At 41.3% G+C, this 131852-nt stretch overlaps 4 protein-coding genes across 5 annotated transcripts; 2 read left to right on the forward strand and 2 right to left on the reverse strand.

The window, feature by feature from the left end:
* Positions 1–44653: 44653 nt before the first annotated feature.
* Positions 44654–63865, forward strand: EIF4EBP1 (eukaryotic translation initiation factor 4E binding protein 1). The gene is made up of 3 exons (XM_081333732.1): positions 44654–44905; positions 59935–60099; positions 62869–63865. Exons 1-3 carry the CDS (start codon positions 44743–44745, stop codon positions 62898–62900), a joined length of 360 nt encoding a protein of 119 aa, XP_081189858.1. The 5' UTR covers positions 44654–44742; the 3' UTR covers positions 62901–63865.
* A 12560-nt stretch (positions 63866–76425) lies between these two features.
* On the reverse strand, positions 76426–81506 carry NODAL (nodal growth differentiation factor; the record flags this gene model as incomplete). The annotated part of the gene is made up of 3 exons (XM_081333419.1): positions 76426–76578; positions 77379–78169; positions 81224–81506. The coding sequence occupies 3 exons, from the start codon at positions 81504–81506 to the stop codon at positions 76426–76428; spliced, it is 1227 nt and encodes a 408-aa protein (XP_081189545.1).
* Positions 81507–87836: 6330 nt separating this feature from the next.
* On the forward strand, positions 87837–114203 carry ASH2L (ASH2 like, histone lysine methyltransferase complex subunit; the record flags this gene model as incomplete). Of its 2 annotated transcripts, XM_081333701.1 has the most annotated exons (18): positions 87837–87973; positions 90266–90335; positions 91779–91924; positions 93893–93981; positions 94876–94970; positions 96729–96824; positions 97061–97156; positions 97965–98040; positions 99871–99888; positions 103176–103269; positions 104805–105022; positions 106089–106256; positions 107070–107263; positions 109019–109111; positions 110286–110384; positions 111729–111788; positions 113148–113266; positions 113426–114203. In XM_081333701.1, the coding sequence occupies 17 exons, from the start codon at positions 87837–87839 to the stop codon at positions 113253–113255; spliced, it is 1857 nt and encodes a 618-aa protein (XP_081189827.1). In that variant the 3' UTR covers positions 113256–113266; positions 113426–114203. The 2 variants fall into 2 exon arrangements, with proteins under 2 accessions (XP_081189827.1, XP_081189826.1); XM_081333700.1 differs by lacking the exon at positions 113426–114203 and having other exon boundaries at positions 113148–113362.
* Positions 114204–118084: 3881 nt separating this feature from the next.
* Positions 118085–124343, reverse strand: STAR (steroidogenic acute regulatory protein; the record flags this gene model as incomplete). The annotated part of the gene is made up of 7 exons (XM_081333702.1): positions 118085–118201; positions 119403–119496; positions 120050–120234; positions 121234–121392; positions 121863–121990; positions 122119–122232; positions 124280–124343. 7 exons carry the CDS (start codon positions 124341–124343, stop codon positions 118085–118087), a joined length of 861 nt encoding a protein of 286 aa, XP_081189828.1.
* Between the last annotated feature and the right edge of the window lie 7509 nt (positions 124344–131852).

Raw genomic sequence — 131852 nt, forward strand, 5'->3', positions numbered from 1 at the left:
AAAGCTTTGCCCTGTTCCCCCCCCCCCCCCCGTTTTTTTTTCTCTTAGGGAGAGAAACCAATTTTTCAGCGCAGTCCCAAAGCAACACAATCAAACTTTACGGTCACGTCCTAATGCAGCAGTTGAATGCAGGTTAGTCCCTAGTCTCTAGAACACATCCAGAGGAAAAAGACCTTTAGTTTTTGGCAGCTGCATCTTTCTCCCCACCTCCCCAACCTCCACCATCTCGCTTGAACCTTATGTGAAGCGTAGGGGATCCAAGGTCAGTCAGTGGTCACATCTGCTGAAAAGAAATGGACCTAACTCTTTTCTCCCCTCCATAGATGCACACAACTGTCCCAATACAGATTCTTCCATCTCCTCATCACTTTTTTTTTTGGGGGGGGGGTGAGGAACAAGGAACCTGATCTCAACTGGGATTAAGATGCAAAGGACCATCTCCGTGCTGGGTCCACACTTTTGAGCTGGTGCTCAACCTGTCATGATCCTGATGTGTTAGGAATGTAAATGCCAAACCTTCTTTCCCAGCGAGAAATTCCTTCCGGGGAGCTGTCGTCCCCTCAAAACTGGAGGGGACCAGCTTTAGGAAACCTTTTTCTAGAAGGGTTGGTGGAGAAACAGTGACACCTTCAACTGAATGTCTAGTATGGTCTCTGCCTGCTGTCTATGGGCCAGTTTTGACAGAAAGAATGTTCAGGAAATTGCCAAGATTGCCAATCCTAAAGGAAATAAACCCTGACTGTCCTTTGAAGGGCAGATATTGAAACTGAAATAATTTGGCCACCAAATGAGAAGAGAGGACTCGCTGAAAAAGACTCTCATCCTGGGAAAGATTGAAGGCAAAGAGAGAAGGGGACAGCTGAGGATGAGATGGTTAGATAGTTGCCTTCATTGATGCAACAAACATGAGTTTGAGCAGGCTCTGGGAGAGAGTGGAGGACATGGGGCCCTGGTGTGATGCGGTCCACGGGGTCACGAAGAGTCTGGCATGACTTAGCAACTGAACAACAACTCAACTTGCATGAAGGACCTGGCTCTTGCAAAGTAAGATGTTCTGATGGTGGACCCAAGGCTGATGTTTCTTCCCTTTTGTTTCATGCTTGATGAGGGTCACGGCAGGAAACCTCCAGATTAGTTGGAAAGAACATCTACAAATAACATGACTCAACTCCTTTTAACAAGTTTGCTAATGCTCCTGGACAAGGCGGGTTGGAAAAGGAATCATCAAATAAGGATATGAAAATAAAGGGCAGAGAGGCTTATTCTGAGGGATTCGTGCTCTGTTGCAGGATAAGCATTCCAAGCTCTTTAGGGTATCTTTACAGAACAAATGTTGTGTTCTTGGAGAATGCCAGAGCATCAGGAGGCTCCGATGTTTTTATGACCGCAGTAGCTAATCGCAGCTGAAAACGTATTTACAATAAATATAGGAATGAATGAATAAGATTCATGTCTGCTTGTTGGTCAACAAAGACTTTGACCAACTACTTCTCTTGCAGTCTTTCTCCACCATAATTAAAACTACCAGTAGGAGCCTTTGTTTGGAGAAACTGGACACAAAGGTTGTAACCAATGCAATGCAAGACAAACAAACACCTACATGTTTTTCTACCAATTCTCATTAAAGTCACGGGATGTGTAAAATGTCATCACTTTGTCTGTACAGTCATCACTCCACAGTTGGCATCTTACTTTTTAATTAAACTTTTGAAGTACATTTCATGGAGAACATTCTGCCATGGGGAAAAAAATGTAGGTAACCGAGGGAGACTTTGGAGTGATGAAAAGATCGGGAACAGCAATTGTAGCAACCTCCCTTTCCTTCTGAAAATCAGCTCAAAAACACCATGAAGAGAAGTTTGATAGAAATATTCAAGCATCCCGAGAATAATAGACCCCCTTTTCCAGGGAGGCAAAAATCCTGAAAAATCTAGATCCTGGTATAGCATAAATTGTAATATGGGCTTTTCTGATATGCATAACCTCATTGTGATTCATTAATGTATTCTCAGTTATCCTTAAATGAATTTGCTTGAACTCTGAAATATCTTATTTTGTAACTCCGAAATTATATTTTTATTGCTCATTAGAACACGGCATTGCTCTAGGTACACAGACCCTTATCATTTAGTTTTGCTTTGATAGGATGTTTTTTTTTAAGCAAACACGTGGACACACAAAATTTGCTTATTCTGGCCATAATAAATATATTTTCTGTCCACTGCTTTCTTTCGATGGACAGGCTTAGCAGTCAAACATTTTCTAAATATAGCCATTCACTTAAAGCTTTCTGGACTTTTCACATTCTTAGTATTATGCATTTGTTCTGTAAAGTCTCCTCTGAGTGTATGGTGAGTGCATGGGTTTAAATCGGGAAAAATCATTATCAGCAGAATAAATGACAGGCTTTCTAAACTGCTGGCAAAAAAATGACCTAATAATGAAGTTTCCAAGTGTTATTATTGTTTGAGACCCATTACTTATTTAATGGGTCTACAGTATAAGAGTAACACTTAAGCAGAGGCTAAATTCAATGTATTCTTCCTGGATGGGATTTTCCCTATAAATGTTTGTCATTCCCTTGTGAGACCGATAACATTTCTCTTTAAAGCTGGAGGCTGACAAAAGCTCTTTTGCTTAAATTCAAATGGTTTTTACAAGTGAAACGTCTGCAGTCAGAAATATGCAGCCCAATAAACTTGTTTGACAGATTTTCTTTTTCTCCCTGCTTTGCTAATTATTTGGAATGCTTCTGTGTTATCATGGCCTTATTTCCCCAGAGCTATTGCGCTGAAGACATAACGAATAGAGAAACAGGAGATGGCAAATATCTATCTGTCCATCTATTTAGCTATTCCTTATTAGTTGTGGGGATGACTTTGTTGTTAATGAAGTTGTCTATTTATTTTATTTTATTTTTAAATTTGGCCTCCAAAATCTCCAAAAGATTTTGAATGTCATTATTTCAAAAGCAAAATGGTCGTTAAAACTTTTTCAAAATTTTGTTTTGATATATCCTTCCTTCCTTCCTTCCTTCCTTCCTTCCTTCCTTCCTTCCTTCCTTCCTTCCTTCTCCATCAAAAATTAGAAACAACCAGACAGAGGGGAGATAATGAAAATAATGGAAGAGGGAAGATAGGGGTGACATATTCTGAAATCTTACAGCAATAAAATAAGCTCTAAGAAATGAGCTGAAGACATTCAAAGCCATCATGAAAATGAGGTGAATAAACAGAAGTGTCTTTCATGGGAGGGAAAAAAACCTCACTCTGGGAATTGGAAGGCAGATTTCGCCACAATAATAGCATATTTCTATTCTGATGTATTACTACTACTACTACTACTACTACTACTACGATTCTTAAAGATTTAATCTTCAGTTTGATTCACAGTCAGGGACTGGTAAAAACTTAACAATTCAAGTCCTAACTAAGGATCTAAGAACTGCTAAGATATGATGATGATGATGATGATGATGATGATGATGATGATGATGATGTGTTACCATTCTGCAAGCAGCCAATACCACAGTCCAAGCTCTTGTATAAACATTATCCATTTATTGTATCTGATTTTCCCATGATGGAGCATTTTCCCCTTGAGAAACTGTTTTTGTATATATGTGTACTTCTTTTTGTATGGGGACAACATGTTCTGTCCTTGTCCAGGATCATTCTAAAGCCTCTGAATTCCATGTTCAGCAGTGCTATGGAAGTAAAGATATTTTTAAAACCCCCAAAAGTCTGCTTTGATTTTGTGATCCTCTTCATGGAAGTAAAACCTTACGGAGTTCAATGAGAGTTATTTGCAAGTAAAGTGGGAAATGTAGAATGGTGGCCTTGGTGATAGTCAAAAACTCTGAAATGTCTCTGTTTATAATTATGAATCAACTGGGAATGCTGTACATATTTTCCCATACTGTCTGTGAACAGAGTCAGCTGAGAAAAAAGGAAGAAGCCTTGCTTAAGCATCAAAGAGAAAAGAAGGGGAAATGAAACACTGTAAGGATGTTTTTTGGAAAGTCCATAATGGTTCTTGGGCAGCAAACCAGTTTAATCAAATACATGGTGATGGTGATGGTGGTAGCGGTGGTGGTGATGATGTTATCCATTCAGTTGTGTCTGACTCGTGATGGTTCTATGGTCTCTCCCCATCTTCCGATCTCTCACTGCTTCTTTGAGTTGTCCCATGAACTGGCCAGTGTCATCTTTGATGGTGATCAAACACATCACTGGATGCAAACATATGATTCAAGCAGGTGAGGGACCTGCTTGAAGGCCATATGGAACCAGGGATTTATTTGCAGCGTTTATTCACTCCATTTGCATTGTATTTACTCAGAATAAGTACAGATTACTGGTAGGGTGCTTGAGCTGCTCTCCACTGGACTTCAATCAGAAAGAGAGAAGAGAGGGAGGGAGGGAGCGAAGGAAGGAAGGAAGGAAGGAAGGAAGGAAGGGTTAGGGAAGTGGAATATAGAGGAGATAGGCAGGACAAGGAAAGAAGGACTGAGGAGAAAGAACAAGAAAAAAATAAAGGAAGGCAGTAAGGATGCATAAAGAAAACAGATCTATAGAACGTATAGCAATATACAACTCTCTATGGCTTTTCTCATTCCCAGAGCAAAAGGAGCCTTTGCCAGATATGATAGGCTGCACCCTGTGAATTGGACTTGTTTGCTTTAGAAGGACTTCTGCCAAGCACAATTTCTCACTTCTTTGATTGCTCTGTTTGTTAATACACGTGTGACACCAGGACAGCACAAAGCACAAACAAGACAATGGACTCACATTCCTGTCCTGCATATTTCTGTGGCCTACTTCTTCCAAAACAGACCTTTTTAATTTTGCTGGCTCCACGTTGAGCGTTTTTATAGGCATGGTGTCTAATCTCTAGAGCAGCCAACGCTCAGTCTTCTGGGCGCATTACCCTTAGCTTGCGCAATTTTCAGCTAGAACTGTCAGGAAAGGAAAGGAAAGGAAAGGAAAGGAAAGGAAAGGAAAGGAAAGGAAAGGAAAGGAAAGGAAAGGAAAGGAAAGGAAAGGAAAGGAAAGGAAAGGAAAGGAAAGGAAAGGAAAGGAAAGGTAAGGTAAGGTAAGGTAAGGTAAGGTTTTGTCTGCAGGTCAAGGTATCTGGAGGATATCAAGGGGAAACCATAGCTCCTACTTAGAGAATGAATGTAGTATAGCTAGTCCTTGACGAATGACCACAATTGACCCCAAAATTTCGGTTGCTAAGATTTGTTAAGTGAGTTTTGCCTCATTTTATGACTTTTCTTGCCACAGTTGTTAATTGCAGTTGTTAAGTTAGCAAGATAGTGGTTAACTGAATCAGGCTTCCTCGTTGTCTTGGCTTGTCAGAAGGTTGCAAAAGGTGATCACATGATCCTGGGGCACTGCAACTGTCATAAGTACAAGTCAGTTGCCAAGCGTCTGAAATTTGATCACGTAACCATAGGGATGCTGCAACGGTTGTGTGAAAAACAGTCAGAAGTCACTTTCTTCAGTGTCATTGTAGCTTCAAATGGTCACTAAACAAACTATTGTAAGACAAGGACTACCTGTACATAAACTTCTTGTTATGCCAAAATGCCATAAATCAGAAACAAGGACAAAATGATGAATATTTCGGATAATTTTTGCATATTGATTTATTTGTTTAAGTAGATGATAGGCAAGTCCAAATCCCTCTGCTGTCTGTTTTTACAATTCTATATCTCTAAATTGCATTTGAGTTAAACAGCTTTTTACAACCAATTACCTGGTATAAAATAGGACACATAGCTAATGAAATGCTGGTAAATTTTCTGATATTACATGACATTCAAAGAGTGTCAAAACAGAGTTTTCCACTCCTTTTCAAAACCAGGAGGATTCAAAAAGTGGAGAAAATTATTCTGATTTGGATAATTTTATTTTTTTTCCTGTTGCTGAAGCTAAATGGTTGTTTTTAATGGTTGCAAAATAGTCCCATACACTCAAACATTCTCCTGAATTAAAAATATTGTCTTCTCTAAATTGTACTCATTCCTTCCTATGTGCTAAATGAATTTTCTTTTCCTATTTAGAAAGAAAAATGGGAGAAAGCCCTTATGATTAATAATTTTCGTAAATGGAGAAACCCTTTCCATTTCATAGCAAAATTTAGAAGTCCTTCAAAATTTAATTGCACTTATAAATGCTGTGAAGAATATTGCAAGTCACTTCTTAGTATCTCCTCTTTTTTCCTTTCTTCGTTTTAAACTTTCTTTTCTATTTCTTCCTTGTTCTTTTTTTCTTCCTTACTTTATATTATTTTGTACTAGTTTTACTTTTCTCTTTCAACCTTTTAATAAAATAGAAGATTCGTATCTTCCAAGCTTCTATTTAGTACTTTAGCCAATGTTGCTATCATTGAAAATACTTCAAGAACGGCTAACAGGTTATAATTTTTAAAAGAATAAACTGGAGAGAAACAAAATTGGCACAAGAAGGCCATCCTGGAGTTTTATTGCCAGGACTGTATCAGCCAAATCTTTAGCGTGTTTTGAATTCTTTAAAATTTCTTTTGGTGGGGTTTTTTTTTGTGTGAGTTGATTTCACTATTTTGGGTGGGTGTTTTTCTGCTCCACATTTCTCCATCAGTCTGCACCTTCCCTGGCTGCCCTCACTTCCTGACCTAAAAAAACCCCATGGGAAGAGTCCCTTCAAAAGGTCTCGAGATATAACTAAAGCGTGGGAAACTTTGATAATGCAAACTGTGAAGAGAGGATCTTATTGAGAACGTTATGGGGGTAAGAGGAAAGGCGGGAGACATGTACAGCACAACCTTAGTTTACATGGAAATTAAAGAAAAGATGTTCAGATAAAATGAAAAGTTCTGTAGGGTCTCTGCAAAGATCGAACCACCCTCTGAGTGGCCTCGTCACACATCAGACTAAGCAATTATTTCTCCAAACACAACAGGCTAGGTTGGACAACGGTTGAATTTGTATAACAGGCCCAGTCAAAAATAAGCTCTCACATGCTGCCTTAAGCACAAGGGCTTGAACCCATCAGCACATGAAATGAAGGATGAAAGAACAAAGATGGTTTTATGATATTTTTTTTCAGAATGATCAAGCATCAATACTGAAATAGCTCTCTATAGACTAGTATCTTCATGATGTCCATTTCAACGTTCCAATTAATGTTGTATAAAGCTTGGAGTCATCTCAGACATTCCATTTAGGGAGGTAATATAGAGTTGTCCCGAAAAAGGCCTAGGGTTGTGCTTACACAACATGACAATTGAGTAGATTAAGTACTCCTGATATATCTAGGGTAGAAAAATTCCAACATTGGATTGCCCTGAGTTTAAAGATCATCTGGCCGGGAACTGGATATTTTTAGGTATGGGTGCATATAAGATATCACCTGCCTTTCAGAGTGGGGTACCTCTAATGATAAGGTCATTTTGGCCAACTACAAGTCCTGTCTGCAACTTTCCCATTGTTTTCATGTGATTAAAGTCAATTGTAAAAAGATGAATACCCATAGTTGCTGAGTGTTAGAGTCAGCACGCAGCTCATCAAGGATGAAAAGCAGCCTGAACAATTAGACTTTTGAAGATTCAAATCTAATTTCTGGCTGGCGTTCATTTAACAAAGGTATGCCTTCCAAGGGCATTTAATGCACCACTAAGGCTGGCACAAGTTGACTGGGTTTTCCCCCCCTACCCAGGACAAGTCAGGGCCACAGAAGTCCAATAGCTTTGCAGCTCCCAATCTCTAACATCATTCCACTGAAATTCAGTAGCTGATTTCTGAATTTTAACAAAATGTTTTTAAAATTATTTTTTTAAAAGTAAACAGTATCAAAACTAGGTTAATCCTCTTACAAGGCTTAACATGCTTATTTTATTTTAGATAAAACAAAATTAGAGCTCCATGCCATTCCAAGAGAAAGACAAACAGACTTATGTGCGCGTACACACACACACACACACACACACACACACACACACACACACACAGAAAGAGAGAGAGAGAGAGAGAAAGAGAGATTCTCAATATATCTCTACTAGCTTCAAAAATATTATCCGTTTTTGGCTTACAGTCAAATGAAACAAGTTAACTTTGCAAGTTAACTTTGGAAAAATAATCAAGCTAAACAGAGAGAGGGAACATAACCACTTCTTTCTCTATTATGGTCCCAAAATCTCCTGAAGTTAATATCTGCTAATAGACAATCTTCTCCTACAGCAAAGTTCAAATTGAAAATAGATTTTCTGTGTCCTTTGAGTTCACATCATCCATATTAAAGTAAAAAGCAAAAAGTGTTTCCTTTTACGCAGAGATGCATTAAGGGCACAAAAAAGTTTTTTTTTTATAACAGATAATTCAGACCAGAAATATCCTGGTTTCACTGATCCCAAATTCAGAATTTGTAAAAACAAATTACTTTGATTCATCAGAGTTAGCAACCTGTTGACTTTAGCAATGACAGAATTTTCTTTTTCTCCTCTCATAATGGACATTCATCGACAATGTGCCTCATTGCTACTACTAATGTATCACTATTTTTGTTGTATGTATTGTATGCATACATATTGTATACATACAAAGAGCAGTTGCAGGAATTGGGTATGTCTAGTTTAATGAAAAGAAGGACTAGGGGTGACATAATGGTCTTCCTATAATCAAAGTGGCTGCCACAAAGTAGAGGGAGTCAAGCTATTCTCCAACGCACCTGAAGGCAGGACAAGAAGCAACGGATGGAAATTAATCAAGGAGAGAAGCAATCTAGAACTAAGGAGGAATTTCCTGACAGTTAGAACAATTAGTCAGCGGAACGACTTGCCTCCAGAAATTGTGGATGCTCTAACACTGGAAATGTTAAAGAAGAGATTGGACAGCTATTTGTCTGAAATGATATAGGGTGCAGGGGACTGGACTAAAAGACCTCCAAGGTCCCTTCCAATTATGTTCTTCAGTATACCATTCTCCCTTCCAAAGAAATCTACAATGTTTTCCCTTCCATAAATATAAAACATTCTTGTCCTATGATTTAGTTTCTAAAGATGGATTGATTGTTTGGATTTGTTAAGACCAAGAACTCTGTGTGTTGTTGTGTTGAAAGGGAGGACTGATACAAAATCAACCAATTGATGCGGCTGCACGGGTAGTGATGGGAGCCCCCCGATACTCCCATATAACACCTCTGCTCCATGAGCTGCATTGGTTACCGGTTGCCCTCCGGATGAGATTTAAGGTGCTGGTACTTACCTTTAAAGCCCTACATGGCTTAGGCCCGGAATACTTGCAGGACCATCTGCTACCGGGAACGAATTCCCATCGCCCAGTATGCTCACACAGAGAAGGCCTCCTCAGGGTACCGTCGGCTAGACAATGTCGGCTGGTGAACCCCAGGGGAAGGGCCTTCTCTGTGGGAGCGCCAGTCCTATGGAATCAGCTCCCCCCTGAGCTTCGGATGGCCCCAGATCTCCAGTCCTTTCGCCGCGGCCTCAAAACACTCCTTTCCACCTGGCTGACCTGGACTGACAGGCATTTTAACCGTATATACTTGAGTATAAGCCGAATTTTTCAGCCCACTTTTTGGGCTGAAAAATTCCACTTCGGCTTATACTCCAGTCAACAAAAAAACTTACCGAGGACTTGTGCGCGGCCGAGGCTTTGGTGCTTCCGGGATCGCGCGCACCTCTCCCAAGCCGCCGCCATCCGGAGACCTGCCGAAGTTTGGGGAGGTTTGGGGAGGTGCGCGCCTCCCCAAACCTCCCCAAACGTCGGCAGGTCTCCGGACCTCCGCGCCCTGCCTGCCTGCTTCTTTCCGCAGCGGAAAGAAGCAGGCAGGCAGGGCGCGGAGGTCCGGAGACCTGCCGACGTTTGGGGAGGTTTGGGGAGGTGCGCGCGCACCTCCCCAAACCTCCCCAAACTTCAGCAGGTCTCCGGACGGCGGCGGCTTGGGAGAGGTGCGCGCGATCCTGGAAGCACCGAAGCCTCGGCCGCGCGCAAGTCCTCGGTAAGCTCCGGGCGGTCACTTGCTTCGCGTCTCCTGAGGGAAGGGGGGGCGACTGGAGTGGGCGTGTTTCCTCGCCTGCTGGGCGCCGCGATTTGCCCGGGGAACGCGCGGGCCCCGAATGGCAGCGTGGAGCGAGGAAGCGGACCGCCAGGGCTTCCCCGAGAGCCGCGGCCACACAGGGTATTCCTGTGTATTCAGGCTTGCAAAATGGCGGATCGAGCCTCTGCTGGCGGCAGAGGCTTGCAGAGCGCGGATCCAGCCTCCGCCGGCGGCGGAGGCTTGCAGAACGGCGGATCGGCTTATACTCGAGTCAATAACTTTTTTCAGTTTTTTGGGGTGAAATTGGGGGTCTCGGCTTATACTCGAGTCGGCTTATACTCAAGTATATACGGTATATTTACAATTTTTAATTTATTTTTAATTTTTAATTTTAATTTATTGCACAGATGACTTTAATTTTAATTTTATCTTAATTTCTGTACTTATTATATGTTATTGTTGTTAGCCGCCCTGATTCCTTCGGGAGATAGGGCGGGATATAAGTCCCATTAATAAATAAATAAATAAATAAATAAATTGGCTTTCATGCCTAAGGCAGGACTAGAATTTACAATCTCCTGGTTTCTCGCCTGGTGCCCTAACCCACCGTAGATCATACTGGGTCACCTCTGAAAATTTTAGTTTTTGTCCCAGAGTCCTGTTTTATATCCTCCATTATTTTTCCCCAAACTTGGTTAAGTATAGGTTATTGTAAGAACCTGTCTTTAAAAAAGTATTATCCTTTGATTTTATCTCTCTCTCCTTTTTTGTCATTTTTAAACACTTTCGATGCATGGTTTTTGTTTTCTTTGTAATGCAAATATTTATAAAACAAATAAATATTTGTATTATAACTATCTTTGCGTTTTGTCTTTTCGTCTTTTTATGTTCTCTGAAGCAACCGAACAAAACAGCCAACCTACTCTGTAGTAACATTGTAGGCTCCCTAGCTCTCAATGCAGAAATGGCATAGAGAGCTAGGTAATAAATAACAAATCAAATAATGAATAATTAAATAAATAATTAAGGGTGTGGCTTCCCAGATGTTACAGTGCAGTGAACTATAGATTTAAGTAAACAAAATAAATACATATATGCATGTATAAATATTGGAAACCTAAAGATTCCACCACAGCAGTCTCTCAAGCCTACCACATTAGCCTACGATCTCGTTACTGCTTTTTTATGGTGCCATTAAACTCTTAGCCAAATTTCAATCAAGATTCAGTATTGCTGTGATGTGAGAGGTGATTTAAAAGAAATTTGCTTTGGACTTACAGTAATAAACTGCTCACATCTGCCCCTAAGCCAGAACAAGCAATGGAAAATATTCCTGCTGGGAATCAAAGGTAAGTTCAACACCACCAGAGTGACAAGTGAGTGACAAGTGTCAAGTGATGGCTGTGCTATTATGAGTTGGAACATAGGCAAGCCCATTCTAGGCTATTGTTCCATATTCCTTAGTCTCATTCTTGCCCAGGACCATTTTTAGATTCGGTCCTTAAATATCCATCTGAATCATGCGATCGGTCAAAAGGTTGGTTCCGTCAAGCACAGAGTGAACTTTATCAGATCCCAAATATTTCAGGGTTTTCATTTTAATTGTACTGCTTAGCTTAGCTGGCTCATTCCCAGGAATTCTCTGGGCACTATGAGGTTGAATCTGGAGGCTAAATTAGATGGAATATAGCTGGGGCATAGAACAGAGCAGGTGCCCTATTACACCAGCCTCTGATCTTGATTCATCTTGAACAAACTTCTTGATTCATCTTGAACAAACTCAACCTATGGTGCACTGACCCCTGGGGGGTTGTGATGTTGTCACAGGGGATCTGCGAAGGCTTGAAGAAATGTTATGATTTAAATCTTGAGTTAAGTCTTGGGGGGGAGTGTCTATGGTCATAGTCTGTGGCCACAGAAGGCATTTAAAGGGGGTCCTGTTGAAGAAAAGGTTGAGAACCCCTTCCTGGGAGATAATAATTGGTACCATATAAACATATCTGGGAAAATCTTAAAACTGCATCTCACTTATTTTGGCTATGTCATGCAAGGGAATTCACGGAGAAAGCAATTACATTAAGAAAAGTTAGCAATTAAAGGAAACCAGGCCATCAAAGAACACGATGGCTGAACACCATCAAAGCTGACACCAGGCAGAGCATAGAAATCTCAAAGAATAGGGCAAGATCAGAAGATGTGGAGAGATCTGGCCCAGAGAATTGCCAAGGGTTGGACATGACTGAACGGACTTCTTCTCCTTCTCCTCCTCCTCCTCCTCCTCCTTCTTCTCACAAAGAGAGCATGGCTAAATAAGGTCCATCTCCCTACAGCTGAAGATATTGGCATGATAGTAAGGTTCTTTCTTCCTTCCTTTCTTTCTTTCTTTCTTTCTTTCTTTCTTTCTTTCTTTCTTTCTTTCTTTCTTTCTTTCTTCATTGGATAATAATAATAATAATAATAATAATAATAATAATAATAATAATAATAATAATAATAATAATAATAATAATAATAATAATAATAATAATAAAGTTGGAAGGGACCTTGGAGGTCATCTAGTCCAACCCCCTGCTCAGGCAGGAAACCTTATACCATTTCAGGCAAATGGCTGTCCAGTCTCTTCTTAAAAACTTCCAGTGTTGGAGCATTCAACACTTGTGGTGGCAAGTTGTTCCACTGGTTAATTGTTCTAACTGTCAGGAAGTTTCTCCTTAGTTCTAGGTTGCTTCTCTCCTTGACTAGTTTCCATCCGTTGCTTCTTGTCCTGCTTTCAAGTGCCTTGGAGAATAGCTTGACTCCCTCTTCTTTGGGACAGCCCCTGAGATATTGGAAGACTGCTATCATGTCACCCCTCACCCTTCTCTTCGTTAAACTACACATACCCAATTCCAGCAACCGTTCCCTATATGTTTTAGCCTCCAGCCCCCTAATCATCTTTGTTGCTCTTATCTAGTGGTTTTATGAAAAGGAGTAGGAAAATAGTTTGATGCACAGTATAACCATACTTCAAATGGTAAGTAGAGGTTAATTCAACACTGGCCGCAACAGGCCAGCACAGAAGCTTCGGAACCTTCTTTAACTCAAGGCTTTCTGCATGTGCTGGACTTCAGAAAATACAGCAGTTTGTGATTCCTTGTTTCAAAACACCCATTTCCAAATTTAGCTGCAAATCCTCTTGGGATGTTTAATAAATTATATGGGTGATGAGAGGTTAGGTATGCCATGTGGTCTGATGTCAACCGGCTTTAGGCCAACCAAAATCTAGAATTTTGGCACCGACATTGAGCTTCTACTTTAATGTTTCTGGAGGAAGGGCTGATGATAATTGTTCTGGCTTTATGTGTTGGGCCTTAGGAATAGTTTCCATGTTGGCCTCTCTGTATCTTCCTTTGAAGTTGTTTGGAATAATCTGTCAAATTTCCCCATCAGCACATTAACATTAAAATAATGATTAAAAAAAGAGTGCATAGTTTTAACCCACTGGATACTGAATGTCCCTGGGACGTTGTTACAAGCTGACCTCTTTCTAAAGTCATTAAAAGTACCAAATGCAGAACTATATCAACAGTGACACATCAACAATGAGGTGGGCTTAATTGCAGAAAAAAAGCCCTGGGTATAGTACTGCTTCTGATGAACTAATGAGACAAGAGACAGCAAGCAGCAGCGCTTGGCTGTGCTTGCTGGATCGTAAGAAATCCTGGCCCTTGTTACCCTGTGTATGTATCTAGTTTACTTTCAGTCATAGTGCCAATGAATGCACCACTAGGAGACCTGAAAAAACAAGTTAGGAATGGATCACCAAGGGGGAAAAATAATCTATCTATGTGGTCCCTGGGAGTTGAAAACAACTTGATAGCACATAATTAATCAATCCATTGATAAAATACAAGAAAGAAAGAGAAAGAAAGAAAGAAAGAAAGAAAGAAAGAAAGAGGGAGGGAGGGAGGGAGGGAGGGAGGGAGGAAAGAAGGAAGGAAGGAAGGAAGGAAGGAAGGAAGGAAGGAAGGAAGGAAGGAAGGAAGGAAGGAAGGAAGGAAGGAAGGAGAAAAGCAAAGCAAAGCTGAGTTTTAACTACTTTCTTCATCTCTGATAAGTTACCGATGGAAGAAATTATAAGAGCTATATTCCAAATGCCTGGGAGTGCCAGGTTGGGGAAGACTGCTTCAGCTGTCTCTCAAAAAATGCCTCCTTGTTCCAGCCAGGAGCCAAGAACAGAAGAAGACGGGCAATGCTATTGTTCCTTCTGGTTACATTCCGGTGTCCCAGTACATTCTAGATGCCAGAAAAAGAATACAATTGCTCCCCTCGTATACAACTGGCAGAGAAGGGTGGGGGAAGTTCCTTGATTTTAAAGCCCCAAAGTGAGGAAAAGGAGAATAACAGGACTTCAGCTGTTTACTTTTTGCTGAAATAATTGTTTATGCAATAGTGGTAGTGGCAATAGGAGACCTTCCTTGTCCACTAGCTTTCCCATGCCAGGACTATTTTTAACTTGTCCACTCCCTACTTGGGACTCTTAGACATAGCAAGTAGAGACATCAATTTCACGAACTGACGTCTGTGGATGTTTGCTGGCTGTCACTCTGCCCAACTGTGAAACTCCCAAGACAATTTTATGCCAATTGCATTCTCTTAGCTTAACCTGCCTCACACAAGTGTTGTGAGATGCATAAAAAAAAAAAGTAACTGTGTTGGAGAAGAAGACAAGACCACCTCTTTGAACTAGTTAACAGAAAAATGAGGTGTCATGAAACAGAACAATCCACCTTTCATCCAAACAGCTTTTGAACGTCTAAGGTACTTACTTGTGTCTCAAATAGATTAACGGGCAGACATTCAACACAGGAAGTTTTTCATATCTTTGAGATATAGCAGTGAGTATTTTGCTATTGTCTTCTATCTCCTCGGCCACTCCATTTATAAAGACAAGCTAGACTTCTCCATGCTATTTCTGGATGGAATGTATCTAGCGAGGCAAGGAATTGCTGCCTGGAGTAAGGGCTGGTGGCATCATCTGGAACATCCCATCTCCACTAAGGATGTCTGGCTTCCTTAGATTTTTTTGGCAGCTCAGGTGGAGGCTGACTTCATGGGTGGGAGCTTCCCAAGAGCAGGTTCCGCTTGTTTGTTTGGGCATTTGTTAATCTCTATGCCAAGTGCTGGCTGACTAGCAGAATGGGCCAGCTTGAATGTTATCATGGCTGGCAAGCAGAGAGGAATGTAAACATGGCAGAGGTTTTGAAGTGCCTCATCATGCTGACATCACAAAGAGAAGGCCATTCTATTCTTTGAAAGGCTAGAATAGAGGCTGCCAGGACCTCCAGGATATTTGGATATCATCCACATCAACTTGTCACCAACAAATGTTTGAATGAAGACGATACCTTTGGAAGATGGCCAAGAAGAGACTTTCCCTCCCCCCCTTCTCTTTTCCTGTGCAGAAAAAAAGGGACTGGAACAGCTCTGTTCTCTTCTTATCCATGACCCATTTCATTCCATTCTAGCACCCTGAGCACATCCGAGATGCATTTTTCCCTTCGTATAGCCCAATCTCTCCTAGATTAAAAGAAAACCTGCTTCTAGACCTAGGCCGGGAGCCTTGCCAGTTACTGCAGATTCTTGATGTGCATCAGTTAGCTTTCTGATTTCTGGTTAGAGCTAGGATGCATTGGCCAAGATTTAAAGGGTAATCCCATTGTGACATAGGAACACATCCGTGTTACCTCTCTGAATCATCTAAGGCAGAGGTCCCCAACCTTTTGGGCACCAGGGACCAGTTCTGTGGAGAGAGGTTTTCCCGTGGACCAGAGAGTGCGTGGTTTTGTGTGCTGCCTGCATCTCGCAGATGGGGCTTTGCTTGTTTGTGCAGATCGGTTGCTGGCATGCCGCAGCTGGTACCAGTCCAAGGACTGGGGGTTGGGGACCTCTAGTCTAAGGTGACTCTCTGCCAAGTCACAAAGGAGTATCTCAGTACCATCTGATGTTCCTCAGATTACGAGAAGACTTTGTCATAGGCCAATGTCCAGAATCCATTAGGGATGTGAGCACTTCAAAAATGATTGAGAAACAGTGGTTTGGACATTGTACAAGTGCAGTACAAGTAGTCCTTGGCTTACAACTGTTCGTTTAAGGATGGTTCAAAGTCACAATGGCTTCAGAAAAAGCAATTTACAACCTGCCTTCAACGTTACAACTGTCATGTCACCCCCATGGTCATATGGCTGCAATTTGGGCACTGGGCAATTAGCTAACAACTAGCTAGTATTTACAGCAGTTGCAGCTGCAGCAACTTGCAACCTTACCAGCCTGTTTTTGACAATTGACAAGGAAAGTCAGTTGGGGAAACTGGATTCACTTAACAATCATGGAGATTCATTTAATGACCATGATAAAAAATGGTCTTAAAATTGGGTCTGGTCACAGGATAATTTACTTAATGAGCATTTGGCTCAATGATCTAAATTTCAAGCACAACTGTGATCATAAGTCCAGGACTATCTGTACTTCTCTGATATTAGAACCTGACTTTTTCTAAGCTTCTGTGCAATAGTGTGAAGTATAAATACAGTTGAAATGATTCTTACCAACCAAATTATTATTTTTTCTATATCAAAGGATCAGGATCAAGCCAGACCATGTCACATGATGCATAAAGGCACACAAGAAAGCCAGAAATGGAAAAATAGTGAAATACCAGACGAGAGTGAAGTGATAAATAAAATTTGGGCGTGCGCAGAAAAGGACAAGTTAACTTTGGAAATTAAAAATAAAGATCAGTCAGATTACTACAAAATTTGGAATAAGTTTTACCTATGGTGGGAACAGAAAGGAAGGTCTCAATAGAAATATACAGGATGCTGATTTCACATATTACTAGAATAAGGTGGTTGATAAGATTGAATATTGTATAACTGTATATCAATGATATGTACATAAAGTGTATATATGTGTGTAAAACACAAAAATGATGTAAGACAAGAAGGAATGTCAGACCGTTAACACCTTGTCCAAAGTTTTAAATAATAAAATTTGCAAAGAAAGAAAGAAAGAAAGAAAGAAAGAAAGAAAGAAAGAAAGAAAGAAAGAAAGAAAGAAAGAAAGAAAGAAAGAAAGAAAGAAAGCCTTGCACAAGGCTTTCCTTGCACATTCAGGGAACACAGACATTTGCTTGGTGTCCAGAACAGGACCCAGATGAGTGCAGGGCAGTGGAGGCCGTTCACTGTCTTTGAAGAGATGGCAACAGTTTAGTTCCCAAAGGAGCACATTCCAGCCACATCACAGAGAGGATATATAATCCCTTCCCTCCCCGACACTATCTCTGCTTGCTGTTTATGGAAGCAAGGAAGTTTATCCTCTCCTTACTTTATTTTTTTCCTGTCTCGGGCAAGCTGGCTTTTCATTAACAGCCCAGTTAGTATTGGTGGAAGTTCTGAAGATAACTTCACATCGGCAAGCAGGAACTTCCCCTTGTTGCCTGTCACTGTCCACCCTGAGCCTCTTTGCGCAGAAGAGGTACAGTCCCACCCTGGGACTGAAGGGGCTGGAGGGAAAGCATCTTCTCACGCCAAGAAGTCCCTCCGCAGCAATGCCATCAGCTGCCCCTGGCAAACATCAAGGGGATATACAGAAAAACAGCAGGAAATACCTTGGCAAGGAAACAGATTGGGCATTAGCGAGCTGATCTCCGGTTTGAGATATGAAGGAACAATGCAGCTCTGAAGAATGAAGGTTGCCAGGTCTTCCTGCTGGGGAAGGAGGAGTAGGGCATGGCAGATTAGGGGATGGGACCTATAGGGGCAGGGCAGGGGGCTAGACTGTTTAGAGACAGCGACTGAGAACTCTTGGCCTAACACCTTGGTCTCAGCCTAATTATAATGTCCTCTATCACTGATTCTGATTTCAGGGCCAAATATCTTATCCCAGGACTGGTGCCTAAGAAGCAGTACTGGATCCAACGAAAAATTGTTCCACTGTTCTCTACACGATGCCAGATAAATTATCTATAATGCATAAAGACATTCCAGATGTATGTTGGAAATGCAAACAACAGGAAGGGATATATTTATCATGCTTGGTGAACACGTTAAAAAAAGCTAAAAATAATGGATTTGAATGCTCACGTTGATACAGCGGCTTTTAAGGATTATTATTTCATTGAAAACAGACGTTTTCTTTTACAACTGATGGGTTGCAGTTAGGAAATAGTCAAGGAAGATTATTCCAATATCGGATTAATGCAGCAAGATTACTAGGTAACTTGAGCTGGCCACGAACAAGGAGTGTATATCGGAGATGGTGACCCTTTGAGAGCTGTATGCAACGAAATTTCATTTTGATGTATGTCGATTGGTGTACATTCAAAGTGACAATAAAGTTGTTGTTGTTGTTATATAATTATTATTTAATATATGTATTAAAGATTCCACAGGACTTCTGGTTGCATATGTTTCCACTTCCTTGGCAATAATAAGAATTTAAAATGGCTTCTTCTGACTGGAATGGAAAATTAATCATAGTAATACCTTCAAAGGTTCACTTATGAGTTGGCATTAGCACACTGAAATAATATAAAGAGTTGTGCCTCCTCCTAGACCTATGATTGAATCTTTGCATTCTCCAGAAGTGCCCTGCACATGTGCCTGGATCCATTGGCAATGCACAGTTGTAAAGTCTTAGATCTTATGCAATGTTCTTTAGCCTAGGAGAGACAAGCCATCAAACTTCTCCTATGAGGCTCTTCAACTAGGGGTACAGAAGGCAATGGATGCAATCCCAGAATCCTAGGGGCTTTAGAAAGCCACAAGTCTTGCATATGTTTCCACTTTTGTATTTCCACCTCTTAGCGTTATCAAGAGTTGTCATTATTTAGCCAAGTAGGTGCTTCATTCCCAGAATCCAAGCTCTGGGCAAAGGCAACGCAGCGATGAGGTAAGCCCATCAGATCTAATGCTTCTCTTCTCTTGTTCTTCTCAGCCAAAGCAGTTATCTCAAGATGTTAAGATTTCCCTGAGAATGTTCTTCCGTCACAGAGTACTTTCTTGTGGCCGATGCCATGGCAGCAGGCTGTTTTCACAATTGCCAAGAAGTTGTTAGTCACTTACTGCAGCTGCCAAGAGGGAAAACTGCTTAAGGGACTGGAATCCTTTGGCTATTAATGTCATGTATTTCTGCTGCACTTGAACATTGTAGGCCTGCCTTGGTCTCCCACCCCACCCTTGGGGAAAATTCTTTACGTCCAAGCAGAGTTTCGCCTGCCTGTTTACCCCAAGATTGCTGTGCTAGTATTTCATATCTTTTCCCCTTTCTTGCCATTCCTGATTTTTGTTATGCAGTATTGCGGGAAAGGAAGAGGATAGGAAAGAATCTGATTTAAATATCCCACAAGGATTTACACAGGGCATTGTTGCCCCATCTCTCTGTTCAGATGTGTGCTCGAGGCTGCTAACAACACCAAAGGAAATAAATACAAAACAAAAAGCAGAAATTAAAAACATAACGCTCTGATTCAGAAGTTTACAAACCTGGCAAGACTTGCGGACGTCAACTCCCAGAAATCCTCAGCCAGCCACAGTGAAGTCTATCTGCATTGTGACTTTGAATGATCGCTAAACAAATGGTTGTAAGTCATCAACTACCTGTAGAGGCGCATCCTGTCACCTGATCCCTTTCACCTGGGGATGCTGAGGCTTGAATTAACAACTTTTTACACTTTGAGCATATGCTGGACTACCTCTGAATTAGTCCTCTCCCTAATGATGTGACTTACTGTAATGGAGATATGAAGACAGTGCAGTTTCCAAGTTCATTTGAACACCATGTGTAATGTGGGGATGTGTCTCTGTGCGAGCATGCGCTTGTAGCTGATGTATTGGGATTTTGTTTCAATTTGTCTCCTCTACATTTGTTTATCTGCCTCTTCAGTAACACAGAGAGTTGGCTTCAAGAAGTGCCAGCCTTTGTCAAAGAAAGAACTCAGACTATCCTTAGCAGAGTTTCCCCAAAACGTTTATATTTCAAGGGCATTCAGAGACAGACCCAGATTCCTGAGCCAATCTTCCCAGTTGGCATGTGTTCTTCTTTTAATCCTGATGAAGATAAACACAATTCCATGGGGAAAAAATACCAGCAGATAAGAACATGGGGCAGCTGGGAACTTGGAGGCTAAGTCTACAGATATGCTGATTGCAAGGACTTCTGTAAGCAACAATAATGAAGGGTGAATTGAATGCAAGGAAAGTTTTTGTTGAGATATTTAAATTTAGTAGCTGGAAAAGTGGGGTTATGCAGTGAGCCAGAATGCACAGTTGCGGTAGATTGACACCAGAGTGCTGGCTTCTGCGCGAAGCAATCTAAGCTGTGATTGGTTGCTATGGGTCTGGAGGGGGAATTTTCCTTTTTTCCTTTGTGTGCCCTGTGTGATCTGAAGTTTACCTCATGAAATTTACCTCATGATGTCCCTGCTATGTTGATTTACCTGATGACGCTCCTGTTTGCCTGACTAACTAGTTTGCTGTATATACAGTATAGTTGTAAAATATATTTTTTTTATTTAAAACGACAAGTTTGTGTCAGTGTCTCTGACTCCATTTGGACACCAGCTGCACAATTCCCTGACAGTTTTTGACTCCTGTGCTGAAGGCCAAGTTCAAAGAAACGTTGGGCACCTTGACCTCCATCAGTTAGCCTTCAAGATGTCTGAATTTTATGCAGCAGGTTTGAGCAAAGCGCTTGACCATGAGTGTATTGGAAATGTTGAGATCAGGTTGCAGACGTAGAACATAACCTTGCAGATAAAGGCTATTCGCTTCCCATAATTCTCAGCTGTTTCTTTACTATCAGACCTTCCCTTCCCTTGTGGATGCACACTGAATGGCATCCATTTTTGGTCCTTTCAGGCCCATTAAGAGACTGACATCTTAGGAGTGAGAAGCTAGTGGCTTTACAAACTTTCTTTAAAAAATGTAAAGGTAAAGGTTCCCCGGCACATGCGTGCTAGTCGTTTCCAACTCTAGGGGCCGGTGCTCATCTCCGTTTCAAAGCCGAAGAGCCAGCACTTGTCCCAGGACATCTCCGTGGTCATGTGGCCGGCATGACTAGATGCCAAAGGCGCACGGAACGCTGTTACCTTCCCACCGTAGTGGTCCCTATTTTTCTACTGGCATTTTTACGTGCTTTCGAACTGCTAGGTTGGCAGGAGCAGGGACGAGTAACAGGCGCTCACTCTGCTACGCGGCACTCAGGATTCGACCCGCCAAACTGCCGACCTTCTGATCGACAAGCTCAGCGTCCTAACCCACTGAGCCACCGCGTCCCTTAAACTTTCTTTACTCCTCTGTAAAATGTCACTTCCCATTTATTTACAACCAAAAGGAATCTTGTAAAAAATATTGTTGAGGGTGAGACAGGCAAAAAGGAGATGCCTATTAATGAAAATGGAGATCAATAGCTACATCGTTCTCTTGTTCTTCTCTCCTTGAAGTCTGCTCTTTTTGCATTTAAATCCCAAAACAGATCTAAGGATATCTCTAGGACAAGGCAGGCAACAGCCAACTCAACAAGGTCTTTTCTTAATGGCAGATTGTCTCGGGCAGGGGTCTTCAAACTTGGACTTCAACTTGTCTGGCTGAGGAATTCTGAAAGTTGAAGTCCACAACACATAAAAGGGCCAAGTTTGAAGACCCCTGGTCTATGGAGATTTTCAGTCGTCCAGGTCACAGTTGTCCCAAAGGTGCTTTTTTGGGAGGCAACTGGACTTTCTTTGTTTTTCCTTGAAGATGCTTCACTTCTCATCCAAGAAGCTTCTTCAGCTCTGACTGGATGGTGGGGAATGGAAGGATTTATATTCCTTGAAGACTGCTGGTCATTTTCCTTCTTTTAGAGAGTCATTCAAGCCATTTGGAGGTGGGGGGAGGGGTTTGTGTGTGTGTGTGTGTGTGTGTGTGTGTGTGTGTGTGTGTCCTCAGGGTCACCTGAGTAATGAAAATGTGTGTGGAGCCTTCTTGGCATATTGTTTAGGAGAACCAGTCTGGTGGAGTGGTTAAAAGACCAGGCTCAAAGCTGGGAGACTGAGTTATAGTCCTACCTGAGACAAGAGGCCACCTGGATGACCTTGGGTCAATCCCTTTTTCTCTATCTCTCTCTTTCCATCCTAGGAAGGAGTAAAGGGTAAATCACTTCTGAAGATCTTGCCAAAACAATTCCAGCCACTAATCCAGGTAGTCATCATGAGAAGGCTGAGTCAAAAAGCACAAACAAATGTCATTATTTAGTATGTTTGTCTGCCAGTGATAGCACCTGGGCTGTGTTTCCTAGCTTTGGAAGCTAAGCAGGGTAATAATAATAATAATAATAATAATAATAATAATAATAATAATAATAATAATAATAATAATAATAATAATAATAATAATAATAATATAAAGTTGGAAGGGACCTTGGAGGTCATCTAGTCCAACCCCCTGCTCAGGCAGGAAACCCTATACCATTTCAGGCAAATGGCTGTCCAGTCTCTTCTTAAAAACCTCCAGTGTTGGAGCATTCACCACCTCTGGAGGCAGACATGGCATCAAGGAAAGCATGCCTCCCGCATGCCATAAAATGACATCGCTTTACCGAAGAGCATGCTGATCCTGTCAGATCTCAAGCAGTGGTTTCTCCACCTTGGCAACTTGAAGATTTCAATGCCCAGGATTCCCCCAGCCAGCCATTCTGGCTGGGGAATTCTGGGAGTTGAAGTCCACACATTTTCAATGAGCAACACTGTCTTAGAGAGGAATGCAGTGTCTGCCACATCACTCAACCAGGCATAGCTCTGTTAGCAGGAACAGTTTTGGTGATCAATTCTGGCCTCAGATTTTGTGAAGCAATAGCAAGGAATGGAAAAAGATTATATATCCTAAATAGAAGGGACCTCAAGTGCCCCAACTGCCCTAACTTAACAATCCCATCCCCCTTCACTGTACATTTGCACAGAGACACAGGCCCAGGATACTGGGGCATGAACTGATGTGACAGTGGAAATAAATCACTGCACACAGGGCATTGTATAATGCAGAGACGGGAAAAAGTATTCCAAATATTCTCCATTCTGTATATACACAGACAAGGAACCGCTTGGCAAAAACAGTCTGAAACAAAGGATGCAGGGAAAAATAACTGCAACCACCAAAGACAATGTGTTCACCCAACACTCTAGCTCATTAGATTGCTCATCATGGTTTGTTGAATGGCCGAGTTCACAAAACATACTAAAGGCCATGCTCCACTCTCATGAAGGCTCTTTCATTCTTTATGTTCATTTTTAATAGATTTTTTTACATTAAAATAGAATAACAGAGTTGGAAGGGACCTTGGAGGTCTTCTAGTCCAACCCCATGCTCAGGCAGGAAATGCTATACCATTTCAGACAAATGGTTGTCCAATCGCTTCTTAAAAACTTCCAGTGTTGGAGCATTCACAACTTCTGGTGGCAGGTTGTTCCACTGATTAATTGTTTTAACTGTCAGGAAGTTTCTCCTTAATTCTAGGTTGCTTCTCTCCTTGATAAGTTTCCATCCATTGCTTCTTGTCCTGCCTTCAGGCACTTTGGAGAATAGCTTGACTCCCTCTCCTTTGTGGCAGCCCCTGAGATATTGGAAGACTGCTATCATATCACCCTAGTCCTTCTCTTCATTAAAGTAGAAATATCCAATTCCAGCAACTGTTCTTAAGATGTTTTAGCCTCCAGTCCCCTAATAACAAAAATAACAAAAAGGAACTACAAAAGGACAAACCAAATTTCAACTTTCAGAGCTGCTGGGAAGTGCTCCATGCTTTAAGTTTTGCAAGGGCAGCACCAAAAAAGGAGCTAGAGCCCTGATCGGTTTGCATTGTATTTGAACTGCATTTGGGGTCCTCATTGGATCTCCATTGCTTTTCAGCAGAATTTCAACTTTCAGAGCTGCTGGGAAGTGCTCCATGCTTTACGTTTTGCAAGGGCAGCACCAAAAAAGGAGCTAGAGCCCTGATCGGTTTGCATTGTATTTGAACTGCATTTGGGGTCCTCATTGGATCTCCATTGCTTTTCAGCAGAATTTCAACTTTCAGAGCTGCTGGGAAGTGCTCCATGCTGTAAGTTTTGCAAGGGCAGCACCAAAAAAGGAGCTAGAGCCCTGATTGGTTTGCATTGTATTTGAACTGCATTTGGGGTCCTCACTGGATCTCCATTGCTTTTCAGCAGAATTTCAACTTTCAGAGCTGCTGGGAAGTGCTCCATGCTGTAAGTTTTGCAAGGGCAGCACCAAAAAAGGTGCGCGAATTATATAACTAAATATCAAAAACAGCAGCGGTACATTCAGGGCAAGTGCATCTGAGAGTCGTTGTAACTCAGCATGTCTGGCTTAGTTCAGTGCAACACCTGTTTTGCAGCTGTCTTTCGCAGTACCCTTTTCAAACTTGGAAACTGTCCTATCTGTAAACAAATCACTAGTCTACAAGGACAGATTATTTATCTAGGGTCTGTAATCTGTGCTCTTCAGGCAGAAATTAGGTGTCCAGTTCAGCCATTCTACCCTACTGAGCCTCCGTGCTATCAGCCCCCTCTACCACAAAGATCCTGCAGGAGAAGGGCAGTGTGGACAACCGTGGGATCTGGCAGGGTGAGATCTGTGAACCATAAACCCAAAGCTTTCGCTGTGTCCCTGCACAACAGATACAGTGCCCTTTCTGACCTTAATAAGGACATTAAGGAGACAGGTAAAGGTATCTGTGATAATAACTCAAATAAGCAGGGGATCGTGGTCCAAGATGAAAAACTTGTTTTCGACAGGGAGAAGTGTGAATCGGGTATTACACACCAGTCATGCAAGAACAGAAAGGCATCTAAAAGAGAAGCCACCTTCTGGTTGGTGATTCAATTATAAGGGATGTAAATTTAGGAAAGGACACAGAGGTTTTGAAAGAGGTCAGGTGTCTTCCAGGTGCTACTGCCAGTAGGGACAAGAAGCGTATTTCCAAAATAATCAAGAATGCCAGCAAGGACTGTGATGTGGAGGCTATTGTACATCTTGGCACTAATGATCTGTCCCAAAAAGATGTACTCTCTGTGCAGAATGATTTCCAGAGCTTGGGGCAGGAACTTAGCAGAATAGGCTGTAGGCTTACTTTTTCAGAGGTTTTACCAGTGTATAAGGAGCAAAATGGAAAAGGCCAGCGTATAGCAGAATTTAATATGTGGCTAAAGGAGTGGTGTAAAGGAGAAGGCTTTGGTTATATTAGTCATGATGTCTGTAGCTGGTCCAATGAAAAAATGTATAAAAGAGATGGTCTGCATCCATCCAAGAAAGGGACTGAGTTACTTGGCAATAAAATCACAGCTTTTTTGGAGGAACATTTAAACTAAATAATGGGGATAGTGAGTTAATTGATACAGTACATCACTGTCCCTGGCAATCTAAGAAAATAGGGGAAGCCAGGCACCACACAAGTTATGCAGCAAGTAAACACAGCGTCAGTCATAAAGGACTCAAATGTCTATACACTAATGCACAGAGTATGAACAGTAAGCAGGGTGAACTAGAAATTCAGGTAAATGAGGGCAGATATGATATTGTTGCCATTACAGAAACATGGTGGGACGAAACCTACCAATGGAACACACAGCTAGAGGGATTTAAACTATTTAAAAGAAACAGACTAAACAAAAGAGGAGGAGGAGTTGCTCTCTATATAAGAAATAACCTTATCTCTACAGAAATAGAGCACAACAATGACGAAAACTGTAAACCTGAAAGCATTTGGGTCAATATAAAAGGGGAAAAAATGACATTGCCATAGGTGTATACTATAGGCCGCCCAACCAAGCAGAGGAAATAGATGAACTTTTTGCTAGTCAGCTAACTAAGGTATGTAAGAAGCACATCACAATAGTAATGGGGGACTTTAATTACCCTGATATCAACTGGGAGACAAACTCTGCACCAAGTGGAAGATCAAACAGATTCCTGTCAAACCTAGCAGACAACTTTCTCTCCCAAAAAGTAGAGAAGGGAACTAGGGGATTAGCCATATTGGATTTAATTCTCACTAACAGAGATGAAATGATAGAAGGTGTCGAAGCCACAGGAACCTTGGGGGGAAGTGATCATGCAATATTGGAATTCAACATTCTGGAGGCACAAGCAATAGAACACAGCCAAACTAGAGTCTTGGACTTTAAAAGAGCTAATTTCAATAAACTTAGAGAGACCATGGGAAGAATTCCATGGATGAGAATCCTAAAGGGGAAAACAACTCAAGAAGCTTGGGAAATTTTGAAAAGTGAGATAATAAAGGCCCAGTCTAGTACAATACCAACAAAGAAGAAAAATAACAGCTCTCAAAAGAAACCAGCATGGCTGCATAAAGAACTCTCTGATAAATTGAAAGATAAAAAGGACAAGTATAAGAATTGGAAAGAGGGGCACATAACTAAGTCAGAATATCAGCAAATAGCCCGTGCCTGCAAAGATGAAGTGAGGAAAGCTAAGGCTCAAAATGAACTAAGGCTTGCGACCAAAGTCAAAAATAACAAAAAAAGCTTCTTTCAACATATAAAAAACAAGAAAAAAGTTAAGGAAATGATTGGTCCATTAGTGGGGGAAAGTGGCAAGAAGGTGACAAGCAATAGGGAGAAAGCAGAACTATTTAATTCGTTTTTTGCATCTGTCTTTACACAAAGGGAAAAAACAGTCCAACCTACCCAAACCAGTGCCATAAAAAACAGAATAGAAACGCAAGTTAAGATAGGCAAGAAAATGGTAAGTGAGCACCTGTCCAGCCTAGACGAGTTCAAATCACCAGGGCCAGATGGATTACACCCCAAGGTTCTCAAGGAACTGGCAGACGTGATCTCAGAACCACTGAACTATATTTTTCAAAGATCCTGGAGCACTGGGGAACTACCAGAGGACTGGAAGAGAGCTGATGTAGTTCCCATCTTCAAAAAAGGGAAAAAAATAGATCCAGGAAACTACAGACCTATCAGCCTGACCTCAATACCTGGGAAGATTCTGGAAAAGATAATCAAACAACAAATCAGCGAACACCTTGATGCAAACAAAGTCATCACTAAAAGTCAACATGGGTTTGTCAAAAACAGATCATGCCAGACAAATCTTATTACATTCTTTGACCAAGTGACAAAATTAGTGGACCAGAGGAACGCTGTAGATATAATTTACTTGGACTTCAGTAAGGCATTTGATAAAGTAGATCACAACCTACTACTTGATAAGATAGAAAAATGTGGGTTAGATAGCATTACCACCAGATGGATTCGTAGCTGGCTGACAGGCCGTACTCAGCGTGTGGTCCTCAATGGAACCGCATCTACATGGAAGGAAGTGTGTAGTGGGGTGCCCCAGGGCTCTGTTCTGGGCCCAGTGCTCTTCAATATCTTCATTAATGATTTGGATGAGGGGATAGATGGGGAACTCATCAAATTTGCAGACGACACCAAGCTGGCAGGAATAGCCAATACTCCAGAAGATAGGCTTAAGATACAGAAGGATCTGGACAGACTCGAACACTGGGCACTATCTAACAAAATGAAATTCAATGGTGAAAAAAGTAAGGTTCTACATTTAGGCAGGAAAAATCAAATGCATAGGTATAGTATAGGTGGTACCTTGCTCAATAGTAGTAACTGTGAGAGGGATCTCGGAGTCTTAGTAGACAATCACTTCAATATGAGCCAGCAGTGTGCTGCAGCTGTCAAAAAAGCCAACACAGTGCTAGGCTGCATTAACAGAGGGATAGAATCAAGATCAAGTGAAGTACTAATACCACTTTACAATGCTTTGGTAAGGCCACACCTGGAATACTGCATCCAGTTTTGGTCACCACGATGTAAAAAAGATGTCGAGACTCTAGAAAGGGTACAGAGAAGAGCAACCAAGATGATTAGGGGGCTGGAGGCTAAAACATATAGGGAACGGTTGCTGGAATTGGGTATGTGTAGTTTAATGAAGAGAAGGGTGAGGGGTGACATGATAGCAGTGTTCCAATATCTCAGGGGCTACCACAAAGAAGAGGGAGTCAAGCTATTCTCCAAAGCACCTGAAAGCAGGACAAGAAGCAACGGATAGAAACTAGTCAAGGAGAGAAGCAACCTGGAACTAAGGAGAAACTTCCTGACAGTTAGAACAATTAACCAGTGGAACAACCTGCCTCCAGAAGCGGTGAATGCTCCAACACTGGAGGTTTTTAAGAAGAGACTGGACAGCCATTTGCCTGAAATGGTATAGGGTTTCCTGCCTGAGCAGGGGGTTGGACTAGATGACCTCCAAGGTCCCTTCCAACTTTATATATTATTATTATTATTATTATTATTATTATTATTATTATTATTATTATTATTATTATTATTATTATTATTATTATTATTATTATTACCAGTCAGAAGCATAATTATGAGGTCCAAGGCTACTTCTGAACCCTACATGTACAGGTAGTCCTTGATTATTCACTTAGTGGCCATTTGAAATTATAGTGGCACTGAAAAAAGTGGCTTATGACTGTTTTTCACACTTCATACCATTACAGCATCCCTACAACAACCCTAACCCTAACCCTAACTTTTAAGGTAAGCTAAACTTTTCCAGAGTAACTGGGTCGTTCCCCAGAAAACATAAAATAATTGTCCCCACACCCTTTAACTATGCTGTCTTTTGTAGAAGAAGCCCAACGTGGCTAAGTACATATGTTAAAGCAAACCAAATCAACCAAGTTGGCTTAGAACAAAAAAAAAGGTGCAATGATTAAGTTGGATTCAAAGTTTATATATTTCAAGTATGGAAATCTTGATTTCAAGAGCACTGAGAATTCGATGGATTTCAAGAGTACTGAACTGAGTACTTGTCTTCTGTACTTAACTCATTCGTTTCTTATCACAACATTTTCTGCGAGTTTTAGAGAAATGCCATGTCTTGTCCTTTGGTTGCTTTTGCAATTCTTTTATTCACTTTTTCCCTTGGTTGTTTTTATTTACTTGTCTTAGACCAGTTTGATAGCCTCTGGTTTTTTTTTTTACAAGCAGAGAACTTTTGAGCTTCTTGTATGATTTTTAAACCTTTTATTTTATTCGTCGTTCCTTATTAAACATTTTGTTTTTGGATGGTTCGTTTCTTTTCTTCATCCTTGTCTCCACACCCTTTAACTGTGCTCTCTTTTGTAGAACAAGCCCAAAGTGACTAAGTACGTATGTTAAAGCAAACCAAATCAATCAAGTTGGCTTAGAACAACAACAAAAAAAAAGTGCAATGATTCAGTTGGATTCAAAGTTTACATATTTCAAGTTTTGAAATCTTGATTTCAAGAGCATTGAGAATTCCATGGATTTCAAGAGTACCGAACAGAGTATTGAAACGTTCTGAAATCAGTGAGGCAAATTGATTTTACACGAATTTGACTGATCCTGGTCTGTCTTCCTGTGGTACCCTTTGATCCACTTCTTCCTCTTGTCAGGCTTTGAATTTTGTCCTTTCAAAGAAACTCCTTGACCCCCCACCTCCCTTTCAATTTTGTGGAAAGGAAGTGGTGACAATCCCTTCCTATAACATTCAGGCTTCTCAAAGTGAAGAGATCCATACTAAAGTTATTCTTTGTTGCAGGATGTATGCATTTCCTTTGCCATAAGGTCCTCCCTGATAATTGGATCTCCATCTGGGAGCTTGGACAAACGAGTCCCTGTGGCACAGCAATTCTCATTGACTGGTAGGGGTAGTATTCTCTTGGAAGCTCTCCAAAGCTCTTATCCTTGGAGATAAGAGTCTAGAAACAGATGGATGGTGGCAATTGCTAAGATACCTTGGGCAGGGGCTGCCTGGATTGTGGAAGAAGAGTGGGAGATTACAGAGAACTGCTATCAGTTTAGAATCTTTATCTGTGCATTCTCATTTCATATGCTCAATAACAAGCGGACTTTTTTTATTGAAAAGTTTTACAATACATTTTTGAATACAAACCCCCCCTCCCCCTCCCCTCTCCCCAACCCCCCCCATCCTCCCCTCCCCGACTTCCCAGAGCAAAATACAGGGTATAAAAATACAAACAAACATAATCTAAAATATGCAAACAACAATAAAATATTAAATTCCATCGCACTTTAACTCTTGGTAAAATAACTACAAGCTAGTTATACATCATATATATCCGCTACTTATTCAAATAACAAGCAGACTTTTTTATACGCTCAATAACAAGACTTTCTGTAAAAAAAAACCACTCAAAAGAAAAGAAGGGAGGAAGTGAAGGAGAAAGAGATAGCAGGTAGAATTTGAAGGTGTCTCTTCAGGCCTTTTCAGTCCCCAGACCAAAATCCTTAAAGAGGTAACAGAAAAGCCGAACCTTTTCCCCTTTCCTTCGATTGCTGTTATTTATTCAGGATTCTTTATTGTTCGCCTTCTTTGCTAGTGGTGCATTTTGGATTAACAAGACAATATTTTGTTCTCATGGTAAGTGATAGACGTTGGAGTTGCTGGGCCATCTTCTTGGCCCTTCAGTGTTGCAGATCCTCTTTATATCCAGAAGAGAAAGGTTGTGTAAGTTTTGTCACCAAGGTTTGTGTGGTGTCTTAAGGTCTGCACTGTAAAAGGGGATGAGGAGGTCAGGGCCCGTTTGGGAAGACAAATTTGAAAGGATGAAACGGTGCCCAAAGCGAGGCTTAAGACACTCATCTGATCCCTTAGCAACTCCTCAAATACCCACCAAACCACCAAACCATGAATTATTTATTTTATTTTATTTATTTATTTTATTTTAATTCCATTTATATCCCGCCCTTCTCCGAAGACTCAGGGCGGCTTACAAGCTTAGCGGTAGCCTTCATTCTATGTATATGCCTGCTTATTAGGGCTTTCACACACACCCCAAGCGGCATTATTACAAAGTCAGCTTAATTGCCCCCAACAATCTGGGTCCTCATTTTACCTACCTCGGAAGGATGGAAGGCTGAGTCAACCTTGAGCCTGGTGGGACTCGAACCTGCACTAATTGCAGGCAGCTGGTGTTACTTAAGGAGGCATTAGCCCACTGCTCCACCAAGGCTCTTTGACATCACTCTCTCTGGAAAAAGTTGGGGAGGGTCATATAAAGGATGTTGGCAGGCTACAATTATCCCTTGGAAGTGCTTTAAATGGTAAATCTGATCAGCCTCTTTCTCGAAATCATTTGTAATACATTCCAGCAGAAAATCTGTCTTGTCTTCTGCACTTAACTCATTCATTTCTTATCACAACATTTTCTGCCAGTTTTAGAGAGATGCCATGTCTTGTCCTTTGGTTACTTTCACAATTCTTTTATTCACTTTTTTCCTTGGTTATTTTTATTTACTTGTCTTAGAGCAGTTTGATAGTCTCTGGTTATTTTTTACAAGCAGAGAACTTTTGAGCTACTTGTATGATTTTTAAACCTTTTATTTTATTCATCGTTCCTTATGAAACATTTTGTTTTTGGATGGTTCATTTCTTTTCTTCATCCTTGTAAACAGTTCCAGAACAAAATAGTCCGATAACATTAAGAAATAAACCTGTGCCAGTGTGGAATTGTTAACAAGGAATTGTCAGTGCAGCATACTAAAGCTTTTTCTCTTGAAATAAACAGCAAAGCACCCCCACCTATTGGCCAAAATGAAAATGTGGAAATGCTGTTAGATTATAAAATACGCTTATAAAATCAGGCAGGATAGGGTAGTGAGCTTTTAAGTCTTTCTATTTGTTTTCCTTTAGGTGCTGCATAATTAAAACAATTTCATGATGTGTTCTTATGCTTCAGCTCTCATTAGCTGACTTCATCGCATTTTCCTTAAGCCATGCCTAATGGCATTGTGGTAGCCTTTTCTAAGTACACATACTGTATACAGACATCCAGTTTTGTCCTATTGTCATCTCTGCTCAAACAAGCTTGAACATTTTTAGAAGTACAGTCTGTAAACTCTCAGACACAATTTACCACCAAGAAATGTATATATTTGCATATCTTAGTATAGTAAAATTCCTTGACCGTATTATTATTATAGGGAAGCAGGGGAGTTTTGCCCAGTCAACTGTTGTCTCTAATACAGAGTAACAGAGGGACCTTGGAGGTCATCTAGTCTAACCATCTAACCAAGCAGGAGACCCTGTACTATTTCAGACAAATGGTTGTCCAATTTCTTCTTAAAAACCTCCAGTGATGGAGCACCCACAACCTCTGAAGGCAAACTGTTCCACTGATTATTGTTCTCATTGTCAGGAAATTTCTCCTTAGTTCTAGATTGGAACTTTCTTTGATAAGATTCCACCCGCCCTGAGGTTGACCCCCTCTTCTTTGTGACAGCCTCCCAAATATTGGAAGACATTGGACATGGACATGCATATTGGACATGCTATCATGTCACCCCTAGTCCTTCTCTTTATTAGCCTAGACATACCCAGTTCCTGCTACAGTTCATCATATGTTTTAGCCTATTACTACTAGTAGTAGTAGTACTAAGTATAATAATAATCTCTAGACCAGGGATCTTCAAACTTGGCTCTTTTATGATTTGTGGACTTCAACTCCCAGAATTCCTCAGCTAGCGTGCCTGGCTGAAGAATTCTGGGAGTTGAAGTCCACAAGTCGAAAAGGGCCAGGTTTGAAGACCTCTGCTCTAGACTAAAGACACTCTTGAAGTAGAGTTTGTACACTCCATACAATGTTCGCTGAACAGTCCATGAGACATTACAGAAGTGGGCTGATTAGAATCTAAAATCCGAAGTTTCTGGCTCATATTATCCAATTGTTAAAGACAATTGGAAGTTGAAGGCCACAGTTCTTCAGGCTACTAAGGTTGAGAAATACTGCTCTAGAGACAGTTAACTGTGGAATGATTGGAATGCAAGGCAAGAATTGGATGATGGTGATTCTGGCTATAGGGAGAAAAGATGTAACCACTACAAGCCTCTAATGATTTTTCTTTGAAAGCAAGCTCAGTTTAGGAGATAATTTCTCCTGGAATTCCTTGCTACTCAAGAAGTAAAAAATAGTTTATTCTTATAAATGTAAAGAAAATCTGGGATGACCATACAGGCAGCCCTTATAACTATTTGTTTAGTGACCATTTGAAGTTACAACAATGCTGTTGTATAACTTGCAACCGGTCCTTGAACCTTTGATGGTCATAGCATCCCTGCAAGCACATATTCAAAATTTGGGCACTTGGCAACCAGCATGCATTTTCAATGGTTGCAGCATCCTGAGATTACATAATCGCCATTTGTGACCTTGCCAAGGATTTTCAACAACCAAAGTCAATAGGGCAAGCCAGTTTTGCTTAATAACCTTGTGATTCATTTAATGAGCCATGGCAAAAAGGTCACAAAATTGGGCCCAATTCACTTAATAACCGCTACAAAGGGAGGAAGATCAGATGTGAGAGCAATGCTTTAACTTTATTCCCATCTCTTGTTCTTTACTTAATAAAATTAGAATCTTGAACAACATGCCAGGCATGCATTGCTTGATTTGCCATGCCTAAAGCCACTAAACCATTGCTTGAAGAACACAGGAAAATTCACCCAGGAGTCTAAGAAAGAACGGCACTAGATAACCAGCATTCTATCAGTGCTCTGCCTACTGGGCTTAAGATAAGTACCTAATGAAAACAAAGGGCCTAGTATTCTTTCCAGGTTGAACAGTTGAAGGAGGAAGTTTTGTAATAATACTCTTGTTTCATAAGTTAGGGTCATGTGATTTTTTTTTAAATTTAGGTTTCCTTCCTGAATTACTAATTGGGAAAAAAAATCATGCATCTTTATTAAGGAGGTAGACTATCTCAGCCACTGCAAGCTTTCACAATAGTTCAAGGAAAACCAGCCTTCCCGTGGGAGACAAAGGCAGCTAGTGTTTTCTCTCTCTTCAAAGACACTTGAACAAGGTGGTTGAGGAGAAGTGGAGTTAATGTGTGTTAATGCAAAGCCCTGGACTGTGTTGTGATTCAGGGTCAGCCTGTGGGTTCGGCAGTTGGGTCGGATGATTCAGAGGAGGAGGAGGGGGGTGTTGGAGAGGTTGCTGAGGGTGTTGGAGAGCTTGCTGATGAGAGCCCTCAGCCAGGCCCCTCCCACCTGGTTATGACGCAGACCCAGCTGTGTGAGCCTGACAGCGTGGATGAAGATGACCCACAGCTGGCCCTGTTCAAGGACGCCCGACACAGGAGGCAGTCAATCAGGAGTAAACAGAGGAAGGCAATGGGGCACCTCAGAAGGAGGCAGAGAGAAGCCACGCCCTGAACTGTTTAAAAGGGGAATGCGTGGGAGGGCTGGTTTGCTGAAGGCAACCATTTGAATAGCTCCTGTTTCATGGTTCGTGTCTTGTTTTTGCTCTGTTTGCTTTTGTGTCCATAAATTTGGCAAGCTTAGTTCCAGCCTCTTGCCTTCTTGTAAAGGGGTTGTCCCTGCCTTATTTGCAGGGCCGGTAGTAGGCTGGTACAGAACAGACTGGGAGAAGGACGCTGGGTTTCTGCAGGCTGCAAGTGAAAGGGAGCTGCGAGAATAACATTGCATTGATGAGGCAAGGGCATCACTGGAATGTCTTTATCCATATATTTCAAATTCTGCATCTTGCAAAGTAAATTCCCTACAGAATGAATGTACACCGTGAGGTCAGTGAAGGAATCAAAAAGGCACAAATACGTCTGGCTGTTTAAAGATGTTATCTGTTTTACTCAAGGATGTCTCAGAATTCAATCACACCACTTTTGACAACATTGTTGAGCATGGGGTGGGGGTGGGGGCTGGGGGCTGGATAATTCCTAAATCTCACATACTGCATATGGTCATCAGAAGTGCAAGGATTGTGAGTTCAAGTCTTGAAAACCTGATCTTGAACTCTATTGAGTAAGATGTGGTTATGTATCTGAAAGCAGTCCTAGTAAGGATGAAGTAGCCAAATACTGACCCGACAATAAATGTAAGTGAAAACAGGTTCAAAGTTACAACAGCACTGGAAAAAATGACTTATGACCAGTTTTCACACTTATGACCATTGCAGCATCCCCATGATTACTTGATTAACATTTGGCTGCTTGAAACTGGCATGTATTTAGGACTGTTGCAGTGTCCCGGGGCCACCATTTGCAACCTTCTCAACCAGTCTCTGACAAGCAAAGTCAATGGGGGAAGCCAAATTCACTTAACAACTGCATGATTCACTTAAAATTGCTTAATAATTAGGGCAAAAAAAGATCATAAAATGAGACACAACATTTTCCTCATTTAGAAATGGAAATTTGGGGGCTCAATTGTGACCATAAGTCAAAGACTACCTGTAATTGAGTAAACGCTAGAATGTGCTCTTTTTGAAAGAAATGGATTATTTTAAAACAAATCTGTTGTTTTACAGTGGAGTTGAATTATTGATTAGATAGGAGAGGTCAGGGAAAGAAGAAACGCTCCTGATTTTTAACTGAAGGCACAAGAGCCCATCTGCACGTCTGACTTCTTCATACAAAGCATGCCCTTGACCTCATCTAGACTGAGTTTCAGTGGACCTTAAGAAGCCATTTATTTCACGTTTATTGGGCTGTTTTGGTGATTGAGTAGTTTAAATACTACTATCCTGAAAATGGATTTCAGCAATTAAAAGTAAAGTATCATCTTCAATGCTAAAATTAGTCTTATGTAATGGTGATTGGCAGCTCATTATTTCTCTAAGTCAGCCACTGGCATTTAGCAAAAGAATAATGAACGCTTAGTTCTATTTTCAAAGATGTCATATAGATCAATGAGATGCTCCATGATAAAAGCCAGAATTGGTTTCCTCCATACTTGGTCTTGATGCAAACCCTATTTCTGCAACTTTTTGCCTCATCCCTCCCTCCCTCCCTCCCTCCCTCCCTCCCTCCCTCCCTTTCTCCTCCTCCTCCTCCTTCCTTTCTCCTCTGTCTGTCTCCTTATTTGTGAAACACTCAGCTAGACTAACTCAAAGACTTCCCAATTGTACTGTATTGCCAAACCTCATTTTCCTTTACCTTTTGAAACAAAGGTAAAACTGTGCCTGAATCCGGGTTGTTTGCTTTTTCAAGATGTATTATTGAACTTTGTCCATTATCAACCTTCAGTCCATCTATGTTGGAGCTTAATGTTTTAGCAAACATATTCAGAAATCCAGGAAAGGGGATTTCTTTACACAGGGAGACGAAAAGGAAGCATTAAAGTTATTGCAAGGTCTCATGGATTGTTGATGGATGAAGCAAAACAGACAGTGAAGTCCTGGAAAACATATTTTCTCTGTCTTGCTTCCTTCAAGACCAGGGGTGTCAAACTCACAATGCCACGTGATGTGTCACGATGTATCGCGGATGTTTTTGCCATTGCCGGCAATGGGGTGGGTGCAGTTTCACTATGATGCATCCGGCCCATGGGCTGACAGTTTAAAATCCCTGTTCTAGACATACACACACACAAACACACACACAAACACACATACACACACACACACACACAGACCGCATTCATGATTTCAGAGATTTCACATCTCTTCCCATAAATCTCATCATCTGATAGGCAGACCAGTGGGTAGGTTTCCCTACTTATATACCCTGTCTTGCATGGATTGCAAGAGAACATAAATCTATTATAGTACAGAGATGTTGCTACCCTACAGGAGCTTCAAAATTCATGTCTCCCCTATTTCTTCTTTTCTTTAGACTAGCCCAGGGGTAGGCAACCTCGGCTCTTTTATGACTCATGGACTTCAACTCCCAGAATTCCTGAGTCAGCATAGCATAGCATAGCTGACTCAGGAATTCTGGGAGTTGAAGTCCATGAGTCATAAAAGAGCCGAGGTTGCCTACCCCTGGACTAGCCAAACCCAAGTCCTGCAGCTGTTCTTTGCACATTTTGGTCTTCAGGCCTTTGATCATCTTAGTTGCTCTTCTCTGAATTTTTTCCAAACTCTCAAACATCTTTTTTTGTGATATGGTGACCAAAACTGCCTGCAGTATTCCAGGTGTGGTCTTACTAGGGTTTTATAAAGCGGCACTAATACTTCGCGTGATCTTGATTCTATGCCTATCTTAAATTGAAATGAAATGTGAAATGTATTTGTTCACTTCTCTGTGCTTTAATCTTCCACAATACCTGCTCCTAATAGAAGTCCTTAACATTTCCTACTTTATATTTCTAAGAAACCATCTGTTTGGAACATGTCCAAACTTTACATTTATACTGCGTCGAATTTGAAGCCTCTCAGTATTTATGTCATTGGCAGATATAATATTATTCTGAAATGGAGAATCAAGATTTGGGGGATTTACTAACTCCACTGTTTCAGAACTCTCCATACCAGAACAGGAAGTACCTTCAACTTGGGCTAATTGAAAAATGTTAGTACACCCAGGTTCAAATGAATAACTGCTGCCCCTTTAATTCTTGGCCTCTGTCCAGGGTCCTGAAATGTGCAGACTCAGAAATTCTGGTGCTGATTGACTTACTGATCACCCTCTCCTTGCTCCAGTCCTTGACTTCCAGTTATGGGCACTTTTACTATAAAAATATGCACGTTTAACCTTAACCAAGAAGTTTAAAGCTACTGACTAACTCCGCCCTAGATAACCTAATATAAGTTTCCCCAACTTGCCGCCTTCCACTTCTGTTTATCTTGAATATAGTTGGGCCGTCTTCTGATGAGATGGAATTTACAAACTAGGATTAAATCATGGCATTAACTGGCGAGAAAGACTCACAAAGGCTACTATGTTTTAGATTTGACTGTCCCTGTAAGACTGTTAGAATGACAGAATTATTCTTAAAAGGGAAAGAGGGAGGAAGAGGAGACTTTTCTGGCAGGTTTTGGTTTTGGGGTTATTTTTTTTTTATAGAAAAAAAATTATGGATAAGCCACCTTTAGCAATTTGATGGCTTGTCACATGGGGGAGCAGCAGCAGCTTCTGAAGGATAGCAAACCAAAGTCTTGGTATTAAAAGAAACTCTTATAAAGACCATTGAAATGAAATCAGACCCACAATCTTTATGAAAAAGGAGGATAGAAATGATAAACCCCTATAAATTAGTTAAATTCCAACTGAGTACAGGTATTAGATGTGATCCAGCTGCTAGTAGTTCAACACTGGGCTGTAGTAGTGCTACAACTTACTTTAGAAACCCTAGTATCTGAAGGTCTGAAAATACTTGTTGTCCGGGTTGTTTTTAACCATCTCTCAAGATCGAGATATCTGCACAGTACAGAGAGGTGAGTGGGGTAAGCAGAGGTTAAAATGATTGCTCTTTCTTCCTTTTCCTTGTCCCATCTGGGTTCCTTTTCTCTGTCACCTCCATTCTTTTGTATTGGTGTTTTTGTATTATTCCTTGGGTTTAATATTTTTAATAATTGTAAACCACCCTGAGTCATTGGAAAGAATAGGAGAGAGATGGATTCTTGCTATGCAAAACAAACAAACAAACAAACCCCAACCCTTTGAATTAGTTACAATTCCAAGTGAGTACAGACATTATGTCTGCTACTAGTAGCTCAACGTTGGGCTGCAGCAACGCTACAACTTGACATATTTTATTTGGGTCTTTGAAATAAGCTGTTTGGCAGAGCATATCCCTGGCATGGATTCCCAAGTTTAACCCAATGGGTCACCAAGAAGGAAAAGATTCTTGTTTCTAATTCTCACCATAAGTTGGAAGAGCTCTGAACCTTTCAAAGGGTGTGAGGAATTCATATTCACCATGCTGCTGAAATGTATTGCCTATCAAAATCAAGAAATAGGGTTAAATCTCAGTTCTGCCATTATAGACGAGACCCTATCCATTTGGAGGAATTTTGCCAGCCCCTGAGATTTTCAGACTCCCCCCTCCACTGAAAAAGAAGGCCCTAGCCCCCAAAAGTTTACCTACTACTGATTTTTCCCCTATGAATTTTGATATACCAGCGCTGTAAATTATTGGTTGTGATTGCATATCACAACCAGTCACTCAGCCATTATCCAAGGGGAATTACAAATCCCTCTATGCCAAGAGTGCCTGATTATGGATAACTTAGTCAGAGAAGGAAAAGCTATTTTTGACATGTTCTCCAATACAGATCCTGAATTGGTGGATACAGAAAAAAAATAAAAATAAAACAGATACATGCAAATAAATTAATTAATCGACTGGAGTACAGTCAGAAATAATGATGCTGCCCTTTTGTGATAAATTTAGTTAAACAAATTCCCAGGCATCTCTCGGGAAGGTTACAAGAACAATAATCGTCAAAATATCAATACATTTTCCAATTGCAACTAAGGGTGGTTTATTCCTTTGATTTTAGATGCTACTTGTTCACCTTCCTCTTCGCTTCTTGTAGAATGAGCTCACCCCAATGCTGTCTCTTTCAGGACTCCGCAGGAAAGAAAAGGGCAGAGTCTAAGGCCAGCTGAGTCACACTGATATATTTTTTTATTTTTTTTATTTTTTATTTTAATCCCATTTATATCCCACCCTTCTCCGAAGACTCAGGGCGGCTTACAATTTAAGAAGCACAAACCAATGTGCTTAGCAATATAACAGTTCTCTTGAGTTACAAATGGTAATTTGTGGCCATTCTTTTTTTTTCTCCAACCACAAAAATGCCAAGGACACAGTGGGGCACACACAAATGGTACAGACCACACCAGATTCAAAGCTGAAAGGAAGAACTTTTGACCATTTGCACATTCAGTTCATCGGCTGAGAATTTTTCTTCTCTTCTCCTCCTGTGAAGATCCATGGTGTCAAATAGTGGAAGAGTGATAAAGGATGGGGAAAGGGAAGAGGAAGAGGAAGAGGAAGAGGAAGAGGAAGAGGAAGGGGAAGGGAAAAAGGAGGACAATGGGCATGCTGAGGAGGTATGGGGAATCCCACAGAATGTTTATTCAGATGTCAACTCAGTGATTGTGTTCACATTTCACAATAAGTAACACTGCAGCTGTTTGGTTTTGGCTCTGCATGTTGTATAAACTAACCATTGTGATTTTTTTTAAAAACCATGGTTGATCAAATAAGATGCCAATCGCTTATCATTCAATAAAACATTAGTTTAACAATGGTTTAGCATGAGATTCAAGCAGGGGAGATCCCTTTGCTTCAATGAACCTCTTTCACCAGCATATACTAGAGCTTGAAGCATTAGATTTATAATGGGAAATCTCCCAAATCAACACACTGGGGGTGTGTGTGTGGTCTCCTAAGCTCCTCACCCATCACATCTTGCAGACGTTGATCCTATTTCTCAACCTTTGCTGACACCAGTAAACTCCTTAACCAATCGTTAAGTTGGAGAAAAAGATGGGGTTGGGATTCAAAGCTGTTTGGAAGTTCCATTGATCCATTCTACAAGTCCATCAAGCTATATGGTGGATTGATTATGTCTCAGTAGGTTATGCCCTCTCTTCCGGTGTGATTTGAAAACAGTTCAATTATGGTTTTAAGATAAGGTGTGAACTCAACCAATTTTGATTTATCTAATACATGACAGTTAAAGAAACCATGATTTAGCATCATGCATGGAGCCCATCGCTTCTCACCAGAACAATGTGTCCCAACCTGTTGAGTATCTCATTAGCAGGTTAACCTTACACTGTATTTTCTTCTCCTTGATGTTATCTAAATACAGTACAGGGGAAAGACCATATGGCAGGTGTGATTCTTCCATGCCTTTCCCTGTCACCTCAACAGGTGAACAGTTCACACCAATGCAAGGTCACCCCACACTAAAGGCTTCTGTTTCATACCTCCATGGAGGAGAAAAGGAGAAAAATATGCAGCTGTAAAATCTCACACCATTTAGTTTCACAACTGTTTCTGAAAGCCACCCAAGAAGGAAACTCTGGGTTAATATGACCAAGGCTAGTAGGCCATGATAAAAAGCAAAGAGTAAATTCGTATTTCATGTCAATGAGCAGCAGTAAATGAAGAAAAGAAATTATTGACTTGACAAACTACTAACAGTTCTCCTTGGGAGATTACACTGAATTTGCAGGAACTGGAAAGAAGAAAAGTCCACGGAGAACATGTTATGATTCATCCTTTGGCACATTCCTCAATGGTGCTAATACCAAACCTGCAGATCTCTTTCCAGTTTTGTATCAAATTTAATTTTCCACCCATAACTCTTCTGATTTCTGAATACACATTGTTGTATTCCTATTGCCCAAATTTTTCCAGGACATTAAAGACTGTTTGCCATATCCATTTCCTTACCTAAAATTCCCTAAAAGAGATCTTGGCTCAAGATCTTGCCAAAAATTGGATTCATTTTGAAAGCACTCATTTTAATGGACATTCAGACTGTTGTTGTTTTTTTTAACATCAAGGAGTTGAAATCCTCAGCTTATTAATTTCTATATTATTGCATTACTCTGTGCCGTTTCTGTCTGCACCACACCTGAGATTGGTTATTTAAGAATTATCGGAATAACTGGGGTAGCAAGTCCAACAGAAGCCAATTAGATGCTATGACCCTATTATCTTTCCTTGGACAGAGGAGTGTAAATAACATTCTCAACCAGGAACGGTTTGGCTGTACAGTTACTACAGTTAACTGCAGGATCTGGAACAGCTGATCTTTTTTAAAAAATAAAGAGAGCAAAGGAGAGAAGTGACTTCATCATTTCACTGGTATGCTATGACCGACAATGCAGCTTGCAAGCCCGTGACTCTGGCATTGCATTTTTGATTATTTATTGGCAGTACTGATTTAGATTTTTAGGCAGATTTTCTTCTCTCCTCTTACCCTCCCCTTTGCCAGCGGGCACTTTTATTTTATTTTACTTGGATCTTCTCACCAACTCACCCTTGGAATGGAAGGGTAGTCCTTGACTCACGACCACAATGGAGCCCAAACAGTCCTGTTGCTAAGTGAAACATTTGTTAAGGGACTTTGGGCCCATTTAATGAGCTTTCTTTCCACAGTTGTTAAGTGAATCACTGCAGCCTTTGAGAGGTTTCCCTTCTTACACCATTAAAAAAAAAACTTGTTGATTCCTACTGCTTGCTTCCTCTTTTTCACCAACTGCCAATATGCCCTTATTCCAGGAGAGCTGCTTTTTTCAAAATATTCGATGAGGTGTTTTCTGAAAATCCAAGTATGTAATAACAACACTGACAGGACAATCTCTGGCCACGTGTCTGACGGTCCAATCCGTATCATCTAAAAAATAACATGATCATAACAACCACGATCATTCGATTTATGCCTCAAAGAAGCCCTTATGTGCGTGTCCCAGAAAGGGATTAAAGGAACAAAGATTGCAAAAGCTGCAGGACAGGAAATAAATGGTACATTAACTTTTGCAGCCAAGAACAATGAACTCTATTACGATGAAGTAAAATTAAAAGGATTAAGAGAGCAGCATCAACAGACAAGTGACAAATCAAGTGTAGCCCCTCGTGACTTAAGTGAAAACAATGCAGAAAACCCACAAGTTTTCTAAAAAAAAAGTACTTTGCTTTTACAGTTTCTTTCAAGGGAGAAGAAAAATTATGGGAAATTAGGACTTGAGGAGTATTGACTGAATAATTAACCAGATGCCCTGCCTTCCCTCCAGAAGCTCAAGGCCATCAGATTGTCCTCAACTTATGGCTACAATTGACATCAAAATTCCCATCGCTAAGCAAAGTGGTTGTTAAGTGAATCGTGCCCAATTTTACAAACTTTTTTTTGCCATGGTTGTTAAGAAAAACGCTGCAATTAAGTGAATCCTGCGGCTGTTAAGCAAATTCTGCTTCTCCCGCTGAAGTCAGAAGGCAGATGGGAAGGTTGCAAATGGGGGTAATGTAACCTTGAGACACTTGGAGTGTTCTAAATACATGCTGGTTGCCAATCACCTGAGTTTTAATCGTGCAACCGTCGGATGATGCAATGGTTGTGTAAGGACCAACTGAAAGTCACTTTGACAATTGCGCTGGGAATCAAAAGGACAAGGCTTTCTCTTGTCACCCATCAGTTCCCAAAACCAAGAGTGATCCATCTGCTATTTAAACAAGGAGGCCTCCATCTCCCTCCGGGTAGGTATACTGTAAATCAGGGGTGTCCAAGCTTGGCAACTTTAAGACTTGTGGACTTCAACTCCCAGAATTCCCCAGCCAACCATGCTGGCTAGGGAATTCTGGGAATTGAGGTTCATAAGTTTTGTTGACAACTGGCTAGGCACTTTTCTTGACAACCAGTTTATAATTTCCTTCCTGCTTCCCCCCCCCCCAATTTCCTAATGTTATCCACAGCCTTAGAATCCCTTTGTGCCTCCCATCCAATCCATTCCAAAGTCCACCCTGCTGGGTTTTTCCCAGATCAGCTAAGCGTTGCCATCTAAATTTGTAAGGCTGAAAAATACATGTCAGCATGCTTTCAAGAATTAGTCTTTTCTTCATTTCTCTCTTTCTGCCTTTTTAGTCTGAGACTAGGCCTGAATTTCCCTCCTGACCAAACCCTTCTGGATTACAGAGTCTACCCTGGTTTCTTCAACCACACTTCCCTCCGTAGACCCACAAGGGCTGAATTCACACAAATGTGCTGAAGAAACCAAACGACCACATTGGGCCCTGCGGGAAGCTCGATATTGTAAAAGAAACTAAATACGCAACCAGCTCCATGAAAAAGTAGCCAACCTCAGCTGGAATTGGTTTTATTCAAACTTCAGGATGGTTTGGGAACAATTATCAACGGCTTCTGGGTTTTGTTCCTTCTCGAGGAGAGTCCTTCAGAGTACTGTATCCTAGTGGCACATTGGCTCTTTACTTAGTGCAGGGGTAGGCAACCTCGGCTCTTTTATGACTCATGGACTTCAACTCCCAGAATTCCTGAGCCAGTCCATGAGTCATAAAAGAGCCGAGGTTGCCTACCCCTGACTTAGTGGCTTTTTTTTTAAAGTCCCGTTTTTGGGACTTCCCACCTTGCGCCAAGACAAACGGTTGAGCAGAACCCTTTTATCCAGGAGTTGCAAGTTTGCTAAAAAATAAATAAATCTGTGCCTGGCTTCGCACCAGCCCCAGGGCGGTTTGCTAATTCAGGGCCGAACTTGGTCTGTGGCTTAAACATCTTAAAGAAAAACAAGGGAGGGGGGCACCTTATTTAGCAAGGTAAAGGTAAAGGTAAAGGTTCCCCCGCACATGCGTGCTAGTTGTTTCCGACTCTAGGGGCCGGTGCTCATCTCCGTTTCAAAGCCGAAGAGCCAGCGCTTGTCCGAGGATGTCTCCGTGGTCATGTGGCCGGCATGACTAGATGCCAAAGGCACACGAACGCTGTTACCTTCCCACCGGAGTGGTCCCTATTTTTCTACTTGCATTTTTTATGTGCTTTCAAACTGCTAGGTTGACAGAAGCTGGGACGAGTAACAGGCGCTCACTCTGTTACGCGGCACTCAGGATTCGACCTGCCAAACTGCCGACCATCTGATCGACAAGCTCAGCGTCCTAACCCACTGAGCCACCGCGTCCCCCTATTTAGCAAGAGGGGCTGTTAATCATCCAGGCTAGGTGGCGACCACATCCCACCATTCAGAAGCGTCTGCTTTCCGCAGCTCCCAGCGAGAGGCGTGCCCCGGGGCGAGTTCGAAGACTACACCTCCCAAGAGGCTTCGCGCGGGCTAAACAAAGAGGGCGGGGCGGCGGGTGCTCCGCCGAGCTTTTGCTGCGCTGCGCTGGAGGAGGAGGAGGAGGCGGCTGTGGCTCGCCAGGCGATCGCGGCGCGTCTCTTCCCGGCCATGTCCGCCGCCTGTTGTCGCCCCCATCCCGCTCCGGAGCCCACGCTGGGCAGGGATATCCCCGTCCCTAACAAGCTGCTGGACTTGGCCGAAGGAGTCGCCTTGCCTCCGGGCGACTACAGCACCACTCCTGGCGGCACCCTCTTCGGAACCACGCCTGGCGGTGAGCGGAGCCGCTTGGAGGGAGGAGAGGCGGTGTGCCTCTGAGCATGCAAGGAGTGCCCGGAGGGGAAGGTGTTAAAAAGGGCCTCTGAGCATGGAGGGAGAGCCACAGGAGGCAGAAAAGGGTGGAAAGAGCCTCTCTGAGCAGGGAGGGAATGCAGGTGTTCAAGAGTGTCTCTGACCATAGAGGGAAAGTCACAAGGGGGGGAGGAGAGGAGAGGTGGCATTGAGATTGCCTCTGAGCATGGAGGGAGAGCTACAGGAGGCAGAAAAGGGTGGAAAGAGCGTCTCTGAGCAGGGAGGGAATGCAGGTGTTCAAGAGTGTCTCTGAGCATAGAGGGAAAGTCACAAGGGGGGGGAGAAGAGGTGGCATTGAGATTGCCTCTGAGCATGGAGGGAGAGCTACAGGAGGCAGAAAAGGGTGCAAAGAGCCTCTCTGAGCATGGAGGGAATGCAGGTGTTAAAGAGTGTCTCTGAGCATAGAGGGAAAGTCACAAGGGGGGTAGGAGAGGAGAGGTGGCATTGAGATTGCCTCTGAGCATGGAGGGAGAGCCACAGGAGGCAGAAAAGGGTGCAAAGAGCCTCTCTGAGCAGGGAGGGAATGCAGGTGTTAAAGAGTGTCTCTGAGCATAGAGGGAAAGTCACAAGGGGGGGAGGAGAGGAGAGGTGGCATTGAGATTGCCTCTGAGCATGGAGGGAGAGCCACAGGAGGCAGAAAAGGGTGCAAAGAGCGTCTCTGAGCAGGGAGGGAATGCAGGTGTTAAAGAGTGTCTCTGAGCATAGAGGGAAAATCACAAGGGGGGGGGGACAAGAGGTGGCATTGAGATTGCCTCTGAGCATGGAGGGAGAGCCACAGGAGGCAGAAAAGGGTGCAAAGAGCCTCTCTGAGCAGGGAGGGAATGCAGGTGTTAAAGAGTGTCTCTGAGCATAGAGGGAAAGTCACAAGGGGGGGAGGAGAGGAGAGGTGGCATTGAGATTGCCTCTGAGCATGGAGGGAGAGCCACAGGAGGCAGAAAAGGGTGCAAAGAGCGTCTCTGAGCAGGGAGGGAATGCAGGTGTTAAAGAGTGTCTCTGAGCATAGAGGGAAAGTCACAAGGGGGGGGGACAAGAGGTGGCATTGAGATTGCCTCTGAGCATGGAGGGAGAGCCACAGGAGGCAGAAAAGGGTGTAAAGAGCCTCTCTGAGCAGGGAGGGAATGCAGGTGTTAAAGAGTGTCTCTGAGCATAGAGGGAAAGTCACAAGGGGGGGGGAGAGGAGAGGTGGCATTGAGATTGCCTCTGAGCATGGAGGGAGAGCCACAGGAGGCAGAAAAGGGTGCAAAGAGCGTCTCTGAGCAGGGAGGGAACGCAGGTGTTAAAGAGTGTCTCTGAGCATAGAGGGAAAGTCACAAGGGGGGGAGGAGAGGAGAGGTGGCATTGAGATTGCCTCTGAGCATGGAGGGAGAGCCACAGGAGGCAGAAAAGGGTGCAAAGAGCGTCTCTGAGCAGGGAGGGAACGCAGGTGTTAAAGAGTGTCTCTGAGCATAGAGGGAAAGTCACAAGGGGGGGGGAGAGGAGAGGTGGCATTGAGATTGCCTCTGAGCATGGAGGGAGAGCTACAGGAGGCAGAAAAGGGTGCAAAGAGCCTCTCTGAGCAGGGAGGGAATGCAGGTGTTAAAGAGTGTCTCTGAGCATAGAGGGAAAGTCACAAGGGGGGGGACAAGAGGTGGCATTGAGATTGCCTCTGAGCATGGAGGGAGAGCTACAGGAGGCAGAAAAGGGTGCAAAGAGCCTCTCTGAGCAGGGAGGGAATGCAGGTGTTAAAGAGTGTCTCTGAGCATAGAGGGAAAGTCACAAGGGGGGGGGAGAGGAGAGGTGGCATTGAGATTGCCTCTGAGCATGGAGGGAGAGCCACAGGAGGCAGAAAAGGGTGCAAAGAGCGTCTCTGAGCAGGGAGGGAACGCAGGTGTTAAAGAGTGTCTCTGAGCATAGAGGGAAAGTCACAAGAGGGGGGGGAGGAGAGGTGGCATTGAGATTGCCTCTGAGCATGGAGGGAGAGCCACAGGAGGCAGAAAAGGTGTAAAGAGCGTCTCTGAGCAGGGAGGGAATGCAGGTGTTAAAGAGTGTCTGAGCATAGAGGGAAAGTCACAAGGGGGGGAGGAGAGGTGGCATTGAGACTGCCTCTGAGCATGGAGAGAGTGCACAGAGGGAAGGAGAGATGGTGTAAACGGTGGCTTTGAGTAGGCAAAGAACATGGCAGTGGGTGTGGGGGGGGGAGAGAAGAGGGGGAACAAAGAAGTTATGGGCTGGCGTGCCACTGAGCGTGGAGAAACCGCTTGAAGGAGGGTACAAAGTAGTCTCATACAATAATGCTTCTGGGCATGGGTTCAATCCTGCAGGGAAAGAATCAAAGGTAGCGCATTTGTTCTTCTGAGAAGTGAGCAATTCAGGGCTTACCCTGACACGGTTCCCAAGATTTTAACTCCTTTCTAGTCTTTCCAAATCGCCCTTTCCTGCTATGTAGACCCAGCAGTTAGGCTTGCCAGCTTCTCTCCACTTATTCAGAGTTTTCATTTCATCAATAAACCCTTGATCCCTGTGTAGGTAAGAGAAAGGGGGATTCACCCCAAGAGGGTATACCCAGGAATGGGCTACGTCTGAGATTGGCTTCAGACCTGTTCTCCTGTTCTCAATGGAAAAGGCTGGCATTTTACACACACACATACACACGCACACATGCACACACTGGAATTAGGGTCCTTAACAGGTGGCATATTTCTTTAAAATGGGTCCTAGCTAGGCCTGCTTCCTCATGGAATCTCCCCATTTTTCTGGAAAGAAAATGCCTAAATGAACTGCAAGGCTAGAGTAAAACATAATGGAGTGGAATAGTCTTGCTTGTCTAAAGGGAAAAGCATGCAGTAGGGACTTTCCTTTTGATTTTCCAGCTAGGAAACAGCCTTTCTCAAAATGGCTAGAGGAGTAATATCCCCCCTGAAACTTGCTTACGGATGTGAGGAACCTGGCTCAGAGAATCGTCTTTATTTCCAACTCGGTGCCTTTCCAAGTTTAGATTAATTGTTACTTAGATTCTCAGCGGCTCCCCTGAGTGCCTTAACAGTACAAAACATTGGCCAGGGAAGAAATTATTGTGCTTCAGAGGTAATTGGGAAGAGTGGTTGAATCCTAGAAACATTTACAGGAGATGAGCAATGGATCACAGAACCATCTTTTTTATCCATCTGAAAAGCCACTTTTCCATAAAAGGGTGCCGTAAGTTGTGGGTGTGCTGTTAAAAACAAGCATTGCACAAAAAGCTTTTTGTCCCAGGCTTTGGTGTAGGAAACCCGACACAAACCTCTGAACTACAAACTCTGCAGAATAGGCTTCCTTTTTTTCAGGCATGGCTATCCGTACTTTTTAACTGCATTTGGACCCGATGTGTTGTGTAAAAGAGGTCTAAGAACATAAAAGTAGATAAATGTAACATTGCAAAAAAAATTGGGGGGGTGAGCAGATTCAGAAGAAGATATATTTTCTGCCTGAGGCGTATTTAGGACCGCACAAGTAGGAACTCTTCCAAGATACCAGTACAGGAAGTCCTCAACTTACGACCGCACTTGAGCCCAACATTTCTGTGGCTAAGTGAGACATTTAAGTGAGTTTTGCCCCATGTTATGACTTTTCTTGCCACTTACGCGAACGGCTGCAATTGATAAATAAGTAACACGGTTGTTAAGTGAAACTGGCTTCCCATTGACTTTGCTTGTCAGAAGCTTGCAAAAGGTGATAGCATGGCCCTGGGCACTGCGACCGTCATAAGTATGAATCAGTTGCCAAGTGCCTGAATTTTGATCATGTGTCCACGGGGAGGCTGCAGTGGTCGTAACTGTTTTTAAAAAAAGCGGTCGTAAGTCACTTTTTTCAGTGGCGCTGTCCCTTTGAACTGTTGTAAGTAGAGGATTACCTGTATCCAATGCGGCAAAATGCAGCTTGTACTGTAGCTTATTTGCTTTCTTAAAAACAAGCAAAGTATTCGTTAAAACTGAGGCCCCTTAAAGCAATAGACTTGCTTCTTTGTAAATGTTTATTTATAAGCCACCCATGTGTCAGTTGCAGATACGCTGGTAAACATTTGCTGCTTCTGTTTGTGACGATGCTTGCTCTAAAAATCAGGTTTATGCACGCATTTGCAAGGTTTAATTCCTAACGACTGATGCAAAATAGTGGCTGCCTTTAAGTTTGGATAGGTCTAAGGGAGCTTTAGCAGACAAGTCCATTCTGGACTGTATTTTGGGGGCTGGAGAAGAGCCACATGGCAGGCCACGGGAATTGGATGTCACTAACTGCAGCTTAAATCGCAAGGGTGGCATTCTGAACTTGCACATTTTTGCCCCCCAAAAATGTGTCGTATTGCCTAGCTGGAGTCTAGCATGCCTTTTCCAGCGTCCTATTATTTTTAATACGTTTAACAATACGTTCAGAAAAAAGAATTAACTTAATAATATTAAATTTCTATGCTGCCTGACACTCAATGGCTCTCTGGGTGGCCCCCAACAACAGAATTACAATAAAAGGTAAAAATAAAAGATGGCACATGTGACAAAGGAGATCTCACTCTCTGGCTAAAGTCCTGGGAGTCAGATCTTCTATCTAAACAGAAGATCTGAGGTGGGGGTGGACTACAGCCTTATAAAAAAACCTTTGGTTGTTTCTTCTGTGCTTCGACATATTGTGTATTGCATCATCTGCCATTCTGAGAAGTTATTTGTGCACGTGGCTTGACTTGCAGTAAATACAAATCAGGCACTGCTACGGAGAAGATACACTTCCAGAGTCCCAGCAGACAACATTGTTTAATTGTTGTCCACATTTCCACTTGCAGGATAACTTTCATATCCTCTCTGCTGGGATACCCAAAGTGTGACTGGAGCCATCTTTTTGCTCTGTCAACAAGCAAAATGCTCATAGACACACAACTTTAGAATTCTTGAAATTGAAAATACAATTTCCATAGTGCAAACGACCTTTGGGCTCTTTGAGTAGCTTCTATTATTTAATCATCCAGTAATTTTGTGGCATTGTCAACAACCAGTGAGGAAGGAAGGAAGGAAGGAAGGAAGGAAGGAAGGAAGGAAGGAAGGAAGGAAGGAAGGAAGGAAAAATTCAGAGTGTGGCCTCTCACTAGGAGAAAGGGAGGGAGGGAGGGAGGGAGGAAGGAAGGAAGGAAGGAAGGAAGGAAGGAAGGAAGGAAGGAAGGAAGGAAGGAATGCATTATGGCTGGCTAAGGGGGAAAAAGCATAAGCAGTTTGTTTTATTTGACCGATATGCATCAGTGGATGAATTTGCATGCTTTCTCAATCAAAAGCCTGTCCTGCTGTTGCAATCTGAAATGATGCCATTAAAAGCTATTGTTGCTGTGTGGAGGAGGCTGGGATTATAGCTCCTTTTCACATAATAATAATAATAATAATAATAATAATAATAATAATAATAATAATAATAATAATAATAATAATAATAATAATAATAATAATAATAATAATAATATATGTCTAACGTGGAAAAGAAACACAAACAACCTATGGCCCTTTCATTTTCTATGTCCAAACATTGAAACAAGTGGGGGGGGGAATTTGCTAGAGCAAACTTAACCTCTCTACAGATAGTCCTCAGCTTACAACAGTTTGTTTAGTGACTCTTCGAAGTTACAGTGGCACTAGGAAAAGTGACTTATGAGTTTTTCACACTTACAATCGATGCGGCATCCCCCTTGGTCACGTGATCAAAATTCAAACGCTTGGCAACTGACTCATATTTAGCCATAGCACTTAGACTTATACACCACTTCACAGTGTTTTATAAGCGGTTTACAGAGTCAGCCTATTGCCCCCAACCATCTGGGTCCTCATTTCACCGACCTCGGAAGGACGCAAGGCTGAGTCAGCCTGCAGACGGTCAGGCTCGAACTGCCGAACAGCAGGCAGCCGGCCGTCAGCAGAATTAGCCGCTGTGCCACCCCCAGCTCTTAATTTATGAGGGTTGCCGTGTCCCGGGCTCTTGTGATCACCTTTTGCAACCTTTTGCCAAGCAAAGTCAATGGGGAAGCCAGACTTGCTAACTTAACAACTGTGCTTAAGCAAAAAAAAAAAGGTTGCAAAATAAAGCAAAACACACTTAAACAACTGTTCTCACTTAGCAACAGAAATTTTGAGTTCAATTGTGGTCCTAAGTCCAGGGCTTCTGAGGAACGTTTTCCAAATTCCTTTGGTGCTTTGAAGTAAATCTTAGGTGGATTTAAAGTGACGCATAATGGGGTTTGGAGACCCCCGTGCTATGAGCATTTTTTTTTTGCTTCCTTACATTTGTGCACCCAGTCCGAGGGCCAGGGTGAGATTTGCACAGAGGTAGCAGAATTCTGAAGCTGGAAGAAAGCATGTTCAGCTCTGTTTGTTTTGCATTGCACAACAGTTTTGGGCTGCCATCCAGGCTGCTCACAAGGTAATGGTGTTATCATTTCTTGTCACCTTGATGAACTCTAGCAGGTAAGCGAATCATGTGTTACGAACAGGTTCCAAGATGTACAAAGCAATTGTTTACTAAGGCGAACCCTTTAATGTTGCAGAAGCCTTACGGAAAGCTTCTGATGGTTGCTTCTTCTGTGCTTCAGCGTATTGTGTGTTGCATCATCTGCCATTCGGAGAAAGTTGTTCGTGCACGTGGGGTGGGTTGCAGTAAGTAGAAACCAGACCCTTCTGGAAATGATGTCTTTAGTCTGTGATTTGAATGTGCAGCCTGAACATTTTCTTTCGTAGTGATCTTTTCCCCTTTTTTAAAAAAAAAAGTTTGGCCTTGAAGCAGAGACAGGTCTAAGTGAATCCAAATCCTCTAATGGTTGGTACAGCATCTAACACAGCTACCTTTCTGGAAATAATACAACTGTGCTATCCTCCTCCTGGCTACTAATCTTTAAAATGTAGGGAGAGTGAGTGGGTGTTGGATGTTTTTTGCCTCTGACTCGAGAGCAGAAGAATGTCCATAAAATCTGAAAAAAATGACTGCAGACTGTTTTGAATGGTTACAAATGGTCCCCTCCAGTCTTTTGAAGGGTGAAAAAAAACAACCCAAATAAAATGTGGTGGAAATCAACCTGGCTGTAATTATCATGAAAGAATCAATGTTTGCTTCTTTCAAATGCACTCAGAACTAGCAAAGAAGAGAAATAATCCTGGGTCTAAAGTATACGTTTATAGCCCACTTGGCCAAACAGATGAAGTATTATTGTAGCCTGTTGCAGAGTTTTTAACCTTGGCAGTTTCAAAATGTGTGAACTTCAACTCCCAGAATCCCATAGCCAGCCACACAACTTCAAGCTGTCAAGGTTGAGAAACACTAATCTATTGGCAGAGCAAGTGAATTCCCACTTGGAGAGAACTGGTGGTAAACAAGAAAGCAAAAAGCTGTGAGATGGCAAACAAAGTTTAGGATTAACCGAAAGGTTAAGATTTTGATGGGTCTTCTGCAAACAATGTGAATGGACACAGCTCATCCATCCCTCTTCTAGATTAGTTAGAGTCTTGGAGAGTAACGACAAGCCTTGGGAAGGGACATGTTTTGCAGAAAAGTTATTTCTGGAGCTGAGCTAGAACCCAAACCAGGCGGGGGGGGGGGAGGTGAAGACTGGCACACTGCTGTGTGGGAAAGTTACAGGAGACAACCGAGAAGGGCTAAGGTCATTTTGTGAGCTGACAACTTGGGAAGGGGAAAGACAACCAATTATCATAAAGCTAGTGATAGCACTGTTGTGTTGCACATTGGTTATATTTTAGTTCCTAGCCCAGGGGTAGGCAACCTTGGCTCTTTTATGAAGTCCATGAGTCATAAAACAGCCGAGGTTGCCTACCCCTGTCCTAGCCGAATGCAGAAAGCCAGTTTGCTGCACATGTCTCTTGTTCTCCTAAAAATTCGATAAGGATAGTGATTTGTTTACCCTTTCCTATATCTTTCCCTTTCTATCAGGAAGAGGTTGCATAACGCAAACTACTAACTGGATTAAAACGTATTGTTTTCCTTCTGCTCCAAAACTGAGTCTGGGAAAAGGGAGGACAACTGTCTGGTTGAAATCCCCTCTTCCTATTTCTGATGGGGGCTTTGAATAGGGCGGTTAAAGTCTCGTGAGCTACAGGGGTTGTTTGTTTTTTTTCCGTTCCAGCCTTAATTTATCACGATTGTCTCTCCTTGACCCCAAGGAGGATCCCTCAGTCCTCAGAAAAAGGAACCGCTTTTCTTTTTTTTTTGCCGCTGCGCAATAAGATCGATGGCTGATAGTCCTATTTGTGGTTTGTTTTGAACAGTCTCGGGTTGCCCCTGGGAACTTGGCCAGTGTGACCAGTGCCACAACATTTATGTTAATGGCACGGAGAGGGACCTGCTCACAACAAACATTCAGCCTGTGGTGGCCTGGGAAAATTTCATGGAGCCCATTGCAACCGTATCTGAAAAAGTTTACACCCAGGCATAGTGGTCTTTGGAACAGTTGGCTGTTTGGGGGCAATTGAGAGATGAATTAAAGAAAATAAGATTGATTGTTGGCTTTTCAAGATATTCCAGCCCAGCTAGGAGTACTAAAGTCTGGCTTTATCGTAAAGGTACATTAACAGAATCCTGCAGGATTCTTCCCTTTCCTTTTACTCTCCAGCGAAGTAGAGATGGTCTCTTCTCTAATCCCTCCCTCCCCCCCACACACACATCCCTTTTCTTTCTATAGGTCAAGATATCATTTGCATGAAGGTTGCTAAATCTGCAGTTCTTCCTCCTGTCTCGCTAGGTCATTTCTGCATACTGTTACACGGTTCCCTTTCTGTAGGAGAAGGAGTGAGAGAGCCTGGGGGCAGAGTCAAAAGAGGAATCCCCCTAGAATCACTACATAGCCAGAAACAGATTAAGACCAACTCCTCCTGAATTCCGTTACAAAACGGTGCTACTCATTAGTTGACTAGATTCCTTTGCCTAGGCATTGAGCAATAAATCAGTTTGATTGGAACTTAACATGTAGCCTTGATCTTTCATTCCTGACCTTTTCTGATCATGCTCATAAAGGGTGCCCAGGGACAGCTTCCTTTCATGAAGACTCTGGCCAGTTTTCTACAAGCTAGGTTGGGCTCCATCTTGCAGAATATCTAACCAGCATGGTGTTGTTCTGAAAAGGCTTGAGCATTGGAAACTCCAGGTTGTCATGACTTATCTAGTTTTTATCCAGTTTTGGTCACCACGATGTAAAAAAGATGTTGAGACTCTAGAAAGAGTGCAGAGAAGAGCAACAAAGATGATCAGGGGACTGGAGGCTAAAACATAGAAGGAACGGTTGCTGGAATGGTGTATGTCTAGTCTAATGAAGAGAAGGATGAGGGGTGACATGATAGCAGTCTTCCAATATCTCAGGGGCTGCCACAAAGAAGAGGGAGTCAAGCATACTTGTAAGCAAGGAACATACTTAGAACCCAGAAGTGTAAATATTGAGAGCGGCATTAACAAAACAGCGCATCTAGTTTCATAGTTCCAGTCCCCATGTAGACCACCTGTATGTATGTTTCACATGAGTGAGATCTGCCCTTCCCAGAAAATACCGTAAGCTAGGAATCCCTTATGGAGGAATGAAGTTGACAGATTTTGCTGTAATGAATGCATTGACTTCTTTGATTAGAGAAAATATGCTTATTGACTTATTGATTGATTGAATTTATATGGCGGCTATTTCAACCTGCCAAGTGACTTGGGTGGCTTACATTCAAAATCATAAATATAAACATATTAAAAACATGAGATACAGAAATAAAAATGACCTGAAGCCTCTAATGGACTTTTTGCACAAGCATGAAAAAAAAAGAACTTGTGATTTATGGTTTTGATGACTAGACACGATTATAGAAAGAAGGGAATCACGATATAACTTCAGAGAGAGATGAAAATATACTTGTACTTATAGGTGCTATGAAGAATATTGGAAATCACTTCTGTGTATCTTTTTTCTTTTGTATTTTTCTTCAACTTTTTTTTCTTTTCTGGCCCTTGTTTGCTTTTTTCCCTGTTTTTCCCCCCTTCCTCACTTATAACTAGCTTGTGTTTATTTGTATTGACTTGTTTCAAAGTTTCATAGTATCAAAGTATCAATAAAGGAGAATAGCTCAGGGTTCAAATGAGGCTCTCTGAACTTGCTTGTTTTCTTGCAGACATTTCATTACCTTAGACCAGAGGTAGGCAACCTTGGCTCTTTTATGACTCGTGGACTTCAACTCCCAGAATTCCTGAGCCAGCTGGCTCAGGAATTCTGGGAGTTGAAGTCCACGAGTCATAAAAGAGCCAAGGTTGCCTACCCCTGCCTTAGACTAGCACTGATGATGACACCTAGTTTGGGTAATGAAATGTCTGAAAGGTCAGAGAAGCACCAAGGACCCCTCATTTCTATGTATATAAAATCCCATCCATAGACCCAATTGTTTCCTGTTCTTAGGAAGCAGGGCCCCAGAGAGTACAAGTAGTCCTTGATTTACAACAGTTCATTTAGTGACTATTCGAAGATACAATGAAACTGAAAAAAAAGTGATTTATGACCATTTTTCACACTTATGACCTTTGCAGCAGCCGTATAGTCACATGATCAAAATTCAGACGCTTGGCAACTGAGATGTATTTATGACGGTTGCAGCGTCCCGGGGTCACGTGATCCCCTTTTGCGACCTTCTGACAAGCAAAGTCAATGTTGAAGCCAGATTCACGTAAGCACCGTGTTACTAACTTAACAACTGCAGTGATTCACTTAAGAACCGGAGCAAAACTGACTTAACAAATGTCTCGGTCACAGAAATTTGGGGGTCAATTGTGGCCGTAAGTTGAGGGCTACTGTGGAAGCCTGAATACCTCCGTTCCCCCTCCAGCAACTGAAAATATTTCAAAGCCCTCTGTTTTTACCCTGTCTGGCTATGACATTAAGCAAACAGGAGTCCTGAGCATGTGTCTGAATATAAACTCAGGGATGCAGACCTCCAGTGAACTCCTTATGAAATGTTCTTGCAATAACTGGTACAGTGACAACATTTCTAGGAAAACAGTCTTTGTTCTGCAGGCGTTCCAGCAGCTGGCAGGCGTCAGAAGCAGCGAAAGCCGCTTGTCTGCAGATCCTGATTCATTGCTGTTTAGTATCGGGTGGAGCCCTGCGCTGTGGACTCCTAACCGTTGAATTCCTCCCCGCTCCACCCACCTTGTCCCTGGAAACCCACCAAACTTCAGATGGTTGGGAAACAATTTAGTTCTAATTGCTCCAAATGGGGGAAAACCTGGTTTTTTGTCACCCATTTTCCACCAATTCTTTTCTAAAAAAAATACGTTTGAAAGATTTGATCGAAATATGGCCAAGGAAATAGTGTTACTTGGCAGCAGAACTTGAGTACTTGAAAACAGTTCCTCGGTGTAAATGTAAAAGCGTAGCTCCCCTTAGGAGGAGGAGTGAAGACTCTCAGCTACACTACTCAAAGTTGCTGCTAGATTACAGCTCCCATAATCCTGGCCTGGCCAGTGGGAATGGCAAGAATAGGGCCACAGGTTCTGCAACCTTCCTTGAACGTATCGTGCAATGTGCCTTCCTAATCTTTGCATTCGGCTTTTGAGAAGCAGGTCCTATGCTCCCAACGGAGGTGGGATCTGACCAAAAACTAAATATCATTGCTTTGCATTTAGATGTAAACTTAATTCAAACTGGGTTAATTTGATACAGTTGTTATGATTATCCCCATATTTTTAATAATCATCTAGTCAGCTTAAAATGCCAATTCAGTGGCAAAAAAATACTTGCACATAAAAATCTTGCGGGACCACAATTCCACCTCCCTTTTTTAATTACTGGAATTTACTTAAATCTAAGGCAACAGCTGAAATATAAACCCATGTTTTGCTATTGGTCTTATTACTAAGATGCCCAGTTACAGGTATTTATTTATTTATTTATTTATTTTATTAGATTTATATACTGCCCTTTCCCGAAGGATTCAGGGCAGTTTACAGGGTATTTAAAACCAAACCAGTACAAAAGTTAAAAACAATTTTAAAAAGATTAAATCATCCCTAAAAATTAAAAACCCCAGTTAAAAATTCTCAGCCTGGGCCGGAGAGCTCAAAGAGCCAGGTCTTCAGATCCTGGCGAAATGAACGAAGGTCGGGGGCAGTCCTAAGCTCCACGGGCAGCTGGTTCCAGAGGGCAGGCGCACCCACTGAGAAGGCCCTATCCCTGGGTGTCACCCGCCGGCAATCTCTCACCAGCGGAACCCTGAGGAGGCCCTCCCTGTGGAAGCGCACAGGACGAAGGGAGCTTGATGCCGGCAGCAGGTGTTTCCTCAAATATCCCGGACCCAAGCCATTTAGGGCTTTATAGGTCATCACCAGCACCTTGAATCTCACCCGGAGGGCAACTGGAAGCCAATGCAGCTCGCGGAGTAGAGGTGTTACATGGGAGTATCCGGAAGCCCCATCACAACTCCATTTCATCGGATTTCCTACTAGTCTGATCAGTGTGGCTTGATTTGTCTAAATGTGGCTACGTTTTGTTTTGCTTTTTTTTTTTGGAAATATGCCACATTTTGACTTCTTCAGTGTTAGAATTAGGTTTTCTTGCTGTCTTTATTTGCTGTTTCGGAATTTGTGGTGTGTGTGTGTTTTTGAATTGGTCAATGACCACAATAAAGTTTACAAATAAGGCAAGTTCTCGCATTGTGGTTTTGAGGTTGAAGCTTCGGGTTTGGGGGGGTTTAATGTTAAACCCTAAAAAACAATAAAGTCCCCATTTTCTTAGCTTGGGTTTTTAAAAGATTTGTACTTAAAGCTATATTTGGAAACTGCTCGGCCAGCTCAGTGTTGAATGCAAATTCTGAAAATATACACAATTTTCCTCCTAATTCTCTGTCATTACATTTCTGCTGGAGGGCAGTTGCAAAAGCAGGAAGAATCTTATTAAGAACTCAGTAGGAACAATAAATTACTGAAAAAGTCTATCATAATGACAAATAATCTTGCTCTTGAAATCCTGTTGTCAGCAGGCAAAGAGAAACATAGAATTTCAGGTGCAGTGAAGCTGAACCAAGCGCATAAAAATGTCAAAACCGACAAGAATACACAGCCAAAATTAGCTTTAGTGATTCCTCTGCTTGTTAATGCACAGTCTATTTTTTTAAAGGAAGACTTGCACATTTTTCTTCTTTCTTGGTTCTGTTGAAGTGGCAAAAGGCTGAGTTACAGTTGAAAAAATTAAAAAGTTTGTTGCTTGCTTAATGCATGGATGAAGACCTAGGACTGGTGGCTGTTCAGGACTTGATTGCGTAGTGTAGAATATACATTTCAAAACTGGAAGGAGTCAGTTTCTGAGCCCAACCAGAGGACTTGCAAATGTCTTACTACTGCCTCTGTACAAAAGCAAAATTAAGAGTACAAGGCTCCTTCTAGTGGTCACACTTAAACCTATCTATTGCAATAAAAGGACTTTCTTTGCCTCCTGTTCTAATGGTTCCCCATGAGACCTTTTTTGTGGTGAAAAATATCTGGGAAAGGTGACAGCACAGGAAAGGCAATCAAGGCGCCGATGTTGTGGGACCCTCTCTGCTTTTCTTTCTTCTTGACGGCTGGATGGTAAGTTGCTCTAGAGTGGACTGTTCAACCTTGACAACTTTTAAGACCTACTGGCTGGGGAAGTCTGGGAGTTGAAGGCCAGAAGTCTTAAAGTTGCCATGTTTGGACACTTTTCTAGACAAAGAAGAACCAGCAATTCTTAACGATTGACCTTGAAATAAGCAGAAGAATCAGATCTGTTCACAAGTTTTATGTAGCCTCAGCCGGTTTGCAAATTTACGTAAGATTGCATATCATCCCTTGTTTTTCTTTCATGCTTGTTCTGTTCTTCTTGCCCAAAAGGGGAAAGCAAGGCTGATATGCACTTCTTGTAAAACTGTCCAGATAATTACACATGCCTGCACATTATGTTATTCTACTTACTTCTCAGTTACTATTAAATCATCAGGGCTTCAGACCAAGTGTTATGGAGACAGATTTTCTGGCCAGCTTTTATTGTTGTGGAAAAACCACTGTTTTATGACCATGAGTTATGGTGAACCTCAGTCTATTTTTCAGGTTTATTGGCTTCTGTGCATTACCCTTCACTTTCTTCAGGAGTTCCCCCTTTTTATGTAAAGCAGCCTGATTCTATCCAGTCTTACAGAGAGCAGAGAAGAAAGACTGAGCCAGGTTGTGAAAACAAGCCAAAATCTAACCGTGATTGGGGAAGGAGACAAGCTGTCGAATATTAAAAGTGCGGTCTAGTTAGATATAGAAGGATTTGACACTACCCACAATGGAGGAATGGTTGGTGAACTTGAAAAAGTTTCCTGAAATTAATAAATTGACTACTTTGTGTAGAGAAAAGACATTATCTACAATTATCGGTGACTGGAAGTCTCTTATGGACTTTTTGTATAAAAATGGAAAACAATGAGCTTGTCATTTATGGTTTTGATGATTAGATAGGATAGATTGTAAAAGAGAGCAATATGATATAACCTTAGAAAGAGGCTAAAATATATTTGTACTTAAAACTGTTGCGAAGAATATCACAAGCCACTTTCCCCCTTTTCTGTTTTTTTTTTTACAACTTTTTTCCTTTCTTGCCATTTTTCCTTGATTTCTTTTCTTCCTTACTTTATGTTAATTTCCATTCATTTTTATCTTCTCGATTAAAAGTTTAAATAAAAATTACATACAAAAAGTACAATGTAGATAACATGGCAGGTTAACTGGAAATTCTTTCTAAGCAGTATTTGGTTCCTTAACCCAGCGTTTTCCAACCTTAGGAACTTGAAGATGCGTGGACTTCAACTCCCAGAATTCCCCAGCCAGCATAGCTGGCTGGGGAATTCTGGGAGTTGAAGTCCACGCATCTTCAAGTTCCTAAGGTTGGGAAACACTGCCTTAACCCTCTGAGAACAGCAGTAAATTGTAGCTATCTTTCTCTTATAGGTACCCGCATTATTTATGACCGCAAATTTCTAATGGCGTGCCGAAATTCTCCAGTTGCCAAAACACCACCTTGCAATCTTCCAGACATTCCAGGTGTGACAAATCGAAGTGTGGATGAGACTGAGGTCAACTTTATGTCTGCTGACGATGAGAAACCAGGCTTAGGTGTGTGGGCGCTTGTTCAAATCACATTACGTGGTTGCTGAGTTGGGTTACAGACATTGCTTTTCTCTGTGCCAAGCTGACATAGCCTGGTCAGTTTTGATCTGTCATAAAAACCCTACATGTTCTCACCATGAGTGCTGGGTCTACTGACCACATGAGATTTCATGAATATTTTATTTATATTTATTTATAACCCGCTTTTATTATTTTTTAAAAATAAAGTAGCAAACATATCCAATAGACTTTCCTCCTCCCATTTTCCTCACAACAACAATTCTGTTGAGAGGTTGGGTTGGGCTGAGGGAGAGTGACTACCCCGGCTGGCTTTCATGCCTAAGGCGGGACTAGAACTCACAGTCACCTGGTGATTGGCCCAAAGTCACCCAGGTGGCTTTCATGCCTAAGGCAAGACTAGAACTCACGTTCCCTTGCTTGCTAGCCTGGTGCCTTCACCACTAGATCAAACAGTTCTATTGGCCAATGCGCCTGTGGACAGGAGATGCTGCCATTGTGTGAAAGGAAAATAGGGACTCGCAGTCTCCTGCTTTCTAGCCAGTGTACTTTAACCACTAGACCAGACTGGTCGTACAGCCACAGGCCTGGGACTTTTTGATTTCCTAGAATAACTGCTACCAAGTGCACAGAGTGGAATTCTGTGGAGTTTCATTTAAATTCCCTACACAATTCTGCATCGGTAACCATCTGGGAGTCGAAGTCCACAGATCTTAAAGTTGCCAAGTTGGACATCCCTGATGTAGCGTTTCCTGTTGGGTGATTTGGATGTTAGGGAAGTAGATTAGATCATTTTAGAGAAAATGCAGCCCATTAGCAGCTGTTGACTGTTTCCTCCATGTTCAGAAGCTCTGTGTCTGAATATCAGGGATGTTTTTGCTTGCCTTCCCTCACTGTGGACATTCCCAGACATCTTTCTGGAAGCCGTGAGGCAGAGCATGCTTGACAAAGACAGGCCTTTATTTATATTTTGCCTTTCCTCTAAAACTTTCCTATGCCCCCATGACAGCTGCCATCAAACATTTTTAACGTAAAAGTACCTTTCAGTGAAATAAATTTTTAATAAGCTTATCAACTTGTATCTCTCTTTATATATGATCGTGCACAGGTAATCTTCAATTTACAAGTGTTCATTTAGTGACCATTCAAAGTTACAACGGCAGTGAGAAAAGTGACTTACGGCTATTTTTCACACTTACCACCTTTGCCTCACGCCCATGGTCACATGATCAAAATTCAGACACTCAGCAACTGACTCATACTTATGACGGTTGCAGTGTCCCGGGGTCCTGGGATCCTCTTTCGCGACCTCCTGACGAGCAAAGTCAATGGGAAAGCCAGATTCACTTAACAGCTCTGGCAAGAAAGGTTGTGAAATGGGGCAAAACTCACTTAACAACAGAAATGTTGGGCTCTATTGTGGTCGTAAGTCGAAAACTACCTGTATTGAAGATTTTTCTTTTAAAAATGTTTTGTTGATTTTCTAATTTTACATTTAGTTATTTGAAAAGCAACGTGGCGGCTGAGTGAATCGATAATTCAATAACATACAAGTATCTTTAAACATGAGACAGTAAATTCTAATTGTCAATAATTTTTAGCTTATACATACCCTGCTTAACATTGGGGTCTTTATAGACAATCAATGTCCTAATTAGTTTTTCCCAATTTTTAGTTTCCCATTAATATTTAAATTTGAACATTTAGTATTTATAATTTCCAAGTTTTAAATAACCAAAGTTACCTTTGTCGCAATTCATCACAAAGTCTAATGTGCAGGATACACGTCTTAACTGTTTGAATATATTCTATTTCTCACCATCTTACATCAACTAATTAATACTGTATTGAAGATTTTTAACTGCTTAACCCTCACGGATTGTTTTCAGAATACAGTAGAGTAGCTTTCATGTCAGAACGGTGACTTAATCCCAAGAGTGTTGAATACACCTATGTTTCGTTTTTGTTTGCATAGGTTCTGGGTTTTTTGCTTGGTTTGGTTTGGTCTAAACAAAATAGGTCCTATGATTATAGAGTGTGGTTGCAAATGAACAAAGCTGAGACTGAAGTTTCTTGGAATTACCCAGTTCTTAGCATCTTTGTTGACTGCTTTACTGCAGCAAAACCACCATCGAAACTTAGCAACCAAGAGAGATTTTTTTTTTAAAGGGGCCGTATTTTGTTCTCTGCTGGGAACATTGAGGTAAATTTTGCAAAGATTATAGGCTTCTTCTGCCTCCGAATCACCAGCTTTCAGAGCAATAATTCTATTCTCCTTTGCCAGTCTGGACTGCTGGAGGATTATAAGTTGTCAATTACTATGTATATGTTCAAGAGGTAGTGATGTTAATCTCATCACTACTTCTTGGAAAACGAATTATACAGGATTTTTTTGGAAATGACTGTCCACAGTTAAAACTGGAATGTTAAGGAAAACTTCGAGAAGTAATGCTTTCAAGCGTACGTGGCATCCGATGAAGACACATGAAACTGAGATTTTTGTCAGTTCCAGAGATGCTTTTTCAAAAGGCAACCAAACTTTGTTTTTCCTTGAAGACGTTTCGCTTCTCATCCACGAAGCTTCCTCAGTGCTGACAGTCAGAACTGAAGAAGCTTCTTGGGTGAGAAGTGAAACGTCTTCAAGAAAAAAAACAAAAAGCCCAGTTACCTTTTGAAAAAGCACCTTTGGGACAACCATGACCTGGATGACTGAGAATCTCCATAGACACTTTTATCAATCGTTTTTCTCTTTCGCAGGTGAAGAAGCCCAGTTCGACATAGATATCTGAAATCTCTGAGGACAGAAGAGTTGTTTTATTCCTGATGAAGATGAGATATCAATAATGCTTCCCCAAATGAGAGAGGCTTAATAGAATAGCCCACGCTATGCAAAGCTTTTCAGGAGAAATGGTTCATCGCATTAAAAAATAACAATAGTAAAGCTGGGAAAAAGAGGATGTTTCTGACTACCTAAAGACTGAAAACTCTGGTAGATTTTTTTTTCTGGTGTTTAGCTCCCAGGGAGGAAGAATGCTAAAGTGAGAAGGAATGTTTTCTGTTTCTCAAATCCTAGTGCCTTTGTTCCATAAATGTCAGGTTGGAGGCAGAGACTGACACAGGGAGACTTAAATAATCATGTTGGATTAGGCAGTTAATGTAGGATCAGTTGTCGTTCATTCATTTAATGCGGAAGTGGGTGTCCTCCCCTCCTCAATTGTATGGCCTGTAAATCTTTCCCCTTCTTGAGAGGGATCGTCTGTGCTCTCCTTTTTGGCCAAAACGTTTATTACAGCATCAGGCACCACGACCACAAAGGGAGAAATGTAGCAGGGTCAGGACGAACCTGGCCACCACAAAAACAAAAAACAAACAAAAAAAAACAAGAGTCACATGCTTGCTCAATTGCTTTGCATTGCATTTTTTTCTTCTGATTCTGTAAGAATTTAATGGTCTGATGAAATCAGCTCACCCATATCAGCAGATTGTTTTGATTTCACCCTTGAAAGAAACTTCATTTTCTTTTTTTTTTGATTCTGAATGTGCTAGAGGAAGCAAATTCTTCTCTCGCTCTCTTTTTTTCAAAACAAAACAAAAAAACTAAGAAAAACAATGTCTTTGAGGTGGGAAAATGTCACACTGGGCAAGCAGGCAGCCTTGCGAGTACTTTTTGTTTTTTTTCCCTTTCTTTACAGAACTACATGTAGATCTGTACACATTCTTCACTGTACTGAAAATGAAATAAACTGTTAAAATCAGCGTATGAGTTTTGGAGGAAGCCATTTGGTGTCGTTTCTTTGCGCAAGCCTTCCGGTTGTCTCCATGCCAGTTGTATGTTGCTAGGGATGGCCGTTTACCGGCATTCTGTTTACTCTGCAGAAGTGTGGACTTCAATTCCCAGAATTCCCCAGCTTAGCACAATCATTTCTGAGAATTTTGGGAGTTGAAAGAGTTCAGGTTGGAGAATCTTAAGGGATTGGATGATTTATTCATTCATTCATTTAAAATATTTTATTTTTTTATATGTAAAAAAAACAACCCCTCAAGGTGGTGAACATACATGTTCTCCCCTCCTCCTATTTTCCCCGCAACAACTCTGGGAGCTATGTTGGGCTGAGAGAGAGTGACTAGCCCAAAGTCACCCAGTGGCTTTCATGCCTAAGGCAGGACTAGAACTCACATTCCCTTGGTTTCTAGCCTGGTGCCTTAACCACTAGATCCAATAGTTAAATTGCCAGTGCTCCTGTGGAGAGGACGTGCTGCCATTATGTGAAAAGAACACAAAGACACTTTTACATGCAGTGGGTTACATTTGCCTGATCTACTGAATCACAACCAAGTCAATCCCTTTTGAAGGCAGCATATTGTGCGATTCCTACCCTGCGCTTAGCCTACAGTACGGTGGATCATGTGAGCCCAGAAAAAGATTAATTACCCGATCAATAAGTTTGAACACTGGCTATCTTGCTAACCTTGCCAACCCAATCTCAACTTGTGGATCTTTTAATTGCCTGTACAATTTTTGAAAGATGGCTGTTAACAACATGGGCTCCCTTCCATCCATCATTATGTTTCCTTGGGGTAAAAAAAATGGGGGACCTGTTTCTTAGCTACAGTACGTTGTTCTTCAGATGTCTGGGTTCAGAAAGAAAAACAAATGCCATAGTCCCACCCAGTTCTACCGAAACTATGTACAGATACACAGTACCTGAAAGACAACAGCCTGGTGCAATCGGTTTGATGAGAGCATCATGTGTTAGGCAGTCCAAGGGAAAATGTTTTGTTTGGTTAGTTGTAGTTACACAATGATTTAACACAATCTGACCCCAGTTTCTGACTGGCTTTCCTGCATGTTTCAGCTCTACCCAATCCATGTTTTTTATTTTTATTTTTTATTTTTATTTTAATTCCATTTATATCCCGCCCTTCTCCGAAGACTCAGGGCGGCTTACAAGCTTAGCAGTAGCCTTCATTCTATGTACATGCCTGCTTATTAGGGCTTTCACCCCCCCCCCAAGCGGCATTATTACAAAGTCAGCTTAATTGCCCCCAACAATCTGGGTCCTCATTTTACCTACCTCGGAAGGATGGAAGGCTGAGTCAACCTTGAGCCTGGTGGGACTCGAACCTGCACTAATTGCAGGCAGCTGGTGTTACTTAAGGAGGCATTAGCCCACTGCTCCACCAAGGCTTTGATCTCACTATGCAATAAGTTTAAATGGGGAGCTTAGTTCATTCTGTGTAGTCTGTGCCTATTTAAGTGAGTGTTAGTAGAAGTCCCATTTTGCAGACTTGGGCTAAGGATTTGAAGGCAGGGTTGCATTGTATGGCAATAGGCCTGTGTCCCTGGAATCTTGTCACTTGTTTTTCCACCAGACGTCATAGGCCAGAGATGCAGATGGAGGTGGACACTGCTGCTGTTGTACTATCATGCATTCAGTGTTGAACCTTCTGAATTCTTCAAACATTTCTTCTTCCCATCCCTCTGGAAAGGAAGGGCCTGGAATTTGCCATGTTTGGGGCCATAAAAGAACTAAAGGGGAGAGAATGGGGCTTGTAGATTGTCCATTTACCTCAGAGATGCATGGATTTTTTGGGAAAGAGAAAAAGAAGAAAAGAAAGAGAAAAGAAAAAGGAAAGGAAGGAAGAAACAAGAAAGAAAAAAAGAGAAGAAAAGAAGGAAGGAAGGAAAGAAAAAAAGAGGAAAAGGCCATAATATTATTTCCTTTTTTGGTACCTTGTGAGAAATGGAAAAAAAACTTTAAAAGTTCAATGCAATACAGTATACTCAAAGATCATTTGAACAACACATTTGATTTCCTTCTTTACAGGATATTTTTTCATTTTTTCTTCAATTTTTATAAATGTGAGTGTCTGCAAATATTGACTGGTACACATTTTGCATCTTGTGTCCTATTTTCTTCTTACCTCACTGCTTATAATTATTTCCTGCCCATACACATACCCTCCTGCCCATATTCCCATACTCGTAAAAACAAAACGTGAACATACACATACTGTACCTCTATCTGTCTATCTCTGCATCCCACCTTTTAATTAACTACTAATTATAACTTAATTTAGCTCTGTTTCTGAGAAGAGTGATGAAACTTAGAGGGTTGCTGAGAGGTGCAGTTTGGGTAATCTCATAAAGGATCTTTGGCAGAAAACCTCCAGTGTAAAATTCTTGGCTAAACTCCCTGTCTTTGTGTATTCCCTTGTTAAAACAATCCATGATGCCCTGAATTTCAAATGCCCGAGGGGTTCAGATGGACAATTTCTGGCATGTTAACACTTGAATATCTGCCAGACTAAAGGCAGTGCTCAAGAAATCATTTACAAAGGAGTGCCCTCTTGAGGTTAAGTCTGCTCCAGTGCAAAAATGCAAATTTTTGTTAAGGCAGGATGCTAAAAGATACATCCATCAGCACTTAACCTCTTTCTATTCATGGTTGGGAGGCAAAAAATCTATTGACTGAAAAGAGAGGGTTGGTTGTTGTTTTTTGCCTTCCTTTATGATTTCTATCTATTTAGGAAATACATAAGCTATCCATAACTTATAAGGATATAAATGTTTTAAATAAATAAGCATTAATGTTTTAATTGGCTGAGTTGAATAGTTTTAAAATGATTTTGTATATATTTTAATTTTTGATTCGAGGGCTGGCCGAGATACGGTTGAAAGATGAGCAGCCGTAGAAATGTTTTCAATAAATAAATAAACTCCGTTTCCAAAGCGGCTCCTGTTTATGGGCGCAACAAATTGCAGATGCAATTCGCTCACTGCTCAGAGGCACTGTTCAGTTTCTGCTTGCTGCCTTGAGTGAAAACTAAAGTACTGTAATAAACTCAAACTGGTTATTAAAAACCACATAAACTGATGAACTAAAAAATAAACTGGGGTACCTTAGAAAGATCTGACATTTTTGTGATGGATTTCGGTTGCCCTATTCTGATCTGAATCTGAATATTCTGACCTATTCTGAACCATTCATCAGTGGAATGACTTGCCTTCAGAAGTTGTGGGTGCTCCAGTGCTGGAGATTTTAAAGAAGAGATGGGACAACCATTTGTCTGAAATGCTATAGGGTCTCCTGCTTGAACAGGGGGTTGGACTAGAAGACCTCCAAGATCCTGTCCATCTCTGTTATTCTGTTTTCTGAGATTCTATACATCTGCCCTCTGAGACAGAGTCTTGGTCCATCTGGAATCTACCATCTCATCCATAGGAAATATCATCTCAGCAATAGGGAATAGCTATGACCGAACCAGGTAGCACTGGGATATGAAACAGATTGTGCTGTTAAATAAGGTTTCTTATGAGTAAGAGTTCGAAACGTCTATTTTAGTTGGGTTAGAAGATGAATCTTCCTCCCACCCACCCACCCTTACCAGTATAAGTTGGTTAAATGCTAATTTGTTCTTGCTGTTGTAGGAGTCAAAACAAAATTAGAAGCTGGAAGGGAACATGCACGTTTCTTGCCACAACAGACCTCTGGCAAAAGATATTTGCAGATGCTGCTGCAGATAACACTTGCTTAATATTTAAACTAAATTTTAAATCTCTAGCCTTAGCCAATATAACCTATTTTAACCATGTTGTGATTGCCTCTAAGCTTTGTCAACCTGGCTGTGTTGGAAATACATTTTTGCTGGTGGCAACCAAATCAAATCTCCAGTCTTTTCCATTCTAGCAGTAGTTGTGTTGATGCATTTCAAGCATCCAAGCCTGACACGGAGAACCCACAGCTTTGTATGCACAGCAGATGCTTCCATATTATTATCATGTCATATATCCCTCATTCTTCTACTTTCTAACGACATTTGTGTGTCAAATTTGGCCATGCTAAGAAAGTGGCAGCAAACACCAGTAACTAATGCAAGGGAGAGCACCGTGGAAGAATCTCCTGGTCTTAGCGGCTGTAATTCCACCAGCAAGATCTAGTCATCTGAAGCTGTGGTCATCAGAAGACCTCCTGGACTACTGAAAATATGAAATGTGAGACCAGGCTTATTCCATACTCTTCTTTTGGATAATCCTTATCCTATACTGAATTCATAAATTGCTATCTTTCCTTCTCTCAATACAATCTGGGTACTAGGCATGGAATATAAGTTAATACTTTTTTCTCCATACCAGATTTTTACAACTGACATGCAATTGTGTTTCTTTAGGAATAATCACCTGCCATATTGTCTACTCATTAGCAATATCTCTAACATTATTTAATAAAAAGAATTGAGAAACTTTTCTAACTTATGGTTGAAGAGCAGACTAATTTTAGCTGCTGCTCTTATTTCCTAAGTTTGTAGAATCTCATCTGAAACCTCAAGAGCCTGCAGACACGGTACCTCTAAGCAAGATATTAACTATACATTTTAGATTTTTTTTAAAAAAAACCCCAATCATTTTTAAAAACCGCAATAAAATATATACTCATATATTGATGAAATGAACATTTAATGTAAACAGAAGAGTTCAGTTCAGATCAGGTCTGCTAGCTCAGAGGGGGGAGGGAAATCTCAGATATCTACTTATGCGAGTGTGTATATTGTGGGTGTGTTAAAAACTTGACAGACAGACAGATGATAATATGGTCGCAAAAAGCAAGGAGCAAAAGACAATTGGATCACATAGCAAATCAGTTTCCCCCACACACACCAAATTCCTCACCTAGTCTTATTTCATTAATTCTATCACCCTATATCACCATATGGATATTTATTCAAGCATTGAAAGGAACTGGATTCTTTAGATGCTTCGAAATTTTTTAGAAGAGTGGGGTTACACTATTGGAAAGAAACAACAGAGCTGAAAGTGCCCCAAGGGAGAAAAGATGCTAACTAGCACTTAATGGTTTGCTCAAGCCTTAACAGACATTCCTTTCTCTGTTGGTTGATGCAGATTTCTTCCCCTGCTGCATGTTGAAAGCAGAAGGATCCTCTGGTCCTGTAGAGTTAGCAGCCTCTCCTTAGCGCAGGCTCATTTTGAGCCAGAAGGAGTGTCCTCATCTCTGTTCAGATGCAAAGATCAAATCTGCATTTCAAACATTTGCCCCAGTGCTGCGTATTCCATACAGCAGGGAACACTTTGCACCAAATCTAGCCTGGCTTTTGCCCATGGCATACATTCATAAATTTAGCTCCCTTTTTATTGTTTGGAAAGATTTTCTGACATTACAGTAGTTCAAGAGATCAAGGAGATAGAAAGATCCACTGTCTGGATTTCTGCTTTTTCTTAACCATAACAATGGGGCTGACTTGACTTGGGTTTGCGGTCAATGTTGGCACAAAGACAGTAGAGCTTTGCCAGTCTTGGTTCAAAAACAGACCATGTTTAAGCTAACCCAGTGGGATGTGTGAATCCAGTCAACCAAGCAGGCTAGTATTTTATCTCTGTGCAAAATGGGTAAGGTTTTTTTTGGGGTGGTGGTGGTATGAAAAAGGAATTCTGTTTGAAGATATTAGGGCACAAAGGAGCCATGTGTCCTAACAGTTAAATTCATAGAAAACCTTCATAGAGGGCTCTCTTGTGCTCAATAGCTTTTTTGGTGGTGGTGGTGGTGTGTGTGTGTGTGTGTGTGTGTGCGTGTGTATGAACAGCTCTGGATACATTATTCTGTGTTCAGTTGGTTCAGAAAGGCATCTTCTGGCAGTGCTTAATCCCTAAAAATCAAAAATGAAAGTCATCTTTGAGTAGAGCTTTATTTCTGTTGACTTCATAATATATCCATGTAGTTTTCTTGATAATCATACAGATGTGGCTTGTTATTTCTTTCTTCCAGATTTTTTTTTAGCCACATTCCTGATGTATTTGCCAGTCCTGGGATTTTCCTGTAATCTCCCATCCAAGTACTAACCAGCTCTGACTCGTATTAGCATTTTTTGATATTAACCAGAGATTGTCAAGTCTTCTTGAGAAGTAAACCTCTGTGTGGACTCTAGCTCTTCAGAACTCAATTGGTGGAATGGAAGTTCTACCATGCAAAATGCATTCCTAATGCAGCTTTCTCCATTCTGGGAGACTTCACAAGTGTGGTAGAAACATAGGATATGTCCTCATCTTCCAATAAATGAGAAGGATTGCCGCACGGATCAGAAGATTAAGTTCAGTGGGAATAATTCAATATTGTCTTCAAAATATTGGTAGTTTAAGTATGTAAGTCAAACCACTGATCATCCTAGTTTGTTACTGTCTACACTGCTTTCCACAATTTTACTTCCCTCTAGTTATGTTGACCTACAACATCCATCGCTACACACACACACCCCTCAGCATAAGCACCATTCTCAAAATTCTAGATAGGATTTTATCCTGGATTGGGTTGGACATGCTATGGATGGAACCTGGGACTTTCATCTCGGAAAGAATCAGCTTGAGACCCTGAATTATGGCCTCTCAAATCATATGGTTGACCCCCAGTTGCTCAGAAAACATGTTTGTACCCAATGGAAACCAACTGGAATTGGCCCATGTCAACTAACACCACCACCACCTTGGAGATAAAAGGAAACATATGGGCTCCTCCAATCACTGTGATCTACTGGTGTGGCTTAGCTTTTTTCCTGAGCTGGCAAGGTGGGTGGCATCACAGCCTGCCTTCTTTAAATCACCGAATCACATATCTCTTTGCCCTTGGTAGATGATGCTTAATGTGAGGAGGGAGAAGACAAGTTAAGTTCACTCCTCTCTGAGAATCATTTGGGGCAACAGCTTCTGCAAATGAGTCTCTAGTCACACCTTAATCGCTGTAGGGTCACAGCAGTGTGAAACTTTGTCTGCATATGAGGCCAGTGCTATTCCTCCAGGCTTGGATGCTAGCCTCAGGGGTGAAACCCAGACAAGCTTTGTTTATCTACATGGGCAAATGTGGATTGGATGGCAATGATCTCCACACCACTAGAAAAAAAAATACCACACACACAAACAAACACATACATATCCTTATGTTCAGAAGATGGCCCCTTCCTGCCAAATATTAATCTCCAGAAACCACATGAAGAAGTTCAGAAGGAGCATCAAGGATGCACCACACAATATTAATTATGCATTGTGGGTGGTTGATAAGTTAATACATATTGTCAATACATTTCCACTGATGTATTTATTTGTCTGTACATTACCCACTGACTATATTCATACATTTATTCTGGTTACTGAATTAACCCTAACCCAAGTTTATATAATACATGGAACTATAATAAAATGGGGAGAGTCTGTACAATGCAGTAAAAACTTAACGAAGCTTAAAACTAACCAAACGTAACATATAACATGATTCCTGATGAGAGGCTTTTACCTGACTTAGTTAAGTGTGACCTAGGTTTCCCTCAAACATAGCCAAAAAAAAACCCCAGTAAGAGATAAAATTTGACAGCACAGACTCTGCACTACAAGATTATTCATGAGTACAGTAAGTACACTGATCTTGTAAGTTCCATCTGATCTACAGCTAGGAAATTCCATCTTGGATCAAAGTGACTCACCATTAGGACTCAACTGGGTTTCCCTGTCTAGCCTCAAAAAAGAAGGGAGGATTTTGACTCACTCTTCAACTCCATCCTCATTGATTAACAATCCAGTTATCCAGAAGATTCCAGGACAATCCCTTTCCTCCATCCTCTGAACATGTCCACAGTAGGATATTAGGAGATAGAATGAATTAGCTACCTTACAACTCCCACACACCTTGAGGGAGTTGTTAGTGTATCCTGTTTGTCACAGGGTATGGTTCTACTTCCTGCTCCCATGTGGCCAAATTAGTAATAGCCATTAACCAAATCAGAACCATTCTGGTAAACAAACATTGCAGATTAGGCAAAACCTGGTCTTAAAAGCCCTTGGAATTGGAAGTGCTGAAGCAATATACCACATTTCCTGTCTAAATTGCCTCATCCTTATTTATAAAGGAGGCTGATCAAAGAATCAAGGATTACGTGATCAGCACTCATCCTTCTTTTTGATGAAGTGATTTTCAACAAGCACATCAATATGTTCCTCTGGGGAGGGGGGGTGGAATATGAGAATGCAAGGGAAATGTTATTCCCATGGATTTGTAATATTTACCACATGATATTCTTACAAACATTAAATCAGTGTTGTCCTTTCTCCAGCAAGGCAGAGGATGAAATCAATACCCTTTGATTCTAATGCATGGAAAGGAATGTACATTCTTCCCACATATCATTGTTTCTACTTTTAGCCCCTGTGTTTTTATTGACATGTTCCTGAATATGTCTCCAAACTCAGTTTATGGACCTTACCCATCCCTTTCCATCTATCTGTTTGTGCCATCCCCATAAACTTGGCTAAATATCAACCAAACCAAGGCAGAATAAAAGGTAGAGATGCTAAAGGTGTATATGTATTTACATATAACCAGGAATGGATGGATGGATGGATGGACAGACGGATGGACAGAGAGACAGATTTGCCTTTAGCATCTTTACCTTTTGTTCTGCCTTGCTTTGGTTGACATATAGCTAAATTTATGGGAATGGCACAAACCTATACTGTAGATGGGAAGGAATGAGTAAGGCTCATAAGTTGAGCTTGGGGACATATTCAGAAACATGTCAATAAAAATACAGGGGCTAAAGGTGCAAACAATGGTGGGTAAGAAGAATCTACATTCCTACATACAGTACATATTGCTAAAGGCATATATGTATACATTATATGTATATACATATAACTGGGGGAAGGGGGGGAAGGAGAGAGAGAGAGAGATAACCAGGGATAGATAGATAGATAGATAGATAGATAGATAGATAGATAGATAGATAGATAGATAGATAGATAGATAGATAGATAGATGATAGATAGATAGATAAAAAAAATCCTAGTTAGAGAAAGCAGCTAGAGATTTCATCCTCTTGCGTAATGGAAGAATTCAGGACAGGGGCTGAAATGGACCTTCTAGTACAGCCTTCTACAGCTTGGCTGAACCACAATTTCCTCCATGTCTCCCCTCCCCGCGCCAGCCAACATGGCCAATGAGAATGGTTCTGTGGTATATTAGGAGGCATCAAGTGGAGGAGGCAAACATAACAGATTCTTATGTGAAGATTTATTGAGACTATTTCTGTTGGTTTCTCCCTCTGTGATGCCCCAGCTCTACTTGGTCCTACTTTTTTCTCTCATCCTTCCTTCTGTGTTTCCCATGAATGACAAATGTGCAGTAATGTATACCTTGGGGAACATGTGTATGTTATTTAGAGTGGGTGGACAGTGGACAGTCAACTGATGTGCAAAGAACTTCTTTTTGAGGATCGATAAAGAAGCGGGACTCTGGGTTTTCTTCAAATTGATGCCAAGGTTTCAAACTCTCTTGCTCCATAAATTCTGGGCTTGACATTTCCATCCACCAATGGGCACTTTCCTAATGCAAAGTTTTTCTTTTCTTGTTTTTTTCCCCTTTTTTTCCAGACAGGAAGCAAATTCCAGACATTGTATGACAAAAATACAGAGGAGACCCATAGTTTTGATGCAGAGGAAAATATTTAGCGGAGCTGCTGCTCTGTTTCCTTGGCCAACCATAGGGATGTGAAGTGACCTTTAATTTACCTTGTTTCTTGTCAGGACAGTTAGCAGTTTAGAAGCATGAATGATCGTTTTCCTCCTCATAATGAAGATTGGATCCCAGTGTCTGAATCCCACTCCTCATGATGATAAGAAGACTCCCCTAGGATAGCGGGGATCTTTTTTGGTTAAACAAACATCCATTACACAAAAGAGCTCAGACTTGCGATCAAAGGCCATGTCCCCAAAGGAAGAGAAATATACTCTCCATCTTTCAAAGGAGGACTTAGGGGAGATAGCTGCTTGCCATGCCTGTTTATAAAAGAGTTATAAGATCCAGAGGTCCTATTGTCTAGAATGGATTTCTGTCATTTGTTATAAGTTCTCTGTTAAAAAAAATAAATCCCTGTGGTGTTTTTTTTCTAATTTGGAAGGCAGGATGCAGATGTTGCTAGGGTTGTCATTGTCAAAAGTTTTGCTGTAGTTTCTCAGAGATTAAATCTTTAAACAGGGTGGGGAACATGAGACACCATACAGCACAAAGTCTGCCATACTGGATCCTGTACATATGTCTATTCTGAAGAGTGACAGCATATTGATATTCTATGGTTTGCTTGTTAATTCTTATCCTACCTTTCCAGGAGAAGTTAATGGGGGTTTTACGTAATACTCTCTCTTTTAGTTTCAGCCCTTCCACAATAACTGGCATGGTCTGTTGGGCTGAAAATGATGTCTGATATATTTCTAGGGCTACAAACTGTCCATCCATCTCTTTACTGTTCTGTGAAAATGCAAGTGGGAATTGACTTCTAAAATCTACAGGTGGATAAGATCTTTGTTAAAATCAAGCAAAAATAGCACCAGAGGATTTGCAAGCTTCTGAGTTCTCTAGATTTGTGTGTGTATGTGTGTGTGTGTGCTAGTCTTAAAAAAAACAACCAAAGGAATGTGAAATAATTATTGGCAAGAGGCTGTGGAAATAACTTGGGAGAAAGGGATGGAATGGAGTATCCCACAGGAGGGCACTGAAGACTGGTGGGTGGACATGAAGATCTTCAAAATGCAACATTGGGTATCTCTGGTTCAGTCCAAACCCCCTTTGTCCCTCTTTCCTGCCTCTTGCACTGCCAAAGTATATGTACTTTGTTTTAAAATCCGTTTGCTTCAAAATATTTATCAACCCCAGTTTTTGTGATCGGATTCTATGCTCTACTACTCACTTTTCTAAAAAAAAAAGCAATATAGATGTAAAATTCCTCCATTTTTCCTTTAGAGTCCGTAGCCATGTATGTGTATTGACAAATTATCTTTGCTCACCTTTCTCTGGTTGTTTTTTATTTTTATTTTATAATTCTTGGGCTCATCTATTTATTTATTTAAAGTATTGAGCTTCATTTCTTAAAATACATTAAGATATTTACATACCCATTCATGATAATGAAAATTAAGTTATTATCAAAACACAAGAAGCAGCTTTTATTTTTCTGCTTGGCATTTATTTTAGAGCAATGATGTCAACAATACAATCTGATGTTTTGTTACTACAGATTCTGTTACTACTACCAACTACTATACCCTTGGTTATTCCAAATTACTTAAAATACAGCTCATACAACAATCCTGTCCAAATACATATCGTTAATCTAGGACATCCTTAATTGTTTCTATTAGGAAACTCCTTCTCCAACAAGTAGAGTTTTTGATGTGTCCGTTGAAGTGTAGAAGGTTAAAATAAATATATGAACGCATATGAATGTTGTACCAATATCTGCCTCTCATTTCTCAGAATATGTTTTCAGTCACTTGAAATAGTGATTGAGAATTTCTTCTGGATTTCTCTTGATCAAGATCTCTCTGTTAGTTTGATTGGGGAAGAAATCAGAGGATGGTATTGCTCGTATCCTTGTTCCCTATGACATGTGGCTTCATTAATTTGTAACCTCATTGGCCACACTTGCTTCCCAAATTATAAAAGTCCCACATGAATGGTGAGGGATTCCCTTGCAGTTTAATTAAAGCACATAAAGCTAAAGATTTCTGGAGAGATTATTAAAAATAAAAATAAAAACAAGTACATTCACCCAATTTACCCAAAGCAACCTTGTAACTAATCAAGTGCAAGAACTTCATATTACATCTTCTAGAATATTATAGAAATTTTATTTTCCTTTAAGGGAAATTTCAAAAGCACGTATTCTCTCTCCTTGGTTTGAAAGAGGTAAAATAGGCAAAATGCAGGGGCATTTCCCCCCCATGCATTGACTCATGCCAACTTTCTGAAAGGACCACTTGCATAAAATTAAAGCTATATGACTTCTGATAGATGAAATGGACTGTGCATGAGATCCAACATACAAGTCACTCCATCAGATCTTGTTTAAAAAGCCCAACAGATAGTTTTAAAAGCCCCCAAACAGAACAAAAACCGATAACCTCCTTTCACACTTATTCCCCTGGAAATGATCCTCAGAACATTATCAGTATGAAGGCATCACTATCTTTAAAGCTTAGGAATCCTTGACTAAAACAACTGCCATATTTATGACCCAACATGGTGGGATGTAGAACAAATACTGTGTTTGGGGGCTGGGGTTGGGGACTAGCAGCTCCGTTCTCTGGCAGAATAAGTTCCAGGTATTAAGAAATCCTAGAAAGGTTGCACTAAAATAGACTCTCAGTGTGTTAATAAAGTCTTAACACATTTGCATTTTATGGTCCTCTGCCATAAAATATCCAGTAATGGGAAGTTACTTGCAGAAGGCTCCCATTAGTCAGACAGCAATAGCCCATAAGCATCAGTTGCAGCCGCATTCTTCAATGACCATGTCTTCATGGTGACGGACCCGTATTTTTCCTTTCTCATGATACAGCATGGACAACGGACTTAACCTGATTGGAGCACAGGATGGGCAAGGCACTCGATTAGGTTGGTATACCTTCAGCAAGCTCTGTAAAATAAAAGAGGAAATCATGAGCAACATCTATAAGAGTGGATCCAAGAGAGATCAAGAGGATTTGCTATTATGAACTGGAAGATCCTGATTTCAATAAAAAAGAATATTTGTAGCTCAGGATTGAAATAAGGAGTCCTCGGTGCTCTCTGAGCTTGGTGATTTCTTTGGAGACATCTGATTACCCAAACTAGGTAACATCATCAGTACTAGGTAATGAAGGTAATGAAAGGTCTCTAAAAAAACAACCAAGCTTAGAGAGCACCAAGGATTCCCCCCATCCTGATTTGTCATGATTTCAGAATTGACCAAGACCCTGGGTGGACCCTGATTCACATGAGGAATCACCAACACATTTAGAAGGCTCAGCCATCAAAAGTGGAACCATAGGTTCCATTTTTAGACAGATATGCCAATCAAACCAACAACTGTATTTTTATTTAGTATGATCAATGGGAAAGGATCTTTTATTTCTTTTAGCAAACTTTACTTGTTCAATGAATGGTTGTTCTGGTTTTATGTGGATTGCAGATCTTCAGTGATGTGTTTTGCATTGAACAAGCTTGAACAAAGCATCCTTAAAATCTGCTTCAGAAAGCAACACGGGGGCCCCTTACTTCTAAAGGTAAAATGGAACTTCTAAATATGAATCTATGTTATAAACTAGCATGTGCATAATTTTAGACAAAAGCCACTCTACTACTGCTTCCTAAAAGCTTGCTTTTCCAGTTCCTTTTCAAAGAACTGGGGAGTATTACTCTACCAAGCCCCATGGTCTCTCACACACTCCTTCATACCTGAACATAAGCATGATTTGTTGGCTTGAAGGTCTCATCGACAGGTGATGGACATTCTCCTTCACATCGATATGCGTTATACTTCTTGGGATGTACAATCCAGGTTCCAAAGCCAGTCTTATCAAAATCAACCATCATATCGACTCTTTTGCATAGAAATCTGCCTTCTTCTGCCCATTTGGAGGATTGGAGAGAACTCAGTTTAATTCTTTGTTTTTCTTTCCTGTTCCTACGATAGCGACGTCCTCCAGCTTCTTTAGTAGTGTTGTCAAACAGAACATGCTTGGACATCTCTACAGTTTTAATGAGACTTGAACCCCAAGAAGGCTCCATGGGTTCCTTATCTTTGGAGAAGATCACCAGGAGTGCTCTGTCAGGCCCATTGTGGACGAAATGCTTCTGGTCCTCTCTAGAATTATTGTGGACATGCTTATTGTCCTCAAATATATTCCCTTCTTCCCAGTCTTGCTGTGGGACTTCTGGAATCTCAATGCCTGATGGCACCCCTTGGTGGAGCCAAAAATGTAATAAACTAGTGATGTTGAAGACTTTCCAGGGTGAATGGTTTAGGGAGAGGCTACTCACAAAAGCACCTAGGAACATCCTATCTGTGCAAGTCTGATTCCCATAACATGTGCGGCTGTGGCTGTGATAAATGTGCACAGTGATATTTCTAGTTTGAGAGGAGGTCAGTAGATGAACCCGGAGCTGTGCCAGCTTGATATCATAGTTTCTGGAGATGGAAGTCATGTCAAAGGAGAAGTCCCAGTGATCCCCAAATTGGAATGAAGCTGGAAGACATCAGAAAGATAGTAATTACAAAATAAAGTTCACGCTTTGAAACATTAGCATAGATTCCAAAACTACTCCCAAAATATCATGCAGAGACATTTCAATGAGAAATAAAATCTATGAAGGAAAATGTGGTGTTGGGAGAATCTTCGGCTATGTTCAAATTTGTAATTGGGATACTATTGTATTTATTCACATAATGTCTCCTCTCCTGGATCAAACTTGGGGAATTATTTTTTCTGACTGTTTGCATTCGAAGATGATTGTACACAGTGCAGTTTGTAAGATCCATACATTCACCAATCTATTCATGCTACTTTTCCTAAAAGTTTTCAGTTCTTAAACTACAGTAAGTGACAAATTAGTGTTCAATGAAAAGAGAGTAGCCTGGTCCCTTAACCACTGGATCAAACTTATTCTCAAAGCTTCATATCCTTCCAATATTCTCATCACTTAATGTTCATCACTGAGGCCCAAGATTTCCTGGAGGAGTATGTTAAACTGAGTACCTTTTGATTGTTAGCACATTTACACAAAACTATACAGTAGTTCAAAACCCTGTTTATTGTATGATCCTAGAAAGCCACTTTAGTAGTTAAAACATCAGGGCAGAAATCTAGGGACCACAAATTCTAGGTCTGCTTTAGGCACAAAGCCAACTGGGTGACCTTGGGCCAGTCACTTTCCGTCAGCCCTAGGAAGGAGGCAATGGCAAATTTCTTCTGAAAAACCTTGCCAAGAAAAGCACAGGGACTTGCCCAGGCAATCCCTGAAAAAACACGCCTGATTGAACAGAAGGGGGGGAGGGGAAGCTAATTACAGTTCATTTATAAATCATGCTTAAGCAAGGACTCAGAATCCTCCATATTAAAGTTGAGACACTAAGATCAAATAGGTTACTGTGGGACCCAGTGGAATACTTCTCTGCCATCTCCTGCTTCTTAGCTAAACTACAGTCAGGTTAGAAAGATCAGAGCATGTTAATCCATGCTTGTGTCTCACCAGAGGAGAATGAGACTTAAATACCAAGGTAAGCATATGAATTCTATGATCATTAATAACAATCAAGACACTTAGTGTGCATTCTCACTTATTTGGGAATTTAAGACCCATTGCACAAAACAATGCATTCTTAATTTGCTAATTAGCTCTTTTGGTTGGCATCTAAGAGAATGAGCTGCAAATTATGCCTCCAGCCTAGACACACACACACACACACACACACACACAGAGAGAGAGAGAGAGAGAGAGAGAGAGAGAGAGAGCAGTCTCTGGCTCTCCAAACTGGCAATATGGGGAGAACAGCAATAGCCTGTTTATGAGGTTGTAACAAGAAGAATAAATAAGATATATAAGACATAAAAGGCAAAAAAATGTGTTTAAAATGCTTTGTGAATTGTCCTCCTTGTATTTCACAAATAAAAACACTGACAGCCTGTAATTAAGGCTTACAAGGAAAAAAAACCTTTGATAAACAACTAATATTAACCTGGGCCCTGCCAATAGCAGCTCCACACACTTCTGCAAACTACTGCTCACACCCCAATGCCTTCCAGTTTAATGTCTTAATGTCCAATATTGGTTAAGTAATTGATTAATTGGGTTATGGATGTTCAAAGACCAGATCTCATTATATGTCAGTGAAATCTGAATTCCACATCCTGGGTTGCTTTGATCATTCCTTCCCACTCCTTGCAACATCCTTGAAAAGCTGTAATCACTTATTAAGAGTTATTTTAAAAAACTTTAAAGTGGAAAAGGGATGGAGGGAAAATTCATTATTTTATTTATAGCATCACAGTGGTCTTTGGACAACTGAAGTGAGCAAACAAGAAAGACCAAGAGAAAGTTAGTCGTTCACACATCCGAGAGAGTTAGAAGCATGAGTCTCTCTCTGTGTGTGTTAAGAAATCCCAGGATTAACTGAGTTACATCCACTCAAAAGGATCAGGTATCTAGGGATGGCATGGAGAATGGTTATTACATCTTGACAGTCCCCAACTGGGGAACGTTACTAAAATAATCAACATCCAGCATCAGTACTCGGTTGTTCATTGCAATTGATGAAAGGGCAGTTATTGCGGCGAATAGCCCTTCCATTAATTGCCATGAAACCCAATAAGGTTGATTTATATTTTATGTTTCTAGATCACCCTTCTCCGTCAAGCCACAGAATCACCTTCGATTTTGTAGCAATGAATCTCCCCCCCCCCCCCGCCCCAATTCATGCCACCACATTCTGAGTGGTGCAGGGCTGTGAATATATCTGCGTGTGGATTTCAATATGGGGTTGATGCACATGGAACCTGTTCATGCTATTCCTATGGGCTTCTATGATGTTAGGCTAACATGGATTCAGTCATCAGCAGCCTAGAAACACTCAACACCCAACTACTGTAGCATGAACCAATTTACCAGGCGAAGGAGTTACTTCAAGGCAGCCATTCTCACCGCTTTGAAGAATGAGTGTAGAGACACGTGAGAAGGCCTCCTTTCACTCGATGCCTGCCTTGGCTCTGGGGAACTTTTACCGGCAACTTTTCAGGACATCCTTCATGAGCTACCTGCATCTACTGGCTCTCTTCTCTTCTCCCCCCCCCCAATACACAAAGGAGCAGAGTTTTTCACTTTGGTACCCCATTCCCACCCATGAGTATCTGCAGGATGTCAAAAGAGTTGAAGGATGTGGATTGGTTCTCCTTTGCAGACGGCTGCGGGGCGGCGGGGTGGGGTGGGGGAAGAAGAGAAGTTGGGGTGGGGGCTGCAATCCACAACGAGGAATAGGGGACGGGGGTCTGGAACCTCACAGTCACCGCTATCACCCTTTTTTATAAATACAAGCGCAGCCCAGTCCTGTTATCATCATCATCATCATCATCATCATCATCATCATCATCATCATAAGAGTAAGAGTAAGAGTAAGAGTAAGAGTAAGAGTAAGAGTAAGAGTAAGAGTAAGAGTAAGAGTAAGAGTAAGAGTAAGAATAAGAATAAGAATAACTTGTTGTTGCTGTTGTTGTTATTAATTAGAGCGAGAGAAGCGCGGAACTTACTTCGAGCCACCAGGCTGAGGATGGAGTCGGATTCTTTCAAAGCCGAGGCTTCGGCGGTGGACTGGCCCTGGTGGCTGCCGGCAAGCAGAGAACGGTAGAGGTGCATCATGTATCCCGGGTACCTGGGCGCGGCTCTGGGGTGCCGGAGGCGGGCTGCGGCGGAGGGCTCCCCGGCTCGCTGCGGGGAGAAGCCAGTGAGGGCAGGCTGGAAGGTGGCCAACAGGTTGAGGAACGCCAAGATCAGATAGACCCGCTTCCAGACTGAAGCGAATCTGGAAGACATCTCCGGAGCTGCCTTGGCAGGAGAGCAAGAATTTCCTTTCCTTTCCTTTCCTTTCCTTTCCTTTCCTTTCCTTTCCTTTCCTTTCCTTTCCTTTCCTTTCCTTTCCTTTCCGTCCTTCTCGAGAGCAACTCCGAGCACCTTCTTCTCCAGCCTTCGTTCCCTCAATAGCCCGCCGAGACCGGGCAGTTTTTTTTTATATACCTGGACTGCCTAATCTTGCCAGCCTTTGATGTTCAACAAGCTGTCAGAATTTCGACGGGCTCCACACGTCCCCTATTCTCATGCAATTGTCCACCCTGCGCTCCGCCACCCCACCCCACCCACCCCGCCCCCTCACCAGGAAGGGGTGACGAGAACCAGCAATTAATTATCCTTCGCCTCCCCCATACATCACTCCCCACCCCCCCCCCACCCCAAGCGGGCTGCGAGCGAGGTGATTCTTTCACAGTTGCTTGAAAAAAAAGTGCCGGGTTTCCGATGGGTGCCCTTCACTTCATACGGATGATCCGGGTGGGTCCTTTGGGGTTTGATCTTTGGTTGCGAGAATCGGAAAGCCCGGATCTGAAATGGGAGCTGAGCCGCTTGTGCCGTTCTGATCCTTTCAAATCTCGGAGAAGATGAGAGTTGATTTCATTCCTGCCTCGAGGAAGAGACCTTTGATCGTTTTATGTGATCAGGTTTTTTTTTTATCCCCAGCCTATCTAACTATGCATGGATTTATTTATTTATTTATTTATTTATTTATTTATTTATTTATTTATTTATTTATTTATTTATTTATTTGGTATGTACGTTTGTGCGCGTCCGCATTCATTCGTTTCAGGAGGGTGCCAAACTTAAAAGACTCACCAATAACGTATTTCGTTCTAAGCGCGCGGGGGGGGGGTGTCTTTGCGTTAGACTTTTGCAATAAAAAGAAGAAAGAGTTTTCTGGTACTTTAGGGATTAAGCGATTTATTATCTCAGATGCCTCCCTTTCATCTGACAAAAGTGATTATTAGCCTTTAAGATTAATCAAGACTTTTTCTTTCTCTCACCTTCAGAGAAGGTGACTGCACACTTCTGCTTCCAAAGGCCCCTTCTAATTTCTTGCAACATCAAAGAGTTATTTTAAAGCTTAAGAATTATATTTGCTTATCTTGTCATTTATGCCTACAGTATGTGGGGTTTTTTTTACCTATGCAATTGAACGCTGCTGATTAAATTGCTGGTCTTTGAAGTACTGAAGTAATCATTATGCTGTATTAAACCTGAAACATGCTATCTATTTTTTTTGGGGGGGGAACTCCCCACAATTTTTCTAAATGTCACTGTTGTGGTATTCCCAGTCAGGGCTCAGATTGGTTCAGACCAAATTGAGTGAATCCAAAAAATCTACTTGAGTTCTTTCACCGAATGCATATCTGAGACTGTTTATTTGTTGATTTATTTACCTGTATTTATTTTATTGCTTTATATGTTGCTTTCAATCTGGAGCTTCCCATATTTATCCCTGCAAAAGTATCTGGATCTGGGTGAATGGTTAAAATGATCCTGTGAGTTTCTATAGCTCTAAGTGGACTACAGCTTGGGTTTTCCTTCCTTCCTTCCTTCCTTCCTTCCTTCCTTCCTTCCTTCCTTCCTTCCTTCCTTCCCTCCTTCTTCTCATCCACCTTTATTCCTAGTTCAGGATCACATCAGCTCTTTTTTAACTGAATGGACTTTGCTGAATAAAACAATGTAAACAGATTTTTAAAGACCAGTTCGTGTTAAAAAGAGCAGCATAACTTAAGCACATATGGAAAAGACTGCAAGTAGTCTAATCTTATGCCCATGACATGTGGACACCATGGCTTCCTTTCTTCTCCCTCCCTCCCTCCCTCCCTCTAACCTACCTTTTCCTTTTCCTTCTGTCTCTCACCACAACTATTATTTGTATATGTTCCCTTTTATTTCACCAAATAAGATAAAAATGGGGATGGGGGAGATCTCAGCAATATTTGCCCTGACCTTCCTCTCCAGATTTCTTATTTCAACTTTTTTATGATAGGTTTTTACTGCCACCAAGTGGTTTTTACAATTTTTCTCCCTTTTTCAGCCAAAAATCATTTTCCTGCATATTACTAAATTACTAAGCACTTGTAATTAATCTGAGTTGATTCAAAACAGGAAAGCACGCATTTCTCTATAAGTGTTCTGGATTCTATTCTTCCTTAAATTACCATAATCATACAACTTCAAGGTACTGAAGCTTGGTTACATGGTATTAGACCACAACTATTACCAACCACACACTGAAGCACCATTATACATAGGGTTGTGGCCAAATAAACTATGAACACCTTCATCTAATTCTAGCTGACAGAAGGACAAGCATTTAAGCTTTACTTATACATTTATTCAATTTATATAGCCGGCCATCTCATACCTATGATCCTGAGCAGCTAATGAAAAATAAAATTGGATTTTAATATATTCAGCTCAAGAAATAAACCAAAGGGAAACTGGTGCCTAGTGATAGAACCATTGGTAAATTACCCATAGTTTTACACACACTCTCACACACAATTCTAAACAAGAAAATAAAAACCAACACAAACTAATATAAAGAAGAAAAAAAAGAAACTAAAAAAGTGAATAAATGAAATATATTTTTCAGTGATCTGTGCCTATTAACAGCTGCACTATTGTTACTATTTTTATGAAGCTCCGTGTTCGATGAGTTTTCCGATAACAAGGAGAATCCTGTTAGCTCAGTACTGATCCCCTCCTGTTACTGGAAGGCTGGAGTTTTTGTTTTCTTCAAAATGCAAAAACAAAAACAAAAAAACAACACGTGATTAGAGTTTGGTTCAAAAGCTGTTGGCAAAAAACTGAGTTGCTTTGCATGAAACAAGAGACTGCTGTCCTAAGTGCTGAAAAAGTCAGAAAATCCAAGTTTGATTATTTTAACCAACTTTGGAGAAAATTGGGAAATCTGACGATCATTTTAATCCACATGGAAGCAGGTTGCCATTTTAGCTTTTTACATTGCAGGTTTTCCAGATGTCATCTAACAGCATTCTTTACCAAGAGATCCATGAACCTGTGATACCAGATCCTAAACCTCAGCTATTTCATTTGAGCTGTATATATTTCTAAATTATTAAAAAATATATGGGCAAAGTTCCTAATTTCTTTATTTTAGAACCAGCTGCTATAGTTTCCTGTTTGCTATTACTCAACTTTCCTTTTGAAGCCGTCTTAAAAGGGTTCTTAGCCTCAAATACAATGTATACCACTTCAAAGTGAAAAGATCAAATTAAATTAAATTCTACAGATAAAATATGAGTCAGTCCCTTCAAGTTACATAATCTGTTTGAGGGTTTTGTTTCAGAAGCATTTCAAGTTTTATGCTGAGCACTTTGAGTCTTAGGAACATGTTTTACAATCAATTAACATATCTTGATCATTTAGTTTGTAAAACAAGCTTGAACTTCAAAAAGTCTTACTATCAAGATTCAAAGCTGCTGAAAATAATGGGAATTATTTATCAGTAGCTTCAAAGAGAAACTTAACATGAATAATTGGTTTAGTTTTCTTAAAAAGGAAACAGCTAGAGATAGGGAGGCATTTTTAGAAGCCACAGTTTTCAGCTTGAATAACTGAGGGGAAAATTAATTTCATGAAATGATGCTCAAAGAAAATGCATTTGTAAAATGTATTTTTATAGACAGGGAATTTACCAACACTATGTTATGTCCTGACAGAGTGCACTAGTGGGTAATATATAGCTCTAAAAATCTAGAATAGACAGGGTTTTTTTTAAGAAAAGCACATGTTCTTAATAATGTAATAAAGTAATATTTTTAAGAATATGAGCAAATATATATAATACAGCCTTCCTAAAAATCTTGCCCCTCAAGATAGTCCAAACATTGTACTAGAACTAATGGAAATAGAGTATGTGTTTGGACTGTCTTGACGGAGAAGATTTTTTAAGAAGACTGCATTACGAAGTAATTCCACAAAATATGTTCCTGTAGCTTGAAATAACTCATCTCTCTTTTTCTTTCCCTCACATAGTTATAGTCTGATTTTTTTGAGTATGTAAACAAAGGCATTTATTTAGATCCCAGCTCCTCCCTGTGCACACTTTGTCCCTTTCCTTTCCATCATAGTTAATCAAATTTTATCTGAGTTTTAAAATGTAAGTTTTTTATTTATTGTTTTTAACATTTTAACATATTAAAGATTTATATGGTATTTCAGTTGCATGACTGTAAACCGCCTACAGTCTCCTTGGTGAGATGGGCAGCACAGAAGTCTAATAACAAACAAATAAAATGTATACCTTTGCATTTTGGTAACTATATGTGAGAGTGAGGTTCTCTGAGATTTGTGGATTTTCTGGCCAAATAGAAATAGAATTGCTGTGTAATTTTAATAAATATGTGAAATGATGCAGTTGATATGCAAAGAGTTACAAATGAGTGTTTATGTTCTTAAGGCAGTAAAGTAAATGCATATTTGATGAGAAGACAACTATGGTTTGCGTGTAAAGTTTTCTTTTAAAAAAAAATAAAATAAAGCAGGAAGTATTTTAAATTGCTAAATATTTTATATTATAATGTATAAGATATGTGTAATAAATAGTGTGCTTTTGCAAAGATTTTAAGGTTATGTATCCTTTCTGATTGAATTACCAAAGATTGCTTTGAAATTGGTGATAGAAGTGTAGTTCTGACCTGCTGTGTATTGTAAGCAGCTCCAAAAAAAAACAGAGAGTGTTATAACTCATAAACCAGGGGTTGTCAAAATTGGCCCTTTTATGGCTGAGGAATTATGGGAGTTGAAGTCCACAAGTCATAAAAGGGCCAATTTTGACGACCCCTGGTTTATGAGTTATATGCTGCACTGATCTGTGGAATGATATGGCAGAGAAAAACATACTATAAATAAAAAATCTATTAATTTTGAGGCAAAGTTCATTTCCACAGTGTCTTAATGCTGAAATTTATTAGGCCTGTGCAGTGTTATTAATTCACTCTCTGTTTTTTTGGAGCTGCTTACAATACATGGCTTACAATACATGGTTTGCGTGTAGTTTTCTTTTTTAAAAAAACAATAAAATAAAGCAGGAAGTATTTTAAATTGCTAAATATTTTATATTATAATGTATAAGATATGTGCAATAAATAGTGTGCTTTTGCACAAGTCTTCAAGTTGCCAAGTTTGAAGGGCCCTGCTTCGGAGCTTCCTATGATCATAAAAACAAATGGCACAATTTTAAAAGAAGTGAAGATGGGAAACAGAGTCGAGCCAGAGCACTAAAATAGGTATGTTATAAGCTAGAGAAAATCTAGCCCTATTTAGAAGTAGAAGTAGCTGTCCAGAAGTTGTTAAAATGACAATTTCCAGCAGGGCCACCTAGGAGCGGCTAAAGTAAGAGATGCTGAGAATTGTGCTTCACCAGTCATAAAAGGGCCAGACCTGTCATAAGCAATCCCACCACATACAGAGAATGTCAAATGAAAACACTGAGAGACCGAAATAATAATAATAATAATAAACCTTTATTGTCAAAGTACAACATGTGTAAATTGAGATTAGCTGAGCCTCCCCCCCCCCCCGCTCTCTCCCCCCAACACACAGTGACAACAAACCCTCCATCCCACCACACCATGTGAACCAACTACACCACACACTGGCCTCCCAAGTCAATTCTGCATAAGATTATGTCCCATTTAAATGCAGTGAATGGGTTCAGCAATAATACATTATAGCATCGTAATGGTAAAGCAACAGATCAAAACTATTTTGGAGTTATAATAAAGCATTATTATATATGATACCAATATTTGTAGCTCAGGGGTCCTTGGTGCTTTCTGAACTTGCTTGTTTTCTTGCAGACATTTCATTCCCCAACTAGGTAACATTACCAGTGCTAGTCCTATATATGCCCTATATGATGGTATATTATATGAAACATAGGATAATATGTTACAATAATGCTACAATGCAGTCATATACTATAGCAATATAATGAATATGCTGCTGTATTATGATAGGGTAATTAAAGGAAATTAAAAGCTATCGTGTTATTACTGCATAAGATGATCCCAATTCCCTCCCCCCAATTAGGTTTAAACTAAGAATAGAAGATATTAAGGGAGCTAAAAGTTTCTGAAACACTATATAATATTTCCAATGCAAGTGCTACTTTCAAGTCATCAAAAAAACTGGTATTGCCCCTTTAAGGGGAAAAAAGTGACGTTGCCCTTTTAAAAAAAGGGAGAAGGGGAATCAGTACGAATAGCTCTCGCGAGATTACGCACCAATAATCCCACGAGAGGCGTTTTCTAGTGCAAGATGGCGTCCGCTGGAGTTGGGGCCTCGGCACCGGAGGATGGAGGCGACGGCGAGGCCACACCACCCAGTGTTTCGGAGCCGATGGCTGGGGAAGCTGCGGGGCCACCTGAGCAGGGAACAGGGGACTCGGAGACCGGGTGAGGGCTGGCGATATGGCGGGGAAAAAAAGATCGAATTTGGAATCTTCATTTCTATTGGCCAGGGAGCACTCCTATTGGCCGGAGGTATCGGATCCGCTTCTCATTGGTCAGAGTTTTGACTTTCCGCCCAATGAACTCCGTCCGGCTTCTTTCTCCCCGCCTGTCGAATCCCGGGCTTTGCAGGAACGCTTTCAATGGCGGGATGCATCGAGCCTGTGCTCCTTCCAGATGTGGAGACTACAGTTCCCAGAATTCCTAGCCGGCTGCAGTTAGGCCGCCGTCTCGTTGAATTTAGTCCGTTTAGTCTCGGTTTTGGGGGGGGGGGGTGGCGACTCCCCAGATTTTCAGCCAGCCAAGACCGTGCCTTTGAGGACATACAGACCCAAGACCTCTGTAGAACAGGGGTCGGCTATAGTCAGGCAGCTGCATTCGCCTTTTGCTCCCCCCTGAACTCTCATCTCTATTCATTCCAGTAACCAGACATTTTGGTTTGCTTTGCCTCTTGTGTTCGTTGAGTTGTAAGCCATGTTTTCCGACTAAACATGTTGCATGAGCAGGCATGCAGCATATTAAGTATTTAAACCATGGCTAAACAGATTGTGGTGTAGCTTGTTAAATGACAGCAGCTTTGCTGTTTCCTACTGTGGAATCAGGTTAGATATTAACATGTTGCATGAGCAGGCATGCAGCATATTAAGTATTTAAACCATGGCTAAACTGATTGTGGTTTAGCTTGTTAAATGACAGCAGCTTTGCTGTTTCCTACTGTGGAATCAGGTTAGATATTCCTCCGGCCTTATTTCTTCTCTGCTTCTTATATTCCTTTTAATATGTGGCTGGTGCTGATTAGACCATAACTTAACTCCCATCCTATACTGTGCACCCGCTTCTTCTTTAGTGGCTACTTTGGTTAGTGACCATTCACAAATACGAAATTCAGTTTCCAACCAATGTGCAAATTTATGACCCAAATCCATGCATCTGACTACAGGAGTGAGAGAACTTAGTCTGAATGAGACTGCAGCTTGTCTTTGTCAGTTGGATGTTCACCTGGCACTAAATGAGGAATGCTTGTAACACAGGTTCTCTCTTGTTAAAAAGTATGAGGTTATTAGTGATGGTGGGAGGGACATTTTTCTGCTATAAACCATTGAGAATTGCTTCTGAGCAATTCACTGAGCTAAAAGGAAAAAATCTAGCATAACAGACATTTGCTATGCTTCTCTATTGGCAAATATCAGGTTAGATCTGTTGTAGTTACCTGACTTGAGAAGAGATTTAGCCTTTTTAGTGTGGTTTTGATAGCTGTTTTGGATTATAGCTTTCTACTTGGTTAGACATATAATCTGGTCCTTGGAGAATAGCTGAGAATAGATCCAATAGATTCACATTCTGAGAACCAAACTTAAAACAATCTTTCCAAAGCTATAATGTATGACAAAATTATGATGGGGATACAATTATACGAATGGTTACTATGTATGCTGTAGTGAGAAAAAAAGTGAGATATGATTGAGTAAAAACATGCATATTTGCCAACTAATAGTGTGGCAAATTGAAGTGTCTGTCCCACTGAGCCCTCCTTAACTGCTCGGCATAAATCTAATGAATAGAATTGCTTGAGGTGACTCAGGCCTTCCTTTTTAAGAATCATTGAAGTGAAGCCATTTTCCTGAGTCAAGGAAATCTTTGTCAGAGCAGATTCAACCCTGGTATTTGTGGTTAATAGGCTAAGATGATGGATAAATATCGCCCACGCCTTCCTGAAACAATATTTGCATCAAGGTAACAAAAAGTCACGAACATCAGGATTGAAGGAATTGCATAAATGTCTGTATGCTTTTTCCCAACAGAATTTTTAAATGCAATCAACTGGAACTGCAAATTAACACTGTGTTTACTTTTCAAACTGAAAATAAAAATGTGATCACTTCCAATTTCCATACATCTGTTAGAAAGATTTTTTTACACACATCAAATTAGCATCCTATAGTTTTGTTTCGTTTTCAAGAAAAAAGAAAAGACAGCTTTTCTCTATCTCTAAGCTTTTTAACAATAACATTTTATTAAACTATTTGATTACTGCATGTTAGTAATGGGGGGAGGGAGGTTGTTTGCTGTAAATATAAAAGTAAACAGCTGGGGTAGAACAAAAGCACATAAAACCCCCAAGTTCAGTTTCAACTTAAAAATGCTCAGTGCCAGAATCAATAGATTCATTTTGTTAAAACAATTAAAATTAATAAAACAAGTTATAAACCTGTAATAATGACTTTTACTGTCTTTCAGGGGTGATGCATCGCTAGCTGATGTCACTGCTACCCTGGAAACAGAATCATCCAGTGGAAAGGATGCCTTGGTGTGTAAACAAAACCTGTTCTGTAGATATAAAGCATGGTGGGGATGAGACAGCATACAGGGCGGAGGTACAAAAACTATCCATATGGTGTAGTAACAACAACTTGCACCTGAACATCGGCAAGACGAAAGAGATGGTGCTAGACTTCCGGAGGAAAAAGGAGGAACCTGCCCCACTTTACATCGGGGAGGATTGTGTGGAGAGAGTTTCCTCCTTTAAATTTCTGGGAGTCTACCTCTGTGAAGATCTGACCTGGAAAGTTAACACAACCCAGGTGGCCAGAAAGGCCCAACAGAGGCTTCACTTTCTTAGGGTCTTGCGGAAGAACAGGGTAGAACAACGGCTAATGACCCTCTTTTACCGGTCTACTATAGAGAGCGTCCTCTCGTACTGTATTGTGGTTTGGTATGCTGGTCTGACAGCCGCAGATAGGAAGGCATTACAGAGGGTGGTGAGCACACCACAAGACATTGTGCGCTGTCCCCTGACACCACTGGATGACATCGCCAGGGCTTACTGCTTTGGAAGAGTGAGGAAGATTCTCAGGGATGACTCACACCCTGGACGGTATCTCTTTACTCTCCTACCATTGGGTAGGAGATATAGGAGTATAGCCAGCTGCACCAACAGGCTGAAAAACAGCTTTTATCCATGGGCTGTTAGGCGTTTGAATGGGAAATAATTTTTATAAACTTTATGCATAATTGACTTGCAAGGCCGGTGTGTTGTGTAATTAGTTCACATGGCGTAATAAGATGGAGGGTTTGTGTCACTGTAAGCTGGGGGGTGGGGGCACGAAGGGAGGCTCAGCCAATCTCAATGTATACATGGTTGTACTTTGACAATAAAGGTTCATTCATTCATTCATTCATTCATGGTTCATGATTGATGTGGGTATGTTAAAAAAATCTAATAGATGTATGCAAATTGGAAGTGATCACAATTTTTTCCCCAGTTTGAAAAGTAAATGCAGTGTTAATTTGCAATTCAAGTTGATTGGATTTAAAAATTCTGTTGGGAAAAAGTATATCGGTATTTATGCAATTCTTTCAATCCTTTAAATCAATTTGAAGGTACCTGATTGGATTCCCAAATCAGCTTAGGAATTCAGTTTGAAGATATATTTCAAACAGATTGAATATTCAAATCAAAGCTCACATAAGCATTCTAAATAAGGCCAACTAGACAAAAATGTAAAAATCCAAGATACTGAAATCAGAATCAAGGGTTGGTTTTGCAGTTGTGTTTAGTGCCACAATATATGTCCTGGATTGTAATAAAAAAATGTGAAACAAGATAGCCTAAAGAAATCTCAGCCATGAAGTTGAGCAGGTGGGGATACAGTGGTTACCTAGGGTGACAAAACTTTCATTTTTACTGGGAGGAAAATATTTTAACTGATCTCGGTGGCTTTTTGTTACTTTTATGCAAATGTTATTACAGGAAGGTGTGGGTGATGGTTCAGAAGTCATGGATAACCAGACTAGCTCTGTGGATGAGGATAATGGAAGACAACTTGGAGAGATTGAACTGCAATGTGGGATTTGCACCAAGTGGTTCACCGCAGAAACATTTGGCATTGATACCACGTATGTAGTAGCAGCATATTAATAGACACTCTCTTGATCAGGGACAGAAGTTCAGTAGAGTAATCAAAACATTCTCTTCAATTTTTCCAAAAGAGGGCAGCATATGCTTATATCTGAGGTTGGTTTCAAATAATTGGTGGGTATTAGTTGAATTTGAAACTTCCCTTGTTACATAAATATGGCTTAGTTTCATTAACACTTTATTTACATAATTATTTACCAAAAAAACCCCCCATATTGTTCACTTTATTTTGTTGTTTAGCAATAGACTATTGGCTATTACTGTATATAAAAACATCCCGTATAGTAATAGGAGTAAAAAATGGTTCCCTATTATGTTGCAAGAGATATTTAGTAGAAGAGAAATGATAACACTAGAGTTTTTCAGGTAGCATTCTTTAATTGCAAGAACCAACATCAAATGGCTTATGTCCCAGGCTTTCAAAACTTTTTCCAGTTCTTAACCTCTGCCACAAGATGTTGGAAGGCCATTTTAAAACGTCAGTTCTGTGATTCAGTTGAATATGCCTAGACTTCATTGTGGTTGCTTTGTGATTCTCATGTGCCTGAATTTAAATATCACCCTAAACCTTAATCCAATTTGTGAGGCTTTGGCTCAGTGTATTGTGTGAAGTCAGATAGTGGTGATTATTTAATAAATTGTGGTTATGCAGAACATAATGTAACACAATATTATAGTTTTTAAATACGCACACAGAGACACACTTCTCGCTAATAAGCTGTTTCTGGCTGAGGACCTACCTTTCCTATCTCTGCTGTATTAAGAACACTAAGACCTGTGTATATTAATCAAAGCAGTTGTGCTGTGTAAATTGTCATGCTTAATTCAGGGCTCTCCAATCCCTGGGCCACGGCCCACTACCAGGCTTTGAGTTGTTTGGAAATGGTGGGCTTGTTGCCCCTTGTGGAACCATCCCCCCCCACCTCCACAAAGCCGGAAACCCTGGCTTAATTCATTTGGTTTTGAGTATGCCCAGCCCTTTTAGAACATCCAAGTATTTGCAGGATGAGGATTTACATATTATCCTTTACATTTCCATGAAAGTTTGAGGCTGTTTATTTGCAGCTGGTTTCTCTGAAATCTTTGACAGCCTTGGCTAAAGCTGAGTGGAGAAATGCTGTTTTGCTGGCTCATTGTGAACAAATAATCCTAAAGCTGTAAACATCAATTGAGTTAATCAGAAAAATGATAGGACATTTAATCTTTAAAAAAAAAAGAAGCCCAAGGGGTTTTTGTGAGCTGTCATCTACAGGCCAGTTCTTAGTCCAGTACACATAAAATAAACAGGACTGATACCATGGGTTATACCCTACCTACTTCGTGATTTGAAACCATTCTGATCCATCTGTATAGCGCAGCTCATAGAAAACCAGAGCTAAGCAAGCATTGACTTCAGAAGTCCCAAGAAAGTGCAGGCTCTGCTGAAGCCCTGAACAAAATCCCTTGTGTCACTTGGTAGTCGGGTTTATGATGTTAATAAGGGTGCTTCTCACTGACTCCAAATTTGATGGTTGGCCTGGAGGCTTTTATGTTCAGAGATCTTGACGTTGATGTTCAGATTACAAAAAGGACCCATACAAACTTCTCTCTTTTTGTGTTTATTGTCTCTGCGTATGTCTACCGATGAAGGAGAGGAGCAGTGGGGTGTTAAATTACTAAAGGAATCAGGTTGTGTGTTTACAGTTTTCCTCCATTATTTGAGAACAGTGGAGTTTGGGATGGAGTTAAGCATTTGGTGGCTGAGCTGGCTTTTATTTCCATGTACGTCTTCAGGTTTTTTTTAATTAATATTGCCTCAAGGTTTATGCTTGAGGTATGGGTGAGTGGGCAAAAGTCTTGCATTTTTTTTTTTATAAATGGCTTAACCTGCCCAAGTGTTACTTTACTGAGTGTACATTTTTCTTCCATCTGATTTATTGAGAACAACCACTGAATTGTTGTTTCAGATCCTGCCTTCCTTTTATGACTAACTACAGTTTCCATTGCAACATTTGCCATCACAGTGGGAATACATACTTCTTAAGAAAACAAGCAAGTAAGCTGGTAGAAAAAAATTTCTATACCCTTTTTTCCCCCTGCATTCACTTTTATTTTTAAGTTATAAACTTCAAGAGATGGAATTATCTGCAGCACTCTTAATCCTTTCATCTCAGGAGTTATTAAGCCATGCACGCTGCATGAAATACCTGAAATTGGCAATATTACAGCTGTTTTCAGAGGCTTTATAGATGCAGAAGAAGCAAAGTCCAGCTTCGTTGGGTCTATGTTCAAGCTCTGACTGGCTTATTCCCATCCCTGGCTTTATTGCTTGCTCATTTTGGAAAATATTAAGACTTGCAGGCAGTCCTTGCTTAACAACAGTAATTGGGACTGGAGTCAGTTCTGCAGTCCCCGTCATCAAATGAATCACCATTGGTCATTAAGGGAGGACCACATGTGACTATATCTTATGACATCCTACTAGCATCCATTTTCACTTGTTGGAAGCTGGCAGGGAAGGTCACAAACTGGTCTTGTTTCTGCAGCACCCTGCAGTGGTCAGAAATGCACATGCTGGTTGCTGAGTGTGTGGATTGTGATCATTTGACTGTACGGGCACTGTAATGGCCAGAACTTTTGAGGACAAGTCATAAGTAGCATTTGCTCAGTTATTACCTGGGGACCACCTGTATCACCAAAACCAAAAGGAACATAAAGATTATTGAATTTATCTGATTTAACATTGTAGCTCTCATATTAGCACTATACACAGTCCCGAGATACACGGTTTCATCTCTTTCTCTCTCCTTTGCCCATTATTATACCAATGTTGAAATTTCCTCCATAACATTTTTTTCACTCACACCTCTCTTTAACTCATGATGTTTATTTCAGACCATAGAGTGTTATTGAAGAAGCTGGTCTCCTTTCTGTGTCTCTTTTCTTAAAGATTTAAAAGAAATGTGTCTTAGTGCCTTGGCAAATCTGACTTGGCAATCAAGGACGCAAGACGAACATCCCAAAACCATGTTCTCAAAAGACAAGGTACGGCTCCATTGTTTCTGCTCTGATTTTGGACCCCTAGAATGGCTGAAATCACATAGGACAATTTTGCTAGCAGTGGTGAATGAAACCTACCAGAAGTCTCCTATTTTTTATTTATTTTTTAATCCCATTTATATCCCGCCCTTCTCCAAAGACTCAGGGCGGCTTACAATTTAAAGCACAAATCAATGTGCTTAGCAATAGCCTTCATTCTATGTATATGCCTGCTTATTAGGGCTTTCGCCCCCCCCCCCAGCGGCATTATTACAAAGTCAGCTTAAATACTGCTTTAGTGTTAAAAATATTTATTCTCTGCCTACCATGGTTAGGCGTCATTCAGAGCCATTTAGTAGAATAACTAGTGCAATTTAAAAATATATCCATGGAGCCAACGCAGTAAGTAGTAAGGCCGTTTCTGAGATGAACAAAAGTTTTGTTTTTTTTTCTAAAAGTTTGCAAGAGCTAAAATTCTCAGAACCGGCTTCAAGAACACTTTCCTGGTATCGAGTACGGAGGGAAGCCTGATTTGGTAGCAAGGATTCTTGGGATGGTTTAAACTTTTTGCCCCCTGAGAATTGAGTCCGTTGTGGTTTCACACTAATGAGAATAAGCTTTATACATTTTGTTGAATGTTGAGAATCATTTCAATACTCCTGACGAGAGACCATTTGATCAACCGTGCTCTCTCTCGTGCCACACATCTCCTCATACAGAAAACTTAAATTTTCTTCTTGGCAGGAATGTATGTTGGAAGAGCATTCAGACACATATCCTGCTGTTGATGCAAGATGTATGTGTGTGTGTGCGCGCACGCGTGTATGAAAGAATGTGTGATGTAATGGTGAGGAATAAGGAATAATACTTCTCAAAGTAACCTTATTCAAAGGGGTCTAGTGAAGAAAAAGATAGAGGGAAGAATGAGAGTTCATCTATTAAATCTTGGTGAAATATGTACCTTCTATGTATTTGCAACCCACTCAAAATTCCAGATTATCTCCATGAATTAAGGAAACTGCCTTTAGCTCTGTCTTAATTGTATCTTGCCTTTTGGGTGGCAAAGCAAAATGATCTTTTAGATCTGTGCATCCACAGTAAACTTTAATACCAATTTAACAGAATAACATTGGAAGGAACCTTAGAAGTGTTGTAGTCCAATTTCTTACTCATCCAGGAAACCCTATACCAGGGGTAGGCAACCTCGCCTCTTTTATGACTCATGGAGTTCAACTCCCAGAATTCCTGAGCCAGGAATTCTGGGAGTTGAAGTCCATAAGTCATAAAAGAGCCGAGGTTGCCTACCCCTGCCCTATACCATTTCAGACAAATGGTTATTCAATCTCTTCCTAAAAACCTCGTGTTGGATCACCCACAATTTCTGGAAATTTCTTAGATCTAGGTTGCTTCTCAACTTGATAGGTTTCCATCCATTGCTTCTTGTCCTGCCTTCAGGTACTTTGGAGAATAGGTTGATCCCCTCTTTTTTGTGGCAGCCCCTGAGATATTGGAACACTGCTATACTATTAGCTCTGTTCCTTTCTGTCAAACTAGACCTACCCAGTTCCTGCAACCATTCTTCGTATGTTTTAGCTTTCAGTTTGCTTCAGTGCATAAAGCTTAACCCTGTTTATATTTATAAATCTCTTTTTTATAATAAAAAGTCTACAGTAGACATATCGTAGGTGATTGGTTAAACTTGGTAAATTGCCTCGGCTGTGAACTCCCCTGTCATCATTATATTTGATTTTTTTCCCCCAACAGGATATTATACCCTTTATTGATAAGTACTGGGAATGTATGACAACAAGGCAGAGACCAGGAAAAATGACTTGGCCAAATAATATTGTAAAAACAATGGTAAGTCAAGATGAACAACCCTGCCATTTTTCTTATTGATCACATTTGATTACAAATTGAGAGAAAATGCGTCGGTGAGTGGACGAGTTAATCCATTTTGTTTTGTAGTTCAGTTTTCTCACTGAACTTCAAAAGCTTATGTTATTCCATTTTTGACCATATGACTAGCATTTGATCTTCTCTGAATAAGGAGTTTGAATTGTTCGCATCCATCTTGTTTGAATGCTTCATTCTAGTGTAAAGAAAGAGACGTGTTTTTGGTGAAGGAGCATCCGGATCCAGGTAGCAAAGATCCGGAAGAAGATTACCCCAAATTTGGACTCTTAGACCAGGTAGGTTGGTGATAACAGAACATCTTACAGCACACATGTCAAACTCACTACATCACGTGACGTCGCACAACGTATCGGAGCTTTTTCTCCGTTGCCGGCAATGGGGTGGGCGCGGTTTTGTAATGATGCATCCGGCCGACGGGCCGGCAGTTTGACACCCCTGTCTTACAGCATGCTGGCAAAATTTCACGACAGGGTAAATATTGATAATACCAAGTAAGACTTTGAATTTGGTCTCTTTCTGAGTGACGGAAGGTTCTAAGAAGGTAGGAAAGTTCCAGTTGGGCAAATATAACCCAGAAGATTACAGTTTTGGGGCAGGGGGGAAAGAGAAAAGTAGTCATTTGAGGAGAAGCAACACCTTTGACTGGTAGGGATTGGACACAAGTCTGGCTTCTCCTGCCGAAATGTCTTTCCTTGAAACCTGGGGGAAGGCAAGCTCACGTAGGCTATTTCTTTCCCTCAAGCCAAAGGTTAACCTCTCAAACTGTCGCTGGAAAATTATTTTAAAATTATTGTCCAGTTGGTTGTTCTTCAGTGATTGGCTCACTAGCAGGGTGCTAGGTTTTTTTTTTGCAATGATTGAAATTGTTCGCACCTAAGAACAGACCTTTTTTTTTCTGCTGTAGAATTTACTGGGGGGAAATTCCACCATAGTGGCCTTCATTTCTGAGAGAACAGGAACTATAAGATACGGGGTTTGGTTGGTAGCTTTCAAATCTTAACTAATTGAAACAGTTGTGAATTGGAAAAGCGACTGAAATTTTTGCTTGCTTGTTTAAAGAAATATCCTTTGCTTTCTTTTTAGGACCTTGCTAATATCGGTCCTGGGTATGACAACCAAAAACAGAGCAACACTGTATCTACTCCTGGAAGTCTAAATGGTAAGTTTGTTTATTTTATTTTTTTTCTGAAGTGAGGAAACATGAATTTAAAATTTTCAGTCCTCAGACTCTGTAGTTGAACATATTTTCTTTATAAATCCAAATATAATTAAGTTTACATCCACTGTTTTATTTTTGTTTAGGTTTTTTTTTCTTCTTCTTTGTGTGTTATAGCAGTAAACAATTAAACAAATGGTTAAATTTAGATTGCAGTGCTATGCCTGACAGCTTGAAACTTCCAGTGTATTAAATGGGATAAGCTCCCAGTTAAGTATTCATAAGAATACATCTTTATTGAATTAATTTTTCGATTAGAAGCTATGTTAAAGAATTCTTTCTGTATTTTGTTTACGTGAAAAGGCATACCATATGTGTACCTGTGCCTAAATCTGTGTTATTTATTAGAAGAAACTGTGGATTCTTTTTTCAGAATTGGAAAGTGTAATTTCGCTAATAACCCCACCCCACCCCCAAAAATTAAATAAATAAATAAATAAATAAATAATTATTAACAACCACAATATAATAAAAACTAGAAAAGAAGTCTGGCGAATTTAAAAATGCAATCTTCAGTTGAAAAAATATTCCAATATTTCATTCAAGCTTGTTACTACAGATATTTTTTTAAAGCCTGAATGTGTGGTTGTGCATCTAACTTACTCTCTCTAACTAACTATGGAGGTTCTCCTTCGTCCAGGTCATGGTTGTGGCCAAAGGTGCTTTTATTCTAAAGGCAGCTGGACTTTCCGATTTTTCTTTCCGATTTTTGGCCTCTCCTCCAAGGACCCCCTTCTTCAGTTCTTGGATGAGAAGCGACATGTCTGAAAGAAAAATGAGAAAGTCCAGTTGCCATCAGAACAGAGCACCTTTGCGAACAGCCACGTATCCAGAACTGATCTGGAACAGTGTCTTTGTGCTTCTAAAGATCCCCTATTGATTTCAGTGGGACTTGCACAAGCACCTGAAACCTCAGCTGACCCCAGTCTAAGGGTAATGCAAATTAAGGAGGCTCAGTTAAAAATCTATTTCTCTTGAATTATTGGATTCAGTTGCCGTGACAGATAAGTCCCATGCAGGGAATAAAAAAGGGTTGGCTGAGAAATAAAATCCTGCCAATCCGTTCTGGTTTCATGGTAACCCTGGAGATTCCATGCTTCCTCAGCAGCTAGAACAGACATGTCAAACACAAGGATCCGGCCCGCAAAGTGGTTTCATGCGGCCCGCAAAGCCATCCTGGAAACAGCGAGGGAACGGCCCCCACTGCCTTGGCCGTGGCCCAGAGACCCTCCTTCTGCCAGAGACCCTCAGATCTGTCCCACTCCTGCCCAGGACCCCATAGGCACCCTTGATGCGAACGATGTAGAGCTGGCCACGCCCACCCAGTAGGCCATACACACTCTAGCCACGCCCACCCAGCAGGCCACGCCCACCCTGGCCACACCCACCCAGCCCCCTGAGGGAAACCGCAATGCTGATGTGGCCCTCAATGAAATTGAGTTTGACACCCCTGAGCTAGAATAAAGACCCCCACCACCCTGGAACTGAAGGAACCTGGTTGTTCCATCCCCCCTCTGCTTAGCCTGATTTCGTGCTGGGAGTAAGAGAAGGGTTAGTCCCATTCTCCCATTTCTGAGATGGAATCCCAGGAGAAAAGAAGCAGAGAATTTCCTCCGCCTTTTAAGGAGTTTATTCAATGAATATCCAAGGACTTTGGTTTCTGAATAGACACACGAGGTATTATTGTTTCATTTCCATTTCATGCTGTGGTGTTTTGCTTTCACGTTGTAACTTTCACGTTACAACAACATGCTGCAACTTCTGTTCTTACAGGTGGAGCCTCTTTGGGAGGTGAATATGTGAATATTTACTTTTCAGCTTCCTCAAACTTAAGTATTGTGTGAAAAGCCTTCCTCCCTCCCTCCCTCCCTCCTCTCCCCCCTCCCCCCCGTTTTTGCTTTGTTTGGCCAAATTGTCGTAGAAACTAAGTATAATTAATTAATCCTAAGCCTGCCACATTAATTTGTAAGTGGAACATTTTTTAAAAAAAAAATTTAATATGAAGCATTTACAGCGGTCAAAAGCCATATCCTCCTCCATTTTGTTGATTATACAAAAATTTGAATTTTGGATCCAATTTAATTGATTGATTTGGTTTCTATGGAAGAGGTTTGGATGCAAGTATGTAGATGTGTAACCTCGGTTCTTCCTGTTTAAAAAGTTTTCCTTGGGCTTTTTGTGTGGCGTTAAGATTGGATGAGGTAAATGTTGTTCTTTATCCTGAGCTTTACTGTATAAAGGTAATCCTCGATTTATGGCTAGTCAGGTAGCAACTGTTTGAAATGACTAGAGACCTCCCCCAAGGTACTTATGGCTACACTTTGAAGTGCCCTCGTGGTCTGAATTTTGAGCACTCGGCCAACAGCCCTCAATTACAGGCATTTTCAGTATCCCGCACTCCTGTGTCTGGCGCTTAACAACATTTTTGCTGGAAACCAGCATTTATTCCGGTTTCTAGGAAAAAAAAACATCCCATAGCAAACAATGGGTTTGCTTAACGATCTCCATGTTTGCTCAACAGCCACCGCAAAAAACAAAACAAAAAGGTCATAAAATTGCACGAGATGTTGTGATGATCCGCTTACCAACTGCTTGCGGGCTCAAGTTATAGTAAGTTGAGGACTACTATTAAAGTATTGGTGGAAAGTGTCTTTTTGAAAACATAAGTTTTGTCTCTCTCTCTCTCTCTCTTAATAGGCTGCTAAACATTGAAATACAACTGTTCATTACAACACTGCCTTCTGAATTCAGACAGTCAGTTCTTGCCCCCACTTTATTAGTTTGCTTCTCTACAGGAGCTCTTACTACACAGTCCTAAGAGCAGGCTGGTTCATGGATTCTGATCTTGAACAAAACCCTATTCAGACACAAAGTTTACTGGTTACTAAAACACTGGTTCGGTTCAGATATACGCTGAGACAAAAATCTGATTTGTTTCACTTGAACGTAGTGTATCGCCTGAATCTTACCATTGTATTTTATACAAATCGGGCAGAGCTTGCAGTGTGACATCACAATACACATTTGATAATTTTGACGAAACCATCTTGAGATGTCCCTAGTAAAATGAACCATGTCTGAACAAAGTTTGCTTATCTGCCTCAGCTTAGTCTAAGCCTGACTTAGTCATAATACTATTGGGATGATAAAATTCAGTGTCCTCATGTAGCCCAGATGTCAGTAGTAATCAGTCCCAAGTGTTTATAGTCTGCTGAAGCCCCAGATCAGTTGTTCCATGCTTTTGAAAAAGGTTGCTTAAGCCAGCCTGGAAATAGTCCAGCTTCATGTGATAAAAGAATTTGTTGCCTGAATTTAGGTAGGAAGCCAGCACTCCCGAGATGCAAAGAGAGAGGAGCCATTTTAAAAAAATAAATAAATAAAAATAAGCATACCTACCTTGCAATAATGAAAATAAAAAATTGTACAAGTAGTCTTCAACTTACAACAGCTTGTTGAGTGACTGTTCAAAGGCCCTGAAAAAAAAAGTGACTTGTGACTGTTTTTTTCACACCTAACAACTGTGGCAATATCTGCATGATCACGAGATCAAAATTTTAGACACTGGTTCACCTTTATGACGGTTGCAGTGTCCCGGGATCACGGGATTCCCCCTTTTGCGACTTTCTGACAAACAAAGACAACGGGTGGGCCAGATTCAGTTATCAAAACATGTTGCTAACTTAACAACTGCAGCGATTCATTTTACAGCTGTGTGAGGAGAAAGTTTGTAAAACGGGGCAAAATTCACTGAACAACTCTCTTGCTTAGCAGCAGAAATTTTGGGCTCAGTTATGGTCGTAAGTCGAGGACTATCTGTATTTCAAATTAACTGGTGGTGGTGCAGAAGACGATAACTCCCTCCGAAGGCTGTGTTTCCTAAACCACTGGAGATCTGACTTCATACTTACTACTTTTGATTTCATACTGATTACTTACTCTATACTCTGCTTTCTGCTACTATTGGAAGGTAGCTCTCTGTAGTCCACCAGCATGCTTGCCTCTAGTTGATGAGAAGCAAGGAATCCAGAGCCTGAACAGATCTACTTCTGCTACTCACTAGCTGCACACATCTTTTTACATTCAAATCAGTCCTGAATTACTGTTCCTGCTCACATTTGAGTTACACGTTACAGTGGACCCTGCTGTTCAAAATAGTTTTCAGATCCAATAGGGTCTGAAGTTTAGATTCTCCGTATTTTCCCAGATTCATTTATTGATGCTGGATGCACCTGCTTACGAAGCAAGCATGCGGTTAAACTGGAGAGAGAGTCACGTGGGCAACACAGTAATGTTAATGAATGAGGATAAGCAGTTGGCTGTTTTGCAGAAAAACCTTGTGCTTTGGTTTTCCTGCCTTCTAGACTTTGAGTGGATGGATGCTTGAGCTGGGCTAGCAACTGTGTGACTAAATGTCTTCTAAGTCTAATTAAGTCTCAGTTAATTATGGTATAGTATGGTTATTTTTTTAAAAAGGGATGCGGTGGCTCAGTGGGTTAGGACGCTGAGCTTGTCGATCAGAAGGTCGGCAGTTTGGCGGGTCGAATCCCGAGTGCCGCGTAACAGAGTGAGCGCCTGTTACTCGTCCCAGCTTCTGCCAACCTAGCAGTTCGAAAGCACGTAAAAATGCAAGTAGAAAAATAGGGACCACTACGGTGGGAAGGTAACAGTGTTCCGTGCGCCTTTGGCGTCTAGTCATGCCGGCCACATGACCACAAAGACGTCCTCGGACAAACGCTGGCTCTTTGGCTTTGAAACGGAGATGAGCACCGGCCCCTAGCGTTGGAAACGACTAGCACGCATGTGCGGGGGAACCTTTACCTATGGTTATTTTATTTACTGTCAGACCAGTGACAAACATGATGGTGCTGCTTGTGTCTCGCTGAAAATACTTTTGATTCCCAAGTTAGAACAGGCCAGGAAAGAGACCAAACATACGGTGTTTTCTCAGAACAGTGAGGTTCTGCTTTCCACCTGGACGCAGAACCTTTCTTGAGGTTCAGAGATACTCATGGGGATTAGGGCCAGTTCCCCAATCATATCAGTAGCTGACACACGTCTGTGGTGTTTCTCTTCCCAAGGGGCTCTTGTGCCAGGCACCAGTGGGAAAGGAAGGGGGGCCAAACGCAAGCAGCAAGAGGGAGGAACTACAGGAACAGCCAAGAAAACGCGGAGGTAAGTCCCGAGAATTTGGTGGGTAAGGAAAGGGTGGAAAAGGAGAATAATTCATCATCCTTCTGTGTGCAGGTGGTCCTTGACTTGCAACCATTTGTTTAGTGGCTGTTCAAAGTTTCAAGAGTGCTGAAAAAAAACTGCCTTGCGACCATATTCCACATTGACGACCATTGCAGCCTCCCCTTGGTCATGCGATCCAAATTCAGTGGCAACTGGATCGATGATTACGGGTTTATTTATTTATTTATTTATTAATGGGATTTATATCCCGCCCTATCTCCCGAGGGACTCAGGGCGGCTAACAACATCAAAACTTAAAGGTCTCTGTACAGTAAATTAAAAAATAAAATTTAAAATAAATTAAAGAATAAAGTTAGAATTGTAAATATAATTAAAATCCCTGTCAGTCTATGTCAGCCAGGTGGAAAAGGAGTGTTTTGAGGCCGCGGCGAAAGGACTGGAGATCTTGGGCCATCCGAAGCTCAGGGGGGAGCTGGTTCCACAGGGCTGGCGCTCCCACAGAGAAGGCCCTCCCCCTGGGGGTCGCAAACCGACATTGTCTAGCCGACGGTACCCTGAGGAGGCCTTCTCTGTGTGAGCGTACTGGGCGATGGGAATTTGTTCCCGGCAGCAGATGGTCCTGCAAGTATCCTGGGTTGCAGGGTCCCTGGGTCATGTGATCACCTTTGGCGGCGTTCTGACAAAGTCGGTGGGGAAACCAGATTCACTTAACTGTGTTAACTAACTTAACAACCTGCAGAGATTATCTTAACAGCTACGGCAGGAAAGGTGGTAAAATGGAACAAAGCTGAGCAACAGAAATTTTGGGTTCCGTTGTGGTTGGAAGTTGTGGATCACCTATCTTGTTATCCATTTATTGCCTTTCTGCGTAGTGTTGCTACAACGGGGGAATCCCTTAGCACAGGTTTTTTTCAAACTTGCCAACTTTCAAGTGTGTAGACATAAACTTCCCCGGGCAGTGTCTTGAAGTTACCCAGTTTGAAAACCACTAGTTAGCTCACAGTCCAGCATATCAATATACAACTTCCTTGACTCATTTGTAAACTCTGTTGATGTGGAGAAAACACATAAATGAAAGAGCAGGCATCTGAGGGACTTTCCAGCCTGTGTGTATCTTGAGAGCAGAAGGTTTAGCAAGAGAACGTTTCCTTACAGGAGCTGTCGAGAGGCCTGTTTAGGCCGCCTGTCTGCTGCTCCTCATAGGGATTGGCAGCAAACTAAGGCAAGCGTTGCCTTGTGAGTTCTGATCAGCCCTTCCATTTCAAGGAAAAGTATTGAGACTCCTCCTCCTCCTCTTGATCTGTACCACTTTGTTGCTGTTGTATCGCGTCTTTATTATATTCTGCTTTACCTTACATCTTTGGCCACATTGTGGCTCACCTAGAAGGGAAGGAACAAATTAAAATTACCATGGTGAACAACACTGATGAATCGAAAGGATCTATTCCTCTCTCTTTCATTGCTCGGAAAGCTGAGAGAGATCTGCCGTTGACCGATGCATTTTGCTTCCACAGTGATCCTTTGTTCTCTGCTCAGCGTCTTCCACCCCATGGCTATCCGCTGGAGCACCCGTTTAATAAGGATGGGTACCGTTACATTTTGGCGGAGCCAGACCCCCATGCTCCTGACCCAGAGAAGTTGGAGCTAGATTGCTGGGCGGGAAAGCCGATCCCTGGAGATCTCTACAGAGCCTGCCTCTACGAACGGGTCCTTCTAGCTCTGCATGACCGAGGTACCAAGCCGCTCGATCGCATTGGACGTTTCCCGCACTTGGTGACTGGGGATGGCTAAGAAGCCCTTACTGTGCAAAAACTAGATTTTTAAAAGCGAGGCTGTTTTGGGGGGGGGAAAGGAAAGGAAAGGAAAGGAAAGGAAAGGAAAGGAAAGGAAAACCAGCCTTTGAAAGTTGTGTCACAGATTTTGGCAATGTGATCTTGGGATTTCAGTAAAAAGAGTAGGCAGATCATAGAGCTACCCCAAGGGAGCGTAAGATAAGGTGATCTTAAATGCGGAATTGTATGGAAAAGTCAAGGGGGGGTGGGTAAAAAAAAGGAAAAACAGCAAATGGGTCATCATAGGAATTCAAGAAGCCAACTAGAGGAAAGTATGTGTTCTTGGAGATGGTATCTGCCAGTGGCTTTTTTAAATCGCAAAGCAATGCATAATCAAAAATACCTTGGAGTGATGGCTGTAATTAATGGGTATGTTTGTACTTAAAAAAAAAATCCATAGTTTTAATTCCTTGCATTTCCAGGGAAGTACCTTTTATTAATAGCTTTGATATCTTGAAGAGTAGCAGAGCTCTAGAGAGCCATTGCAATGGCAGGAAGATCGGTCTGGAAATTTCCTCCAAAAAAAAAATCCAGTACATTTTGTTTGCATCGTGTAGGATAGTTTGCAAAAATAGGCATTTCTTCCTTACATCAGAACATTTTCTGACCGATGCCATTTACTTTCTAAGAATAGTCCCTCGGAACAAAATGAATTTTGAGACTGCCAAACTAGCCTAATGCATCGTATTTGGAGTCAGGATTTGTCAGTGATTGCTAATCAGCTTGGCAAACTGAAAAGATCAGTGTGATAAAAATAAGAACTAGAAGTTCCCATCGTATGTTGTTGGCTGCCAGTCAAAATACACTGTGGTGCATTAAACAAACTGGTCCAGGAATGTGTGATACAGCAGAGGGGAGAGCAGTGATACTTCGAGTCTTTCCATTTCTGGGGTTTGCTTCCTTTCTTCCTGATGGCACTCACACAACGGTTTGTCGTTCTTTGCTTTCCCCCACCCATTGCTGCAGCTCCTCAGTTGAAGATCTCAGATGACAGGCTGACCGTCATTGGAGAAAAAGGCTATTCGATGGTACGAGCCTCACATGGGGTGCGGAAGGGGGCTTGGTACTTTGAAATATCCGTGGATGAGATGCCACCCGAAACGGCTGCAAGACTTGGGTGGTCTCAGCCTTTAGGTAAGCCTGCCTCTACTTCTTTCATTTCATTTTTTTTTCATTAGTTTGAGACCTGCCCCTTTCTTCCTTCGAGGACTTCATGGTAGGTTGCAGGCATTGGGCAAAGGGCCCTTTCTCCTTTTTTGTCTTCCTTATCCATAGAACATAGAATCATTTCATGGTGGCCTAGAGGTGGAGCTCTCGCCTCACAGTCAGGAGGCTGTGAGTTCGATCCTAGGTAGCGGCAGATATTTCTCTGGGCACCATGTAATCATCTGCTGCGAACACCAGATAGGTGTCGGGAAGGGCATCCCGCCAGTAAATGCTCAGCTCCATCCAGTTGCCCCGACTCTACCCTGATGTAAGGGATTCCACAGTCATTAAAAGAAAAGGAATTACATAGAATCATAGAGCTGGAAGGGATCTCAGAAGGTTTCTAGTCCATCTCCCTGCTCAAGGCAGGAGACCTTATACCATCCCAATCAAATCGTTGTCCAGTCTGTTTTTGAAAATTTCCAGTGATGGAGCACTCACAGCTCCAGGAGACAATTTGTTCCATTGATTAATTGTTCTCACTGTCAGAAAATTTCCCCTTACTTCTAGGTTGGATCTCTCTTGAACAGGCTTCCCACCATTACATCTTTGTCCCGTCCTCAGGTGCTTTGGAAAACAAGTTGACCCCCTCTTCTCTGTGGCAGCCCCTCAAGTACTGGAAGACGGTTATCATGTCCCCCCTCCCTAATCCGTCACCCACCCTCCGGATAACAGTTTGAAGTATTGAGTAAACAAATGCAATCAGGTATTGGACAAGCGTAACGTTTGGTTTTTCTACAGGAAACCTTCAAGCTCCTCTGGGTTACGACAAATTCAGCTACTCCTGGCGTAGCAAGAAAGGGACAAAGTTCCACCAGTCCATTGGTAAACACTACTCATCAAGTTACGGCCAGGGGGACGTGCTTGGTTTTTATATCAGCCTTCCTGAAGACACAGAAACAGCCAAATCCCTGCCAGATACTTACAAAGACAAGGTGGGTCTTCTAATTAAGCCTCGTTGTAATAGAGGTGGCTGGGCATTTCCACAGGATACCATAAGAACTCTGGAATTCCTCACTGAAATTCTAGAATAAACTGGGAAACTAATGGGGCAGCATGTCTTAGGATTGTAAGTTATATAAGAGAACTGGCATAGGTACTTTAAGTATGTGTAACTTAAGACGTCTCTGTCCCTAGGCAGCTAAGTATTTCTTTATTTACTTACTTTATATCCCACCTTTATTATTTTTATAAACAGCTCAAGGTGGCAAACGTATCTAAAACTCCTTCCTCCTAGTGTCCAGTTGTCAACTGTTCTGAGGTGACTTGGCCCAAGGAGAGTGCCTGGCTTAAAGTCACCCTGCCAGTGTTCATGCCTAAGGCAGGACTAGAACTCACAGTCTCCTGGTTTCTACTTTGGTGCCTTAATCACTAGACCAAACTGGCTCTAAAGCAGCTGGGCTTCTTCCTGCCTGGTGCAGGAATCAAAACTAAGCCATCCCTGATCATATTGGAATCGTGGCCAGGGGGGCATTTGCCCAGTTGCGCCCCTATCTGGACTGAGATGCCCTACGTATGGTCACTCACGCACTCGTTACCTCCCGTATAGATTACTGCAATGCTCTCTACATGGGGCTGCCCTTGAAGACCACCCGGAGGCTCCAGCTGGTGCAGAATGCGGCCGTGCGGGTTGTGATGGGAGCATCCCGATACTCCCATATTACACCCCTCCTGCGTGAGCTGCATTGGCTACCGGTTGTCTTCCGGGTGAGATTTAAGGTGCTGGTACTTACCTTTAAAGCCCTACATGGCTTAGGCCCGGGATACTTGCAGGACCGTCTGCTGCCGGGGACGACTTCCCATCGCCCAGTGCGCTCACACAGAGAGGGCCTCCTCAGGGTGCCGTCGGCTAGACAATGTCAGCTGGCGACCCCCAGGGGCAGGGCCTTCTCGGTGGGAGCGCCAGCCCTATGGAACCAACTTCCCCTTGAGCTCTGGATGGTCCCGGATCTCCGGTCCTTTCGCCGCGGCTTTAAAACACTTCTTTTCCATCAGGCTGACCTGAACTGACGACAGGGATTTTAAAATGTTTTTTAATTTTTAACTTCAATTGTAATTTATTTTATTGGGGCTGTTAATTTAATTCTTTTTAACTTTTGTATCATCGTATTTTATTGTTGTTAGCCGGCCTGAGTCCTTCGGGAGATAGGGCGGCATATAAGTCCCAAAAATAAATAAATAATAAATAAACTATCTTCTTGGATACTGTGCTCTCTATTCAGTTTGCCACAACCACTGCAAAAAAAGAGGGGTTTTATCTTTTTCATTAACCTAGGAAGGAGCTGCTCTATCTTGGTCAGAAGACTGCATTGCAAATAAATAGCAAGCAGGGATGAAACCAAGGGCTGCTGGTTTTGTTGTTTTGTTTAAAATATATTTCTATCTTGACTTTTCAGGATGCAGATCTTTGCAATGTACCTCAAAGTGCGGTTCATATTTGCGGTCCTTGATATTTGATAGTTGCCCATGGGCTTTTCTTTTGCCCGCCACAACCCATGAACGTTTTTACTCTTGCTGAAGGTGGTGACTTCTGTTTACAGACAGCTAGGAATAAACTCCTTGCTGAATTGTCGAATTAATCAGTTGAAGTCACATTTTGTGTCAATCATCAGCAGTTGCGTTTCTGTCTCACCATTGTTTTACAAATGGAATTTCTGGCTTTGATGTCTTCTCCCATGTGCCCTCCTTAGGCTTTGATCAAGTTCAAAAGCTACTTGTACTTTGAAGAGAAGGACTTTGTGGACAAAGCTGAGAAAAGTTTAAAGCAAGCTCTGGGAAGCCAAGTAAGTTGGCCTTTAGCAGCAGAAATTGGGCTGCTAAAAAAGAATCGTATGTCATAGAATTGGAAAAGGCCTTTTGCATCTTTGAGTCTAATACACTGCCTTGGTGCAGAAATTCAAAATAACCACACACACACACACACACACACACACACACACACACACACACCAAAAAAGGAAAAAAAAAGGTGCTCTGGGTCATTCAATGAGATCTAGTTTGGAGACAATACTAAAATAGGAGAGAGAAATTGGAGCTGTTCAGAAATGACTAAGCTGCAAATCCTGAGAGTTCCAGCTAGTGTGGGAGGAATATGGGAAGGCCGGTGATATATCAGGAGAATGGCATATTCCTCCTTTCTGCCTTTAAATCACAATGCAAATTTACGAAAGGCACCTGTAACAAAGCCTGTATCAGAGTCAAATTGTGGCTTGCTGCAGTCTCCCTATAAGATTTTTGTTTTACCCTTGTGTTCAATACCATGGTGAAGAGATTGTATATTTTCACTCAGGTATCCTCAACAAGGGCTGTTTGTTACTGGAGTAAAAAATTGTAATTTCTGTGGACAGCCTGCCAAGAGCTTTTCCCCTTAGAAATGCCATTTGAAAATATACTGTTCAAAACTTTGCTTGGGTGTTTTATATGATATGTAATTTAGTTTTGAAACATTTGTGGGTTTTCTTTTCTCCTCTGGCCCCCCTCCCCTCCCCCCCCCGGTGTCTATTATAAGAGCTTAAATGTTTCTCTGATTATTTTAAATGAACTTTGGGAAAGCTGAGGATCCTGAATAGTACTTCAACCGCAGAAAGGGCTTTGCCAGCTGCATTTTGAAGATGCCATAAAGTTGCCTGTTGCACATCTCTAGTCTCGGCAAACTCTTAAGAAAGTTTTCTTAAGAATTCTAGTCTAAGCAAACTCCTAAGAAAAGCTTTCTTAAGAACGCCAAAAATGGTTTTCCATCTTTATAAAATCCAAGAGTCAAATCTTGTGGTTCATTTATTGCTTGGATGCTGTACAGAAGCTCTTTTTTGCATTTTCAGGAGAACACAGGGTGTAACCCAAAGGGCCTATATGCTGGTTGTGCTGTTAAAGCACAACCAGTGGGAGAAAAGGAATTTTGCAGGTCAAACTGAAATCTCCCCCAGATTATAGTCACGCTCTGCTATTTGTCTCCTTTAGATAATCTTCTATAAGAATGGTACCAGTCAAGGAGTTGCATACAAAGACATTTTTGAAGGTGTTTATTTCCCTGCAGTATCTCTGTACAAAGGCTGCACGGTATGTAGAAGCTGTGGGGCACAGCTCTTTCAAATGTGGGTGCTTTGGGGCTCTGATACATGCTGGGTGAAGGCCTGACCCTGAAAGCAGGCTTATCCTAGCCCAAGGATTGTGGATCAGTGACACATCTGTTGATGCGAGATTGTGCCTGCCCCCAACTTCCCCAGTCCCCTCTTGGCAGTAACCGCTCTGCGGTGTCCCTCCTTATCTGCTTGCCAAGGGTTAGTCGGTGGGAGGCTCATCTCCTCTGCCTGCTCATCATGGGACTGAAAAGACCACAATAGCCGATTCGAATTAAGCATGGGAGCAAATGGTGAGCGCATTTGGAGAAATATTTGCCTAAGTCAGCCTTGCGCTTATCAACAACAGCCTAGGAGCTGTCAGATCGAGAGAGCTTGGACTGGCATGTAGACTAGTGGGAGAAAAATAGATAACAGTTTCTCCTCTGCAAATTTACCTGGCTAATAGGAGAAAGAAAGGGGAAAAAAATATTTTTTCAGCATGCAAATTTCTGGAGGAAGGCTGTTATACGATTTGTCGCCAGAAATCTTATTACAGCTAGTCCTTGACTTACAACAGTTCATTTAGTGAGCATTCTAAATTACAATAGCCCTGAAGAAAGTGTCTTATGACCATTTCCCCACAATTGTTGATCTTTGCGGCATCCCCCATGGTTATGTGATTTACCTTAGGATGCTTGATAACTGATTCATGTTTACGACGGTTGCGGCGTCGCAGGGTCATGTGATTCCCCCTTTTGCGACCTTCCTGATGAGCAAAGTCAGTGGGAAAGCCAGATTCACTTAACCAACGATGTTACTAATTTAATAAATGCAGTGATTCACTTAGCAAATGTGGCAAAAAAAGTTCTAAAATGGAGCAAAACTTACTTAACAAATGTCTCGCTTAGCAACATAAATTTTGGGCTCGTTTGTGGTCATAAGTCAAGGACTACCTGCAATACTTAAGAAAAAAAGCTTATGTTTTATAGGCTGATAACTGAAAAGGGAGTTTGCTTGCAACAAAGAGAAATGGGAGTGTCTGACTTTTATACTATTTTTCATAGTAGTAGAAAAATTTGCAGCACAGTAACTTTTTTTCTGTAATTCTTTACAAAAAAAAATCCCTGTAAAGCTACATGTAGACCTACCCCCCCTTTTTTTTCTTTTTAACTTTATCCTTTTTAAAAGAAATTGTTTTATTTGGGGTAAAATTGTCCCTCTGTCTTTTCCATTATAATTTTCCAGCTGCATCTTTTTCTTCCAATAATACCCTTTGAAATAGGCAGTACTGAGCAATGCAAAAATTGAAAATAAACAAAAATAAACCCTTCCTCTTTCATAGGTTTCTATCAACTTCGGACCCTATTTCAAATATCCGCCAAGAGATATTAGTTATCGCCCGGTAAGCAAGTCCATGATCAGAACGATGTGTGACTTTTTAAAGTGATGTAATCCAAGGTTTTATGTGCAAGCAATCTGTAACATTTTCCATGTAAATGAAGACCTCAGTTTCATTGGCCAAATTAATTCTGTTTCTAGTAGAAATAACACATGCACATTGCCCCCTGTATAAAATTATACAGATAAAGAAATAAGTTTGCCAATCTAGTTATGCACTGACCATGTATAGCTCCTGAAGGTTATGTTCAGTTGGCTATGCATTTATCCTGAGAGCAAGAATTCCTCTTTAAAAAAATGCTAAAAATTCACACCAATTGCTAAATTGTTTGGCTGCCTATTGTTCTCACTCACAGCATTCACACATGCTGTTTCAGCCTTGGACAAAAATAGCTGTGGATATGATTTGATTTCCAACTTAAAGGAAGAGCAAGCCCTATTCCACTCTACAACTGTTTTTTCTTCAAGCTGTAATTGAAAGTAAAAAGACATTCTCCCTCTTCACATATTTAATTTCTAAGCATAAGCTTGAAATGTAATCAAACACCCTTCAGTATTCCTTTTATTTCAAGAACGGGCCAAATGAAACTTCTGTGCTAAAATTCTCTGTATTTTGCAACCAGAAATTCTTAAGTTAAACCATTTCTGCTGATAGTAAGTTAGGCACGTAAAACATTGCTAAGCAATATAGCAATTCATCAACTTAGAGGGCACAGCGTGCTTTCATTCTAATAGGCACAATCGATGTACTTCTAGCTCTTTTTCTGCAGAGATGAAAAATCACTTTGTTTTTTAAAAGGAAATTTAGAAGTGTAGGGCTATGCAGGAGCTATCCGATTAGAATCAGCTTTGCAAAAGGGCCTGCAATATGTTACCGATGTGTTATGATTACTGAGTGCACAACTCTTTCAAAATGCCTTCGTCCTTCCACCAGGAAATGGGTAATAAAGGAGCCATGGTGGCACAGTGGTTAGAATGTAGTATTGCAGGCTAACTCTGCTCATTGCCAGGAGTTCGATGCTGACTTGGTCAGAGTTGACTCAGCTTTCCAACCTTCCGAGGTTGGTCAAATGAGGACCCAGATTGTTGGGGGCCATATTGCTGACATTTAAACCTCCCAGAGAGTGCTGTAAAGCACCACGAAGCGGTATATAAGTCAAAGCGCTATTGCTCTTAACAGGGTCCCGCTCTCTCATCCTTTGAAAGCATGTCAAGAATTGCATTGATTGGCTGACTCTTAATATTCTGTTGCAGACTGTTATTCCTCTGTTTTTCGAAGTACGCAGATGCAAACTAAATCTTAATTGCTTCGTACATGGACACTAAACCAAAGCAATTCACCCTTTCCTCTCCCCTTCTGCAGGTCAGTGACATGGGCTGGGTTGCTGTAGTAGAGCACACGCTGGCGGACGTCCTGTATCACGTGGAAACAGAAGTTGACGGGAGACGCAGTCCACCTTGGGAGCCTTAAAAAGACGCCGTGTATTTATTTTTTATTTTTTACAAAAAGAAAAAAAAATAACATGCTTGGTGGTGGTAGAGGGGGGAAAAGTAATAAATGTCTCTTTTTTAAATTTCTAGATTTGTGCAGCTCTTCCGTCTTCCTTTTCATTATTTTTTTTTAAATTCTTCCTCCTACAGGCAGAGCAAGCAGTAAGTCAATGGGAAATAAAGAGTTTCTTCAAGATAAGCAGAAATATTCTTTCCAAAATGACTCCTAAGAGAAACTGGAGCTTTCCCCCTCCCCCCTCCCCCCCAGAAGGTAAAATTGACCCTTTTCCAGGTCAAGATCTAGGGATATCCTGCACTGAGGTTGATAACAGAAAGATGCAAACACTGCTGTTATCTTTCACTTCACCTCTGTCTTTGAAACGCATTTAAGGGGGGGAAAGTAGGCACGAAAACTAAATAACAGAGAAGTTAAGGAATGATCAATTTAGTCTGTTTTCCATTAAGAGAAAAGAAGGTCTACGGACGACTTTATAGCAGTATTCCAATATTTGAGGGGCTGGCACAAAGAAGAAGAAGGGGGGGGGTCAACTTATTTTCCTTAGCATCAGAAGGCAAGACAAGAAACAATAGATGGAAACCAATCAAGGAGAGAAGCAACCTGGAATTAAGGAGAAACTTCCTAACAGGGAGGACAATTAACCAGTGGAACAGCTTGCCACCAGAAGTTGTAGTTGCTCCATCACCGGCGGCTTTTAAAAAGGGACTAGACAGCCAGTTGTCTGGAAAGGTACTATAGAGTCTCCTAGAAGATCTTACAGCTCTTTATTTTGTACGTATGTATGTAAGACAACGATGTCTCGATGGGACAAACCCTGATGTGTTTATTACTGCACATTTTTTTAATAACACAGTGCATTAGTAATTTTTACTTTCAGTTTTAGTAAAGAAACAAAACAAAAAAAACCTCAATGTACTAAGTTAAAAGCAAATAGATTGGGGGGGGAAAAAGAATAAAAGTATGGGACTGTGCATTCACCCATAGAGAAAGGTAATTTGGGGGAGGGGGAAAATATTGCTAATTTAGCTAATAAATATATACGGTATATATTGTCAGGGAAGAAATACAGAAAGAACTTTGTGTTTCCTATTTTATTTTATTTTTCTTTATTTTAATCCCATTTATATCCCGCCCTTCTCCGAAGACTCAGGGCGGCTTACAAGCTTAGCAGTTAAGTTTCCAGTTTCCTATGGATGGGTAAGAAGGTGGGTGGGTGGATGGATGGATAGGTAGGTAGGCAGGCAGGCAGGCAGGCAGGCAGGTATAATTTTATTAAACTTAATATAAAATACAATTGAAAATAATGAATGGGGAAATGGTTAAAGGGAAAAGGAAGAAAAAAGGTGTAAAGGGAAAGAAAGAAAAATGATTTCCGATTTTTTTCAGTGCAGTAAATTATACAGTAGAGTTGTAATCTCTACTTTTTACTTCTGTATAGTTAGTGAGTACAAACTATTTCTATAACAACAACCTATTTGGATCATCAAAATCCAAAGTCAAAGTTTGATTTTCTTCTCTTTTGAACAGGAAGCCTAGAAGCAGTTTCCAAGTGAAGGCAAAGCTAGATACATTTTTCTCCTTAATTAAAATAGTTAACTTCGCCATCTCTGCCACTTCTATAACTTTTTTCCTATTTCCTTCGGTTTTGAAAGTGAAATTTAATTAGATAGTTCCCCTCTGAACAAAGCACACCACAACATACTTTATTTTTTTTGTTGTTCTTTATTCATACAGCGTAAATTCACAAAATTACAACTGCAGAGCTGCTGCTTTGTTAGATCTAAAGCACTAATTTAATTTGTAGCTATACCTTTCCATTGCTCAGATCACAGAAAGTACTTTTTCATGTATGTTAAAAGGCATTCAGGTGGTCCACAACTTACAACAGTTCATTTAGTGACCATTTAAAGTTACAGCGCTGAAAAAAGTGACTTATGGCTGTTGCGGCATCCCCGTGGTCACATAATCCAAATTCGGACACTTGGCAACTGACTCGTACTTACGACGGTTGCAGTGTCCCGGGGTCACGTGATCCCCTTTGGTGACTTTCTGACAAGCAAAGTCAATGGGGGAAGCCAGATTCACTTTAACCTCCGTGTTACTAACTTAACAACTGCAATGATCCACTTAACAACTGTGGCAAGAAGGGTCATAAAATGGGGCAAAACGCCCTTAACAAATGTCTCACTTAGCAACAGAAATTTTGGGCTCAATGGTGGTCGTAAGCCGAGGACAACCTGAACTATGTGTTATTAGCGCCAGATTCTCCATACATCTCAAAGTAGGTTGATTGGTTGATTGAAGTGATGGAAACTATGAATCGGAAACATTTCACAAATCTCAACTAGAATAAATAATTAAATAAAATGCTGTTGCAAACAAGAGGGAGGGAAAATAAATATCGACAGACTGGATTTTATAGATGGCTGTGGGAAAGATTTAACCTTGCTAGGGACTCCTGAGGTAAATGAAGTGACATGAGATACTCCTTCACACTTCAAACACAGCTTTTTAACATTTTAACTAGCATTTATCCTTTTCTTTTCTCCAACAAGGTCAGTAAAGACCAATCTCTGAGGTAAATATTCCTTGCCGAGACAGATTTCCCATTGGTGATAATTTGGCGGGGAGAGGGGCAACATATGGAGGAAATTAGAATAAAGTAATTATTTTATCTGCTACAGATGCTGAATTAGATTTGGAATGGTCGGTAATAAACGATAGCACAATTATGGTTTTCTAATACCCCCTCCCCCCTCCGTCCAAAAAACCCCCCAAGTCCTCTTTGCTATTAAAATCGTGCAGAACAGACTAAGCTTCTGCAATATATAACAAGGACAGAATAAGCGGAGTTCCATAGCAAGTTAACAGCACTGTTGCAAATCCTTGAAACTGACTCTTGTTTTCTATTGTGAAATTTTGGAGGGCATAATTGTTACGTGGCTTTTAAAACTTAAGCTACCATCAGCTCTGATGTTTAGTGACATTATCAGACAAGGGCTATCTGCCAGTTTTGGTTGGTCTGGGGAAAAAAAACAAGTAACTTTTCACCCTTCCCTTTAGACTAAAGTTCAGACGAAATTGGGTAGCATGTTTGAAAAACCTAGGACAGAATTGGCGTCAAGAGTTAGCAGCAGTGTGCATCTATTCCAGTCTTTTTCAAGCTCCGTGCTGGCTGACAAATTCTGGGAGTTGAAATCCACATAGCCTAAAGTTGCCAAGTTTAAAAAATACTGGTCTATCTTACTTGCCAAGGATGGGTGAATTATCTTCAGGCTAATCTTTGGAACTTCCCATTTTATCCATCTTCAAAGAAGAAAATAGGAAGAGGTGGATAACAATAATTGATTGGTTTCTTGGCCCTTCAAAGAGCAGCAAACAAATCATGCAGAAGATGGAAGCGATGGGAAATATCTACTCTCCAACAATAATTAGGCAGTGACCATAATTTAATACTATGCACGGTTTCTGTTCCCAATGGCACACTTAAAATGAGTCCATGAAGACTTAATGTTCTGTGAAAATATCAAAAGAACATTAGTTGACCAGATCAACTAATGGAGTTAGATTTAAAGTTAGCTTAAATAAAGCCAATATTGCAGAGTTCAATAAACTCCACCTAAGTGTATCGTAGGATCTAGCGACCCTTGAATTAATCTTGACCCTGTCCAAGATTTAGGAGCCATTCCATAGTAGTCAAAAATAGAAACAAGACAAGTTGGGCACCTGTCAGAACCTTCCATTGATATTGGTATTGATATCCTGGCATGGAAATAGGAGGTTGCAAATGATGGAGAAGGATATGACAGCTACCTCTAGCAGATTGGGGGGGGGTGGGGATTGTAAAAACGGCTGCTTAGATGCAAACCCCAGTTGATCATCTGCCAAGTTAGGATGAGTCAAGGTACTAAGAGAAGGTGATGGGCAGCATCTTTTAACCAAGGCATCACTCTGGACATGATACTTTTTCCTATAAAAGTATTTTGGAACAGCCTTACTGCAGGTCAGACTGCCTGCCTACTTATTGGCATAATTCTCCAAATCCTGCAAAGCTCTTTCTCATCTCTTGGTTCCTGTCAGTTGCTTAAAATGGAGAGGTTGCAGATCAGACTTGGCATGTTATCAATAAGTAGCCAAGAAAGATTAACCCACTCCAAGCACACTGCACACTGAACCCGGTAGAGAGAGCCCATTCAGTATGGTCCAGGTGGAACAGTAATCTGTTCATCAAAGATGCTGGCTCTTTCCTCTCTTAGTCTTAAACAGTAGTTGTGTCCTACTGCAGCCTATCGCTTAGCCAGGGTTGTCAAACTGCTGGTCTACAGGCCGGATGCGTCATGCCGAAACCGCACCCACCCCATTGCCGGCAATGGGGGGAAATCACGTTGCGACACGTCACGCGACGTTGCGAGTTTGACACCCCTGACTTAGACTCAGGCAGCCTCCTCAGTATAGTTTACATTGCCTTATGTATTTCAGAATTTAGAAGTTGGTAAGAAATAAGATGCCACACCTTGCCCATCAAGCAACAGCTAGCCTTTTGAGTCCCAGCAAACTGCTAACCTGAGGTGGATATCTTATTCTGCCAGAGTCCTGAACACAAACTTTTGTGCACCTCTTTCTAAGGAGAGGCTCTCAAACATAAGGATGCAACCTAAAGGAAAGAAGTCTGCCTCTTAAGAGGAGGGGGGAGTGAAGTTCAAGGGTGGTATTCATCAATTCTCTGGGATACAGTCTTCAGTCAGTGATTCATTAGTGGGCTGAAGTCAGACCATCATCCAGGAAAAATTTTAGCATCTGAGGGCTTGCGCAGATGTAGATTTGGTCAAATGATTCCGGAGGTGGTTAGCAAAATCCATTTGGGTTTGAGAAAGAACTTGGTTGATCAGTGTCTTTGGAAGCCATCCCTGGAATTAAAAAAAAAAGGTGGGGATGTTAAACCAGGTTGCTATGCAGTTAGAAGTAGACTCAAGCTCCACATCGAGAAAAAGAAACTTAGTAGTTCAACAGCTTCTGTAGAGCTACAGTTTGGGGACTGAGCGTATAAATTTCATAACTACATTCAGGACTTTTTATGTTTCTGGCCTGAAATTTGTCGTCGACTTAACAACAATTCGTTTAGTGACCGTTCAAAGTTACCACGGCACTGAAAAATGTGATTTATGACTATCACAGTGATCATGTGATCAAAATTCAAATGCTTGGCAGCTAGTTCGTACTTAGACCGTTGTGGTGTCCCAGGGTCATATGATCCCCTTTTGTACACTTCTGAGAAGCAAAGTCAATGGGGAAACCAGATTCACTTAACCAGGTTACTAACTTAGCAATTGCAGTGATTCACTTCACAACTGAGGCAAGAAAGGTAGAAGGGACCAAAACTCACTTAACAAATGTTTCCCTTAACAACAGAAATTTGGGGCTTAATTGTGGTCGAGGACTACCTGTACTGATAATTTTTAACTATGAAAAGAGAAGGGGAGTTTATTTCTTATCCAATTCTCCATGTAGATATTTAATCAAATTGTGAATCCATATATCTTTGTACTTTATGATTCTCTTGTTAGCTGAGATGTTGACATTGTTCGCAGTTATACATAAGAACAAACCTTTAGTCTTGTTGTTTTTTTTCCTGAGGGGAGAATTTTTATTTTTTAAAACCTCAAAAGTATAATATTTACACAAAAGGAAGACTCATCTCTTCCTATCCCCAGTAACTCATTTTACAATGGGACAATTGCAGATAGAGGGTTTTATATATAATCTACCTTATTCCTTTTAATGATGATGGGGGAGCAACTACAATCAGTTCAGGATTAACTTGAATTTTTTGAATTTTATTGAATTTATATACCACCCTTTCCTGTAGGACTCAGGGCGGTTTACAGGGTATATAAAACATCAATACAAAAATTAAGAGCAATTAAAAAAGATTAAACTAAATCCCTGAAAAAATATAAAACCCCAGTTTTCTTTCTTTTCGACAATACAAATATCCCCATCTAAGCTGTGCACTGCCGTAACACCTCAAGCCATTGTAAGATGGCATGGAAGTGTTTTTGTAAAAGTAACAGTCACCACGATTCAGCCTGGATTGTCCTATATCTTTACCTTTAAATCAATGCTGAGAAGCCAGGTTAACTTGGTTTGTGAGGGATTTCCTAGAACTGGATGAAGAACCATGCATGTGGGACCATTTTCCGCTCTGCAGAAAAGAAAGAAAACAGTTACTCAAGAACGACGAGGAATAACCCAACCAAAGTTCAGTTCTTTATTTGCTTACACTCAACAGACAGAATCTTGCCAGGCTAAACTCTTACTACTCCCATCCTAACGGCTATACCCAGGGAGATTCTAGGGAGTGGCTATTCTAACTTTCTTCCTCTGGTCTGTGTTGCCTCTTGTTTTGGCTCCTGACCCCTCCTTTGAATGTTCTCCCTCCTTCCTGGAAAACTGCCCTTTTACTGAGGTCTACCACATCATCTGTCCTTCCATTGACACCATCAACCTGTCATAGCATATTTCAGCACATCAGCTGAAGAAAAGGCATCAGATGTCTCCTCATTAGCAACCATATTGCTACTAAGTTTGAGTCTTAGTAATAGGGTGGACTTGCTTACCCTGATGTTCTCTAGATGTCTTAGGTTACAGCTCCTGTATTTTTTCAGGATTGCTGAGGAGGATTCAGATACAAGGACCTAGAGTTGGGGATCTGTTCTGTAACTGAACTATGTAGTTTAAGCAAAGGCAAGGGGTACCTGATAACTCCTTTTTGTTCTGGCATGGCGGTGTAGGTGGTTGACATGCCTGCTAAGAGGCATGTAGAGCCACGCCGTTTGGAACACCGGACGCTGACAAAGTCTCGTGGACCAATTACATTGCCAGGAGTTGCCGCTGAGGTCTCATGAGTGATCACGGTATCTTTGCCAATCCTTTGGAGAATCTATGAAAAGATGGCCATTTTAATAACAGCAACAACAACAGTACACTTGCCTATCCCAGGTCTTTGGGAAGGACTTAGTAGGTGGATAAAAATGCCAAATCTAATTTGAACATCTGGCTGATTGTGCAATGGACCATTAAAAAGACAAAGCAAAATTTTTACGGAGAAAGAAAGTTGGTGCATTTAAAAAATGTAGAATGACTTCAGCTTTGGATTACAGGTTAAAGAATCAATGCCACGGAAGAGGCAATAAATGTATTTATTTATTTATTTATTTATTTATTTAGTTACATTTATATACCGCCCTTTCCCTGAGGACTCAGGGCGGTTTACAGGAAATTAAAAAATCCAACATACAAAAGTTAAAACCGAATTAAAAATATTAAATTGACCCTGTACACAATTAAAACCCCAGTATACTTTCATCTGTAGAGAAGGAGACACTACAAGCAAGTTTCTCCTCTTGCCTACATTTGGGAGCTGTTTGTTTACAGGCCCCAAAACTAACTCAGAAGCTGGGGCATCTCTGACTACACACAACCAAACTATTGGAGGAACCTTTCCCACAAAATAGCGAGAGACAGAACACATCGAAAGGGTGAGTAGCTGGTAGAGTAACTGATGCTCAGCTCAACCCCTAGCTGTTGGCAAATTTTATTTTTGCACTTTCCCTTGCTCATGTTACAAGTAGAACTTATTGTACATCAAGGTTTTGATTCTCCAGATGTTGCTGAACTACAGTCTCCTGCCACTACAACCCAAGCCCCTCTGGTCAAGAATGAAAGATGCCCAGAATTATGATTCAACATTTGGGGAACGGAATCTCCAATCCCCACGGAACATTCTCCAGCAATTTAACTCTGGGTATCATTTTACTTTATTGCTATTCTCTCTGAAGAATAGTTTTGCTTCTAAAAATTTTGAAAGGGCCATGTCGCTTAATAATCCTTGCAATTTTTCCTCATTTCCAAAAAGGGTCTCTACCTGCAAAAGCCTTACCTTGATTTCTTTAACATTCGGATTCCAGTCTCCCATCTGCTCCATCTTTTCCACTAACTCATCATAGACACGATCCAGGGGTTGGTCAACTACTACTTCAAGCTGGAAAACCTTCCCTACGTCAGGCAACACTTTGCTCAAGACTTTGTCACCATTGTTCTGTAGGAATAAACAATTGGTAGGTATTAATGTGATATGCAGACTTTCCAAGACACCCCTAGCTGTACTACTATCATATGCTGTACACAGGGTCATCCTTGAAGCCCCAAGTTCCTAATTAAGCTCTACGTAACAGATTTCTATTGCTCATAATGCTGGGAAAGATTGAGGGCAATAGAAGAAGGGGACGACAGAGAATGAAGTGGCTGGATGGAGTCACTGAAGCAGTAGGCGTGAGCCTAAATGGACTCCAGAAGATGGTAAAGGACAGGAAGGCCTGGAGGAACATTGTCCATGGGATCGCAATGGGTCAGACACGACTTCGCAACTATCAACAACAACATCATTGCTGCTCATAATGCTACAACCAGCCATTTCTTGCTCCATTTCAACGTTTCTACTTTACAGCAACCTAAAGTTTGTCACTGTCTCTTAATAATAGTCTCCTCTTGGAAAACTGTTAAGCGTACCATCACTGCCTCAGTTTTCCAGCCGCTTTTTTCGCCAAGAATATTCAGAGACTTCTGAATAGCTTCCTCTCCTTGCTTGATGTAGGACATCTCCATATCATTGAAAGGGTTCTCTTCCAGCCTTGAACCTGCACAATTGAATTAGATTTAAGAAATAGAAATCAAAGAAACTGCAATCTTCTGTCATTGCTGCCAGCACACTCAAAACAGGGAGGTGCTTTCTGGGGGGGTGGAAAGGCAATTATATGCTACTTGCCTAGAAGAGAACTCCTCCTGTGTACATTGTTGATCCACTCGGTAGGGCCAGGCCTGGAAAATGCAACTTTCTTCAGTTCCTTGACAATGGCTATGGCTGCTTGTCTCTTCAAACCTAAGAGGAAGAAGTCCCAGCATTATTGGGGGGGGGGGGGGAAAGAAAAGGAATTCTGCACTGAATTCTTCACCCTTTTCCGGAGTCTACAAAAAAAACAACAACAACGTCCTGGTATCCTATAAGTATGTTGAGATTACAACACCTACCATCCCCAGCCAGCACAGCTTCTGGGGTGGGCAATGTGTGTTGTTGGTTGCATGTCTGTAGAGGGCATCCACAAAAAGCTTTGATTTTGAATACGGAGAAATGAATCCTGCCCCGAAGAGCTGAAGATTCTGTGCCTCTAGTTGCAGAAAATCATCAGCTTCCTGCTTCCGAGAGAGCCCGTTTGCACTTTAAAATAACCGTTTTGCACCTTTATTTGGATAAAAGTTCATCATTGGCTTGATATTCATTATTCTGCTTGTTTGTTTATTTTGAAATAAAAATACAATGTAAGGAGAAGTCCATACAACTTCTCTGTCTTCTGTGTTTGCAGAAGGTTTAAATTGGTTATTAAATTAACCTTTGGCACGGTGGGATTGTTGTTCAATGCACAAGTAAACAGGCGAAGTTCCATAATGGGCCGTAAAAGTTTCCCACTTCTGATCTAGATAATATACAGCTGAGTACATAATGGTTAATACAGAAAAGAAAATTAATACACCATGGTTAGGAAGAGGCACTCGAGTTACTGAAAAAGGCCTGGAAGGGTATGGTCAGATGAAACAGCCCCCTTGCTGAAGCTTAGCAGATTTGAATCTGGTCAGTGCCCAGATAGGAGTCTGCTTGGAAATCTCCCATGTATGTCATCCTGAGATTCAGGATGGATGAAAGGTGGAATATAAACATTCCAGATGAATACATCAATAAACACAGTTGCCTTAAGTACGGCATTTCCCATTCCTGCTTTTCAGCCATATTTTACCAGTTATAAGGAAAGAAGGAAGGCATTAAAATGGAATTAAAATAAAAAAATTTTTTTCTAAAATACAAATCAGTGGTCATTGCAAGACTAGCTAGCTAGAGGCTTAGAAGGAGTTGGTTTTTCACCATCCTCAATAGTCCTACAATATTTTCCCTTCCAAGCTGTGATAGCCTCAGAAGGAGAGACTGCTTCTTGGCACTACCGTTGACATAAGTTGCAGTCCTCAACACCTGACTTTGGAAAAGCCTTGCGATACTAACCACTAAATCCACTGATTGTGAAAGCAGAGCTGGTCTATCAGTGGTTGTTGTAAGGGCAGAGGAAAAAGAAAGAGAAATAAAAAGTTTCACAGCCAATGCACTAATTTCAGGCTGTTAATAGGCAGGAAGAGTTTGCCCTCAATAACGTCATGCAAGGTAGAAAGTAACAGCTGACATTTTTCTCCACTAGAAAAGCTGTTTCTGAATAGTGCAGAACCACTGTTGCCATGTGCATCTGAGGGGCTATTGTAAGGAAAGGTGCTGACTTAGTGGCACATGGTCTGAATTTGCAAAACATTTTTCTGTTGCTCAATTTACACATAGCCTTCTTGCAGTTCACCTTGTGTCCAAAACATAACACCTGGACAATGATAAATTAGCAACCAGAAGAATGCAAACAGTATTCCCCAAACTAATTTGACCAGGGAAATACTTTATGATGTTGCTTACAGCACGTTTCTGTCTGTACTACTGCTTGATAAAACAATGCACAAAGGTAATCCCAGGAACTAACAGTTTAGCCCATCTGGAAAGAAGAAACCCTAGCCTTCCATCAACCTTCCATCTTTGAATTTTACCTATTAGCTGTGCACAAACACCTATTGATTTGGCTCGATCTGTACTGATTTCCAAAGCAAAAAAATAAGAGTATGGGTGCTTCATTATGGCTCAGGAATAAAGCATTAGTTTTGGTTGGAGAAAGGATCAGGATCAATCATCTCAGCCTAAGGTGTCTTCCAAAGAGCTAAACTTGAACTGTCAGCCTGAACCGTTCAAAAAAACTTGTCCTGAATTTGGCTTCTCTGACTTCAACCAACCCTCAAATATTGTCTCCAGTCTTCTCTTGCTGTTCAAGAGTTACGTGATGCATCCTTACCTGTCATGTTGTGCAAGTGTCTGTAGGAAATGCCGGCGCAAAGCTTGAATGTTGCTGGCAACATCACGAGAGTCTTTTTAAAAGTCTCAAAGGATTCCTGATTTGTGTTGCTACTCCTTGTGTCTTTCAGCTCCCGGAGTAGTAGTGTCACTGGAGGCTCTGCTGGTCTCCACCCTTAAATACAGTTGATGAAGGATGCTATTTTGTCAGCTGGGAGATAAGGAAAGACATCACTTACAGCAAGCTGGCTGACACCAAGGCCAATCTCGTCCTCTCTGGAGTTGGGGGGTGGGGTGGGGGCGGAGGTAGGGACAAGTGGCAGGCATTGAAATTACAAGGGAAGCTCCACCCACGGGAAGGCTGTACAATCCCCAAAGGGCTTTAAGCCAGCTTATCTTCTTTTGAGGGTTGCCAGATGTTTTCCAGCCAGTCGTCCTGCTTCAAATCAGTCCTACCAACCAAAGCTTTTCTCTCTTTTTCAGCAAAAATCCACTTTGGATGCTCCTGTTAAGGCGTTAACAGGTTGAGAAATGGAGTACAGTGATTGGTAACTAATTCAGGACCAGGGTAAACAGAGGCAATGAATTAAATTCCTGTGCCAGATGCAGTTCACCATCTAGAGCTGTCAATCCAGTTAAAATTCAGATTAGGTAAATTGCAAGATTCCTTCCATAAAAATATGATGATTCTATTATTCCATGTATCAATATGCTTTTGTTATTTTTAAAAACAGTATATCCCAAGTTTATAAAGTGATCCAGGACAAATAAAACATAGTAAGAAAAATAAGTATAACCGTGATGAAAAAATATATAATAATAATGGAGAGACACATCAAAGACCTTGAAGATTATTACGTTCCATTCCTTGCTCGGTGTAAGATTTGCAGAAAAATTAAAAAAGAACCAAACAGAGGCCATTAATGACTAAAAAGCAGGAATGAAAACTCCCAAGAACAGGCTGAAATGGAACAGCAATTAGTCCTAAGTATCTAGAGGCCTTCGTCCGAGACCGATGTATAAATGTCTCAAATCCTTATCATTATTTACAGAACAGAAACACATTCAGAATACAATCCTGATGCAACAGAGAATTATTCTCTGCCATCTCTCAAATATCTGGAATGTTTTGAATCAGTTTCCCTTAGTCATTAGATGTGGCTTTCAGGAGAAAGTCAGCATTATCCAAAAACCTTTCCTTGACACAATTTAAAAGGGCAGCCTTCTTAAAAAATAAATAACAGAACACCCTTAGTGGGATGAAACTTTGTGTTTATAATGCACTTCCTGATTTACTCTGTCTCATCTGCTACAATGATCACCTGCTCATATGATAAGAGGACAGGAATGATTAAGGTAAGATGCTTCACTTTTCTATTACTGTTCTATGAGTTACTCTGCCACAGAAGGCCTTAGAAGATACTGTACAAAATGCTAAGGAGACTCAGTCCTGCTTAAAATCTCAGACCAAAACAAAAGAAAACAAGATATTCCAGAAGAAGTCAGTCAGTGGGAAACTACAGCCAGTTTTGTGTATCACCCAGAATTGAACTCAATTTAAGAGCCTTTATACTTTATTCTATTTAAAATCATCATGTAAACTTATAGTTTCATCAAATCTCAGGAAGAAGCTAAAGGCAAATCATTTCTGCAAGAAAACTGCATGGACTTGTTGTCATGTCAAGACTGACTCAAGTCTTCAAAGAATCAAGACGGACTCAAAGGCACAAATATTTTAATCCTTCTCATCCTGCAATCTTCAAATTCAAAAAAAATCTTGTATGAAATTCTGTTTATCAATGGAGGCTGGGATGTCAACAACTGTTCCTTTAGAAATTTAAGTTGTGGTTCGATTCACTTTTCATCCTTACGACAGCCAGGGCTACGGATAGTCCTCAATTTACGACCACAATTGAGTCCAAATTGTTGTTAAGTGAGTTTTGCCCCTGTTTACAACCTTTCTTGCCACAGTTGTTAAGTGAATCACTGCAGTTGTTAAGTCAGGAACATGGTTGTTAAGAGAATCTGACTTCCCCATTGACTTGCTGGTTGAAAGATCACAAAAAGAGATCACATGACACCTGGACATTGTAACTGTCATAAATATGAGTCAGTTGCCAAGCATCTGAATTTTGATCACATGACCAGGGGGATGCTGCAATGGTCGTAAGTGGGAAAAATGGTCGTGAGTCACTTTTTTCAGTCCCTTTCTAAATAAATTGTTGTAAGTCAAAAACTACCTTTACTGCTTTGAAGTCAACTTCCAAATCAGCTTCAGGATAGAATTGAAATTTCAAGCCAGGTCCCAAAAGCCAGCATATAATATTCTAACAATCACCTCAACTGGCAATTGGTCTAATTCTTTAAAAATACTTTGGTCATGTCATGAGAGCTGACTCACGCGAAAAGTCAATCATGCTGGGAGCAATCCGCAAAAAAGGTGAAGGGACTGCCCTAGTGCCCTTGGCTGGACACTAGAAAGGAAGACCCCAGGATGACCATGGCAGATCTGAAGGAGGTGGTGCAAGATGGAGGGATATGGAGAGTGCTGATCCATAGAGTGGTCAAGGGTCAGACACAACTGAAAGGCTGACAAAGACGATGATGTAGAGCAAGGGACTTCAAACTTGGCCATTTTATGACTTGTGGACTTCAACTCCCAGAATTCTTCAGCCAGCATGCCTGGCTGAGGAATTCTGGGAGTTGAAATCCACAAGTCATAAAACGGCCAAGTTTGAAGACCCCTGGCATAGAACACTGCTTAAGAGGTTGGACTGAGACCAGGAAGTCCAATTCAAGAGTTTCTTGACCATGACCTAATAGGACCAGTCCCTAGCTTCATCTCAGCTACTTGATAGAGATTTTATTTATTTTTATTTTATTACATTTCTATACTGCCCTTTCCCGAAGGACTCAGGGCGGTTTACAGGGCAAATTAAAAAACCGAATACAAAAGTTAAAACAAGTTTAAAAGAAAAAATTGTATGTGCCCCTGTCAAATAAAACCCCCATTAAAATCAAATTTCCTCAGCCTGGGCCAGAGAGCTCGAAGAGCCAGGTCTTCAGGCCCCGGCGGAATGAACGGAGGTCGGGGGCAGTCCTCAACTCCACTGGCAGCTGGTTCCAAAGGGCAGGCGCCCCCACTGAGAAGGCTCTATCTCTGGGTGTTACCCGCCGGCAATCTCTTACCGGAGGGACCCTGAGAAGACCCTCCCTGTGGGAGCGCACTGGACGAAGGGAACTCGATGCCGGCAGCAGGTGCTCCCTCAGATATCCCGGACCCAAGCCATTTATGGCTTTATAGGTCATCACCAGCACCTTGAATCTCACCCGGAGGGCAACTGGAAGCCAATGCAGCTCGCGGAGTAGAGGTGTTACATGGGAGTATCGGGAAACCCCCATCACAACTCGCGCGGCCGCATTCTGCACCAGTTGAAGCCTCCGAGTGGTCTTCAAGGGCAGCCCCATGTAGAGAGCGTTGCAGTAATCTAAACGGGAGGTCACGAGCGCATGAGTGACTGTGCGTAGGGCATCTCGGTCCAGATAGGGTCGCAACTGGCGCACCAGGCGAACCTGGGCAAAAGCCCCCCTGGTCACGGCTCCTATATGATCTTCAAAACTGAGTCGTGAATCCAGGAGGACGCCCAGGTTGCGAGCCCTATCAACGGGGGGTAACACCTCACCCCCCATCGTTAGAGATAGAATATTCTAGTTGACCCGAGATGCCGATATGTACAGCCACTCAGTCTTGGCGGGATTGAGACGAAGCCTGTTTCTCCCCATCCAGACCTGGACCGCCTCCAGGCACTGGGACATCACGGCGAGGGCATCGCTGGGTTGGTTCGGGGTGGAAAGAAAAAGTTGGGTATCATCCGCATACTGATGATACCCCACCCCGAAACCACGAATGATCTCACCCAGCGGCTTCATATAGATGTTGAACAGGAGGGGCGAGAGAACCGACCCCTGAGGAACTCCACAAATGAGAGGCCTCGGGGCGGATCTCTGCCCTCCTGTCAACACCGACTGCGAACGGCCCAGGAGGTAGGAGGAGAACCACCGTAAAACGGTGCCTCCCACTCCCAACCCCCTGAGACGCCGCAGTAGGATACCATGGTCGATGGTATCAAAAGCCGCTGAGAGATCTAATAGGACCAGGACAGAGGAGCAACCCCTGTCCCGAGCCCGCCAGAGATCATTCACTAGCGTGACCAATGCCGTCTCCGTGCTGTATCCAGGCCTGAAACCCGATTGGTACGGGTCCAGATAATCAGCTTCCTCCAGGAACAGAGGGAGTTGATGCGCCACCACACTCTCAACAACCTTCGCCAAAAAGCGAAGGTTGGAGACTGGACGATAGTTATTTAAAACAGCCGGGTCCAAAGCAGGCTTCTTGAGGAGGGGTCTCACTACCGCCTCCTTCAAGGCGGCAGGAAAGACACCCTCCTTCAAGGAAGCAGTTATTACTGCATGGAACCAGCCTCGTGTCCCCTCCCGAGCCGCATAAGCTAGCCAGGAGGGGCACGGATCCAACAAACAGGTGGTGGTGCTCAACCTCCCCATGATCCTGTCCACATCATCAGGGGAAACAGGATCGAACTCAGTCCAGATAACATGCTCAAGACCGTCCGATTCCTCCACATCAGATTCTGCCCAGTCAGAGTCCAGACTCTTGGGAAGATAAATGAGAGAAACTCCAGTGACACCATTTTGAGTTTTCAAGAGAAAAGACAGCACATACACATGAGAACAAAAAATACAACATTTTTTTTTAAAAAATAATACTGTGGCTATGACTCTTTAATGAGGCTTTGTGGAAAGTACTCTGACCATATCACCACTGAATTCTAGTTGTGTACCTGATACAAATGAATTGGGGAAAAAGTCTCTTGGAGATGGTATATTGCAAACTTTCTCTGGGTAGTATGTCCAGTTCTGCAATGGCTTTGTTTTAGTTCCCTCTTAAACCTCTGTATGCAAAGAGGGTAGTGTGGTGAATGTGTCATGCACATTGGATCACTTTATCATACTGTTCCTGGTTTTGTTTAGATAAATATGGAACTGGGGCAGTTGTGCAATCTGTATTTTTTGTGATGTTTGTCTATGGTTGCATTGTGTCCTTTTTCTAACACGCTGGTCTTCAGGCATGGCTAAAACATGATGACTTTCAGTGATAATGGAGACAGTAATTGCAGGACAACTAAGGCAGGAGGTGTTGACTCCCAAGTCTTAAGGAAAAGACTACTTCTGCCAGAATGATATTAAACATTTAGAAATGGTCCTTCAAAACAATACATGTATGAGTTCAACATGTATCTCCCTTGTGAAGAGTTTAAATGCCCATGCTGTAAGTCTTTTTCCTCCCAAACCACAAAGTAGTTAACATGCTTTAGCTTAGCTTGTTTAGTAACTTGGCCTGTATTTTTAGTTATGATTCAGACTGCCCTGCAAACCCCAGAATATTTGGTTAAATGGCCAAGAATTATGGTGGGTGCAGAGAGACACACTCCTTCTTTGACAATAAAGAAGGGAAGAGAAGAGAAGGAGATCCTCCAACATGGATGCAAACCTCAAATGTTAGGTAATGGGAAAGAATCCCTATCCCAGCTCTGAACATATTCAGTTTCTGAAAATAACAACCTGTGTAGCTTCTTTGAGCATAGTGGTTACCATCCATTCCACATTGTCATGCTATTGATGGGACAGAAGAGAGAATCACATTTTCCCAAAGTGCGGATATCGGATAAAATATGATTTCCCAGCAAGGAGAGCCTGTCTGGATCTCCTTGACCTTCGCTTTATTTAAGTGAAAATAAAATGAATAGACATTACAAAATCCAGAGAGATGTTCAATGATGAAAACTCACATTAAGTCTGAGAGGCAGAGTGTTTCAAATGCAGATGGTGTGACTTGCCCTGCAGCATTACCTGACCTTGTTTAGGCCGGTGATAACTTCCATGAAAAATGTTAGAAGATGGTCCACAGAGTGGTGGGAGAGGAACGAAGGGTGCAGGTGTTGAAGCAAGTATGGATTTTAGAGAGATTCCTTCCTAAATGAAAGAAGAAACACCAGCCATCTCTTACAACTCTTCATCTCTTCTATCTGTGAAATCAGCTGCATTATCTTTCTCAAAGTGGGGGGGGGAACGCTCGTGCAGGAGATGATAACAGTCAAGGATAAGCTGACATTTCCTAGTGAGTTACAGCTGCAGGGATGCTCTTTCCCAAAAGCCAGTCGATTGGCAGTTACTTCCTTTGACGTCAGCTGGCGTGCTCTTTTGCTGGGATGCTGACCTTCCAGGTTACTGTTGCAAGAAGGCAAGAAAATGGGGATGTCTGTTGAAGGCTGACAGCTTTGCTTTTTCTACTAGACAGAATCTGGGCCCAGCAGCAAAGCCATCATCGAGTGGTTAAAGACCCATCCTCGGCATTTTCCTGGCTGTTTCCATCCATGTTATATGTACTTACTAATGAATGGGAGTGCTTTTTTTCTGATATTAATCTTCTTCTCCTCCTCCTCCTCGCCCAGCATGCATTCCAGTCAGCACATCTGTAGTAAAGGAAATATACATTTCCATTGCTTTCTTATGTCAAAGATACTTTGATGTAAAATGTAGATTCACTGTAGATCTTGTTGTCATCAGATCTGGGGAAGGCATCAGTTTCCAGGCTGATCCAATCACAGAACCAAATGCTGGATACAGTAAGCCGTTGGTTCTATCAGGCTGGACTCTTCTGATGTCCGATTCTGAGGCTGAGAGAAATGCACAGCAAGTCAACCATATGGTTAATTTTAATTTATGTGAAAATAATTGTCATAGCAGAGATAAGGGGGCCTTAAAGTTCATTTAATCTAGTATGCCTTGTTCATACATAAAACCCAATGTTTTTTCTTCCCTTGTAAATAACCTTACAGCATCTACTTAAAATAAAACCCCGACAGAAATTAAAACTTCCTTTAGGGCATTTTCTTTCTCCTCTAGGTAATGGAAAACATGTACTCACAGCCAGATGCCTATTCAGTGTTTTAGACTGTAACATCCATTATCCTCAATGTTGGCCAAGCTAATTGAGTTCTAGTCGCATATTCACTAAAAGATCCAGGCTGTCATGTGTTTATTTATGGGCCCAGGAAATACTTAGTTCACTGCCAGGAACTTTGGAACTTTATTGAAAAGTGTAAAGGATACCCACCCCCATCCCCCTATAGAAACTATTATTCAGCACAAATCAGAATTTCACGTGGTCAAATTAATCTTTTCTTTTTAAATTGAAGGCAACAAAATGAATCAGTTCAAGAACAGGCTTCGTCTCAATCCTGCCAAGACTGAGTGGCTGTGCATATCGGCATCTTGGGTTAACCAGACTATTCCACCTTTAATGATGGGGGGTGAGGTGTTACCCCCTGTTGATAGGGCTCGCAACTTGGGCGTCCTCCTGGATTCACAGCTCAATTTTGAAGATCATATAGGAGCCGTGACCAGGGGGGCTTTTGCCCAGGTTCGCCTGGTGCGCCAGTTGCGACCCTATCTGGACCGAGATGCCCTACGCACAGTCACTCATGCGCTCATGA

The sequence above is a fragment of the Vipera berus genome (genome assembly GCF_964194415.1).
Source record: "Vipera berus genome assembly, chromosome: 8".
In the NCBI taxonomy this organism is placed as follows: domain Eukaryota; kingdom Metazoa; phylum Chordata; class Lepidosauria; order Squamata; family Viperidae; genus Vipera; species Vipera berus.

Excerpts from the sequence above, each read along its gene's own strand:
- EIF4EBP1 (XM_081333732.1), top strand. The coding sequence starts at position 44,743 with ATGTCCGCCGCCTGTTGTCGCCCCCATCCCGCTCCGGAGCCCACGCTG. Across the intron at positions 44,906-59,934 it reads CTTCGGAACCACGCCTGGCG|GTACCCGCATTATTTATGAC; the intron begins GTGAGCGGAGCC and ends TTTCTCTTATAG. Across the intron at positions 60,100-62,868 it reads CGATGAGAAACCAGGCTTAG|GTGAAGAAGCCCAGTTCGAC; the intron begins GTGTGTGGGCGC and ends TCTCTTTCGCAG.